Consider the following 144,179-nt stretch of genomic DNA (forward strand, 5'->3'; position numbering starts at 1 on the left):
TTTTTTTTAATTTACCAAGGCTAGCTTTATGGCCCAGGATGTGATCTATCCTGGAGAAGGTTCCATGTGCGCTTGAGAAAAAGGTGAAATTCATTGTTTTGGGATGAAATGTCCTATAGATATCAATTAGGTCTAACTGGTCTATTGTATCATTTAAAGTTTGTGTTTCCTTGTTAATTTTCTGTTCAGTTGATCTATCCATAGGTGTGAGTGGGGTATTAAAGTCTCCCACTATTATTGTGTTATTGTTAATTTCTCCTTTCATACTTGTTAGCATTTGTCTTACATACTGCAGTGCTCCCGTGTTGGGTGCATATATATTTATAATTGTTATATCTTCTTCTTGGATTGATCCTTTGATCATTATGTAGTGACCTTCTTTGTCCCTTTTCACAGCCTTTGTTTTAAAGTCTATTTTATCTGATATGAGTATTGCTACTCCTGCTTTCTTTTGGTCCCTATTTGCATGGAAAATCTTTTTCCAGCCCTTCACTTTCAGTCTGTATGTGTCCCCTGTTTTGAGGTGGGTCTCTTGTAGACAACATATGTAGGGGTCTTGTTTTTGTATCCATTCAGCCAGTCTTTGTCTTTTGGTTGGGGCATTCAACCCATTTACATTTAAGGTAATTACTGATAAGTATGATCCCGTTGCCATTTACTTTATTGTTTTGGGTTCGAATTTATACACCGTTTTTGTGTTTCCTGTCTAGAGAATATCCTTTAGTATTTGTTGGAGAGCTGGTTTGGTGGTGCAGAATTCTCTCAGCTTTTGCTTGTCTGAAAAGCTTTTGATTTCTCCTTCATACTTGAATGAGATCCTTGCTGGGTACAATAATCTGGGCTGTAGGTTATTTTCTTTCATCATTTTAAGTATGTCTTGCCATTCCCTCCTGGCTTGAAGTGTTTCTATTGAAAGATCAGCTGTTATCCTTATGGGAATTCCCTTGTGTGTTATTTGTTGTTTTTCCCCTGCTGCTTTTAATATTTGTTCTTTGTGTTTGATCTTTGTTAATTTGATTAATATGTGTCTTGGGGTGTTTCTCCTTAGGTTTATCCTGTTTGGGACTCTCTGGGTTTCTTGGACTTGGGTGATTATTTCCTTCCCCATTTTAGGGAAGTTTTCCACTATTATCTCCTCAAGTATTTTCTCATGGTCTTTCTTTTTGTCTTCTTCTTCTGGAACCCCTATGATTCGAATGTTGTAGCGTTTAATATTGTCCTGGAGGTCTCTGAGATTGTCCTCATTTCTTTTAATTCGTTTTTCTTTTATCTTCTCTGATTCATTTATTTCTACCATTCTATCTTCTAATTCACTAATCCTATCTTCTGCCTCTGTTATTCTACTATTTGTTGCCTCCAGAGTGTTTTTAATTTCATTTATTGCATTATTCATTATATATTGACTCTTTTTTATTTCTTCTAGGTCCTTGTTAAACCTTTCTTGCATCTTCTCAATCCTTGTCTCCAGGCTATTTATCTGTGATTCCATTTTAATTTCAAGATTTTGGATCAATTTCACTATCATTATTCGGAATTCTTTATCAGGTAGATTCCCTATCTCTTCCTCTTTTGTTTGGTTTGGTGGACATTTATCCTGTTCCTTTATCTGCTGGGTATTCCTCTGTCTCTTCATCTTGTTTAAATTGCTGAGTTTGGGGTGTCCTTTCTGTATTCTGGCAGTTTGTGGAGTTCTCTTTATTGTGGCATTTCCTCGCTGTGTGTGGGTTTGTACAGGTGGCTTGTCAAGGTTTCCTGGTTAGGGAAGCTTGTGTCAGTGTTCTGGTGGGTAGAGCTGTATTTCTTCTCTCTGTAGCTTCCAAGGCGTTTCCCTCTGTTATAACTTCTTCTGTTTGCTGGTCTCTTCAGTATCTGGTTTCCGCCCTGACACAAAGGGGACGGTGGAGGACACTTTTTTTTTTTTTTTTTAGGCTCACTTGTTCAGTCGCGCTCCTTTCGAAGAGTTGGGTTGCTTTTCTGGGTGCCTGATGTCCTCTGCCGGCATTCAGAAGTTGTTTTGTGGAATTTACTCGACGTTTAAATGCTCTTTTGATGAATTTGTGGGGGGAGAAAGTGTTCTCCCCGTCCTACTCCTCCGCCATCTTGGCTCCGGGATTTATTTTTTAAGTCAGCATTGGAATATAAGGTACATGTGATAAGATCCACCCATTTTAAGTCTATGGTTTGATGACTTTTGGCACAAGTATTCACTTTTGACAAAACCATCACCGCAATGAAGATGTAGACTGTTTCCATCCACCCTAGAAAGTCCCTCCTGCCTTCCTGTGGCCAGTTCCTGACCTCCTGTCTTAGGCAACCACTGATATGTTTCTGCCATATTATGTTAGTTTTGCCTGTTCTAACATTTTATTAAAAAGGAATCTTATAGTATATATTTTTTTGTACCTAGGTTCTTTTGCTCATCCTAATGTTTTGGGATTTATCCATGTTGTTTGTATATTTCCTGCACTTCCAAAATTAACTGCTTGCACCTGAACCCTCATTAGGGTCTCCTTCTGGGGCAATCCAAATTAAGACAGCAACTCTGAGTCAGATACTAGAACAATTGTTATTGACAAAGTAAGGATAGATTGGCAAGCAAACAGATAAATGATAGATAGATAAATAGATGATAAATAATACATAAAGTCAAGAAAAGAATGATTGGAAAGCAGAAGGATCACAGATATTTTTATCTGGAAAGTTCGTATTGATTACATTCATATTTCTTATTGAATGTTTAAAAATGGCAAATTTCAGTTTCTTTCAAAGATTTTTATTGTGGAATTTCAAATCTATATAAAAGTAGACAGAATAGTATCATATATTTTCCATTTATGGAAAATTTTCCATTTTCCAGCTTCAGCTTTCTACCTACAACCATTCTGTTATATTTGTACTTTCATCCACTACCCCACTCTATATAATTTTGAACAAAATACTAAATGTCATACCATTTCCTCTATGAAATCGCTAAAATATGAAATATTTTAGCATATACATCTAAAAGATAAGGTCTTTTGAAACAACTATCACACATAAAGTAACAATTTCTTAATATCATAAAATATCAAATTAGTATTAAATTTCTCAACTATCTAGCAAATGCTTTTTTATAGTTTGTTTAAATCAAGATCCAAATAAGTGCTCTACATAGCCACTCATTGATATTTCTTTCAAGTCTCTTCTAATCTATACTCTCCCTACTCTATCTCACTCTGTTTCTTGCACTTCATCTATTAAATAATTACTTGATATATTTTAATGTGCCAAGATTTGGCTAAATCTAATGCAAATTACATTTTGCTTCCTTTGAGTCATGCAATGTATAACCCAGGGTTAATCCAATGCTTTAACATGATTTCTTCTTTTTTGCAGACTAATGTTGGAAAGTTTTATTTGTATTTAGGAAGGCATTCTCAAAATGTAAATGCTTTGGAGGCTGTGGAAACAGACATATGTATATGAAAGTAAAATCAGGAGCGCTTAGAAGCTGGATAAGTAAAGAGAATGAGAAAGCCAGCAATAAGTGCCAAATTACTTTTTAAATCTAGAAACCGATCATGTCACTTTCTCAGCTTAAAATGTTTCTGTGGTTCTCTATCACACTGAGATAAATTCAAAACTCCTTACCCTGGCCCTGTGTGACTTGGAACTGCCTTTGCAATCTCACCTTACTATCTAACTCTCTTATGATGATACGGTCAATCAGATGGCCTTCTCGCCACACTTCTCACCCCGGTAGGGTTTGTGCACTTGCTTTGTCCTCTGCTGGGTAATGCTTTTCCAGAATGTAAACAAGTCTGCTCAAAATGGAGGACTAAACAGATGCAGACTATGCCCTAAGTTTAAAAACACAGAGCCAAACCTAAAAACAAAAGACAGTGTTCCCATGGCCACCAGGGGAATTTAGCCCGAGTAACAAGGAGAAGTCGAAACCGTGTGGCCTGGGAATGCGAAATGGGACAACCACTTTGGAAGACAGTTGGCAGTTTCTTACAAAACTAAAACACGTTCTTACTATCTGATCCAGCAATCATCGTCCTTGGTATTTATCCAAGGGAGTCGGAAATATGTCCACCCAAAACCTGCACACGGATGTTTACAGCAGCTTTATTCATAATTCACCCACCAAACTTGGAAGTAACCAACATGTCCTTCAAGTAGGTGCAGGGATAAATAAACTGGCACACCAGACAATGGAATATTATTCATTGCTAAGGAAAAATGAGCTATCCAGCCATGAAAAGACATGAGGAAACTTAGATGTATATTACTTTGTGAAAGAAGCCAATCTGAAAAGGCTACATACTGTATGATTGCAACTATATGACTTTCTGGAAAAGGCAAAACTATGGAGACAGGAAAAAGATCAGTGGTTGTTAAAGGTAGGGAGGAAGAATGGATGAATAGGCAGAGTACAGAGGGTTTTTAGGGCTGAGAAATTATCTGTATGATATGACAATGGTGGCTACATGCCATTATACATTTATCCAAACCTACAGAGCATAGGACATCAAGAGAGAAGCCTCGGTAAATTTTGTACTTTGGGTGATTATGGTGGCTTAATGTAGGTTCATCAGTTATAACAAATGTACCACTGTAGTGGGGGACATGGACAGTGGGGGAGCTTATGCATGTGTGGGGACAGTGAGTATATGACAGATCTTTGTACTCTCCATTCAACTTTGCTGTGAACTTAAAACTTCTAAAAAATTATCTTAAAAAAAACCACAAAACACTGGGTGACTCATGTGAGGCTCTATGTAAAATAAATACTCTGGAATTTTGACCTTGAACTCATGCTTAGAAATGGAATTACTCGTGGGGCTTCCATGATGGTCCAGTGGTTAAAACTCTGCATTTCCAATTCAGGGAGCATGGGTTCAATCCCTTGCCAGGGAACTAAAAATCCACATATCGTGTGGCTAAAAAAAAAAAAAAGAAAAAGAAAAGAAATAGAATGGAATCACTCGTGACAATAGCTCATTTGAGCATAGAATTCTGGATTGAAATTCACTTTCACAAACCCAGAAATCAAGAGCTATTATTTTTCACAGACCCTCCTTGAAAAAATTATTAAAGAATGAAACTAGAAAAATAAAGACAAAGATTGTGTCATGTAAGAAGAATTAGTAAGGACAGAAATCAGCAAAAATTGACTAGAGACTCTAAATATTAATTGATTGTAAGTTGTGTAATTATTTAGGAATTTTAAATGTGCATTGATTGTAAGTAGTCTATTTGGTTTAAGAAATAATACCAGGAAAAAAATTAACAAAGATGGGAAAGGAACATTTTGAGGAAATTTCAATTGTCCTCATCTTATTCAAGAGGAGAATAGAAATACAAATTTATGTAGATACTGCGTGCTGCATGCTAATTCGCTTCAGTCATGGCCGATTCTTTGCAACCCTATGGACTGTATCCCACCAGGCTCCTCTGTCCGTGGGATTTTCCAGAAAGAATACTGGAGCGGGTTGCCATACCCTCCTCCAGGGGATCTTCCCAACCCAGGGATAGAACCCCTGTCTCTTACATCTCCTGCATTGGCAGTCGGGTTCTTTACCACTAGCACCATCTAGGAAGCCCCAGGTATATAATAGTTTTTAAAATATAACCTTAAGTGTACATGTGAAATTTTTGAGTAACCACCAAAGGAACTGAAATAGAATATGGTAAAGGTTTTAAAGGGAGGCCAAAAATAAAAGAAAAAAAAAAGAGCTAAAAGAAATAAAAACCATATGGTATTGGCATAAAGTAGACAAATAGGTCAATGAGATAGAGTAGAATACAGAAATAGAAGAATCCAGAAATCTATACGATCAGTAAATGTTTTACAAAGTATGATAGCCATTCAGCAGGGAAGATAAAGTCTGTTCAGCAAATGGTTCTGGAACAACTGGATGACTATATGGAGAAAAGTGAACCTGATCTCTACTCCCACCAGCATGGGATACACAGTTCTATTCAACTCTCAAAACTCATTGAGCCACATGCTTAATGTGCATGTGTGTGTATGTGTGTTTCTTGTACATGAAGTAATAATTTTTTGTAATTGATTTATGTTTGGTTGCTCTGTGTCTTCATTGCTGTGAGCAGGCTTTCTCTAGTCCTGGCAAGTGGGGAGCTGCGCTCTAGTTGCGGTGCACGGGCTTCTCACTGCCATGGCTTCTCTTGCTGCAGAGCTCGGGTCTAGGGGCCCGGCCTTCAGGAGCTGCAGCACGTGGGCTCAGTAGTTGTGGCTCGCGGACTCCGGCACGTAGGTTTAGCAGTTGTGACTCACAGGATTAGTTGCTCTGCAGCATGTGGAAGCTTCCTAGACCAAGGATCTAACCCATCCGTGTCCCCTGCATTGGCAGGCAGATTCTTATCCACTGTACCACCAGGAAAGTCCAATACTTAATTTTTTAAAGCTCTAGTAGAAATGATTACGAATTCCTCTCAACCTTTGCTCTTAGCCTAAATATCACCTCCTCAGAGAGGTCCTCCATAACCACTCTAGACCTTCAGCACCTTCAGCATCTTGGATTGTACTGACTTCAGCCTGAAGAAGATAAAACATTATCTGTCAGGCGAGTGCAGAGAAAAAGAGAGTGAGTTGGGCAGTCAGGCAAGAAAAGGAAATTTATTAGAGGGAAAAGAGAGGGTGACTGGCTCTTAAGGAGAACCAGAGTTCTCCCTTTCTGACGGAGTCCTTCTTACACCCCACCAATGAAAAAATCTCTGAAGGGATGGTCACGTAGCTGGAGGTCTGGAATCTGGTAGTCTTGCAGCTTTGAAAAGACAGGCACCAGTGAGATAACAGGATGCCATTTGGGCAGTTTGGTCGGCCTCAAAGATCACTGTGATTTATTCTTTGTTTGTGAGGTCAACATAACAAGCCATCTTATCAATGAGACCCCGTGTGGGCCCTATCATTATCCAGCCAAAATCCCTTATCCCTCTGCTCTACAACCCACCTTCATACCTCCTGGTTCCTCTATCTTCTTTTTTTGTTCAGCCCCTTCCTCTGTATGTTTATCCCATTCCCTCCCACCAGATCCAGCCTCTGCTCTACTCATTATCTTGTCTTCCCATCCCAATGTCTTCATCTTCTACTGGAAATGCTTTCCAGGCCTCCTCCTCCAAGATGTTGGGGATTACAAGATAAACGGTGATCACCACTCCCAGTGGTTAATTTGGACTTTGAAACCTCACACTTTCCCTGCCTTCTGGGCATCCTGTCAGTCTCTGGTTTTTCAGTACCTAATGATTTGCTATTGAGAATCCAAAATCATTTCTGATGGCCCTGGAACAGAAGACTTCACCAGGAAAGTGGAATTGAAGCTGGATTCCTACCTTTTCTTCTCTAAATGCTACTTGCTCATCCCCTTGGATGTGATGCTAATTCTGTCCTCCCAGGGTGCCTTTTAAAGGTTGATAGAAACTGTCCTTGGAGATCATAAAGCTCAGCAAGGCTGACATGCACAGTTGCACAGGTTGTACATTTCACAACACACCCTGCTGAGGCAGTAAGAGGGGCCTGAAATCCAGCCTTCACTCCCCTTACCAAGCCATGCGTCTGTCAGCTAAAAAAGATGTACAACTTGAGAGTTAAGTTTCATTTGGGGCAAAATGAGGACTGCAGCCTGGGAGGCAGCATCTCAGATAGCTCTGAGAGACCACTCCAAAGCGGCAGTGGGGGAAGGTCAATAGATAAGGTTTTGGTGAAGGGGGAGTTCAGGACCATGAAGCACTCATTTTTCAAAAAGATTTTTGTTAGTCATGAGGATCTGATGTCACCATGAAGGGATTTAGTGCTTCTCTAGACCTGAGGAGATGCAAGGGTTGAGATCATAAAATCTGTTCCTAAAAACATCCAACTATCTGAAGACCTGTCCCACCAGATTCCCTGGAGCACAGAGTGCCTCACTCCAGCCTGAACCCCCTCAGCCGGTATTGAAGGTCAACACTAGAGCAGATGGAGCTCAATCTCCATGGCAGGTGGCAAATGCCTGTGTTGTTCAGTCGTTGGCAAAGCTCTTGGTAAGTGCCAATTTGTAGTTGACACATCCTTGAACTGTATCTGTCTAGTGGACAATTAGTAAAATTGTGTACTAATTTGCAAAAGGCACTCTAGGAACTAGCACGCACCCTGAAGCCTAGCCTGGGTGAGACACTAGCCAGGTAACTGGCTATGACTGGATGCAGAAGGCCTGCAGCCATTCAGGGCCCTGATTTACAGGGCTTTTCTGAGAAGATATGAAAGAAGCCGCATAAAGGCACATGCCAGTTTTCAGTGAGGCCTGTTATCTGTTATCTAAAATCAGCCAAAGCCCCTGCCTGACAATTTCCATCCATCCACTCACTTTGGCCAGAGAGGCTCTCACTTCTTGGGCCTTGGCCACCTAGCCTGTACCCAGATCAAACTGATTCAGCCATGCCAACTTTCCTTGTGTCGGGCGAGTGTATGCTCCTCGGTTCTGTCTCATCACAGCAAAGATTTGGAGCGACGGACATTAAAGCCCTCAGCGTGTCGCAGCTCTCAGGTCTTGGACAGACCGTGTCATAGCTCTTAGACAAATCGGTGTTACAGTTCTATTTAGAAAATAGCAAGAGAATCCATCCTCAAAGCGTGAGGGCATGCCAACCCAAAGATGCGAAGAGAAGAGAGTGGGGGAGCGTGCCAGCACGTGGGGAAGGGAGCGAGAGAGAGTGTACTTTGGCTCCTCTTTTTATATGTTTTTTTCCTCTCCCTGGGCCTGCCCTGTGTAAATTGGGCTAGCCAGGGGTGCTATTTGTTCTACCGGAGGTCCTCACTCAGGTCCTCAGAACTTCCTTTGACCTTCCTTTGTTCTATTTTCACCGGCTTTTCCCTTCCTTGTCTTCTAGCCACCGCCATTTTGGACTCCTGTTTCCTGTTCTAACTACCTAACACTTGGATTGGGAGAAGGCAATGGCACCCCACTCCAGTACTCCTGCCTGGAAAATCCCATGGACAGAGGAGCCTGGTAGGCTGCAGTCCATTGGGTCGCTGAGGGTCGGACACGACTGAGCGACTTCACTTTCACTTTTCACTTTCATGCATTGGAGAAAGAAACGGCAACCCACTCCAGTGTTCTTGCCTGGAGAATCCCAGGGACCAGGGAGCCTGGTGGGCTGCCATCTATGGGGTCACACAGAGTCGGGCACGAATGAAGTGACTTAGCAGCAGCAGCAACACTTGGATTAGTATTTGCGTGGTATAATTGATCTTCTTCCCTTCAATCTTATGATGTTTCTCTCATTGACACTCTATAGTCTCAATGCCCTTGTGGACATTGACCCTCCACAGGCTGTGGTTAGTGCTGGTATACTCCTGTCTCCTGCACAGTGAGTTCTGGTTGGGCAGGGGCTGTCTTCTTTGCTTTAGACCTACGCTAAAGTAATGCTCAAAATTCTCCAAGCCAGGCTTCAGCAATATGTGAACCGTGAACTTCCTGACGTTGAAGCTGGTTTTAGAAAAGGCAGAGAAACCAGAGATCAAATTGCCAACATCCACTGGATCATGGAAAAAGCAAGAGAGTTCCAGAAAAACATCTATTTCTGCTTTATTGACTATGCCAAAGCCTTTGACTGTGTGGATCACAATAAACTGTGGAAAATTCTGAAAGAGGAGGGAATACCAGACCACCTGATCTGCCTCTTGAGAAATTTGTATGCAGGTCAGGAAGCAACAGTTAGAACTGGACATGGAACAACAGACTGGTTCCAAATAGGGAAAGGAGTTCATCAAGGCTGTATATTGTCACCCTGTGTATTTAACTTATATGCAGAGTACATCATGAGAAATGCTGGACTGGGAGAAACACAAGTTGGAATCAAGATTGCCGGGAGAAATATCCATAACCTCAGATATGCAGATGACACCACCCTTATGGCAGAAAGTGAAGAGGAACTAAAAAGCCTCTTGATGAAAGTGAAAGTGGAGAGTGAAAAAGTTGGCCTAAAGCTCAACATTCAGAAAACGAAGATCATGGCATCCAGTCCCACCACTTCATGGGAAATAGATGGGGAAACAGTGGAAACAGTGTCAGACTTTATTTTTCTGGGCTCCAAAATCACTACAGATGGTGATTGCAGCCATGAAATTAAAAGACGCTTACTCCTTGGAAGGAAAGTTATGACCAACCTAGATAGCATATTCAAAAGCAGAGACATTACTTTGCCAACAAAGGTTCGTCTAGTCAAAGCTATGGTTTTTCCTGTGGTCATGTATGGATGTGAGAGTTGGACTGTGAAGAAGGCTGAGCACCGAAGAATTGATGCTTTTGAACTGTGGTATTGGAGAAGACTCTTGAGAGTCCCTTGGACTGCAAGGAGATCCAACCAGTCCATTCTGAAGATCAGCCCTGGGATTTCTTTGGAAGGAATGATGCTAAAGCTGAAACTCCAGTACTTTGGCCACCTCATGCGAAGAGTTGACTCATTGGAAAAGACTCTGATGCTGGGAGAGATTGGGGGCAGGAGGAGAAGGGGACAACAGAGGATGAGATGGCTGGATGGCATCACTGACTCGATGGACGTGAGTCTGAGTGAACTCCGGGAGTTGGTGATGGACAGGGAGGCCTGGCGTGCTGCGATTCATGGGGTCGCAAAGAGTTGGACACGACTGAGTGACTGATCTGAATTGATCTCCCTCCCATAGCTTCTCACCCAGTGCGGTTGCTTCATGGTCTACCAAAGTAGGGTTGTCTCCCATCTCTCAATAAAGTAGGAATTTCACCCTTTTTTTCTTATTTATATTTTGGCTGCCCTGGGTCTTCAGTGTTGTGCGCAGGCTTTTCTCTGGTTGTGGTGAGCAGGGGCTACTCTCCAGTTGCCATGCACAGGCTTCTCATTGGAGTGGCTTCTCTTGTTGCAGAGCATGGTCTGTAGGACATAGGGGCTCAGTAGATGTAGTGCCTGGGCTTAACTGCCCCTCGGCATGTGGGAATCTTCCTACACCAGGGATCGAACCTGTGTCGCCTACACTGGGAGGTAGATTCTTAACCACTGGACCACCAGGGAAGTCCAGGAACTTCACCCTTAATGAACACTGAGGCAGAGGTCACAGAACACCAGAGACACAGAGAGGGGTCCCATCTTTCACTTTGCCTTTACTGCATAAAACTCACGAGGCTGGATATCATCCGCTCAGTTCCCAGCCCCTGCCTCCTTGTACTTTTCTTCAACTGACCATTCACAGCTGTCCCAAGAGAGAAGGTTTCCTGTCCCTTCTCATCATTTCACTCAGGACAGAAATGACAGTCCTATGATAACAGTGAATTAGCGTTCTCTTACCTTATTTGAAACATTAATGAACTGCCTTCTCCACAGTTTGGGGTAGAAATATAAATGTTAGGGGTAATCTACAAGTGGGAGATTTTGTTGACAATTTAAACACTGAGTAACTATAAGAAATAATATTTCGACAAAGGACACTGACACACTACTTAAGTCTTCCCTCTGACTGCAGATAGCCTTGCCTTTACTGGCAGAGGCACACAGGGCTTGGTGTAGCTCACAAAGGAGACTTGTTATATGGTAGCATCTCATGGTCTTTCTAGGGAAGAGACTTCCTGAGTTCCAATGGACTTCAATAAAGCTTGGTTCATAGTGGGTGCCAGAGTATGCCTTGGAATGAATGAAGGATGATTGCCTCTTCTTGAAGGCATGATCTTCCCATTTCTCATGATTATAACAGGTCCATTTACTGAATGGATGAACTATAAACTCTGTAAGGTCACTAGCAGCACCCAGTGCAACTAAGAACAAATCTCCCATCTCCTTCCAAGCTCCTCACCCATTAACACTCAGCTCTCTACATTTGTTGTTATTCAGTGGCTAAGTCATGTCCCATTCTTTGTAACCCCGTGGTCTGCAGGGACCCTGTCCTTCCCTGTCCTTCACTATCTCCTGGAGTTTGCTCAAATTCAAGTCCATTGAGTCAGAGATGCCATCCAACCATCTCATCTTCTGTCACCCCCTTCTCCTCCTGCCCTCAATCTTTCCCAGCATCAGGGTCTTTTCCAATGAGATGGCTCTTTGCATCAGGTGGCCAAATTACTGGAGCTTCAGCATCAGTCTTCCAGTGGATATTCAGAGTTGACACACAACTTTTTACACTAGGAAAAATCAAAACATACCATCCACATGAGATAAATGGCTCTGAAGCCATGTAGCTTGTCTATGAAATACTGACTTTAGGAAGGATAAGGGAACATTCATCTAGGATGGAAAAAAATCATCTTTGACCACCCACTTCCTTTGGCCTCTCGCCTTCTCTCAATGAGAGATGATGCTTCTTTAGGTCTTTCCTTGCGGCTAAGCCAGAGCTCTGACTGAGTCATTGGAATAGCCTCTGCCAGCTGTGGGCGAAGCTGTTCGGAAGTTATAAATCAAGCCACCGTTGTCATCAAGGGCTGGATGACAAATCACTTTCTCCCTTGTACCAGTTTCCATCAACTGGTCGTAGCCACAAGAAGCACACTGCTGGAACAGCACCTGAGACCTTATCTAAGGCTTGGTGGGGAAGGATTTCTAATCGCTCATCGATCCCTTCCATGGTTATTCTTACAAAAGAATCACCCAAAACTTGGAAATAAGTCAAAAGTCTTTTTATTATCAGGCTACGGCATTGTCTAAAAGCCCTCAAAATACCACCTGACTCTCCAAGGAAATGTGAATTTATATATTGACCGGAGACCCAGCTCTGCAAGGGTTGATAGTAACTTGGAAAAAACTTAGAGAGTACAAATTATTTTTATGTGGTAGAGATGCAAATGATTTCTGACTAGCAGAGAATATAGACCCAAACAGTATGGATATATTGTTCTTATATATATTAACCAGTCTTACAGTTTTATATCTTACTTAGCAACTAAATTCTAGCATCCTTCTATTATTTTAAGAGCACTGTATTTTTACATATCAGTTCTCATATCCTCTCTGAAGCCAGCTCTGCCATCCTGCTGGTTCTCTCATTAATGAGTTAAATAAAACTTTGGTACATGCTTGCTGTGCATTTGTTTGAGATTTTAATATTTTCTAAAATTATTCCTTGACAGTATGGAAGGAGGCAGGAGGCAGCATGGGAGTTATGAGCTCTTTGTTTCTGGCCTGGGGTCCAGAGGAAGAGAAGACTTTGAGGATGCTGCCTGCACAGCTTCCATCCTGCAACTCACCTTAAGCTCTCCATCTGCCAGGTACCCATCTCTGGAGACAGACGCACATATGTGTTAGCAGTTGCCTGCTTGGGCCACCCAGTTACCTAGTTATGAGAGAGATCATGTTGCCTTTCAACATTAGAGGAGATTTTGAAGATGTAATGAAACCCCATCAACCCCTTCCCCACCCTGCTCTTTTTGTTTTTTGTTTTTTTGTCTTCATCTAGCCTCATCACACAGTATGTGGTATCTTTTTTCCCTGACCAGAGATCAAACCCACACCTCGTGCATTGGAAGCACAGAATCTTAACCACTGGACCACCCAGACGGTCCTGGAATCCATCAACTTGATTCAAGGAAGTGATGTATCACCTCAAGCCCAGCTCAAAGAAGTGAACTTGAATAAAATCCATGTGGTCCAAAGCCCTGTCCACATCACAGCATCTTTCCTAATGCTCTGATGTGCCAGCTTTCCTTCCATCAGGACCACAGCACCCTATAATTAGCACTAGGGAGTAATAACAACTAATGCTTATTGTGTGCCTAATATCTACAGGGGAACTCTAAGTATTTAATATCACTTAATATGATAACCACTCTATAAGACAGGCACCATTAATTATCATGCTCTCCATTTACAGAGGAAGGTACTGAGGCACAAAAAAACCAAGTAACTTCCCCCAAGACCTCACAGCTCATCAAAGGCATACCTGAGGTTTGAACGCTCAAAGAATTTATACTCTAACTGCTTCACAATAGGCTCCATTCACAAATTAGAAGTTGAAGATGTTCCTGGTGGTATTAGGGTTAAGACCCCATGCTTCCAGTGCAGGGGGTGTGGGTTCCATCCGTGGTCAGGAAACTTAAAGTTCCACATGCCAAGTGACACAGACCAAAAAAAAGGAAAAAAATAGACACTGCACAAATTCAACTTAAAAAGCTCAACTCTTGGGATAGTGAAAAAGTTCTGGGAATGAATAGTGGTGATAGTCACACAGTGTCAGATCAGATCAGATCAGTCGCTCAGTCGTGTCCAACTCTTTGCGACCCCATGAATCGCAGCACACCAGGCCTCCCTGTCCATCACCAACTCCTGGAGTTCACTCAGACTCACGTCCATCGAGTCAGTGATGCCATCCAGCCATCTCATCCTCTGTCGTCCCCTTCTCCTCCTGCCCCCAATCCCTCCCAGCATCAGAGTCTTTTCCAATGAGTCAACTCTTCACATGAGGTGGCCAAAGTACTGGAGTTTCAGCTTTAGCATCATTCCTTCCAAAGAAATCCCAGGGCTGATCTCCTTCAGAATGGACTGGTTGGATCTCCTTGCAGTCCAAGGGACTCTCAAGAGTCTTCTCCAACACCACAGTTCAAAAGCATCAATTCTTCGGTGCTCAGCCTTCTTCACAGTCCAACTCTCACATCCATACATGACCACAGGAAAAACCATAGCCTTGACTAGACGAACCTTTGTTGGCAAAGTAATGTCTCTGCTTTTGAATATGCTATCTAGGTTGGTCATAACTTTCCATCCAAGGAGTAAGCATCTTAATTTCATGGCTGCAGTCACCATCTGTAGTGATTTTGAAGCCCAGAAAAATAAAGTCTGACACTGTTTCCACTGTTTCCCCATCTATTTCCCATGAAGTGGTGGGACCGGATGCCATGATCCTTTATACGCCACTGAATTGTGTACTTAAAAGTGGTTAAAATGGTTAATTCGTATGTTATGTATATTTTACCACAATTTAAAAAAAAAACCAAAAGCCTTAGTTTTACTACACACTAGCTGTATGATTTTGAGCAGATTAACTTTCTAAGACCGATTTCCCACCTAAAAATGGAGATGTTAATAAAGTATGTGCGTCATAGTGTTATTGTAAGGATTGACTTAGTTGATTAAATTGCTCAGCAGAATTCCTGGCACATAGGAAGACAGAAATGATTGTTAGCTTAAAAAAAAAAAAAAGTAGAAATTCTTACCAGCAAGAGTAGGAAATGTGAACTTCACTGTTTATCTATGACAGACTACCTTGTACTCCTGTGAGAGGAAGAAGTATTAGCCAACCACCAGTCATCCCACCGTCCAACCTCAACCTAGAAGGGACACACCAAGGGAACCTCATCTCCACAGCCATTGTGCTCAGATACAAAGAAGAGAAAGTCAGCCACCATTATCCTATGTTTGGGGTCCCTTCTTAAGTGCTAGGCACTGGCTAAACCCCTTTGCGTTATGACCCTACTGTCACAGTCATTGTATGAGATTAGCATTACTCCTTGCATCTTAAGAAAAAGAAGATCCCAGAGATGCAGAGGAGTTCATCAGCTTGCTTAAGGTCACCCAGCTGCTGAACAACAGACCCAAGATTTGAACCCAAGTCTGTGCATCTTAGTTCTGACTATTATAACAAATCACCATACACAAAACAGCTTCAACAACAGACCATTTATTTCTCACAGTTCTGGAGTGTGGCAAGTCCAAGATTAATATGCCAACAGATCTGGTGTCTGCACAAGACCCACTTCCTGGTGTGCAGATGGACATCATCTTTTATCTTCAGAGCAGGGAGAGAGAAAAGCAAGCTCTCTCCTTTCTTCTAAGGGCACTAATCCCGTCATGAGGGCTACACCCTCATGACCTAATTACCTCCCAAAGGCTCCATCTCCTAATACCACCACACGGTGGTGTAGGTTTTCAACATATGAATTGGAGGGGATGCATTAACACTCTGTAAAAATAACTCCAAAATACCCACACTATACCACCTTGCTGCTCTGCCACCAAGAATGTGACATGTTTGGAGCAATATTAGCCAGAATTCAAAACACAAAACAAAAACAAATCCAAGTGAAGGAGGAGGAGAGGGTCATCCTTTGACTTTGAAATGTAAAGACCAGAGTCCTAGATGGAGCAGGAGAGGAGGAGAGGCCTATTGGGATGCTACACAAGAAGAAATATACACTCCATCCCTCTTTATAGAGGGAGCATCCTTCTTGAGACCCACAAAGACACAGGGCTGTGTTTTGGGATCGAGACTTTGAAAACACTGTGATGATGATAAGGAGGAGGAGGAGATAATTAAAATACTCATGGTTGCAAGTAACAGAAACAGAGTTGCTTTGCTTTGTTTTTAAACTTTTGGCTGTGCTGCACAGCATGTGGGATCTTAGTTCCCCAATCAGGAATTGAACCCACCTCTCTGTAGTGGAAGCATGGAGTCTTAACCACTGGACCACCAAGGAAGTCCCAGAAACTGAGTTCTGACCTCTTTGAACAAAACAGGAGTTGATCACTTAATCAAGGCAAGCCTGGAAGAATAGATTGGAAAAAACAGAATTGATGGGACCAAATGCCTCCAAAAGGTTAAGAGACAGGAAACACAACAACTGTCATTTGTAGGAGACCACCACCATCACTCTTTATATCCCTCAATCGACACCCCAGATCCTTGGAAGGCCATATGTCTGTTCGTGATGCCCAAGTCCTTGAAGCTAAGATTCTGGAAGAGACAGGCTTTAGACCTCTGGCTTCTATAAGTGGAGGAAAAGCATTGCTTTCTACCAAGATCTCACACCTGGGGAATAACTTCCAAATAAGATAAGTGGATGCTGAAAAGCACAACGCCCCCCACGCCAAACCCCTGCCAAAAAATTCCAGTCATTGCAATGTCTATGATATATATTAATATTAATAGCCCTTCTATGATTTTTCCAGTCCCAGTATACTTGAATGCTATAAATATTCAAGATGAAAGTGTAAATTTTGTGTTCATCAATGAAAATGTCTTGCATAAACATTTAAGTCTTTCCAAAAAGTCATACCCAGTCTAAAGAATAGCGTTTTCAGTTAGGACCTTCTCTATATGGAATTACTTCATCTCGGCCAGTAAGGGGAGAGAGTACAGGACAAGTCAAAGAAAGAGGTTACATGCTATCCAGCAGTGAATTATTACCTATTATCAAAACAGGAAGAAGAACAGAAAGCAGAACTAAACAAAATTATCTCTGTGGTAGAATTCCTAGGGCAATTACCAGAGGCCAGAACACTCTCATGTAGATGAAAGAACTTGAGAAGAACAAATAACTGAGGACAAAAGTTTTGAGTTTCTTTGTTGATCTTCCTGCTTCCCATGGTAAGCTGGGATTTTCACTTTAGTCATCTCCATATTTTGCAATATGATAAACAGGTTATGTGATGATCCAGGACAGGGTGTCCTACCACACCAGACACAGTGTACCTACCACTGTTCTTCTAGCCAAGTGTGATTTCAATAGTCTAGAATTGCCAGTGATCAGATGAAATCTTTGATCCCCACCATGGGGCCCAGAAAGAATTTTGCATCACCTTTTCCCTGAGGGACCACGCTCACAGATTTTGGGGCATATGTGTGTTTTCTGTTGCTCAGCTATGTCTGACTCTTTGTGATCACATGGACCATAGCCCACCAGGTTCCTCTGTTCACCGAGTTTTCCAGGCAATAATACAGGAGTGGTTTGCTATTTCCTCCTCCAGGGGGGTCTTCCTGACCCAGGGATTGAACCCGAGTCTCCTGCATCTCCCGCATTGCAGGTGGTTTCTTTACTGCTGAGCTACCAGGAAGCCCCCACAGACTTTGAGGATAAAATCCCAAAATAAATTTTAACAGAAATAATTGCCTTTCTATGGAAGAGGGCCACTAAACCATAATATCACCTACCCTAACCTTTTTTTTTCTTTAGTTTCATCCCTTTCTTCCTCTCCTACGATATTGTGACATTGTCTATTTTCTCCATCAAGCATTATTTTACTCTTCATTCTTCACTGAATTCCTCCTACAGTGTATATTTGTCAGGAACTAATTCTGTTGCAAAAGATAGAAACCCAACTCAAAATAGATTGAAGAAAACGTATCAGCTCACACAATTTGGAAATCAGTCCAAACAGTAGATATGCAGGTATAGCCAGATCAAGGAACTCAAACTATGTCATCACTCTTTGATTTTTCTTCATCATTCTGGTACATTTTCCTCTATCCTAACTTTATTCTCTACCAGATTCTCCTCTGTGGGGTCTAGAAGCTGCAGTTTAACATGGACATTGCAGTGAGAAAGGATAACATTTTTCTCCCAGTGCCCATTAGCAATCCTCCCACAATCAGGAGTCATGACTGGTTCTTCTTTGGTCATATGTCCACCTCTGAACCAATCACTGGATCCAAGAGTATAAATTGATTGGCCAGCCTGGTTCACATGCCCACCCCTATGATAGGGGTGTGAAGTCCCTTGAATGACCATCTCACTAAAATCCTCCACCAAAGAAATGCTAGGCAGGCAAAAGAATAAGCAACTTCAGACTACAAACATATATTCAACCTTTACATTGATTCCCAACTTCCTTTCCTTTTGCTTCTTGTTTCTTGCTGTGGAATTCTGATCTGGATATTAAGCTGAGTCTCTGAAACACCCACCTGGCCCTGCCATGAACACCCTACACTTGAGATCCCAGGAGAAATATTGGCTTATAAGATAAATCAACAGAGAAATATTGTTTGGAACTTCTCTTGACCAAGTGTTCAGGGGTCCTGGGTCCCTGAGTGGACGTTTATGTGTGAGTTGGACTGGGGACTTTTACTGGGCAGGAGGTACCAACACCTCATCAGAGCCATTTGCATGGAATTACTCTTCCTCAGAATTACATCATCCAGAATGGCATCCCAAAACACAGATTTATCACCAGTATAATGAAACTCATGAAATTTAATGTTCCATTCAATAATGTAGTAAAGTTTATTTGTAGACCTTTATCAGCTCCCTATGTAATAAAAGAAATCATATTTTCGCCACATGCTTTTTTCTGATTCCTCCCTCTTATCCTGGGTTGTGAGGATGGCCCGCTTCCCTCTGCCAGTATTGGGAAAATACAGAGAGTGAAGAGGTAAATGGGGCATGGGTATGGGCTTGCGTGCAATTTGCATGTGATGCTGTGTGCCCAGGTATTAAATGTACCTTGTATTCTGCCCTTGAACAGAAAGCAGGACTGGGGAATATAAAATACTTTTTGCCAAGAGTCCTGTTGTTGAAATACCTGTTCATTATGCCTTCCCCTAAGAATATGACAAATACTCCAATATTGGGGCTTCCCTCTGCCATTAGCTCTTACTGTTTAATTGTAGTAAACCAGGAACATTAATTACTGTGCAGACATGGTCTAGACATGGTGTTTTGTATGTAGTACTTGTCTCTCTTATTTTCTGAGAACCTGTAGGTATTGTTCTAAAATTGAGATATATCTAACTTATATGTTTTTAGAGTTGTTTTAATCTGTACCATTTAGAAGTTTTCATTGAATTTGTTACAGTATTGTTTTTGTTGTTTATGTTCTGGTTTCTTGACCATGAGGCACATGGGAACCTAACTCCCCAACCAGGAACTGAACCCACACCGCTGCACTGGAAGGCAAAGTCCTCACCATTAGATCTCCAGGGAAGCTCCTGAAAATTATTTTAATGCTTATTAATACTTACAGGTAACTTAGCCTCTTCTGGTTTAAAACAGGGTCTCCAGGTGACTGTGAGGTAGAATTCCAGATCCCTTCCCCTACCATCGCTTTCTCTTTTGCTTGCCCTAATCCTCAGAGTCCGGGTCCATAGGAGCTGGTGTGTTTTCAAAGCACCAGGGAAGTGGTGGTGTCTCATCTTCACCAGCTTTTTGGTTGGATTTCTTATCCTCACATAAGCCCCTAGCTCAAGTGGCCCCTGCTACAATATTCCCCCAAACCACCCTATAGACGCCCTGGGTTTTCATCCTAGAGTTCTCTTCCTCTCTCCATGAGCCTCAGTGATGTTTCCAGACCCCCCACTTCCACCCAAACCCAAGGGGTCATGGCCAGAGTGGTGGTGAAAGGCGGTCAGTCTTTCTCCAACCAAAAAGACTGTGCTGTGGTTTCTTTCCCTCTGTTGTTTTTTGTTGCTAAGTCGTGTCCATCTCTTTCGCAAACCCAAAAGATGGCCCTAAATCTCCATGGGGTTGAAAAATAGAAAAAGAACCTGCACAGTCTAGAAAGAAAATGAGACAAAGGGAGGTTTGCGATGAGCAAGAGGTCTGGATCTCTACTTCCCTCGTGTCAAGCTGGTTTTCTTTCTAGTTACTTTCATGCCCCCTCTGTTCACCAGCTCCTCCCCTTGCACCTCTACCAAGTGAACTTGGCTACACCTTCCTTAGTATCTCACGTTGCTCCCTTCAGCTGGACTTCTGCAAGTAACGATCCTGGCTTTTTCATCCTGCATGCTCATATGGAGGCCACAGGGATGGTTACCATGGACACCAATCCAGCCAAAAGACCTCAGGGCCTGTGCTTGAGATGGGAGGCCTCATCCCATTATCCCCAGGGCTCCTTGGGTAGAGGAAGGAAGAAGAAGGACATGGAGCACTGGTTATAGACAATGAATCCAATACCTTGGATGCAGAAGTTGCAGCGAGACATCAGTGCGCAGTGAGAAAGACTCACTTTCACTGTGGTCCTTGCCATTTCTTCCTCCTCTTCTCCCATCCTGCTCTGTTTTCTTTCTTCGTCTCTCTTTCTCTTTCCCTCTCCTGGCAGGCAGTGGAGTCCAACCTGGATTTCAATTCTAGCTCTGCCTTTTGCTAGCTGTGTGACAGTGATTGAGGAATTTAACCTCTCTGATACTTAATTCCCTTGCCTATTAAACTGGGGTGAAGATACCTACCTCCATTCTCTAATGAGAACTAGATGAGAGAATGTCTGATATCTATCCAGGGCAAAGTAAACACCCAACTGATGCTCTCCATGGTGATCATGTCTCCCCTCCAGTAAGTCCTATTGAAACTATGCAACTCAGATTAGGACTCAAACCCATTGTCCTTTTTTTTTTTTTTTTTTTTTTCAAATTTGTATTTATTTTCGGCTGCCTTGGGTCTTCATTGCTGGACATGGGGTTCTCATTGCAGTGGCTTCTCTTGTTGCAGAGCACAGGCTCTAGTGAGCACAGGCTTCAGTAGTTGTGGCTCATGGGTTTAGTTGCCCTGTGGCATTTCAGCACATGGGATCTTTCTGGACCAGGGATCAAAACCTATGTCCTCTGCAATGGCAGGTGGATTCCCAACCACTGGACCATCAAGGAAGCCCCTCAAACCCACTGTATTTTAATTGAAATCACCCACCTGGTCTTAGGACTTAATGAAGTTCAGGTGCTTTATGTCTCATTGCAGAAGAGTGATAGGTAAAAAGTAGATTTATTGAGAAAGATATACACTCCACAGACCGAGTGTGGGCCATCTCAAAAGGCTTGGAGAGCAGCCCTGAAATACGGGGCAGTCCGTTTTTATGGGCTGGGTGATTTGATAAGCTAACAGGTGAGTGCGAGGGTCACTCCAACTGTTCCGGGGAAGGGGTAAGGATTTTCAGGAACTGGAGCACTGCCCGCTTTCTGGCCTTTTATGGTCAGCTTCAGAACTGTCCTGGCACCTGTGAGTGTGGCATTTAGGTAACACATTGTGATGAGCGTCTGATGAGGCTCGATCCACTGGAAGTTGAATCTTCCAGCAACATGGGTCTAGTTGGTTCTAACCAGTTTTTTGTTTTTTGTTTTTTTTTTTGTCATATGCTCAATGCCACTATCATGCTTTTAAAAGTTGTGCCCTGCCCCCTTCCCTCCTGTCTCCCTATTCAACCAACAGAATTCACAGGGGCTGCAAGGTAGGAAACCGCAACTTTAATGAGAAGCTTGAGATTTCTTTTTATTCCAAGACGCTTAACATTTCCCACTGAGTTGCCTACATAGCCTACATAGCCTCATTCTCCCAGTTAGATGTGCTTAACACTCTGGGCATCTTCTTACTGTAGGTATGTATTTTTCTGCTAAGATAATCAAATATGCCAGTAGGGCTGACGGAAGCAAAACAGAGCCACGGATAAGACAATTTCCCCGGCGCATAAAATGCAAAGGGGCTCTGAGCAGAGATGGCGTGCCGAACGTCCAGGAGCACTGGGGAGATGTCTGGATCAGTGGAGGTTTTCATTAAGTTGAGAAAACTACGTTCGCTAAGGATATAGTCCTGGCCGTAGTCCTCTTGCACTTCAGGGGAAAGGTTGTCCAGGACAGTCCTCTCCAGCTTCTCCCACATTTGACTCGTGCCTGAGATGTCTGAGATACAAGAAAAAAAAAAAAGAGAGCGGCTCAGATGCTGGGAAGGCCAGAACAGGCATGTCCTACCCCTAACTGGGAAAAGGGCTCTTGTAAATTGGCTTCTGTCAGGAAGGACATTCCCAAATGCCTTTTAAAGTAAGTGCTTTGCTTTTTTATTTTTTAAAGATTTTTGGATGTGAGTCATTTTTAAAGTCTCTACTGAATTTGATACAGTATTGTTTCTGTTGTTGATGTTCTGGTTGTTTTTTTTTTTTTTTTTTTGGTCAGAGAGGCATGTGGAATCTTAGCTCCCCAACCAGGGATTGAACCCACAGCCCCTGCATTGGAAGGTGAAGTCTTAAAGGGAAATCCTAAAGTATGTGCTTTATAATGGCAATTCTATTCTTTTAAACAGGCATGCAGAACAGGGCACAGAAGACTAGGTTTCCACAAACTGAACAGCTCATGTAACCAGCAGCCAGACCAAGAAAAGGAAAAACCAGCCAAGGCTCCTTTCCCAGGAGCAACTGTTCCAATAAACAGAATAGAGTTTTGCCTGACTTTAGACACATGCACGCACAGGTACATGTATTGCGTAGTCAATAGCTTTCCATTCTGTAAACATGCCGTAAATTATTGATCTGTTATACTATGATGGCCCCTGGGGTTGTTTTCAATTTGAGGCTCTTACAAATAGTGTTGCCATAAACATTCTAGTACATATCTTTTCATGACTATTAAATACAATATAAAATATAATGTATATATTATCTATGTCCATGTGCCAAGTCACCTCAGTTGTGTCCGACTCTTTGCAACCCTATGGACTGCGGCCTGCCAGGCCCCTCAGTCCACTTTTAAAAATATAGCAGTAATGCCTGCGTATAAAGTTAAATATATGACATTGGGAATTCCCTGGTAGCCTAGTGGTTGGAATTCCGGGTTTCTACTGCCATTGCCCAGGTTAAATCCTTGGTCAGGGAAGGTCCCAAAAGCCTTGCAGCCAAAAAATAAAAAAAAGTTAAAAAATAAAAAATCTTGAACATGATTTTATCTATTTAATAAATATAACTTTCATTTTAAACAACACATTAAAATTTAACACATAATGATTAAATATATAACCATAATTTAATATAGAAGTAAATTCTTGCTGATTATAGAAAATTTAACAATATCTATGTGCTGTGCTGTGCTTAGCAGCTCAGTCATGTCCAGCTCTTTGTGACCCCATGGGGAATAGCCCACCAAGCTCCTCTGTCCATGGAATTCTCCAGGCAAGAATACTAGAGTGGGTTGTCATGCCCTCCTCCAGGGCATGATCCTTCCCAACCCAGGATCGAACCCATGTCTCCCTCATTACAGGCCGACTCTTTACCATCTGAACCACCAGGGAAGCCCAAGAATACTGGGGTGGGTAACCTACCCCTTCCTGACCCAGGAATCAAACCTGGGTCTTCTGCATTGCAGACGGGTTCTTTACCAGCTTAGCTACCAGGAAAGCCCAATAATATCTATATTTTACTTTAAAATATAGTAGCAATGTCTGCTTATTGTATAAATAATGAATAATAAGGAGATGCATATTTTTAAAAAATTACTCTCCTCTGAGGTCACTCACAGTTTTGTGTCATTTTACAGTCCCTCCTACTTCATAAACATATACATGTATGTTTGACTTCAGCTTAATTTCATTTCATTTGTGTTTTCACAAACAAAACACAGAAAGGATCATACTAAATGAAAACACATATGGTATGTATTTTTTGTTTGTTTGCAGGTTTTGTTTTTGGTTTGCTTGCTTAGTAATAAATCACAGACCTGCCTCCTGGTCAATGGCTCGAGGTTTAAACCAGAGCTGCAGAATTTCCCACCGAGCAGTTTTTAGTCACCACTTCTCAATCAAAGGACGAGCCAGTCGTTCCTAGATTTCCCCATTTCAGGCAGTGCTGCCTTCAACAACCTTGCACGATATATCCTTTTGTTTTTCACCCTTTACTTCTTTAGGCTACTGTCCCCAAAGGGTGACGATCCAGTCAAAAAACAGGTATATTTTGAATTTTAATAGCTACTGCCAGATTACTTTCCAGAAAGGTTGTAGCGACCCACACTCCCTCCTGCAAAGTGTGTGATTGCACAGGGATTGCTGTGGGGGTGAATCTTGTTTGCCAGCCTGGGTGACTCCTGGATATCAGAACAGTGAGGAAGCCCAAATGGGGTTTCCATCGCTCATTTCTTTTCATGAAGGCATGACACCCTGACACCCATACTTAAAGAAATGATTACCCTGACAGTTACCACTCTGGGGGCTTCTTTGACTTGGAAAACATGTTTGCATGAACTATGGTTCCTCCAGCTGCTTCTTCCCTAGTCTGCTCTCACAGACTAGGGGGTTTCTTTTCCTCTCCACTTCCTCCCTCACTGAACATCTCATGGACATTCTAATCACTCTTGCACCTGCCCTACCCACAATCCCCAAAGCTATGTTTATTGATGACAAAGCCACCAGCCTTTGATCAAACTTCATCGTCCTCTTCTGACATACTGTTGTCCATCCCCTGCCATTTTGAGGCCATGCACAATAGAACAGTTAAGATGACCTGGTTCCAAATCCAAACACTAGCTCATCTCAGCTCTGTGGCTTGAGAAATCCCTTAACTCCTCTGAGCCTCAGTTTTCTACCTATGAAATGGGACTATTGTGATGCCTGCCTCGTGTATGCTCAGTCGCTCAGTCATGTCACATCTTTGTGACCCCCGTGGACTGTAGCCCACCAGGCTCTTCCATCCATGGGATCTCCCAGGCAAGAATACTGGAGTGGGTTGTCATTTCCTTTTCCAGGGGATCACATAAAATCTTAAAATGTGCTTGGAGTGCAAAATGTTCTAGCTATTTTTATTGCAAGGGACCCCAAAAATCTGATGTCTCCTTGAATGTCTTCAGAAATTCTGTGTCCCTAAAGATTCCTTTTCTCATCTCCCAATTCAAATGTCAAACATAAGTCCTCAGCCCTCTACCATCTGGCCTCTTGCCTTTAGAGAGCCCAGCAAATATCAGCTTTATTTTTCATTTTACTTATTGTTTTTGGCCCCACTGTGTGGCATGTGCGGTGGGATCTTCCTTGTGATCAGAGATTGAACCCCATCCCCCTCAGTGGAAGCATGGAGTCCCAATCACTGGACTGCCAGTGTGAAGTGAAGGGAAAGTTGCTCAGTCGTGTCCAACTCTTTGAGACTCCATGGACTATAGAGTCCATGGAATTCTCCAGGCCAGAATACTGGAGTTGGTAGCCTTTCCCTCTACAGAGGATTTTCCCAACCCAGGAACTGAACCCAGATCTCCCACATTGCAGATGGATTCTTTACAAGCTGAGCCATGAGGGAAGCCCAGTAATACTGGAGTGGGTAGCCTATCCCTTCTTGAACGGATCTTCCTGACCCAGAAATGAAACCAGAGTCTCCTGCATTGCAGGTGGACTCTGAGCTATCAGGAAAGCCCACTGGGCCACCAGGGAAGTCCCCAAATGTCAGCTTTAAATTGAGAGCAGCTTAGTTTATGATATAAAAGGACCAGGCACTAGACCAAGAGATCTGAGTTTTAATCCCCACCACTGTGGTGTCATAGACGTCCATGCTGGAATATCTGCTACCCACCCTATAGCGGTGTCCTCGCCTGGTGAATGATGTCAAATAAACCTACCCCTCAAGGCTGTGATGTAAATTCAGACATATACAGACAGGATGGGAGTAAAATTGGAATGATAATTAAGGGAACAATTTACAATTATCCAGTAAAGTTAAAGACAATGAAAATCTATGACCCAGTCATCCCATTCCTGGGTATGTGTCATAGGAAAAATCACACACACACACACACACACACACACACACACATACACCACAGTACATGTGCCAGGAGCTCCACAGAATTGTTCACAATTGTCCAAAGAAGAAAGAAAGAAAGAAGAAAAAGTCGTGTCTGACTCTTTGCAACCCCATGAACTGTAGTCTGCCAGGCTACTCTGTCCATGGAATTGTCCAGTCCAGAATACTGGAGTGGGCAGACATTCCCTTCTCCAGGGGATCTTTTCAACCCAGGGATCGAACTCAGATCTCCTGCATTACAGCCAGATTCTTTACCATCTGAGCCACCAGGGAAGTCTAAAGCAACCCAAATATCCCATTGATGGTAGAAAAATTTGTGGCATATTCACAGAATATGACACAGCAACAAAAATGGATGAACTACAGCTATGCACAGCACAGAAGAATTGTGAAAACATAATATTTTGAGGAAAAAAACAGACACAAAAGATTACATACATGTTGATTCCCTTCAAAGCTCAAAAACTAATAAAGGCAAACTATTGTTTGAGGATGCATGCATGCATGGAACACTGTCAAGAACAGCAAATAAACAATTGTTAGAGAAAGTACAGGAGGTTAAATGTTGCAAGGAGGAGAGAGCCAAAAGCGGAGAGGACCATATGGGGGCTTCTGGGAGCTGGAAATGTTTTGTTTTTTTGATCTGGATGTTAAGTGCGTGAGTTTCTATCAATCTACTAAACTGTGTATATGCGATATATTTCTCAATTTAAAAAATAAGATCAACAGCATCAAGAAGGAATGTATGGAAAATGGCTAGTGCCTGATAAGAGCAGCTGCCCCCAAATGCTAGCAATGACAATTTCACTGGGTCCTTGAAACAATCACTTAATTGCAGGGCTGCTGTCTGGTCCATACTGCATCCTACATCTGTGTTAGAAGTTTACGTGGGCTGTGACACCAAGCCCTCAATGCCCCTGCCAGTTCATCATTCTCCCCTTTTCCATTAGCTGTCAGGCAGCTTTCCTCGCTCTGTCTCTCAGGCTGTCACATTTGGCATCGTCTCCGACCCACCCTCCTTCTCCAACTCCCCTCAACTCTTCTCCCCACCCAGAGAGTCCCCAAGCTGAAAACCCCTCCCCAGACTTCACCTCCCCTCCATTCCTAGAGTTCTGGTCCCACCTCTCAACCCGGATGGGCCACGTGTGTTTCCCCAGGTTTCCATCCCAGATGAACCCTTTCACCATCTCCTGGCTCCTCCTGGACAGCTCTGCGAGACTCCTGGCTGCCACATACCTCAAGACAAAGTTCTGCTTTTCTTTTTGATTTACATCTGGTGCGTTTGAGTTAATATTCAAACCTCTAGGGTTTGTTCTTTAGCATGTTAGGCCTCCCTCTCCCAGTGTGTGGTTTTTTATTAGACATGCTCTTTTATATCTTTGCTTAAATCAGCAATTAAATGTTTGATGGCCCAGAACTAAGGACTGAGCCATGGGGGGTCATTTGCCTCTCCCTAGAGTCCAGAAATTCAGCAAGTGGAGAAGAAAGGACAGCCATCTCCTCCCGGGGTAGAAGGAGGCAGATCATATCCATATCCTCCAGAGGGGACGAGGTGGTGTTTGAAAAAATACATGACATCAATATAATTCGTTGGTGTGAGGAGGCAGGGGAACAACTATACATTGCAAAGCTGGGCACTTGGTCATCAGTGCTTGAAAGAGGGGCTTCCCAGGTGGCGCTAGTGGTAAAGAACCCACCTGCCAATGCAGGAGAAGTAAGAGATGGGGGTTCGATCCCTGGGTCAGGAAGATTTTCAGAGGAGGGCATGGCAACCCACTCCAGTATGCTTGCCTGCGGAATCCCATGGACAGAGGGGCCTAGCGGGCTGCAGTCCCCAGGGTCGCAAAGAGTCGGACACGACTGAAGCGACTGAGCACACATACACGCTTAAGAAAGGCCCGCCCATCCCAACCCCATTTTTGTCCACCGCTGACGGGTTTGATTTGACCTCTGTCAGAACAGAACCTCTGTCAGAACAGAACCTCTGTCAGAATCTCTTCCAGAATGAACACTTTGGGGCTCTTGGGCTCAGACACCTACTTGTTTTGAAGCCTCCGGGCTGGATGACAGAGACTTTAACTCCCCATTTGGACAGCTCTTGTCGCAGGATTGATGAAAACATGATCAGAGCTGCCTTGGATGAGCCATAGGCTGCCATCTTCTGCATTGGAACCCCTCCTAGGGAACAACAAGAGGAAAAAAAAAAAATCGGGTCTGAGGTTTTTATTTGTTCATCCACTAAGTTTTTAGATGGCACCTACTTCATGCCAGGAGCTGGAATCAGCAATGACTAAGGCAGACAAAGGAAGACAAGGGCCCCCGGTATCCAGGTGAGCATGTGTTCCTGGTCACACTGCTGTCTGGCTTCCTTTGCTTCTGCTTTCCACGGCTGTTCCATCACAGCTGGTCCAATGACAAACCAAGTGTAAGGCTCAGTCTCTCCCAGCAATTAAGCTCAGGTAATAAAGAGCATCTGCCCAACCTCTGACCTTCCGGTTTGGCCGACCTACATTCTGAGGTCCTGGGTGGACATATGTTGGGGGAAGGAGGGGCAGAATGGGCACTGTTCACTCCATTACTGTACTTGTACTTGGGCTTAACACGTTGCCACAAGGAGTAACAGACACCACAGGGAACTGTGAAACATCTCTGTAAGAGGGTATGACCCGTCAGAATGGCTATCATCAAAAAGACTCTAAGTAATAAATGCTGCAGAGAGAGTTTGGAGAACAGGGAACCCAATTACTGTGGACAGTGACTGCAGCCATGAAATGAAAAGATGCTTGCTCCTGGGAAGAAAATTGCAGCCCAGTAAAACTGGGGGGCAGGGAACACAGGCATTGAAGAGATACCTAGAAGAGCTAATATCAATTAGCATTATTCTTCTTACATGATTATTAAAGCTCTGGTCTAGGATTTCCCTGATGATCCAGCTGTTAAGACCCCACGTGTCCAATGCAGAGGGTTCAGGTTTGACCCCTGGTGGGGAACCTAAGATCTCACAGGCGAGGCAGTGCAGCCAAAAAAAAATTTTTTTTTTAAATAAATCTTTGGTCTGGCTCACATAACTTCCTTTTGGGAAACACTCTCCCTTACCCCTCTGTCTTTGCAGGAAGGCTGCAAAGTCAGGGGTACTGTCATCATTAAGAGAGGTCGACTGGCCAATCATGATCTTGCATCCCCTGGCCATGGAGACTGGGCTGGGGCTGTGCATGTGACTTCAACTGAGCAGAGTCCTGATATAGATTGTGGAAGGGAAATAGCTTTATCATTTATTCCTGGATATCTACATGTGATAATGGTGAAACGTCAGAACTCCCGGGGCCGTTTTGGTCACCACCTCACAGAAGGTAAGCAAAAGAAAGTGGTGACAAGCAAGTTCAGAAAGCTAGAGGTGGAGGGTTGTGGACTGAAACGGAGATGGAGCTGGGGGAAGAGTTATGATCACCCTGAAGCTTGTTTGCAACTGTCAGTGAGCTCGTAAACTCCCACTTCCTTCTTTAAGTTCCTTTGAGGTTTGGCCCTGTCACTTAAAAGAAAGAGTCCTGAAGCTTAACTAATGCAATTTCAATATAGAATCTGGCATCAAATGTTAAACTCTGATTCCTGCTTGTCACGTATTTAAGCTGCTTCTTATTGAAGTGATTAAGAGTTCAAAATCCAGTTCCTTCCTTTGACCCGTGAGAAGGGCAAAAGCAAAGAAGCAAAAGCAACTTGTTCAAACTTTCAACCCAGTTTGGACAGTTAGCCTTGTCATTTCTTCACGGTTTTTAGAGATGAGGTGTGCATGGCCAGCTGGAAGGCAGGTTAACAGAGGGCAGCAGTTAAGGGCTGGCTTCTGGAGCCAACTGCACCTGTGTTCAAAGCCAGTTAAAGTTAGGAAAACCAGGTCATGTTGATGCACCTTCTGATCTATAAATTAAGAGTAAGGATAATACGTGTGTTACAGGATGGTTGTGAAAGCTGAGTGAGTGGTACAGAACAGGCTCCTAATAGACCTTCCTGTTACTTGCCCAGGCACTGGGTTGTTTAAAAGCTCCCCCGGGTGATTCCAGCGGTCAGATCTGGTTGTTAAACGCTTCTCAAGAACGTCTCTGAGTGTTTTCCATGTGTCTCTGCCTTCTGGACGTGTAAATGTTAATCCAGCCTGGGACCTGGGAAAACTGAGGTTTATGTTTTGGTTGTAGAAGTTGTGACTCAGAAGTTGGATAGTGACCTGGCATTGCTGTCTTATCTTTGATCTAAGTCTCAGAGACGTGGCTGGGGCAGGGGGAGGGCAGGGGTAAGGTATGTTGTGTTTCAAGAGTCTGAAATTAAATCTAAGGCTATGCCGAAAGAAAGTGTTTCTTGTTTATATGTTTGGTTTTGATGGATCTTGTGCTGTATGTGCCTTGGTCAAAATATATTTCCCTTAAATTATGTTGACTGAAAGCATATCTCAGAAGGTTGCATTCTGTATGATTCCATTTATATTACATTCTTGAAATAAAATTATACAGATGGAGAATAGATTCGTGGTCACCAGAAGTTGGGGTGAGGGTGTGGATGTGGTCCTGAAAGGGATAGCTCAGGGGATCCTTTTGCTGAAACATTCTGTATTTTGATTGTGTTGGTGGTTTTAGAAAGCTATGCATATGATGAAACTGCACAGAATTACACACACACACACATAAATGGATGCAGATAAAACTGGTGAGGTCTGAATAAGCTCTGTGCATGGTACTGATGGTTTTGATGTCACACTATAATTACACAAAATGTTATCTTTAGGGAAGACTGAGTGAAGGGCCAACAGGACTTCCCTGTACATTTCCTTGCAGCTTCCTGAGAATCTATACTTATTTCCAAATAAAAAATGTTTAAAGGCATACTCTCTTTAAGACATTTTAGGGCTAGAGAATTGCCTAGCTGCCATGCAGGTCTTTGGATGTACCAAGATCATAGGGTCTCTTAACATCTTGGTAAATAAAACTAAAAATTTAGGTTTTTTTTTTTTTTTAAGCTTGTCATGGGACGCCCCTGGATTTCCCTGGTGGCTCATTGGTAAAGAATCCACCTGCCAATGTAGGAGATGTGGGTTCGATCCCTGGGTTGGGAAGATCTCCTGGAGAAGGAAATGCAACCCGCTGCAGTATTCTTGCCTGGAGAATCCCACGGACAGAGGAGCCTGGCAGGCTACAATCCATGGGGTTGCAAAAGAGTTAGACATGACTTAGCGACTAAATAACAAAAAATAGGAGGCCCCCAAATCAAGGTCTGGCTAATCTGAAACATAAAAGATGAGCCCCCTAAGCACACCAGAGTGTGAAACATTTCTGCTGAGGCTGCAAGCGAATTTAAAGTGACAGTGTACTTGTCAGTCACTCCATCCCACACGCACCTCCATCACAGATTAGGCTAATGCAAAAGCAAAACTTTGCCCTTAGAGGGATACTTGCTCAGGAGATATTAAAATTGAATGCTGGGGTTCCTGTAAGTCAATTCTAAGTAGCCAGCGCTGGTAAACTGCCCAGAATATGGGGTGACCTGTTATTAAGCAACTTAATGGAACACCCAGGCAACAATGGGACTTGTTTTAACCATCTGCATACAAACCTATGGACTATTTTGCTGCTGCGGTGGTTGCTTAGTTGCTAAGTCATGTCTAACGTTTTGCAACCCCATGGACCTTAGCCCACCAGGCTCCTCTGTCTATGGGATCTCCCAGGCAAGAATACTGGAGTGGGTTGCCCCTTCCTCCTTCAGGGGATCTTCCCAACCCAGGGATCAAACCCTCATCTCCTGCATCGGCAGGCGGAATCTCTACCACTGAGCCAGCAGGGAAGCCCCAGGGACTCTTTCCATCCTTCACAACTGCAAACCATCTATCTCCCCTTGGTGGAGCCACCATGAATGCAGCATCCCACCCCCTTCTAAATCTACCAGTCTCCCCTACCCAGTCTTTCTGCCTCGGGGAACTACTCAGTGACTCTGTTGTCTGGCAAGAACAAACTCAGCATTCACATTTGTCATCAGTCTAGGGTTCCTTGTCTTGGACTTCATGGTGTAGAGGGAACCTTGAAGTTACAATCCTACAGTTTACAGAACTGTGAGGCCTTCCCCCGACCCACCCCCCACCATCCCCTAAGGTGGGGCTCAGTCCTAGTCTTTGCCTGACTCATTTGGTGCTGGACAAGCAACAGGTTAGTAACCTTTCAGTTCTAGCAGTCAAGTGCTCTTAGGGTCCTCTGAGGAAGCACAGGGCCTCAAAGGCTCCTCATACGCACAAGGACCCATACCTACCAGACCATCTTTTTCCTGACCAAAAGCTAACACACGGCTTTCCAAGTGGATGTCCTGTAACACAGGGCAGAATACCTGCAACTTTTCAGCCCGAAGCTGTATAGGTAGGGTGTGATATTTTGATTTATGATAAATATGTATTTGGTCATGGTCGTTGTTTCTGGCACTGGGCTTCTAAAGCCCCGGGAGTTTCCTAAGGCAGCGGTCCCCGGCCTTTTTGGCACCAGGGACTGATATCACGAAAGACGATTTTTCCACAGACAGGAGGTGGGGGGTGGGGATGATTTCAGGATGATTCAAGCACATACATTTATTATGCACTTTATTTCTGATCTAACCCTGCCACTAATCTGACAGGAGGTACTAGTCTCAGGGCTGGATGTTGGGAACCCCTGCCCTAAGGGACAGGAGCTGCAAAGGTTAAAGGAGACTTTTGTCACGTTAATGAGGCAACCAACAAAACCCTCTCCTAAGGATGGGGCTGGTTGCCACTGGATTCAACCTTGTGATTAGAGGGTTGGAACTTTCAGTTTTACCCCCACCTCCATCTCCAGTGAGGGGAGAGGGGAGATTGAGATCAATCATCAACGGCTAATGATGTAGTCAATCACATGCTCTAACGAAGCCTCACGAAAGCCCCAAAGGAGGGCGTTGGGAGAGCTTCCAGGTCAGTGACCGCACAGAGATTGGCTTTCAGAGAGCATGGAAACATCTCACCCTTTCCCCATGCCTTGCCCTGTGTAGCTCTTCATCTGGCTCTTGATCTATATCCTTTAATATCCTTTGTAATAAACCAGTAATCCAGTGAGTTGAGCTGCTCTAGCAAATTAATCAATCCCAGCAACAGAGTAGTTGGTACTTCTCTTCTACAGCCCATCGATCAGAAGCACAGACGATAACCTGGGCTTGTGACCAGCATCCACTGTTTGTTTGCCCCCGTGTTTGCCTGATATGTCCTTGTTTGGTAGTCTGGAAGAGTGAGAATTTAGAGTAAAAGACCTAGGTACCAACCCTCATTCCATTGCTTACCAGCTGGATGATCCTGGACTACAATGTGCTTAATCTAAAAGGAATTAGTCTCTGCATCTTGCAGATAGATGTTAGAATTGAATCCAAAGTGGGGATGGGCGGGTGGTTGGGGGGACAGTCCTATAGGACTGAGCCCTCAACCAGCGGGACCTGATGCTCTATCCAGGTAGAAAGCGTCAGAATTGAGTTGCATTGTAGGCACCCTGCTGGTATCCGAGCATTGCTTGTTGGTGTCTGGGAAACTCTTCTCTGCGATTTGGGACCAGGCACAGGACACATTTATAGGGGTACCAGGGTCCCATATCCACAGCAGCTTTCTCATTCTCTAATATCTTCCCAAGACAGTACTCTCATGACCTTGTCTTGGGAGAAAGCAGTGAGGGTTCCTAGCTGGTTTCTGCTTCCTCCAAAGTCAAGTGAGTCATTTCAAGTAACAAAGTCCAGGGAATTCCCTGGCAGTCCAGGGGTTAGGGCTTCTCTGCTGAGGGCCAGGGTTAAATCCCTGGTCAGGGATCTAAGAATCCCCACCTCCATCACCCTGCCCCAAAAAAGGAACAAAGTTCATTACTATATTGCACCTTTCCAACTCAAGAACACAGACCAGGGCTTCCATGGTGGTCCCATGGTTAAGATCGCATGCTTCCACTGCAGGGGACAAGGGTTTGATCCCCTCGTTGGGGAAGTTCTGCATGCTACGAAGTGCAGCCAAAAGGAAAAAAAAAAAAAAAAAGAACACAGACCAACCCAGGAGAGGTAGGTTTGCTTACCTCATTTAGGTATGGATAACAGAAATTTGAGATTAATAGCATCTCCCCAGTCCCTGGGGATTTAACAAACTGTTCAGTAACAAAGAAATATCTAAGACCTTGTTCAAAGTGTGATTGAGAAGCAGCGGCAGCAGCTGGGAGTCTATTAGAAGTACAAGCCCTCGGGTCCCACTCCAGACCCACTGAATCAGAAATTCTGGGGGTGAGAGCAGGATTTTTTTCTTACTGTGATAAAACACACAAAATGTAAAATTCACCATCTAACCCTTTTAAGGTGTACAATGCAGTGGCTTTTAGTATGTTTACAATATTGCACAACCAACAGCACTATTTGGTTCTGTATTTTCAATGCCCCAAAAGGACACCCCATGACCATTAAGAAGTCACCTCTCACACCTTTTCCCTCCAGGCCCTGAGAACCACTAACCTGCTTTCTGTCTCTATGGGACTGCCTGTGTTGGACATTCCACATGAATAGGACTGTCCCAAGATGTGGCCTTTTGCGGCTGGCCTCTGTCACTTAGCACGATCTTCTCAAGGTTCACCCTTCAGTGGATCAGCACTTTGCTCCTTTTTGTGGATTAATAATATTCCACTGTGTGGACAGACCACGTTACGTTCATCAGTTCATCAGTTGATGGACATTTGGATTGTTTCCATCTCTAGCTGTTGTAAATAATGATGCTATGAAGACCTGTGTACAAGTTTTTGTTTGAACACCTGTTTTCTGTTCTCTCAAGTATGCACTTAGGAGTAAAATTGCTGAGTCATACTGTAACTCTATGTTTCATTTATTGCTGCTGCTGCTAAGTTGCTTCAGTTGTGTGAAGCACGACTGTACGACCCCATAGACGGCAGCCCACCAGGCTCCCCAGTCTCTGGGATTCTCCAGGTAAGAACACTGGAATGGGTTGCCATTTCCTTCTCCAATTTAATTTATTGAGGAACTGCCAAATGTTTTCCACAGAGGGTGTACCATGTTACATTCCCACCAGCAATTCAGGAGCATTCCACTTCCTCCATATCCTGGCAGATCAAGTGTTGTTTTCTGATTTTTCATGACATCACCCTAGTGGGTGTGAAATATTACCTCATTTAAGTTTTGGCTTCCTGTCATTGTTTTTAAGTAGCCCTCTTGCTGATATTAATGCATCCAAAGTTTAAAAAAATTGTCCAGGGACCAGTAGCATTCACTTAGGAACTAGTTACGAAATACAGACTCTTAGGCCCTCTCAGACCAATTCGGTCAAATCCTTCATTTTAACAGGGCCGCCCGATGCAAAGAGCAGACTCATTGGGAAAGACCCTGATGCTGAGAAAAATTAAAAGCAAAAGGAGAAGAGGGCAACAGAGGATGAGATGGTTGGATGGCATCACCGACTCAATGGACATGAGTTTGAGCAAACTCGCGGAAATAGTGAAGGAGAGGGGAGCCTGGCGTGCTGCAGTCCATGGGGTCACAGAGAGCCAGACACGACTGAGCGACTGAACAACACCAACTAGGCGATCACCGTACACAGCGTTTGAGAAGCACTGACGTAGGCGACAGCCGTAAACTGCTGACACTTCCTCATCATTGCTTAAACACACTGGAGTTAGGGTCTGTGGTTTTTCTGTTTGTTTTGGGGGTTATTTTGCCCCCCATTTTTGCCTGGTATCCTTGTTTGGTAGTCTGGAAGAGTGAGAGGAACACAGAATTTGGAGTCAAAAAACAGACCTGGGTACCAACCCTGACTCCACTGCTTACCAGCTGGATGATTCTGGGCTAGAGTGTTCTTGATCCAAAAGGAATTAGTCTCTGCATCCTGTAGATGGATGATTCTGGGCTAGAGCGTTCTTGATCTAAAAGGAATTAGTCTGTGCATCCTGTAGATGTTAGAAATGAATGACTTGAAGTATGTAAGTATCTAATTAAACTCAGCACGAAGATGTTCACTCCATCTTGCTCTCCCCTCTCCCCATTGTCCTGTGCTTGCTCTGGCTAGTTTTGAGGAAGTAGATCTCATCTTTGGCTTCTTCTCACATTACTGAGCAACTGAGACTGGCTGAATGATTTGCCAGATGGTTCCCTTAAGGCAGCTAGTTCAACAAGGGGGGAAAAAAAAAATCCAGGCATGATCCCATAGTCAATTTCTACCGACTAGGGCTTCCCTGGTGGCTCAGTCAGTAAAGAATCTGCCTGCAGGACAGGAGACATGGGGTTCAATTCCTGGGTTGGAAGATCTGCTGGAGAAGGAAATGGCAACCCACTTCAGTATCCTCGCCTGGGAAGCCCCATGGACAGAGTTGCTTGGCGGGTTACAGTCCCTGGGGTCACAAGAGTTGGACATGACTTAGTGACCAAACCACCACATGGACTAAGTCAAACTGAACTCAAGGTTGGATCTGCCTGTAATTTGTAGACTTGTAAGACTCTCTGTGAGGCCAAGGACCCTGGTGCAAAGTTTTTCACACATTTTTAAACAGCTTGATGTGATGGGTGTCAACTACAAATCGGCACTTGCCAAGATCGCTGCGAACGACTGAAGAACAAGGGCATTCACCATCTGCCTCAATGGAGACTGAACCCTGCACTGTTGCAACCGTTGACCTTTAACACCCGCTGAGGGAGTTCAGGGTGGAGTAAGGCACTCTGTGCCCCTGATGGCATGGGTCTTTAGATAGATGTTTTAGGAACAGATTTTATAACCTCAACCTTTGCATCTCCTCATATCTAGAAAAGCAATAAATCCCTTCATGGTGACATCAGATCCTCTCGACTAGCAGAAACCTTTTTGTAAATGAATGCTTAATGGTATTGAACTCCCCCCTTCACCAAAATCTTATATATTGGCCTTCCCCTACTACCTCTTTTGGAGCAGTCTCTAAGAACTATCCGAGCTGCTGCCTTCCGGGCTGCAGTCCTCATTTTGCCGGCAATAAAGCTCAACTCGCACCTCTCAAGGTGTGCATCTTTTTAGTCGACTTGGGCAATCATCACTATCTCTCAGTAGAGAGATCCCTGTTACTAGAGTGCCTTCTGCAACTGTGCTAAGTGCTCAGAACCCACAGTGCATTTAGCTCTATGGTTGAGACCAGAAGTTCTCAACTGGGGGTGCTTCTGCACCCCACCCCCACCCCCAGTGGCCACGTGGTAATATCTGAGGGTTTCTCAGCGCTGTGGGTGGGTACTACTTACATCTAGTGAACCAAGAACACATGTTGCTAAACATCCTGCGGTGCATCAGACAGCCCCCCACAGAAAGAATTAGCCTCCCCACATTATCAATAATGTGGAGGCTGGAAATGCTGCCTTCGACTCAGGTGCTGTGCCACCCTGTCATGACAGGAGATGAAAGGGACCCATAGACAAGTGGGGTGGCCTGCCCTCAGATCACCCAGCTAGTAATACAAGAGCACAGTTCAGAGCACAACCAGCTCAAAATCCCTGAGGCCTGAGTCGTTTTGATAAGGTTTGCTTTTAGCTGTTCTCACTCAAGTACAGCTTGCAACATAACACAGGTATTTGCTTTGCAATTTCTTAAGAGGACAGCTGGCCAGAAAAGACTTTCAGGCCTCTCAATCATAAAGATTTTTCACCTGCCCTTTGTCCCATCAATCAGTCATCTCTCCCTTCCTTCAATCCTTGGTTAAATATTTATCAAACTGCCTTGCCAAGATTTAGGTTAAAGAGCTATCCTATTCTGTGGGAGGGATGAGAAACGAACTTACTTACAGGGCAGGGGTAAATGTCCTCCCGGGTAGGTTGTGGTCAAATCTGGAAGTCGTGACCTACTGGGCTTATCCGCCCAGGAGCTATCGTGTGTGATAGGAAGCGGCAGAATGAAATGCCAGGTAGTGTCACAGTCAGGCGTGCTGATGCCAGCAGTGGGCAAGATGAAAAGCCACAGGGGCACACAGAGCCAGCCTCTTCATAGTGGACGGCCTTTGAGTCTCTTACTCTACTACACGCCAGGTTCAAGGCTGATGCTTAAATCCATGTCATTTCATTCCATCTCACCATGGCCCTAAGAAGGAACAATCATTTTTATCCCCTTTGTAAAATGCACGAGCTGCAGCTCAGATTCAGGACTTTGTCCTGGGTCACTCCACTGTCAGCAGGAAAGACAGGATCAAAACCTATGCAGTTTATCCCCACTCAGCTTCCTGGCTTTCTCTCCTTTTTGAAACCTGATTCTATCTATATAGCTACATGCTGCCTCACTTGTTCTTTCTGTTTCTTGTTGCTTTCTTTGGAGAGGAGGAGATGTAGGAGGGAAGGGTGTATTCGTAATGCAATCGACTCTTGTGTGCATCTCCTGGAGAAGTCTTTAAAGAAGCAATGTTTCTGCCCTGCCCCAATCCTGGAACTTCCTGTCTACTGACTGTCTTTACACCTGGATATGGGGGCGAGGCTAAAGCTTGCAGATTAATAGGCAGAGGAACATGGTAGAGGTGATCCTTTGGGAAAAGTCTCTGACATGATGTTAACACAAGATCCCACCTGAATCAGTGGGAGAGGCAGTGACTTGGTGCATCAGAACATGGGGCCAAAGTTCAATTCCAGTTCTAGCTGCAGGGCTGGTTATATAACTGTTATGAAACTTGATTTTCACAACTGCAAAAGGAGGATACTAATACTTTGCGGGGTTGTTGGGATCATATATCTGATGGCATCCCCAAAATGTCTAAAACCCAATAGATGTTTGTTTAATTGCTAAGTCATGTCTGACTCTGACCCCATGGACTACAGCCTGCCAAGTTCCTCTGTCCATGGCATTTTCCAGGCAAGAATGCTGGAGTAGGTTGCCATTTCCTTCTCCATAATGCCTAATGGATGCTTCCTAATAATTATTAACATCTGTTAGATGTCTACTATATGCCACGCACCACTCTAAGTACTTTAACATCAGTTCTATTGGTCACAACTATCCATCTTCCAACCACTCTTTGACTCTGACCCTCTTGCCTCCCTCTTATAAGGATTCTTGTAACCACATCAGACCCACCTAGATAACTCAGGATGATCTCTGCCTTTCAGATCCTTAACTCAATCATACCTACAAAGTCCCTTTTGCCAGGTAAGGTCACATAATTCAGGTTCAGGGAATCATGGCATGGATATATTTGAGAGATCATTATTCTCTACCAGACCAGTTGTCTATTCACAGTATCGTGAGACACTGTCTTTGGGGTTACTTGCTATGCAGCTTTGAATAAATGGAACAGAGTTATCAGTTCCAGCTTAGCTCCTCCTGGCTGATGCAAACTTCCATGATAAATCTACATGATATTCTTGTCATGCAGAGGGTGGCCAAGGTGCCAAGCTCAAGACAACCTGAAGGGTCAGGGCAGCCAGGAGCTCCCGGGAGAACTTTGGAGAACACTTATTAGTGACTGGCTCTCTCTCTCTCTCTTCATACCTCCATCTTCAAAATGAGAAAAAGACCAGCATGTACTTCCATATAAGTACATTTTCCAAAATTACTATTGCATTAGCTTTGCCAAGAGACTCATCGTCAAGCTGTCATCATCTTGGATGTTAATTTCTGTGGATTAGTAGTAGGCTATATAGTGTCTTTTACACATCCCGTGACTTTTCTGATTCTCGTGTTACAGTCTAGCTTCTTTTCTCCTTGCTTAAAATCTTTTCCATTGTTCTGCAAAACACTCATCAGCAAAGTGCAAGGAATTCTGCTGAATTCCTCTGCTCCTCATCGATAAGGTAAACTGTATGTATGGTTTAAGATCTTTGGCTCCTGTCTTCTTACAAACGCCTGCGCTGTCAAGGACATATGCTTCCTGTCTGCCCTGATTTCGTGCTATTGTTCTAACAACTTTATAAAATACCCTGGGTGACTTCTGAGTCCTGTAAATGAACCCAATGCTGGATTTTCCCTGAAACATAAGGATTTGGAGCTGGGTGTGATGAAGGAAGACTCCACGCTTCCTGGTGGATGGAGTGAGAGGCTCCGGTGAGTGACTGGCTAAGAGCAAAGGAGAGAAAGGCACAGGGATAAACAAACCAAAGAAAGCTCAAAGCTCTGAAACCCGAAGACCAGGAGATGAACAGAAAGAAGTTAAGAGAGCAAACTTTTGAGTTGCTAGTAGCAAGTTTAGCTTCAAACATGTTGACTTGATGATGATGGTAAAATAATGGAATGGAAATAATTAAGGCTAGGTGTAAAGGTTTTGCATGTCTAGTGGTGAGAATAGGAGTGAGATGTGTGATTTAATACTCAAAAATTTTCCTCTAATGGAAACATGCGATAAGTGAAATTGTTAGCTGCTCAGTCATGTCTGACTCTTTGCAACCCCAAGGACTTTATCCCACCAGTCTCCTCTGTCCCATGGAATTCTCCAGGCAAGAATACTGGAGTGGGTTGCTATTCCCTTCTCCAGGGGATCTTTCCAATCCAAGAGTCAAACCAGGGTCTCCTGCATTGCAGACATATTATTTACTGCCTGAGCCACCAGGGAAACCCAAACATTTGACAAGTCAGTTCAAAGTCTTGGCTTAAGGACTTCCCTGGTGGTCTAGAGGTTATGACTCTGTGCTTCCAATGCAGGGTGTGCAGGTTTGATCTCTGGCCAGGGAACTAAGACCCTACATGCCATGTGGCATGGCCATTTTTTTTTTTTTTTTTTAAGGCTTAGAAAAGTTTTAGAGGCCAAGTTGAAGATGTATGAATGGACATCCTCATAGTATAAATTCATCACTTGTCTATTCATTCATCCATTTTTCCATTCCTTTGCACCCTTGCATTTTTCCATTTATTAATTGAGCTTTTACTTCCTGCCAGACACTGGGCCCATAACAGATAGTGTGCATATTAGTGAAATGTAAAATAAAATCTTATGAACGAATGAGCAGCTCAAAGTTGAGAACAGAGGAAGAGAAAAACTTCCTTGTCACTGTGTCAGGCAAAAGGCAATGATAGGTCATTTCAGTAAATACTTGTTGAATGAATGAGGCAAAGGAGCATGTGAGACTTCTAGAAGTACCAGACTGAGAAAATTGAAGTTTTTGCAGAGGTCAAAAATGTAAAGGCTAAATTCAGAAGAAAGATAAGGGTGAAGTACTGCCAATGTGTTTTCTCAGGATTGGTTTGCTTTAGCAAAAAAATTGGAAATATTTTGGGGTTCTCATAAAAGTTAAAATACAACACTCATTGCTCTTAACCAACTTAGACCTCTCTCTCTCCATCCTTTCCCCTCCTCCCTCCCTCTTTTCCTTCCTTCTTTCCTTCCTTCCTTGCAACCAGCAGTGTTAATGTTGAAAGTGTTAGTTACTCAGTCATGTCCAACTCTGCGACCCCATGGACTGTAGCCTGCCAGGCTCCTCTGTCCATGGAATTCTCCAGGCAAGAATACTGGAGCGGGTTGCCATTCCCTTCTCCTGGGGATCTTCCTGACCCAGGGATTGTGCCTGGGTCTCCCGCATTGCAGGCAGATTCTTTACTGTCTGAGCCACCAGGGAAAGTAGCAATGTTAGCAACACACTCAAATAGCTGTAAAATTCAAGGAAGTTGCTAAGTTAGAGCCAGGGAAGAAAATATCAGGGACAATATTAATTGTCTAAAAAATACAAAAAAAAAAAAAAAACCTTCCCCCTTGAAACGTAAAGAAACCCAAATCAGATGAACAAATAGATGGACTTTTATTTAAAAAAAAAAATCTTACTCAGAGCCAACTGAGCCAACAGTGAAGATTGGCATTCCTCTACGCAAAGACAGGATCCTGGAGTTTAGAGCCCATCCTCTAGGCTTCCCACTTACCCACACAGTGACTTCCCCCAACAACCCCCTGGACACCACTCAAAGCCTACTAAGGTTCTGAGGAACCCCAGTTTGTAGGTTTATCATATATGGCCTTCACTATGCTGAGGTAGGTTCCTACTATGCCCATGTTTTGAAGAATTTTAATCACAAATCGGTGCTGAATTTTGTCAAAGTCTTTTTCTGCATCTATTGAGATTATCACATGGTTTTTATCTTTCAATTTGTTAATATGGTGTATCACATTGATTGATTTGCATATATTGAGGAATCTTTGCATCCCTGGGATAAACCCAACTTGATCATGGGGAATGAGCTTTTTGATGTGTTGCTGAAATCTGTTTGCTAAAATTTTGTTTAAGATTTTTGCATCTATGTTCATAAGTGATATTGGCCTGTAGTTTTCTTTTTTTGTGTTGTCTTTGTCTGGTTTTGGTATCAAGAACCCCAGTTTGGAAATATCTATTCTAGGAGAAAGAATTTGACATCACCTGCATGAGCATTTTTTTATGGAAGGGAGATGTTAAACCCTTGACTTGTTAGCTATCTGCCCTTTGAAATGGAGAGAGATGAGCCATCAAATGTCACACCCTGTCCCAACTATCTTGAGATTGCAAAACAGTGAGAATAATGTTATGGAAAATGCCAGTTGTTAGCCAACAGAGATACGGATCACTGACAGTGCCAAAAGAGTGAAGACATGTGCCTACTCATTGTCCAAGGAAGGACAGAGGGTGCAGACGCTGGGAGGCTGGAAAACACAGGTCCTCTGTCACGCTGATGTGAACTGTATGCAGGGATTCCTGGCCAAATCTAGGAAGCTTGTGCATTAGCAGTCATGCTGTGAGGATATGTGAGAACCCTAAATCCCCAATAATGGGCAAACACAGGATTTGACTAATCTTCACCCAGCCCTCCATGAGAGTCTTGTTTTCTTGTTCAGCCCACAAAGAATGCTACGAGCTGCATCTTGCAGGACTGGCACCCACAACCTTGTGGGGGAAAGGCAAGCTCACCTGCCATGCTGCTGATATTCACCAGCCTCCCCTTGGATTTTCTAAGAAGAGGCAGAAACACCTTCGTGACTTCCACAGCCCCGAAGAAGTTCACGGCCATGCATCGTTTGTATTCGGTCATGGGAATGAGTTCCCCATCGGTTGGTAAGCCAAGGACTCCGGCGTTGTTGATCACAGCCCACAGTCCTGAGGACAGAAAGGAACAACTCTGAGATCGGGCAATACCAAGAGAGTGGGATGATTTTTAATCCTTCAAGCTCCTAAGTCAAAAGGACCCATTTGAGACTTGAGATCTGGGCAAGAGATCACTTCAACTCTCACACCTTTGTCTTGGGACTTCCCTGGAGGCCCAGTGGTTGAGACCTCACCTTCCAATGCAAGGTGGGTGTGGGTTCAATCCTTTCTTAGGGAACTAAGATCCCACATGCCTCATGGCCCAAGCCAAAACATAAAACAGAAGCAATACTGTATCAAATTCAATTAAGAGTTTAAATATGGCCCACATTTAAAAAAAAAAAAAAAAAAAGTCTTGAAAAGGAAAAAACCTTACTCTCCTTGAATACTTTTGAAAGATTAAGAAATGGTTTTATGGAGGTATATTCTTTTGCCTCAAAGTTTATTCCAAATCTGCCTCGTGTTTCTCCCTCAAAGGAGTATGTGGAGACAGAATGATGTCTCTAGGACATGCAGATTTAAGACAACGTGTCTTACATGCAGTGCAACAAAATAAGATTCTGTCTTCCCTTTGACTGGAAAAGTTCCCCTAGTACAAGGAAACAGGAAAACTAGAGCAGAAATGCCAAGAGCTAAGAAGACTGCAGAGTCCTTGAGCTCTGCTCCCTTCCCCAGCCAGCCTGATCCCCTGACTGACCGGAATCACAAGGAGAGCTTGTTCACTCACAGGTGCCTAGGATCCAGCTCCAGAGAAACTGATTGGGGATGTCTGGGGTGTGAGGCCTGACAATGTGCATCTCTAGCAAGTTCCCAGGTGATGCTGACACTACAGGCCTGGACCTCACTTGGAGAACCACTGTCCACAACTGGTGATTTTTCAGCCTTGACTGCACATTAAAATCATCTGGGGAGCTTTTTAAAACCCTGACACCCAGGCCATACCGCAGCCAATTAGAGCAGCAGCTGTGGGGTAGTAAAGAAAGAGGATCTCGGCATTAGCCATTTTTTAAATTCCCTACATAGATGATTCCAGTGTACAACCAAGCTTCGGAGTCATTGCCCTAAATGGCAGAAGAGTGGTAATACAGAAGCTCCACGTGCTTTGTGGGGAGGAGGGTGTGGAGCACAAGTGAGTCACCTGGGAGGAACAGAGGCGACAGGATCTGGGGCATGTTCAGCTAGATAGACCTGAAGCAGATTCTCTGAGTTCCCTGAGCCACTGCAGGGTTCAGACCAATGGTTCTCAAGGTGTGGTCCAGACCAGCAGCAGTAATTGGGAACTTGTTAGACATGCAAATACTGGAGCCCCATCTCAGACCTGCTGGCTCAGACACTGACGATCAGAAATTACTGTTGAAGCTCAGCATTGTGACATGACGTGCCCAAGTGTGAGATGCACGCCCACATGTGAGAACCCCTGGGATATAGAGGAGCAGAATGAGCCTCCATGCTCGGAGAGGCACAGAAACGGCAGTCGACACCAGCCCTAACTTCAAAGAGGCAAGTAGCAGCCAACCTGCATGAGGACTGGACAGAGTCTCAGCAGAGTCCAGCACGAAGCACTGGCCATCAAAGATGTAATGGCCCGTCCCTAGGAATTTAGGATGCCACCCTGGGGAAATGAGAGAAAGCTCCAAACGACTGACATGGTTTTTGCCACATGGCTCAAGATAGAAATTGAGTTGACTTATAGAAAATCAAGTTACATTTCTTGCACAGCTGAGTTGGTGGTCTGACATTTACAGGCAGTAATAACTGGGAGCGGTAAGTGAGAGGATGCCTGGCATGCAGTAAGGGCTCTACAGCTATTAGGAGGCTGGTGATAGGAGAGGATGCCTTCAGCTAATCCCTCCAAGTGATGGTTTTAATTGCCTCAGCCTGATGCATACCTTTGACCAGTCAAACATACAGGTGGCAGCTTGAGAATGCCCTATGACATGGACCGCCAAACATATCCTGTAAAAGGCTGGATAGTAAAAGCTTTAACATTCAAGTCCTACTCACTGAACTCTGCCATTACAGTGTGAGCAGCCACAGACAATCTGTAAATGAACAGGAGTGGCTACGTTCCAATAAAACAATAGGGACATTGACATTTGTATCCCATATAACTTTCGTGTGTCCAAAAAAATCTTATTCTGATTTCTTATAAACACCATCCTGAGCTCACAGGATATGCAAAAACAGGTGGCAGATTTATATAATAATCTATATATCTTTATAAAATACTCTTTAAATGACAAAGTTAAAGAGATAGACATGAGTCTGGGTGAACTCCGGGAGTTGGTGATGGACAGGGAGGCCTGGCGTGCTGCAATTCATGGGGTTGCAAAGAGTCGGACACGACTGAGCGACTGAACTGAACTGAACTGAAAGAGATAGAGAGCAGGTTAAGGATGAGAATATGGCTCTTCAGAGGTAACGTGATGGGTCTGGTGGTGATGAAACAGTTCTGTATTTTGAGTGGGATGATATTGCACAAAACTACACATTATGAAATTGCAAGCAAGCGCACACACACACACACACACACATGCACTTGCATGTATAGCTGATGAAATCTGAATGAACTCTGGGGATTACACCAGGGCCAATTTCCTGGTTTTGATATTGTACTACAGTTATGCAAGATATTAACACTGGGGGAGGCTCGGCAAAGAGTGAATCTACTATTTTTCAAAATAAAATAGTTAAAAAAAAAAAGGCAGGGCCACATCTTGCCAACTCCTGCCATAGAATTCTAATCTGGCCAATAAACCTATTATACCCGTAGGGCTTCATAATAGTTTTTTTTAAATTAATATTAATAACGAACAAAGGGATTCCCTATGGCTCACGTTAAAAGAATCCACCTGCAATGCAAGAGACACAGGAGACACAGGTTCAATCCCTGGGTCAGAAAGATTCACCTGGAGCAGGGTGCAGCAACCCACTGCAGTATTCCCACCTGGAGAATCCCACACACAAAGGAATCTGCCAGGCGATAGTCCATAGGGCTTACAAAGGGTCAGACACGATTGAGTACACAGACACCAGGCAATAATGAACACACAGGCAATAATGAACAATATGTTCATGCTAATTTTAAAATCTGCTATGTAGGGACACCGCACAGTTGCTGGCCCTCTTACAGGAGCTGAGGTTTTCTGGTTTATCCACGTGGCCCGGAGGGTTCTTTAGCAAACATCCTTCTTTGTGATTTTAAATGAACCTGTTCTACCGCTCCACTTTCTGTTTGACTTGAGAGGCTGAAGTCGAGAGAGACCGCGAGAACAGGAAATTCTGTATTGGTGTTGAATTGGTATATTGGTAACTCTGCCTCAGTAAGGACTGTTCTCCAGAATGCAGGCCCCCAAACAGCATGTAAAGTGTTTTCCAAATGCTCACACCTTGGAAAGCGTACTGATTGGATCCTTTCATCCCAGGACACTGGCACTGTTATTAGCATTTCAAGAAGTACTACTTTATCATTCATTGTGGCCAATACTGTCCCGCTGGGCCTCTCTAGATGGTGTATATTGAATATCTCCTAACAAGACACCATCAAGTCAATAAAAGGGACAGCAAAAGACAAGGCCAGGAAAATTACCTTTCTAGAAAACAACTATATTCGTTTCTTTTTTCTGGGTAGATCAGCTGTGAAGAGGACATAAGGAGGAAGTCCTTGAGGCCTTCATGGAAAACCCCCAAGTGAAGCCATAACAGGAGAAAGCGAAGCTAATTAAGAGAGGCTGGATCCTGATGACATTGCTTGAGTGCCTGGATCCAGACATGCCTGAAACCAACGGGTCTTTTTAGTTATGTAAGCACAATGCATTCCCTTTACGCAAAGAGCTGACTCATTTGAAAAGATCCTGATGTTGGGAAAGATTGAAGGCAGGAGGAAAAGGGGACGACAGAGGATGAGATGGTTGGATGGCATCACTGACTCAATGGACATGAGTTTGGCAAACTCTGAGAGTTGGTGATGGACAGGGAGGCCTGGCATGCTGCGGTTCATGGGGTCACAGGGAGTCAGAAAGGACTGAGTGACTGAACTGAACTATGAATCTTTCTTAACATCTGAACTGAACTATGCTTTAGCAGTTTTGAATTGGTTATGTCACTTGTATCTGAAAGAATCCTGATGGAAACATAGTTTTGGTTCTTAAGAAACCCTGTGGTGAGGAGTGGGAGATGGACATATTTGTATAATAATGCAGTAATGAGGGTGTATGCAAGGGGTAAAGAGTGAATTTCCAGAAGAGGAAGTGAATGATGTAGCCTGGATTACTGTTACATTTGAGCTAGATCTCCTGTAGAGTGTGTGGTTGGACAAAGGCAAAAGTCTAGAGAAATGAAGTGGAGGCAAGAGGGAAGTTTGGGTAAGAGGAAGCTGAAGGTACAAAGTCATGAACTAGAACATTCTATTCTGGAAACCATTCATCATTTACTTAGTGGAACAGCAGATATTGCAGATGAAGGTTTTGGCAAGGGCTATTCTCCTGAAAGGTCTTAGAATCCCTGTGAAGGTGTTTGATGGTGAATGGAGGACCACAGAACTGTTCAGTGAGACAAAGCATACGCCTGGCTCATAGGAGGAGCCCAAGACATGGAGGCTCAGTTTATCAAAGGAGATGGATGATACTCTAAGATGTGCACATTGTAAAGACCACTCTCCATCTGGAAAGCAATGGGGAAGGAAATCCGATTACAAACAGAGCTCAGGTGGGAGATGAGGGTCCCAGTTAAACCATAGCTCCCCAGGGATAATAGGAAGGAGCGGGATGATAAAGATCTAGGACATAGAATTGACAGGACTCAGGACCAACAGGATGCAGAAATCAAGGGTAAGCTGCAGGCCTAAGTGAACCCAGCTTGTTTGGCTTGAATGACTGATTAGGTGGCAGTGCCTGGGCTTCCCTGGTGGCTCAGACAGTAAAGAATTCGCCTGCAGGATACCTGGGTTTGATCCCTGGATTGGGAAGATCCCCTGGAGGAGGGCATGGCAACCCACTCCAGTATTCTTGCCTGGAGAATCCCCCTAGACAGAGGAGACTGGCCGGCTACAGTCCATGGGGTCACAGAGTCAGACATGACTGAGCAACTAAGCGCAGCCGGTGTCTGAGCCAGCGCCTCCGTCGTCGGATGCAGGAGGGGAAACTGATTTGCAGACTAGAAGCAGAGGAAAAAATAATGAGGTCCGTTTTTGACAAATTGAGGCGGGATATCTGGTAACCAGTTGTATATGCCTATAGGTCCTGATGTTGAAAAGAGGGCTATGTTGTTAACACAGATTCAGAAATTACTGGATTAAATGGCAGTGTTTCTCAGCTCTGGCAGAATATTAGCATTGCTGGAGGAGCTTTAAAATATGCTAATACTGGGACCCCCAAATGGGATCTTCTTTATAGTGGACCTTCCCAGCAAAAGGAGAGCACCAGTACCAGCCTTGCTGCGAAGATCTGCTGAGTTACTGTCTGTAGATACCGATTTAATCTGCTAGGGAAAAGTCCCCAGGCTGTGTGGGAATCACAGATGTGTGACCTGTGCTTCAGAAAGATCTCAAGCTTGGTTTAATTTTCCACTGGCATTACCTTAACATTGTAAACATTTTGTAAACAAGGGGCCCCACATAAAGTTGCAATTTTGCACTGCATCCCCTAAATTGCATAGCCCATCCTGGGTTCACACATAGGTATTTTAAGACACTTCCCAGGTGAAAATTCCTGGTGTAGGAAGGGAAACAGGATAGCCCAGGAAACTTGGAGTGGGGTCTGGGGACAGAGCCCTCAGTAACACTCACACTTAGGGGACTGGTATGGTGGGTAGAGGAAGGAGGTTCATATAAGAGAAGCAGAAAGAATGATCAGAGAACTTAGAGGGCAAGATGTGGCTGGAGACCCCCAAAGCCCAAGGAGGGGAGGGTAATCAACACATTCAAACACTGCAGAGAAGTTAAGAGCTTGGTGTTCAAGATAATACAGACTGATCCCCATGGCTAGACCATTTAGGGAGATGTGTCAAGAAGTGAAAACTGGGCAGCAGGGTTCCAAAGAGCCTGGCTATGAAGGGAGAGGAAGAGAAAGGCAGGGGCTAAGAAAGACAGCCATTATGAAGCTGCTGCTGCTACTGCTAAGTCGCTTCAGTCGTGTCCGACTCTGTGCAACCCCAGAGATGGCAGCCCACCAGGCTCCCCAGTCCCTGGGATTCTCCAGGCAAGAACACTGGAGTGGGTTGCCATTGCCTTCTCCATTATGAAGCTACTTCAAGTCTAATACATGTTAGTATCAGTAAGAGGAAAGACATGTGGAGGGGCAGCAAGTAACAGGAGAGTGACTGAGCAGAGGTTGGAGGGAATGAGATGGAGAATTCTGTAAGTTCTGAGGAAGGACCATGCCTGACTCCTTCCCAATGTCTTCATATCTGCAAGAGGTCCCAGCAAGGGGCAGGGGCTCAGTGCAGGTGTCTCCAGATGCCATCTGAGACTAGAGGGAAGTGGTAATTAGAGGCTAGAACCAGTGCTGGTCATTTGCAAGGAGGATGGAGGGCAGTCGAGGGCACAGGTAGCTGAAGGCAGTACCTTTGTTCTGCAGCTTCTCCTTCACTTTGCTGTAGGCCGCTTTTATCTCCTGCGTGTTGGTGATGTTCAGCTGGAGCACAGAGAGATTCTTGGAGCAGGTTCTTCGTAATTCCTCTGCTCCAGACCCCTGTTCATCCAGAACTCCGGCAAATACAGTGAAGCCCAGCTCGTCCAGATACTTGGCCAAACCATGGCCAAACCCAGAATCACAACCTGCAAGGGGCCAAAGCAATACAAAATGGGCTCAGACTAAAATGGCAGGAGAAATTATTGAAGAAAAACTCACTGCATGCTGTTTATGATGGTCCATGTTCTGTGTAGAGAGTGAGTCTTGAGGAAGTTTTCTCCTTTGCTAAGTGGAAAATGGGCAGAGAAGCCACAACAGACAAATTTCTCTTTATTAAAAAAAAGGAGATGAGGAAGAATTTGAGGTGGGGACATAAATGGAAGGAGAAATGCTGATGAAGGGAAGGGGTCCAGGTGGTCAAAGAATGTAGCAGAGAAAAAGACATCTGACAGAAGCTTTTTCACTCATCTCTACGTGTAGTGTTTGCTGTAATAACTTCCATACAGTCTTCAGTAAAATTTTCATTACAAACTAACAAGTTGGAGTTGGTTTTTCTTTTTAAAGCTATAACAAAATGTCAGGTCCTGCTTCAAAGTGGACCGAGGACAATAGAAGGGGCTACCTACAGGGTCCAATTCCTTATGAATTATGAAAGATGAAGACTCCTAGCCACCTGCCCTTCTCACCTCCTTGAAAGCTTGCCCCTAGCCATGGCCTTCTCCCAAACCACTGAACCCTGGGAAGACGCCTGCAACAGAAACCAGATAGAAATCCCTAAGGGCATTGCTTTGTGAAACCAGAGGATAAGGTCATATGCAAAACATATGTCTAATCTCAGAATTTTTTTTTTTCACTAATCAGAAACGGTCCATTCCTGTAAATGCTAGAAGGAATTTGGCCCGTGTGCTTCAGAGAACACAAATACACAGTTACTTTTTCCAATCCAAATTGCTTGCTTGCTTTAGTTGGATCCTTTAAGGTAACTTTTTGGGTATTAGTTCTAGAAGGTGTTGTAGGTCTTGATAGAACTGTTGAACTTCAGCTTCTTCAGCATTACTGGTTGGGGCATAGACTTAGATTACCATGATATTGAATGGTTTGCCTTGGAAACCAACAGAGATCATTCTGTCATTTTTGAGATTGCATCCAAGTACTGCATTTCGGACTCTTCTGTTGACTACAATGGCTACTCCATTTCTTCTAAGGGGTTCTTGCCCACAGTAATAGATATAATGGTCATCTGAGTTATAGTCATCAAAAAAAGATGTCCTTTTCATTATAGGGTACTGGAATGCAAAAGTAGGAAGTCAGGAAACACCTGGAGTAATGGGCAAATTTGGCCTTGGAGTACAAAACGAAGCAGGTCAAAGGCTAACACAATTTTGTCAAGAGAATCCACTGGTAATATCAAACACCCTCTTCCAACAACACAAGAGAAGACTCTACAGATGGACATCACCAGATGGTCAAAATCAAAATCAAATTGATTATATTCTTTGCAGCCAAAGATGGAGATGCTCTATACAGTCAGCAAAAATAAGACCGGGAGCTGACTGGATCAGATCATGAATTCCTTATTGCAAACTTCAGACTTAAATTGAAGAAAGTAGGGAAAACCACTAGACCATTCAGGTATGATCTAAATCACATCCCTTACAATTACACAGTGGAAGTGAGAAATAGATTCAAGGGATTAGATCTGATAGACAGAATGCCCGAAGAACTATGGACAGAGGGTCATGACATTGTACAGGAGGCAGTGATCAAGACTATCCCCAAGAAAAAGAAATGCAAAAAGACAAAATGGTTGTCTGTGGAGGCCTTACAGACAGCTGAGAAAAGAAGAGAAGCTAAAAGCAAAGAAGAAAAGGAAAGATATACCCATTTGAATGCAGAGTTCCAAAGAATAGCAAGGAGAGATAGGAAAGCTTTCCTCAGTGATCAATGCAAAGAAATAGAGAAAAATAATAGAATGGGAAAGACTAGAGATTTTTTCAGAAAAATTAGAGATGCCAAGGGGACACTTCATGCAAAGATGGGCACAATAAAGGACAGAAATGGTATGGACCTAACATAAGCAGAAGATATTAAGAAGAGGTGGCAAGAATATACAGAACTATACAAAAAAGATCTTCACTACCCAGGTAATCACAATGGTGTGATCACTCACCTAGAGCCAGACATCCTGGAATGTGAAGTTAAGTGGGCCTTACTTTGTAGTGCAGCATCACTACAAACAAAGCTAGTGGAGGTGATGGAATTCCAGTTGAGCTCTTTCAAATCCTGAAAGATGATGCTGTGAAAGCATTGCACTCAACATGCCAGCAAATTTGGAAAACTCAGCAGTAGCCACAGGACTGGAAAAGGTCAGTTTTCATTCCAATCCCAAAGAAAGGCAATGCCAAAGAATGCTCAAACTACCGCACAATTGCACTCATCTCACATGCTAGTAAAGTAATGCTTGCTCAAAATTCTCCAAGCCAGGCTTCAGCAATACGTGAACTGTGAACTTCCAGATGTTCAAGCTGGATTTTGAAAAGGCAGAGGAACCAAAGATCAAATTTCCAACATCTGTTGGATCATAGAAAAAGCAAGAGAGTTCCAGAAAACCATCTACTTCTGCTTTATTGACTACACCAAAGTCTTTGTGTGGATCACAACAAACTGTGGAAAATTCTTTAAAAGATGGGAATACCAGACCATCTGACCTGCCTCCTGAGAAATCTGTATGCAGGTCAAGAAGCAACAGTTAGAACTGGACATGGAACAATGGATTGGTTCCAAATAGGGAAAGGAGTACATCAAGGCTGTACATTGTCACCCTGCTTATTTAATTTACATGCATAGAATACATACATCATGAGAAACACTGGGCTGGATGAAGCACAAGCTGGAATCAAGATTGCCCAGATAAATATCAATAACCTCAGATATGCAGATGATACCACCCTTATGGCAGAAAGTGAACAAGAACTAAAGAACCTCTTGATGAAAGTGAAAAAGGAGTGAAAAAGTTGGCTTAAAACTCAACATTCAAAAAACTAAGTTCATGACATCTGGTCCCATCACTTCATGGCAACTAGATGGGGAAACAATGGAAATAGTGAGAGACTTTATTTTGGGGGGCTCCAAAATCGCTGCAGATGATGACTGCAGCCATGAAATTAAAAGATGTTTGCTCCTTGGAGGAAAAGCTATGACCAAGTTAGACAGCACATTAAAAAGCAGAGACATTACTTTGCCAACAAAAGTCCATCTAGTCAAAGCTATGGTTTTTCCACTAGTCTTGTATGGGTGTGAAAGGTGGACTATAAAGAAAGCTGAGCCCTGAAGAATTGATGCTTTTGAATTGTGGTGTTGGAGAAGATTCTTGAGAGTCCCTTGGACTGCAAGGAGATCCAAGCAGTCTATCCTAAAGGAATTAAGTCCTGAATATTCATTGGAAGGACTGATGCTGAAACTCCAATACTTTGGCCATCTGATGTGAAGAACTGGAAAAGACCCTGATGCTGGGAAAGACTGAAGGCAGGAGGAGAAGGGGATGACAGAGGATAAGACAGTTGGAAGGCATCACCAACTCAATGGACGTGAGTGTGAGCAAGCTCTGGAAGTTGGTGATGGACAGGGAGGCCTGGCATGCTGCAGTCCATGGGGTCGCAAAGAGTCAGACACGACTGAGTGACTGAAATGAACTGAACTTAAGGTAAATTTAGATAATTCTGTTTCATTAATGTGGAACGGGATATGAATTCTGATCTTGGGATGCAGGCACTTAACCAAATTATCAAGCTATCTACAATGATGGTTTATTTGAAACAGTTCTTCTGAGCACGAGGCTTCTTTCTTGCATCAAATGAGTAAGGACTCAGAGTGGCAGGGAGAAGTACTTGTCAGTGTGAAAGTCACAGTTTATCCTTCTATAATTAGCTTAGGAGAAAAAAGTGAAGAACCTACTGTAGCAGAAAGAAGCAAGAGTCTTCCAGGGTCTGACAATTGATTAACTATTGTTACTGTGAATATTGTTACTATTGTTCCATTGTTTTTCCATGGCAGAACATATGGCAGAGACTTGGGAACGTGCATGCCTGAAGCCAGGTTACTCTTCTGTTCCTATGTTGCTTGCTGCTGCTGCTGCTGCTGCTACTGCTAAGTCACTTCAGTCATGTTGGACTCTGTGCGACCCCATAGACGGTAGCCCACCAGGCTCCGCCGTCCCCGGGATTCTCCAGGCAAGAACACTGGAGTGGGTTGCCATTTCCTTCTCCAATGCATGAAAGTGAAAAGTGAAAGTGAAGTCACTCAGTTGTGTTCGACTCTTAGAGACCCCATGGATTGCAGCCTACCAGACTCCATCCATGGGATTTTCCAGGCAAGAGTACTGGAGTGGGGTGCCATTGCCTTCTCCAATGTTGCTTGCAATGCCACAGAAGTTGGCCGTGCCCCAGACAAACGGGGTGCTGGTCTGTCCCCACAAACCTTTATCCCAGTCTTAGGCAAGGAGGGCACTGCCTTGTGCTCTCAGCCAGTCTCTTGCCCAAGGTTCCTGCTTTGGTTGACTACACCCTGCTCAATACAGCTGTTGTCATCACAGCTTGAGATGTGATGACTGATTTCAGCCCAAGGAACCTGACAGCGAGCATTGAAGGGACAAGTCGTCAGTTTGCGACATCAAGATGATTCTTTCTGCACTTGATAAACTGATAAGGAAACCTGCAGGCTCTGATCTGGTGGTTTTTATCATAAGGGCATCATAACAGCTTTTCAGGATTCAGAGTATTGATGTAAGTTTCTTCCATGTTGGAAATTAAGGAGACTAATCCAAAGTGCTCAGCTGAGACACGCTCTCCCAACTGTGGTCTTCGTCCACACCCTGTGCCCCAACAACGGTTCACTTCCAGCCCCTGACGTTAGGCGGTGGGGCCCCCACTTCCTGCAACGCAGGGCTGGGCATCAGCAGAGCGTGGGGATGGGGGCAAAATCTCAGAATTTGAGATGTGAGTCTACCCCACCCACTTGGAGTGTATTATGGGCTGTAGAAATTTGGTTTATACCCACAAGTACAAAATAGAGATATCTGAAATTTTAAGATGAAGACATCGTGGACATAAACTCACCCTTTGAGCCATACCAGAATAAATGTGTAACAATTACTAAGTCTCTACAGCTCTAAAGATAAGAGATCATATTCACATTGGCTGTGCCAGGTGGTCTGTCCTGTAAACCCTGAAAGAACTGCCTTGTCAGCATCTGGGGGCTACAGTCAGGCATGCCCCTAAAAATCAGAAAGTTCAGGAAATCAGAGAGCACACTGACAATCAACTCAAGGATCAATATGCAAGTGATTAGAAAAGATATCTGACTTTAAAGCTAACAACACCTCCCCGGAGGGACTTCCCTAGTGATCCAGTGGTTAAGAATACATCTTGCAATGCAAGGGTTGCAGGTTCAATCCCTGCTCAGGGAACTAAGATCCCACATATTGCAGGACCACAAAGCCCTTGGGCCACAACTAGAGAATCTGTGCACTGCAGCTAAAGATCCTCTATGACACAGTGAACCTCCCACATGCCTCAACTAAGACCTGATGCAGCCAAGGTTAATTAGTTAATTTTTAAAACCCCTTCATGGATCACAGTCTTGTTATGGTGAAGAGGCTTGCATAACTCAGTGAAGCTATGGCCACGCCATGCAAGGCCACCCAAGTTGGACGGGTCATAATGAAGAGTTCTGACAAAACGTGGTCCGCTGGAGGAGGAAATGGCAAACCACCCTAGTACTCTGACTGCAAGAACCCCATGAACAGTATGAAAAGGCAAACAGATAAGACACTGGAAGATAAGCACACCCAAGGTGTCTGATACGCTACTGGGGAAGAGTGGAGGGCCAGTACTAATAGCCCCAGAAGGAATGAAGAGGCTGGGCCAAAGCGGAAATGATGCTCAGTTGTGGTGTATCTGGTGGTGAACTAAAGAGCCTCTTGATGAAAGTGAAAGAGGAGAGTGAAAAAGTGGACTCAAAACTCAACTTTCAGAAAACTATGGTCATGGCATCCAGTCCCATCACTTCATGGTAAATAGATGGGGAAACAATAGAAACAATGAGAGAGTTTATTTGGGGGAGCTCCAAAATCACTGCAGATGGTGACTGCAACCTTGAAATCAAAAGACACTTGGTCCTTGGAAGAAAAGTTACACCAACCCTAGATAGCACATTGAAAAGCAGAAACATTACTTTGCTGACAAAGGTCCGTGTAGTCAAAGCTATGGTTTTTCCAGTCATCATGTATGGGTGTGAGAGCTGGATTATAAAGAAAGATGAGCACCAGAGAATTGACGCTTTTGAACTGTGGTGTTGGAGAAGACTCTTGAGAGTCCCTTGACTGCAAGGAGATCCAACCAGTCAATCCTTAAGCAAATCAGTCCTGAATATTCATTGGAAGGACTGATGCTGAAGCTGAAACGCCAATACTTTGGCCACGTGATGCAAAGAACTGAGTCATTGGAAAAGACCCTGATGCTGAGAAAGATTGAAGGAAGGAGGAGAAGGAGATGACAGAGGATGAGATGGTTGGATGGCATCACCCACTCAATGGACATGAGTTTGAGCAAACTCTGGGAGTTGGCAGGGAGGCCTGGTGTGCTGCAGTCCATGGGATCACAAAGACTCAGACATGACTGAGTGACTGAACTGAACTGAACTGGTGGTGAAAGTAAAGTCCAATGGTATAAAGAATAATACTGCCTGCTGCTGCTGCTAAGTCACTTCAGTCGTGTCCAACTCTGTGTGACCCCATAGGCGGCAGCCCACTAGGCTCCTCTGTCCCTGGGATTCTCCAGGCAAGAATACTGGAGTGGGTTGCCATTTCCTTCTCCAATGCATGAAAGTGAAAAGTGAAAGTAAAGTCGCCTAGTCGTGCCCGACTCTTAGCGACCCCATGGACTGCAGCCCACCAGGCTCCTCCATCCATGAGATTTTCCAGGCAAGAGTAATACTGCCTAGGAACCTAGAATGTTAGGTCCACGAATCAAGGTAAATTGGGCTTGGTTGTGAACTTGGCCCCCCACCTCTGCAACCCTGCTTGAGTTGTTTAACCTCTCTGTGCCTCAGCTTCCTCATCTCTAAAATGGACTTGATAACGGTGCCTACATCAGTTATGATTTGTGATGTGCTTAACAATGCCTGGAATTACTATAATAGATCTTTTAAAAAAATAATACTAGGTACATGACATTCTTCCTGAATTTCAGGTGTTTACATGCATGATCTTGGTAGATAGGAAGTTCACCTCTACTGATAGCTAAACATCTTGGTTAAGACTCTGCCTGCTTGATTCTGCCTCTGCCATGTCTGAGCCTTGGGTAACATTACATAAAGTAGTACAGAGCCTCCACTTATTCATCTGGGAAGTGGGGTTATAACGGTTCCTCCCTCCTAGGCTGATCTTGGAAGTCAACAAGACAGAGAATGTTCTGCACAAAGCCCAGCATATCATACGTGACTGTTACCAGTATTGTGGCTCTAACCCAGACATCATTTCTGATCTGCTGTGTGAACGATCAGGCTATGCTAACCCTGGTGTCTTAGGGCCAGGCAGGGGCTAGAGGGCCTTGAGAATGTAGGTGGCTGGAGAGCCACTCCCTGTCAAGATAGAGTAACCCTTGTGCACTCCAGAAACCCAAAGACAAGGCAGGGGCCTTTGTGAAAGCTACTTTCCCTCGTGGCTCCCTGATAAATAATCTGCCTGCAATACAGGAGACCCAGGTTTAATCCCTGGGTTAGGAAGATCCCCTGGAGAAGGGAATGGCAACCCACTCCAGTATTCTTGCCTGAAGAATTCCATGGACAGAGGAACCTGGTAAGTTACAGTCCATGAGCTTAGACACAAAGAGTCAGACACAACTGAGCAACTAGCACTTTGTGGAAAGGCAAAATGTTTCATAACCTACCCATCAGTAGCTCAGTTGGTAAAGAATTCGCCTGCAATGCAGGAGACTCAGGTTCAATCCCTGGGTCAGGATGATCCCCTGGAGAAGGAAATGGCAACCTGCTCCAGTATTCTTGCCTGGAAAATCCCATGACAGAGGAGCCTGGTGGGCTACAGTCCATGGGGTCATAAAGAGTTGCAGCCAACCGAGCAACTAAACCACCAGCCTCTGAAAATTATCAAACCTAGTGTGACTCGAATGCTTACCAAGACCCATCCAGCTTCACACATATTAACTCCACCCACCCTGGGAGATAAGTCATTTTACTATCATCACTCTACGGAGGAGGAAACTGAAACACAGAAGGGTTAAGTCATTTAGCTGGACATGGCAGAGGTAGGTTGAAACCCAGGCAGGGGTTGATAAATAAACATCTGGAATATAAAATATTCTATTCTTCCAGAGCACAGGGCCTAGCATATAGTAGCTGATCAATAAAAGGCGTGTGTTGGGGACTTCTCCAGCAGTCCAGTGGTTAAGACTGTCCACTTCCAATCCAGGGAGAGAGACTTCAATCCCTGGTGGCGGAACTAAGATCCGACATGCTACACAGCACAGCCAAAAAATTACACACAAAAAAGCATGTGTTGGCTAAATGGGCATTTAAGAGGCCACTGGCCTTAATGCCTTAAAAACGCAGAGAGTCTTATGTCACTAGTATCGAGGGTTCCTAGCCTCTAAGTCCTAACAAACACCTGTGGAGTTGGATGCCTACCCCAAGAGAGGGTGTAGGAATTGCTGGGGGTGGTTTTAAGCTATGCCCTTTGAGATCATTCTGTCTCTAGTGGCCTGGAAAATCATCAGCTTGGAGCAAGCAACAAGTACTAGAGTCTCATTTTTGCAAAACTGGAGTGAACGTGAAATTATGATTTATTCTAAAATATTAATAAAGTCTCTCAATTTGTGTGAAAAACGGAAATGTGAATCACTTTAACTCAGAAGAGTTAAGAATGATAGTTTCTGAGCTGGTGGGCTAACTGTAAGTGGATTTATGCTATTGCCGTATGGAGCTGGTGAATAGAAACATAGCTCATCATTTGTTGGGTCAAGTCGTCGGCAAGTTGTGAATAACTCAAGTTCTGGAGTTCTTTAAGGCTAGGTCCCCTGAATGAAACACGCCTGTCAAGACTAACAGCATGTGCTCTTGGACACAAGCTGGTTCCTCGGAAGCTGCATTCAGAAAAGGATGAAGAAGGAAGAATTTGCAACACTGTAAATGATTTCTTTGTTGTTGTTGTTATTGTTTAGTCACTCAGTTGTGTCCGGCTCTTTGCAACCCCGTGGACTGGGAGGCTCCTGCCGGGCTCCTTTGTCCACGGCAAGAATACAGAAGTGGGTTACCATTTCCTTCTGCAGGGTATCTCCTCTCAGGAGTCAAACCCACATCTGCATTGGCAGGTAGATTCTTTACCCCTGAGCTACCAATTTTTTCTAGACAGTATTAAAACATCATATAAGTAATAAAACTTTAAGAGCAACATCAGGATAAACAAAAGAAGTTACCCATAACACCACCAATCTAGCATAAGTTTTATAACTTTCTTGCTTTTTCTTCTAGTCTTTTTTTCCTATACACTGTTCTTTAATAACTATAATTATAGTACACATGTGATTTGACAACTAATTTTTAAATTAGTATTATAGATATACAGATGACACCACCCTTATGGCAAAAAGCAAAGAAGAACTAAAGAGCCTCTTGATGAAAGTGAAAGAGGAGAATGAAAAACTTGGCTTAAAGTTCAACATTCAGAAAACTAAGATCATGGCATCCGGTCCCATCACTTCATGGCAAATAGATGGGGAAACAGTGGCTGACTTTATTTTTCTGGGCTCTAAAATCACTGCAGATGGTGACTGCAGCCATGAAATTAAAAGACACTTACTCCTTGGAAGGAAAGTGATGACCAACTAAGACAGCATATTAAAAAGCAGAGACATTACTTTACCAACAAAGGTCCGTCTAGTCAAGGCTTATGGTTTTTCCAGTGGTCATGTATGGATGTGAGAGTTGGACTATAAAGGAAGCTGAGCGCCGAAGAATTGATGCTTTTAAATTGTGGTGCTAGAGAAGACTCTTGAAAGTCCCTTGGACTGCAAGGAGACCCAACCAGTCCATTCTAAAGGAGATCAGTCCTGGGTGTTCATTGGAGGGACTGATGTTGAAGCTGAAACGCCAATACTTTGGCCACCTGATGTGAAGAGCTGACCCATGTGAAAAGCCCCCGATGCTGGGAAAGATTGAAGGCAGGAGGAGAAGGGGACAACAGAGGATGAGATGGTTGGATGGCATCACTAACTCGATGGACATGGGTTTGGGTGAACTCCGGGAGTTGGTGACGGACAGGGAGGACTGGCGTGCTGCGATTCATGGGGTCACAAAGAGTCGGACACGACTGAGTGACTGAACTGAAACCAGTTTTAGCTATTTCCACAGTCTGCAAAACCAAAAGTCATCATTTTTCACTACTAGATAAAATTCTCCCCATGAAAATGCAGCAAAGAAAAACATGATTGGAGCCCGGATTTTGGAGCCAGGATCCCTGGGTCCAAATCCTGGCTCTGCTACTTTCAAGCTGTGTGACTTTGGCCAGTCAATTTACCTCTCTGTGCCTCAGTTTCCTTATCTATAAAGTGAGATGATACTAGGACCTGCCTCATAAGATTGTCCGAAAGATTAAATGATTTTATATACCAGAGTAATTGCAACAGAGCCTGCCACATGGCAGTTGCTACCCAGGTGTTAAATAAATAGCAACTGCGTTTCTGTTTGTTTTAAACCCATGCTACTCCTTTCATTGGCTACTTCTGGTTCCTAGAACCAAAGGATTTTGAGTTCTTATCTCAGAAGATCATCACAGACATTCTAACCACAATAATGAATTGGCCAAGTACTGTGCTTTCTGCCAGCGGTCTCATCTCTCCTAGACTCTCCTTCCCTAAAGCTCCTCGAAGTCTCCCCTTTGTCAATATCTTTGAACAACAGCAGCTTAAAACAGAGTTTCTCAGGGGGTGGGCCTCTTCAGAGGTGCCAGGGCCCATTCTCATAGTGGACTTTCACTTCTCTTCATTGGAAGGACTGATGTTGAAGCTGAAACTCCGATACTTTGGCCACATAATGGGAAGAGCTGACTCATTTGAGAAGACCCTGATGCTGGGAAAGATTGAGGGCAGGAGGAGAAGGGGATGACACAGGATGAGATGGTTGGATGGCATCACCGACTCCATGGACATGGGTTTGGGTAGACTCTGGGAGTTGGTGATGGACAGAGGCCTGGCGTGCCTGCAGTTCATGGGGTCGCAAAGAGTCGGACACGACTGAGCGACTGAACTGAACTGAGTGGAATAGACAAACACAAATGGAGGACCTGTGTGTATCAAATAAGAGGACACTATCTGAATATGTGTTTTGCTTGGCCCATACAGTGTATTTCTTAAAAATTTAAGCAAAGGCTAAAATCCAAGAATGCCACCTGAAAACCCAGATCGGTGGTTTCTCTTGATCAACCAGAATATAGGCCAACTGTGGGCCTGCGTTCCTACGAGGAACTCGTGTGCTGAAGCTGAGGATCCCAAAGCTGCCCCTTGCCACTCCCTGTCCCCCGTCCCCACCGCCCTCTCCCGTCCCCCGACTCCCCCCCCCCCACGCTCTCAGGTCCAGGGTTCCCACTTCCTATTGCACATGCGCACCTCTATCGCCCACTGCCTTCACCACTGTGACCCGCCCCACCTCTGCAGCCTTTTGAACCCAACATACCTGCCACACTTTGTCCCACTTACAAAGGTCATCTGGGTCTAGAGTTATTTATCTGTAAAACCGTGGAAAACTAGGGAGGAAAAGACTTTCCCCACCCTTGTTTGAAATTTAAGCACTCCACCAGATTGCCACCCTCATGTTGACCCTGCCTGGTCCCTATAAAATAGATTAAGGTGCAATAAAATGGTAGACACATAATAAAACTGTAAGGTACCTAATAATTCCCTGAGAGCCCTACAAGGCTCAGCTTCTAATCCAGGAAGAGAAAACACTTGACAGTTATACCACTGACACTACCTGTGTTGACTTTGGCACTCTTAAAAGATAGTGATGTTGGGTGGTGAACCCCTGGGAATTAGCTAGAGCTTTTTTGCTTAATTGGAGGATAACTACTTTACAGTGTTGTATTGGTATCTGCTGTACAAAGTCTGTGTTAGTAGCTCCGTCATGTCCAACTCTTTGCAACCCCATGGACTGTAGCCCACCAGGCTCCTTTGTCCACTGGATTCTCCAGACAAGAATATTGCAGTGGGTTGCCATGCCCTTCTCTAGGGGATCCTCCCGACTCAGGGATGGAACCCAAGTCTCCCTTGGAGAAGGAAATGGCAACCCACTCCAGTATTCTTGCCTGGAAAATCCCCTGGACACAGGGGACTGGGTCGCTACAGTCCATGGGGTCACAGAGAGTGGAACACGACTGAGCACACAAGTATATTGCACACACGCACAGTCAACTGTATTTTAGGATGCCCCTCTGGTGAAATTTGTCTGATGTTTTTCTTATGTTCTGACTGGGGTTATGAGCTTGGGAAAGGAGATCACAGATACAGGGCCATTTTCATCACATTGTATTAAGAGGACAAACAAGCAACAAGACATGAATGTTGACGTTGCCTTTGATCACCTGGATGAAGTAAAGTGGGGAAATTTGTCCGCTATGAAGTTACTCTTTGTCCACCCCCTCTTCCATACTATACTCTTCGGAAGGAAGCCTCTATGTATTAATACCTACATAAATTATTTGGAACTCTTGTACATGGGAGATTTGTCTCTTTTCCCTCATTTATTAATTTATTTTTATCTTTATGGACTCAGGAATATTAATTTTATACTTTGGGTTATAATCCAATACTTTATCTTAGTGCTCAAATTATTTATTTTTCTGGGCTCTAAAATCACTGCAGATGGTGACTGCAGCCATGAAATTAAAAGATGCTTACTCCTTGGAAGGAAAGTGATGACCAACTAAGACAGCATATTAAAAAGCAGAGACATTACTTTACCAACAAAAGTCCATCTAGTCAAAGCTATGGTTTTCCCAGTAGTCATGTATGGATGTGAGAGTTGGACTGTAAAGAAAGCTGAGCATCGAAGAATTGATGTTTTTAATATATATATATTTATTTATCTTCTCCCTCTTGTGCCTCCTCCCACCCACCCTCCATCTCTCTTTCTAGGTCATCACAGAGCTTAGCTAGATCTTTCATGTCAATTTTTTAAAATAATTTTAAGTTTTATGTTTTGGCTGTGCTGGGCCCTCATTGCTGTGAAGGATTTTCTCTAATTTGGGTGGGTAGGGATGATTCTCTAGTTGTGGTACACAGGGCGTCTCATTGTGGTGGCTTCTCTTGTTGCTAAACACAGGCTCTAGACGTGCAGGCTTCAGTGGTTGCAGCTGAAGGGCTTGATTGCTCTGCAGCAGGTGGGATCTTCCCGGGCCAGGGATTGAACCCATGTCTCTTGTGTTGGCAAGCGGAGTCTTCACCACTGAGCCACCAGGGAAGCTCTCATGTCAAATTTTTAATGAAAATGAATTTTTCCTGGAATGTGAAAACCTTTATGAATATCTCTTCAGTACTATTGATATACCTATGTTAAGATGGGTAACTGAGATGCCAAGAGATTACTCGTTCAAGGCTACACAGCTGGGATGTGCAAGAGCTGGCTCTCAGAGGAACCTGGAAATGTACATTACCATATGTAAAATAGATAGCCAATGGGAATTCACTGTATGACTCAGGGAACTCAAACCCAGGCTCTGTAACATTCTAGAGGGGTGGGATGGGGAAGGAGATGGGAGGGAGGTTCAAGATGGAGGGGACATAGGAATACCTATGGCTGATTCATGTTGATGTTTGGCAGAAACCAACACAATACCTTCAATGAAAAATAAATGAGTTTTTTAAAAACATAGGGATAATAAAAGGTTCTCATGAACTGAAAACAAAACCAGGAAAACGAGCTGGCTCTCAGACCTAGATTTGCTTCTTTCATGTTCTATTATTGCTATGATTCATTTATTGTCTCCTTGAGTGCTTTGCAGTGGTGGGGATGGGGGCACCACGGATGAAAGCTCTCTGCCTAAGAGGGGCCTCCATCAGTGATGTCAGTTCCCTTCACACAGGATGGACTGCCATCATCCATCCGGCAGGGAAAATGACTTACGGCTGATTTCCTGGATGGAAAAATGCAGTGGGTTTGTTCTCAGTGGTGTATAAGGAAGCAACTCCTAGCCTTGCAAAATAAGCAGCCAATCAAGGTAGCTCTGCTGGGTTTGAGCAAGTGGCTGGATTTCCAGACCACAGCCTAGTCCTGATGCCTCTTCTGAACTCTATCTGCTGCAATTTCAAGTTGAACCAGAATTCATCACCAATTGCCCCCAACTGTTTTACCTTCTGGAATTTCTTGTTCTCCTAGTTACTCAGGACCAACACCTTCTCTCCCAATGCTCATCTCCAGTCAGTGCCCATGCCTGTCCTCCTAAGACTGATATCTATCTCTATCTCCTTTCCAGCATCTCATGACAAAAAATGCCAATTCAGCTCAGCCTCTCAACAGATTGTTAAGTTAGGGATTGTTTTCGTTGTTGCTTAGTCACTCAGTCAGGTCTGAGTCTTTTGTGACCCCATGGACTGTGGCCCACCAGGCTTCTCCCTCCATGAAGTTTCCCAGGCAAAAATACTGGAGTGGGTGGCCATTTCCTCCTCCAAAGGATCTTCCTGACCCAGGGATCAAACCCATGTCTCCTGCATTGGCAGGTAGATTCTTTACCCCTGAGCCATCAGGGAAGCCCAAAGTTAGGGGTATATATCCTCAAAAGCCACGGAAAATGATGCTGTAATTGTCCAAAATTTCATATTATGTCTTTTATGGGTATGTCAGTTAAGAAACACTGGACATGAAACAGTACTGACGGGGATGATGTTCAGTCAGCTGAGAAGGCCAGAATTTCAGAAATCCTCAGTCAAGCACAGAAGCCATTAAAAAGAGGTGAGTTAAGGATCTAGACAAGATTCATGGGGTAAAACAGAGCCAGACACAACTTCACAACTGAACACCAACAACACGCAGAAACCAGGGACGCTTCTCAACATCCCACAGCATTCAGGACAGCCCCCACCACAAAGAATGATCTGGCCCCCAATGGCAATAGTGCTGGGAAACCCTGGTCTAGGGGAAGACACACTTTAGGTAAATAAGTAAAACGGAGAGTAAAGAATGTTTTCAACAGAAAATCTCTGGGAACTACAGGCCGTAGCTTCTGTCCAAGGAGAACTCAAAGTCCCTCCTTTAGGGGACATCCCATTGGAGAAGAAAACAGGCAGGAAAGAAAAAGAACTAGTTACCTCCACCAGGACAGGGAATCTATTGGGTTAACCCAGTTCATTGTTCTAGCCTCTGTGCCTAAAACAGTGCTGTTAGGCTTCCCTGGTGGCTCAGACAGTAAAGAATCCACCTGCAATGCAGAAGACCCAGGTTCAATCCGTGGGTCAGGAAGATCCCCTGGAGAAAGGAATAGCAACCCACTCCAGTGTTCTTGCCTGGAGAATCCCACAGATGGAGGAGCCTGATGGGCTATAGTCCACGGGGTCTCAAAGAGTAGGACAGGACTGAGTGAGTAACACGCACACACAGACACCTCTGTGCCCAAAACAGTGCTGGGTCTAAGTCCCAACAGTCTGAGAGCCTTATGTTTATATATGTTACCTTATATCATGCCCGAGGTCTCAAAGTGGGTCTTTTTTAAAAAATAGATTTTAATTTTTTAAAGTTTTAGATATAAAAATTGCGAAGAGAGTATAGAGTTCTCTTTGCCTACAGTTTCCACTATTATTAACATCTTACATTAGTATGCTACATTTTCTGAAATTAATGAACCAATATTGATACATTATTATTAACAAATGTTCAGACCAGATTTCCTTACTTTTTTACTTAAGGTCATTTTTCTATCCCAGGGTCCCATCTAGGATCCCTTATTATACTTAGTCATTATATCTCCTTAGGCTTCTTCTCAGACTTTTTCTTGCTTTTGCTGTCTTTGATGGTTTTAAAGTATACAGGGCTTCCCAGGTGGATCAGTGATAAAGAATCTGCCTGCCACACCAGGAGACACTGGTTTGAACCCCGGGTTGGGAAGATCCCTTGGAGAAGGAAATGGCAACCCACTCCAGTATTCTTGCCTGGAAAATCCCCTGGACACAGGGGACTGGGTCGCTACAGTCCATGGGGTCACAGAGAGTGGAACACGACTGAGCACACAAGTATATTGCACACACGCACAGTCAACTGTATTTTAGGATGCCCCTCTGGTGAAATTTGTCTGATGTTTTTCTTATGTTCTGACTGGGGTTATGAGCTTGGGAAAGGAGATCACAGATACAGGGCCATTTTCATCACATTGTATTAAGAGGACAAACAAGCAACAAGACATGAATGTTGACATCGCCTTTGATCACCTGGATGAAGTAAAGTGGGGAAATTTGTCCGCTATGAAGTTACTCTTTATCCACCCCCTCTTCCATACTATACTCTTCGGAAGGAAGCCTCTATGTATTAATACCTACATAAATTATTTGGAACTCTTGTACATGGGAGATTTGTCTCTTTTCCCTCATTTATTAATTTATTTTTATCTTTATGGACTCAGGAATATTAATTTTATACTTTGGGTTATAATCCAGTACTTTATCTTAGTGCTCAAATTATTCCAGCTTAAATTATTTTGAGCTCTTTCAGTTGGCTCCTGTCAAAGTATATTTTTTATTCTGATTTTATAGGTGAAAGAATATAAAGTTTCTTTAAACCAAGCTTCAAAGAATATAAAGTTCCCACTATCACTAAACTAACAAGAGCAGAGGCGCAATGAAAATCATTAGATTCTAAAGCACAGGGTTTTTTTTCCCTACTCATCATTGGCTACGATCCATAGCCAATCTTTGTTGACCAATGACTAGTGTATCTTTCATCTGATGGAGTTACTCAAGGCAATAAGTTTTGAGACTACCAGTCTGTTATGTACATTACAGGGAAACTTCCTTATTTTTTGACTTTTTATATGTTGATGAATTTTCACAGAGTGAATCCACTCGTGCAGCCAGCACCCACATCCAGACGCAGAGCTTCACTAGCTCACCAGAAATCCCCCTGGGGCCTTCCTCCAGTGATCCCCACCCCAGAAGCCACCATTATTCTGGCATCTAACAGCAGATCAGGTATACTTGATTTTCACTTTAAGTAAATGGAGCCATCCGTTATTCCTTTTGGAGGCTGGATTCTTTTGTTCATCCTCATTTGTTTTCATGTGGTTTGGTTAGTGGAATTTTTTTTTTAATTTTATTTTCTTTTTAAACTTTACAATATTGTATTAGTTTTGCCAAACATCGAAATGAATCCGCCACAGGTATACCTGTGTTCCCCATCCTGAACCCTCCTCCCTCCTCCCTCCCCATACCCTCCCTCTGGGTTAGTGGAATTCTTTAAAAAGAGGTTCCAACCACTTATTTCATAAGAAAGGCTACAAACAAGGTAACACTTGTAAAAACACGTTAAGCAACTCCATTAAAAAAAAATAGCAGACTACTATTTTAAAAGTAAATTTACTTAAGATTAACGTTACACAAAGAAGGGGAAACTACCTGGAGATATCACTAAATCGCCCCATTGTACTGGGGTGGCTCACTTCCTCCTCCCTATCTTTATCTATCATTTCATCTACCACGGGCTGTCTTAACAATGTTTCCGTTAGTTTCTTTCACAGCAAAGGTGCCTCCTGACTGACAGGATGTCCTTCTTGCCAACACATGGCCAAAAACTCACTAGGTTGCTTCTAACATCTAATGGTGCAAGATGCTACCTGCCAAACTGGACTCAAATACTGGAAACCCAAGAGATCTGTGACCTACAGAATTTCTCTTTCTCTTTCGTTAGCCATCACTGCCAATGACCTAGTTCCTCCTGATAGGGCCTGCATGGGGTCTCATTGATAAGATGGCTCGTTATGTCAACCTCGCAAACAAAGAATAAATCACAGCAATCTGTGAGGCCGACCCAATTGCCCAAATGGCATCCTGTTATCTCACTGGTGCCTGTCTTCTCAAAGCTGCAAGACCACCAGATTCCAGACCTCCGGCTACGTGACCATCCCTTCAGAGAATTTTCCCTAGGTGGTGTATAAGAAGGACTCCATCAGAAAGGGAGAATTCTGGTTCTCCTTAAGAGCCAGTCACCCTCTTTTCCCTCTAATAAATTTCCTTTTCTTGCCTGACTGCCCAGTTCGCTCTCTTTTTCTCTGCACTTGACTTACACCTCCCAACAGAGGTGCAGAACCCTTGATGTCCCTGCCACCACCCCACTCTGATGCCACCATGGACCTCATTCAATCAAAGCACACTCTCCCGCAGGACCCACTCCCTCACCACACGTTCCTAACCAGCCAGAGACAGCACAAGAGAGGAAGGTATTTGCCGTCCCCACTCACACACAAAGCATTGTGTTATTTTCTAGTTGGATCCAGGCTTTCACCCCACTGTTTTCTAGTTGGAGTCAGGTTTCTGATTTCTACTGCATCCTTACCATCATATTTCTCACTGACTTACAAACCTCCTCTGGCTCCTCTTGTCTGATAAGTGATGGATGAAGTATCCTGCTTGGGTTTCAGTAATCTGTTTAATTTGTTCACATCCAGCCAAGCCCAAGATCAGGCTCTACTTTGTATTCTTCAACATCCCACACATGTCCTGCTTTTCCTATCCTGTGTGTTCCTGCCTATCCTTCTAATATGCATGCATTTGTTCATTCTTTCAATAGCTATTTTTTTTAACAGCTATTTGTTCAGTTCCGTTCAGTCACTCAGTCATGTCTGACTCTTTGTGACACCATGGACTACAGCACGCCGGACTTCTCTGTCCATCACCAACTCCCGCAATTTACTCAAACTCATGTCCATTGAGTCGGTGATGCCATCCAACCATCCTCGGTCATCCCCTTCTCCTCCTGCATTCCATCTTTCCCAGCATCAGGGTCTTTTCCAACGAGTCCATTCTTCACATCAAGTGGCCAAAGTTTGGGTGCTTCAACTTCAGCATCAGTCCTTCCAATGAATATTCAGGACTGATTTCCTTTAGGATGGGCTAATTGAATCTCCTTGCAGTCCAAGGGACTCACAAGAGTTTTCTCCAACACCACAGTTCAAAAGCATCAATTCTTTGGTGCTCAGCTTTCTTTACAGTCCAACTCTCACATCCATACATGACTACTGGAAAAACCATAGATTTGACTAGACAGACCTTTTTTGGTAAAGTAATGTCTCTGCTTTTCAATGTGCTGTCTAGGTTGGTCATAGCTTTTCTTCCAAGGAGCAAATGTCTTTTAATTTCATGGCTCTAATCACCATCTGTAGTGATTTTGGAGCCCCCCAAAATAAAGTCTCTCACTGTTTCCATTGTTTCCCCATCTAGTTGCCATGAAGTGATGGAACCAGATACCATGATCTTAATTTTCTGAATGTTGAGTTTTAAGCCAACGTTTTCACTCTCCTCTTTCATCAAGAGACTCTTTAGCTCTTCTTCACTTTCTGCCATAATGGTGGTGTCATCTGCATATCTGAGATTATTGATATTTCTCCAGCAGTCTTAATTGCTTGTGTTTCATCCAGCCTGACATTTTGCATGAGGTACTCTGCATATAAGTTAAATAAACAGAGTGATAGTATACAGCCTTGATGTACTCCTTTCCCAATTTGGAACCAATCTGTTGTTCCATGTCCAGTTCTACCTGTTGCTTCTTGACCTGCATACAGATTTCTCAAAGAGATTCTCCCATCTCTTTGAGAATATTTATTAAGCGCCTACAGGGTGCTGTCAGGCCTCCCTGGTGGCTCAGTGGCAAAGAACCTCCCTGCAATGCAGGAGACTCGGGTTCGACCCCTGGGTCAGGAAGGTCCCCCAGAGAAGGCAATGGCAACCCACTCCAGTATTTTTGCCTGGGAAATCCCATGGACAGAGGAACCTGGTGGGCTACTGTCAGTGGGGTCACAAGGAGTCAGACACAACTTAACAACTAAACAACAATGACAACTGTGTGCTATGCACTCTCCATGAGGGTACAGCAGTACACAAAGCCATCCAAGTCCCAGTCCCGTGGGCCGTATGTTATAGGTGGAGATGGGATACATTCAACAAGCACACGAACAAATGCATATGGTATTAAGAGCCAACAAGTGCTGTGACCAGAGAGGAGGACCCCGGGTTCTATATGGAGGTCAGGGAAGGCACCTCTGAGCAGGAGCAGGTGAACAGTCTTCCCAGGGAAAACTACAGGCACAGAGAAGAGTCGGTACAAAGGCTCTTGGGGACATAACTGTTAGAGGAAGAACAAGGAGGCCATTGTGACCACAGGGGAATGAGTGAGGAAGGGAGCAACAGGAGGTGAATCAGAGCAGTGGTTCAAGGCCAGTTCATGTGGGGCCATTAAGCCAACGGCTCTCAACTGGGGTGATTTGGCCTCCACTCCAGGGGACATCTAACAATATCTGGAGACATTTTTTGTTGTCATGGTTGTGTGGTGTTACTGGTATCTCATTGGACGCCAGGGTCTAAGGATGCTCTTTAATATCCTACAGTGTACAGGGTGACACATCAGGGAAGTACCCAAGCCCAGCATCAAGGTGCCCAGGTAGAGAAGCCCTGCTTTATTTATTTATTTGCCTGTGCCTGGTCTTCACTGTGGCATACGAATTCTTCGTTGCAGCATATGTGATCTAGTTCTCCGACCGGGATCAAACCTGGGCCCCCTGCATTGGAAGCACAGACTCTTGGCCACTGGACCACCAAAACCTTGCTTTAAACCATGGCGATGACTTTGGCTTTTACTCTAAGTGTGATGAAATGGCATTACAAAGCTTTAAACAAAGGAAAGACATGAACTGACTTCAATTTTGAAAGGGTCACTTTAGATACTGTGTAGTAAATCATACCTTGAATAATGAGTGATATAAAAGGCTACCATTTATAAAGCCATTTAAAAGGCTACCAATTTGAGACACTGTACGACACCCCTTAAACTAGGATATCTTGGTAACTTTCTTCATTGTTCCTACCACTACCTGACATTGTATGACATATTGGTATGTTAATTTTTAAATATTTGTCTCCCCCAATAAAATGCAAATTGAGAGAAGGCAAGAACTTTGCTATGTGACCTGTTGAATCTCTAGCCCCTAGGACAGTGCCTGGCATACCCTGGGGGCTCTGTATTTGTTGAATGAACACATGGCTCTTGGGGTCAATCCATTTATCCCCATTTCACAGACAAAAGAATCAAGTTTCAGCATTTGTTGCCTGAACAACACTATGAGTAAAACTCATTTGTGTTGTGTGGGCCACTTCCAGGGGGATCATCTCCCATTTCGGTGACAATTCCCAGAAAGAAAAGTTCCCAGGGGACACTATTCCAAGTGACTTGCCTAAGCTACCGAAGCTATTGCTACACCTTAATGATTTTTGACATCAATATCTATTTAGTCATTCATTTGCCGAGTTTTTACTGAGATCATACTATGTGCCAGGCACTATGCTTAGGTACTTGGGATATACTGGTGAGGAAGATCAATGTGATCCTTGTCTGACTGACACATGTGAACTATTGATACTGTGTATAAAATAGAGAACTTACTGTATAGTTCAGGGAATTCTACTCAGTGCTCTATGGTGACCTAAATGGGAAGGAAATCCAAAAAGAGGGGATATATGCATGCGTGGAGCTGGTTCACTTTGCTGTACAGTAGAAACTAACAAAATATCGTAAAGCAACTATGCTCCAATAAAAATTATTAATTTTAAAAAAGAAAGGAAAGGAAAAGACAGATCAGTATTCATACAGAAATATCCAAAATGCATTGCTAATTTGCCTGTGAGGAAGTATAGTGTGATAACTTTATTGTGAAAGAGCCCGTGAGATACTAGGAAGGTATATACACTTGTATGAGCACCAAGAAAGGCATGGAACCATAATGTCCAAGAAGAATATTGATTTGAAACAACTGGGAATAAAGGAAATAAAAACAAATCTTTAAGTGCAAAAGAAAACGTGAACCCCACCTGTATTAGTCAGCTCGGGCTGCCATAACAAAATAGCATAGACTGGATGGTCTTTCAACCACAGAAATCCATTCTCCCACGGTTCTGGAGGGCAGAAATCAGAGACCAGGGTGCAAACATGAGCAGCTTCTGGTGAAAGCGATCTCCCTGGCCCTCTGCAAGGAAGTCCACTGCAGACCTCTTCACTGTTTCCTCACATGACAGAGAGAGAAAGAGAGTTCTCTGGCATCTCTTCTTATTTTTTTTTAATATTTACTTATTTATTTGGCTCCACTGGGTCTTAGCCATGGCACACAGAGTCTCCATCTTTGCTGCAGCATGCAAGACCTAGTTCCTTGGCCAGGGATTGAACCCAGGCCCCTGCATTGGGAGTGCAGAATATTAGCCACTAGACCACCTGGCAACCTCTTCCTATAAAGATACCGATCCCATCATGAGGGTCCCACCCTCATGAACTCGTCTAAACCTAGTCACCCCCCAAAGCCTCCATCTCCAAACACCATCACAGTGTGGGGGGCAGGGGAACTAGGGTTTCAACATATGAATTCAGGGAGAATATAATTCAGACTATACCACCATCCTCACAAAGTTCACAGTCCTGTGTGGGATATAGACATTACCTGCATGATATAAGAAAAAAAATGATGCACTGTGGTAAGTGTTACAGAGGGTCTAAATGAGTGCTGTGCGATGAGTAACTGAGGCAGAAAGGAGGGGCCAGGCTTAAGGGAGCAGGCTTCTTCAAGGAAGTAACATACAAACAAATCACCAAAAATGTGGTACAGGGAAAAGTACCTCATTAATAACTTTTACACAGATTACATATTGAAGTGATAACATTTTTAATATACTATGTTCAATTAAATACATGATTAACATTCATTTTACCTGTTTATTTTTCATTTCTTTTTAAATGTGACTACTAAAAAAGTCTAAATTACTTATGTAGTATGCATGTGTGAATACTCTGTCGTGTCCAGCTCTTTGCAACCCCATGGACCCTATATAGCCTGCGAGGCTCCTCTGTCTATGGGATTTTCTTTCCCAGGCAGGAGTGGGTTGCCATTTCCTCCTCCAAGAGATCTTCCCGACCCAGGGATCAAACCCCCATCTCCTGTGTCTCCTGCATTGTTAGGCAGATTCTTTACCAATGAGCTACCACAAAGTACTTATGTGGCTTGCATGTTATTTGCATTGGACAGCACTGCCTTGTACTATTCCCTTCTACCTAAAAACACTAGTGGAAAGGAGGAGTAACTCCCCAAAGAGACAGAGGTGGAGGTGATGGAAAGCAACATGTCAGGAGGTCGAGAAGTCGAGCTGGCAGAAATGACTAAGCAACATTTTCAGAAGAGAACAGTCTACTAGTGGTTCCAGCTTTCTTTTGGGGGTTATTGAAAATTGGAGATTAGATAGTAGTGACAGTTGGATGGCCTTATGAGTATACTAAAATCCACTTGTACACTTGAAAGGGTGAATTATACGGTATGTGAATTTATAGCTCAATAAAAAGTAAGATATAAACAAGAATAGAATAGGGCAATCTAATATCTACCATTCTGCTATGACAAAAGACACCTGAATTTTCTGGAAAGCTTACTACGATTTGTGTATGGAAGGGTGTGGGTTTGAGAGTGAGTGATTAAGGAGACAGGACTCTTACATGTTTTGGTGGAAAGCAGGGTGGAGAACAATACTGCACCTTCACTTGGAGAAAGATGAACTTGAGGATTTGCAAACACTCTGGAGGCCATGAATGGACCTACTACAAGGGATCACATAGGGACTTAAGCACACGATGTCTTGACCTAATGGGGCAGGGTGACCGTCCCTGATGTCTGAGTCCCTTCAGTTATCTGCTTGATTAAATTCAACCGTGAACCTCTATCTGTGGTTATACTTTCTACACTAGAACTTCCTTGCTTAGTGCCAAGGGGACGCCCCGCCCATGGGCAACTCTCCATGTCCATCTTTGTGTTGGCTCCCCAGCTGCAGCCAGAGATGAAGCTTATCCCCAGGGGACAACGGCACACAAAGTGGAGTTTTCTCTATACCCAGTCTCGGAGCTGATTAACAACACCTTTAGAAGCTAGCCCCAGCCAAAGAGTCCACTCATGAGTTCTCTCAGCTTCTCTCTGCTTCACACAGGCCTGGACGCTGGGGGTAGAGATCAATCCAGTCCCTGCCCTGAAGGCACTTAAAGTCTGGTGGGAAACTCCAAGTCCACGGCTAGCAGTATGGACTTTACCCATTCCTGATAAATATATCATTGTTTGGCTATGCTGATATTTGTTGTCTTGGTTTGCGGTTCCTGTCATTGTTTTTAATTCAGGAGGATGGAAGATGGTGATGATTTCCATAAACCCTCATCTCCTCTGTGGACTCCGCACAAGGGCTATGGTAATCTTAGCCTGTTTGGAATGCATGCCTCTTCCAGATCTCCACTGCTCTTCGTGCTTTATGACTTGGCTTCTTTTCTCTGTGGTTCAAGTCATGACTCCCTGATCTGCATGGGCTCTGTGGGCTCCCTGTGTTTCTGCACCTGCAGTGCAGACAAGTCCTGTGCTAGGAAAAATTTCTAGAAAGCACCTTGTTGCTGAGTTATTATTAAATGAAGTTATTGTTGGACAAAAAAACATGGAGACCCAGCAGTCATGACCAAGAGATGTCATTTAGTAAATTGTGTGTTTAATCAAATAATAATTGTAGAATGAACATTTCTTAGAAGTATAGTGGACATCTGTTGTATTTGCTGCTCTGTAAGGCAGGATATCTTGGGTAAAGAGATGGCAAATTGGGCGATTGGAAGGAAAGCCAGTAATGGACGTGAGAAGAGTCAAAAGGCAGTGAAATACCCCCGGGCATATAAAAGTCAGGATCCCTATTCTAGGCCTAAGGGGCAAAGGAAGGGATCAGTTGCTGAAATCCAAAGAGAGTAAACTGTGACATTCCATCAGGGAGTTAGGCAACCCCTAGTTCCCTGGTAGCTCAGCAGTAAAGAATGCAGGAGGCGCAGGTTTGATCCCTGGGTCAGGAAGATCCCCTTGAGAAGGAAATGGCAATCCACTCCAGTGTTCTTGAAGAGGAAAAGTTAAAATTTTACATAACCTCCTGCTCCTTCTGCCTCTGTAACTCAGCTTGCTCCTTGCAAAGTCTGGATCATGTAGGTCACGTAGTCTCAGAAAGTGGGGACTCATAATACTAGTAACTGGAGCTTATCTCACTCACTCTTGTCCTGCTCTTTGCAATAGCTGCTGCTGCTAAGTCGCTTCAGTCTATTCGACTCTGTGCAACTTCATAGACAGCAGCCCACCAGGCTCCCCCGTCCCTGGGATTCTCCAGGCAAGAACACTGGAATGGGTTGCCATTTCCTTCTCCAATGCATGAAAGTGAAAAGTGAAAGTGAAGTCAGTCAGTCATGTCTGACTCTTTAGCGACCCCAGGGACTGCAGCCCACCAGGCTCCTCCGTCCATGGGATTTTCCAGGCAAGAGTACTGGAGTGGTTGCAATAGCTAAGTCCCTACAAACATGCTTAATCATGCCTTTCTGTGTATAAAAACTCTATAACCCCTTTGTTCGGGGCTCAGAGCTTAGAGTGTTACTCCTCTGGGGCCACTAGCGTGAAAAACCTGAGTTCTCCAACTCTCCGAGTGTGGTGCTTGGTTTCTAGAGTACTGGCTTCTGCAACATTTCTGGAAGCCCCAGTGAGATTCCACTCATGCTGGCCTGCTGAGCAGCCGGACTGGTGGCTTAGCCAGGCTGGAGCAAAGGAACCCTGAGACAAACACGGAGGTGCGCCACCTGATAGTATTCTGGGTTTTCTTTCAGACCCGTGTTCCGATTCTCTGGATGGCCGAGCCCAGACTGGACTCATTGGAGGGGCGGACCAACTCACCAGGAATGGCCACAAGATCAGGTAAGGCCCCAGGGCCAGTCCCCAGTCAGGTCCTACCCCAACAGGTAGAAGACTGATAACCTCTCCTTGGGGCTCCCAGGAAGGGAGCAACAGTTACAGAAACCTGGGGACTAGGGAGAAGGGAGGCGTTGTGATAACCTCTGAATGATTGTGAGCACGTGATTGCTGATTGAATGAAGTGAGAGAAATTTTTCATTTTGGAAACTGCAAAACCAATTCTTTTTGAAAATACAGTTAAAAACAACTAGCTGGTTAAAAGGCCTGCCCAAGAGAAAAATTGCAATTAACCCTTTCCATGTCCTTGAAATACACAACCAACTTTGCCTGAGACCTCAGCCTTTGGCAAATTAGAACTTCAAGCAAAGAAAAAAAAGGAGGATCAAAGAGACGTTTTAAACCTCAAACAGAAAACTGTAAGATCTCTGTCAGTCTGTCTGTCTGGATTTATGTATGCCTCAGTGTATGTCTTTTGTTTTCTTCCAATAATACTGTTAAAGTTGTAAATGAGTTCTAATTTAATTGGCCTAAAGAAAAGCAAGCACTTACAAATCAAACAATTCTAAATTAAAAAAAAAAAAAAAACTTAACCTAAATAAATTTCAAATTCACGTAAACTGGGAAATATTCAATATTAAATACCAGACTGGAGATCTCTTCAAGAAAATTACAGATAACAAGGGATACCATCTTTCATGCAAAGACGGGCTCAATAAAGGACAGAAATGGTATGGACCTAACAGAAGCAGAAGATATTAAGAAGAGGTGGCAAGAATACACAGAAGAATTGTACAAAAAAGATCTTCACGACCCAGATAATCATGATGGTGTGATCACTCACATAGAGCCAGACATCCTGGAATGTGAAGTCAAGTGGGCCTTAGAAAGCATCACTACGAACAAAGCTAGTGGAGGTGATGGAATTCCAGTTGAGCTCTTTCAAATCCTGAAAGATGATGCTGTGAAAAGAGATGCACTCAATATGCCAGCAAATTTGGAAAACTCAGCAGTGGCCACAGGACTGGAAAAGGTCAGTTTTTATTCCAATCCCAAAGAAAGGCAATGCCAAAGAATGCTCAAACTACCGCACAATTGCACTCATCTCACACCCTAGTAAAGTAATGCTCAAAATTCTCCAAGCCAGTCTTCAGCAATATGTGAACTGTGAACATCCAGATAGATGTTCAAGCTGGTTTTAGAAAAGGCATAGGAACCAGAGATCAAATTGCCAACATCCACTGGATCATTGAAAAAGCAAGAGAGCTCCATAAAAACATCTATCTGCTTTATTGATTATGCCAAAGCCTTTGACTGTGTGGATCACAATAAACTGTGGAAAATTCTGAAAGAAATGGGAATACCAGACCACCTGACCTGCCTCTTGAGAAACCTATATGCAGGTCAGGAAGCAACAGTTAGAACTGGACATGGAACAACAGACTGGTTCCAAATAGGAAAAGGAGTACGTCAGGGCTGTATATTGTCACCCTGCTTATTTAACCTATATGCAGAGTACATCATGAGAAACGCTGGGCTGGAAGAAGCACCAGCTGGAATGAAGATTTCCAGGAGAAATATCAATAACCTCAGATATGCAGATGACACCACCCTTATGGCAGAATGTGAAGAGGAACTAAAAAGCCTCTTGAGGAAAGTGAAAGAGGAGAATGAAAAAGTTGGCTTAAAGCTCAACATTCACAAAACAAAGATCATGGCATCCGGTCCCATCACTTCATGGGAAATAGATGGGGAAACAGTGGAAACAGTGTCACACTTTATTTTGGGGGGCTCCAAAATCACTGCAGATGGTGGTTGCAGCCAGGAAATTAAAAGATGCTTACTCCTTGGAAGGAAAGTTATGACCAACCTAGATAGCATATTCAAAAGCAGTGATGTTACTTTGCCAACAAAGGTCCATCTAATCAATACTATGGTTTTTCCGGTGGTCATGTATGGATGTGAGAGTTGGACTGTGAAGAAAGCTGACCACCGAAGAATTGATGCTTTTGAACCGTGGTGCTGGAGAAGACTCTTCAGAGTCCCTTGGACTGCAAGGAGATCCAACCAGTCCACCCTAAAGAGACCAGTCCTGGGTGTTCATTGGAAGGACTGATGCTGAGGCTGAAACTCCAGTACTTTGTCCAGCTCATGCAAAGAATTGACTCATTGGAAAAGACTCAGATGCTGGGAGGGATTGGGGGCAGGAGGAGAAGGGGACGACAGAGAGGATGAAATGGCTGGATGGCATCACCGACTTGATGCACATGAGTTTGGGTGAACTCCAGGAGTTGGTGATGGACAGGGAGGCCTGGCGTTCTGCAATTCATGGGGTCCCAAAGAGTGAGACTGAGTGACTGAACTGAACTGAATGTTTCATAATCTAATAAGGAAGTAGGATGTGTGTTTTTAATAAAGGAGATAGAAAAAATAAAATTACATTTTATAAAGGGAAAAGAAAGTAGGTCTGACTTACATGTGGCTGTTACAAAAAGTGATTAGAAGTTTTGTGGAAAGTGACCCTGAAAAAAAAAGTTTGTGCGTGGTTAGGAATGACTAGTCAAGATTAAAATACATTTAATTAAGTTTATGTAAATGAGTTTAAAGTAAGTTGGTGCAAAAACTTAAATTTGGCCTTTCTCTCTGTTAAGAGGACATGCTTTCTTCAGGTGTTGAACTGCTTTTAATTATAGATTTAAGTTTCTTTACCCCTTAATTGATCTGTTCTATATTTACCTTTGAAATCTTCTGTTAACTTTGGCTAAGTGAATAACTATTATTTCACAGTAAATTATATGATCCTACCTGACTGAGTGTTATAAACCCTTTTGACATTTATTGACAAAACTTCCTAAATAACTTGACTTCTAGCTAACTTTGGGGTGCTTCAGAGGGCCCCTAAGACATCCCAAAGACCTATTAAGCTACCTGGGTTCATTAGACCTGTTAAATGACATGAGAAGTGCTGTTGAAGGGGTGATAAATCTTTTCAGGTTATACTGTATGGTTGATGTTACTAATATAGATACCCTAAAATTATGTTAAATTCATATAGATCTGATATTCCCTGATGAAATATGGTCAATTATAATTCTAGTTATCATATTAAAGTGTTACATATCACAACAATGATCAGGTTTCTTTGTTAATTGCAATAGAATCAGATTTTAAACATGCCTTCTATGGTTTTACTCTCATGCCTTTAGAAGAATACTGCTAGCTCTTCAAGATTTATGGAAAAGATTTTCTAAGATTAAACAGATAAACAAACTTTGTTATAAACAGTAAGCTGGTACTGAACTAAAATTTGGTTTTCTCTCTGTCTAGAGAACAAAGTTTTCTTAGAATGCAGCTTTTGATAACAGATTATGAATTTCTTTGTCTTTAAGTGATTTATATTTGTTTTTAAAATCTTTTTGGTAAAGTAAATAAACATTATTTAAGAGTATGATGCATGTAGACAAAGCTCATTCTGCTTCTACAAAAAAAAATAACCCCTCACAGTAAGACTTTTGCTATCCTGATGTCCTTAAAACATGGCAATAGTCTGCTCCTAAATCAGGAAATTAAAAATGGATAAACAACAGCTGAAAATCAAAGAGCCAAGCTGCTTGGCTTTCCCCAGCTCCCTGACGGACCTCATTTTTATTTGATGGGTTAAAGCCTTACCTGGCTACAGCATTAATGCCCTCACAATGAGTTCTCCAAAAAGAAAAAAATTATGTTTCACTGATTATTAAGTTCTAGTTTTGTTAATTAAGGCCTGTGCCTACTAAGACTCACTTCTGAGATAATTTCTTGTTATGTTATATTGCTAAAAGTTTTAATTGTTGTTAAAAAGGACCCTCTAAGATTGTTTTTAAAGCTTCTCTCAGTAACCAATCTTTGGATAAAGGTCAGATGCTCCATGATGTACAACCAGGAGATTAACACTTGGCTATAATCATTTAACTGAGTCAGATGACCTGGGGTATACCAGGCTATACCCAATGAAAGTTCTTGACTTAAATTCTTGCTGGTGACCTTACTAATAACAGCTAGCTATATTATTTTCTATGTAGCTTGTTTCAGAAGATTATTGCTTACATAACCAAATGTGTGACTGAGCCTGTGGTAAAATGCTGATATGCAATTCCATATGAGATCAATAATTGTAATAATGTAACTCTAGATACGGGGAGAAGCGATGAGGAAATATTTTCCTGGACCAAGGGGCTGGTAAGACAGGTATGGTCCAGAGACTTTTGCTACTTACAAGGCCTGGCCTAGTGACAACACATGGAGTGGCCTGTCAATGGAATCTTTGTTAGACCTGGGAGTGAGCCTTCCCAGCACCGTGGGACACAATGACCATGAAATGCCCCCAAAACATGGTCAAATATGTGGCTATGAAGGGGCCCTGCTGACTGAAAGTTGGCCCTTGCCAGCTGCCTCTACAAAGATTAAATCATGACCACTGAAAGATGCTGATCTTCAACGCCTTCTTGAAAGGAGTTCAGGGTGGAGACAAAAAATAAGGCACTCTGTGCTCTGGGAAAAACCCGGAAAAACAGGCCTTCAGATAGTCAGATGTTTTCAGGTAAAGATTTTTGTGAGTCCAAATCCGTGTATCTTCTTGTACCTAGAGAAACACTAATGTCACAAATCAATATCTGGACCTGGTTCTCCTGGCTAGCCACCTAGCAGCTTTCCTGCTTCTATTAATCTTTGGGCCAAATATCTTTACCTTTCTTGTTAAATTTCCTTCTCCAAGTAGTAGTACAACAAAAACATCCCCCGGGCAACACCCAGACGATGCTGAAACAAGCTGCCTTATCATTCTGTGGACTCTCCTCTCCCTCCGTAAATGCACCCCGAGGTCCTGAGGCTATTTTCCCTTTGAGATCTTATACGTGAGACCACCCCCAGTGATAGAAAAGCTCAAGGGAGACCACCAACAACTAGCTGAACTGCAGATGTCCCAATACCTCCAGGCCCTGGGAAAAGTCTTCTGCCATATTGCCTAAGAAACTTTAGAAAGAACACCCATTCCTTTGAACAACTGGGTTCACCCCTATCAGCCAGGAGATGAGATATGGGTTAAAGACTGAAAACATGAACCGCTTCAGCCAGTTTGGACAGGCCCTCACAAGCTCGTCCTGGCAACCCGTACTGCTGTTAAAGTCACAGGTGTCATCTCTTGGATCCACCACACCAGAGTCAAGAAGGCAGCAGCTTCCTGTGATGAGGACACCTGGAAAGCAGTTTGGGACCCCAAAAACCTCCTGAATGTCCAGTTCCAAAGACAAAGGCCCTCACCCAGGAAGGACGCTGAGCCCTGCTCTAGTCACTCTGGAAGCTGACTAGACAGCACACAGCAGAAGCTTGAGGATTCTTCAGCCTTGCTCCAGCCACACTCTGGCAGCTGGCTGCTCAATGCACAGTGGAAGCTTGAGGATCCAGCTATCAAAATATCAATGGATTTTCATTGTCAACCCTGGCTGAGATGATTTTACTGAATAGGAGGGGGCTAGACCTACTGACAGCTAAAAAGGGAGGACTCTGCCTCTTCTTGAATGAAAAATGCTGCTTTTATGTAAACCAATCAGGAATAGTCAGGGACATGGCCCAACAGCTAAGGGAACGAATCATGAAAAGGAGAGAGGAACTAGCAAATTCCTGGGGTAATTGGAACAGTGTCTGGAGCTGGGCATCATGGCTTCTGCCTTTAAGCAGTCCTCTCTTCATGTTCTTTGCACCCCTCTTGTTTGGCCCTTGTTTTCTCGATGCTATTACCCAATTCATAACCTCTCAGATCGAATCCATAAAGTTACCAATGGTAATAGCTCAATATAGCCCCCTAAACAATGGGGAGCTCTGAATGTCCTACCAAAACATGAGATGATGCTTTCTACAATGAGTGATAGAAGCATCAAACGGAGGAATGAAGAGGAAAAGTTAAAATTTTACATAACTTCCTGCTCCTTCTGCCTCTGTAACTCAGCTTGCTCCTTGCAAAGTCTGGATCATGTAGGTCACACATAGTCTCAGAAAGTGGGGACTGACAATACAAGGAGCTGGAGCTTATCTCATTCACCCTTGTCCTGCTCTTTGCAATCGCCAAGCCCCTACAAACCTGCTTAATCATGCCTGTCCATGTACAAAAACTGTAATCCCTTTGTTCAGGGCTCAGAGTTTAGAGTGTTAACTCCTCTGGGCCCGCCAGCGTAATAAGCCTGAGTTCTGCAACTCTCTGAGTGTGGTGCTTGGTTTCTTGAGTACTGGTTTCTGCAATATTCTTGCCTGGAGAATTCCATGGACAGAGATGCCTGGTGGGCTACTGTCTATGGGGTTGCAAAGAGTTGGACCTAAACAACATCAGTGACCCTGCTGAAAAGGCATCAGGAGGAATAAGCTGATTTCATGCTTCTCTCTTGCTACAACCTCTGACCTTTGCTCTCTGCTGATGGAGGTCAGTCTTGGGATAGAAAGCAGAGTGGGGAAGATGCATGGAGAAGGGTGGGTCCATGTGGATTTGTCCATGGCTAGCACATCTGCTCAAACATCCATCCCCACTTCCTCTGATAGGACATTGCTTTGGTTTGAGGGAATCTTATGAGTTGCATCGTGTCTCCCGAAAAGATATATGAAAATTCCAACCTCTAGGACCTCAAAATGTGACCTTTATTTGGGAACGGACTTGTTGCAGGTGAAATTAGTTAAGGTGAGGTCATACGCAGCAGAAAAGAAAGAAGAAAGTGAAGTCGTTCAGTCGTATCTGACTCTTTGCCTACCAGGCTACCTAGACTGTAGCCTACCAGGCTCCTCTGTCCATGGGATTTCCCAGGCAAGAATAATGGAGTGGGTTGCCATTTCCTTCTCCAGGGGATCTTCCCGACCCAGGGATCGAACCCAGGTCTCCTGCATTGCAGGCAGACGCTTTACCCTCTGAGCCACCAGGGAAGCCCTATGCAGTAGGGAGGGCACGTATTCCAATATGACTGGTGTCCTTATTAGAAAAGGAAAATTTAGACACACAGGTGGAAGACTGTCATGTGAAGATGGAGGCAGAGATTAGAGTTACGCTGCCACAAGCCAAGTATCACTTGGGACCGCTGGAAGAGGCCTCATTCTCTAGAGGCTCCAAAACGAGTGAGGCCCTACTCACGCCTTTATTGTGGAGTTCTGGCATCAGAGCCATAACACAAATTCAAAATAGAAGGAGGGGAAGGGATAAATCAGGAGCCTGTGATGAACACACACACACACACACACACACACACTATTATGTGTAAGATAGATAACAAACAAGGATCTACTGTATAGCATAAGGAACTCTACTCAATATTCTGAGATAAGCTATATGAGAAAAGAATCTTTAAAAAGCATATATGTATATGTATATAACTGAATCACTTTGTTGTATCCCTGAAACTAACACAGCCTTGTAAATCAACTGTACTCCAATAAAAATAAAAATACCAATTATTCTGATGTTTTAAGCCACCCAGAATACGGTTCCTTGTCATAGCAGCTCCAGGACACCACAGAGGGGGCTACCCCTTCCCCACCACATGGCACCGCATGACAGTCCAACCCTGCTGGGGTTGGGGAAAAGGGTATTTGCCCCCTGGGATGTGGATTTTGAGCATGAAAACAGGGAACTAGACAAGTCCTAAATTCAGATCCCTGCTTTGCCACTTGCTGGCCTGATGGGACTGGGATGAGCCAGTTCAAGGGAAATTCATACCCCTAGGGCTTGCCTCCTGGTTGGGATTTTTAAGCCGTTGGGAGACCTCAAAGTGTTGCCTCCTGAGGGAGCTCATGCTATGAACAAGCAGAAACTCACTGACAGCTCTCCTCACAAAGACTGCTTGCTAGAACCATCTTGAAGACTTAGACCTTCCCTTTTCTGGTGAATGAGGAGGAGGAGGACATTACTGCCCACACTCAGCCCACTGGGTCTAAGACGCAGTCAGAAAATATCATCAACTTCATTATTCACAAAGCCTGGAGAAGGAGGAGCAGAGAAACAGGAAGGCCCAGGCCTAGCTTTCCAGATCTCTGCATTAAGCTGGGAAGCCCACCTGAGTGTGAGTGCACAATAGAGAGGGGCACAACCTTCCCAGGCCCATGACCCACCAAAGGGGGCACTTGGCATTGGCCATTTTCCTCCCAGGGACCAGCCCCATGGCAATCATCTCAGCAGACTGGCCACAGCGCTGTCGTTAAAACGTGGACACAATACGATTTGTGGTCACACTGCACACAGATCATTGTTGATATGCTTGGCACCAAATAAGGCCTTGAGGGTGCAGTGTTGATTCCTGTCCTCGGTAATGGTAAGCTCTGATAGAGACCTACTCCAGCTGCCAAGGGCAAGGGAAGGTACGCCTGGGATCTGGGAGAGCTGACCCAACACTCAAGGACAGTCTGCCAATTTTGTAGATAAATTAAGGCTCTGCGGTGTTAATCACCCAGAGGTGGGAGGCCAGAATTTGCTGGCTCCAAAGTTCATGTTCTTTCTGCTGTGCCAGGTCACCTCCCACTCACATGTCCAGCAGTCCTGGCTTATTCGTGAATTTAAACATTCATGCATTCATTCATGCATGCACTTTTTCAATGCATGTTTATTGAGTAGTTACTGTGTCCCAGCAGCTGTGTTAGATACGAGTAAAGCAGAACTGAGTGAGATAGTCAAGGTAATCCAGTGGGGAGAGGGGAGCGCAGATACTTAACAGATAAATAAATGCGTATTTAATTTCTATGTGAGAAAAGTACTATATCAAAGTAAGATATGGAGATTGAGAATAACAGCTGGAGACTTAAAGTCCCAACACTAGGGAACGCTCACTCAATGAGGTAATATTTAAGTCACTAGTGTTTCAACTGGTCAGTGATTTTGTTCCCACGGGACATTGTCTGAAGACAATTTTGGTGATCACAATAAGAAATGGCTGCTGCTGCTGCTGCTGCTAAGTCACTTCAGTCGTGTCCAACTCTGTGCGACCCCATAGACAGCAGCCCTCCAGGCTCCCCCGTCCCTGGGATTCTCCAGGCAAGAACACTGGAGTGGGTTGCCATTTCCTTCTCCAATGCATGAAAGTGAAAAGTGAAAGTGAAGTCACTCAGTCGTGTCTGACTCTTCGCGACCCTGTGGACTGCAGCACACCAGGCTCCTTCGTCCATGGGATTTTCCAGGCAAAAGTACTGGAGTGGGGTGCCATTGCCTTCTCCAAAGAAATGGCAGTAGGGTGCTATTAGCATCTAATGAGTAGAGGCCATGAATGCTTCTAAACATCCTACAATGCGCAGGACAGCCCCCAAAACAAAGAATTTTCTGGCCCAGAGTGTTACTGGCACAAGACTGAGCAACCCTGATTTAGACAAAGATATGAAGGTGACCTTTGCTGACAAAGTAGTCAAAGCTATGGTTTTTCCAGTAGTCATATGCAGAGGTAAGAACTGGATCATGAAGAATGCTGAGCATCGAAAAACTGATGCTTTTGAACTGTGGTGCTGGAGAAGACTCTGGAGGGTCCCTTGGACTGCAAGGAGATCAAACCAATCAATCCTAAAGGAAATCAACCCTGAGTATTCACTGGAAGGACTGATGCTGAAGTTCTCATACTTTGGCCAACTGATGCAAAGAGCCAACTCACTGGAAAAGATCCTGATGATAGAAAAGATTGAAGGCAAAAGGAGAAGAGGGCGGTGGAGGATGAGGTGGTTAGATAGCATCACCAACTTAACAGACATGCATTTGAGCAAATTGGGAGATGGTAAAGGATAGAGGATCCTGGCGTGCTGCAGTCCATAGGGTCACTAGGAGTCAGACATAAATTAGCGACTGAACAACAACATGAAGATGAAGAAGATACTAGCCCTATTTGCCTGCCCCAAGCATTCCAGATGAAAGGGAAAGCATGTGCAAAGGCTACAACGTCAGGAAAAGCTTTGTGTCTCAAGCTAAGGAATAGGGGAGAAAGTTACGAATGAGAGGGACCAGATTGTACAGGGCCCTGGTCTTGGGCAGAAGTTTGGCTTTTTATTCTTTGCCATGGAAAGCCTTTAAAGGGTCTTAAACTGGAGAGGGGCGCTCTGGCTACTCTGCAGAGGAGTGGCAGTGAGGGAAGAGTAGAATCCCAGAGACTGGGATAGAACTGCCCAAGAAGAGATGATAGCCTTGACTAAGCCCAGGGGTGGTACACGAGAGAAATGGGGGTATCAGTGACAGCTACAGCACTGACGATGAACTGGATCTGGGGAGGAAGAGGAGGAGAAACAGGGATTCTGGTCTCCAGGGTGCTGGGTCATGTGGACCTCCAGATGGGGAAGACTGAGCCAGGGCTAGGTGGGAGGGGTCCCAGATCAAGAGCTTGCCTTCAGACACGGCAGGTCTGAGACACCCAGTGGACATGGGTAGGTAAGGTGTTGGAAAGAGGAGTTACTCATAAGAGGCCTTGCAACTGTGCTTGCGGATCTGCCCCCAAGCAGGGGACCTTCTCTGTGTTCATGGCAGCCCACAGCTGGCTGAGAAGCCTCACCTCTGTGTGTTACCAAAAGAACTCTCTGTTTTGTGTCTATTTAAAATCCTGCCTCTGCTGCTGCTTCGGTGGTCGGCTGAGTTCCATCTGTCAAAACAAAGAACAGTCAACATCTGGGATGTTCTCGTGCCATCTTCAGTTCCAGACCCTTTGTTCTGAGACTCTCTTGTTTACAGCAATGTCAGTCTCCTGCTGAAGCCCGAGGGCTGCTTCATCTCTTCCATCCCATTGGGGAGAGAATATTTACAGTCTTCTTTCCGACCTCCTTTTTCCAAACAACTCCCAGCATCCTCTGCCACCGTGTACTCAAAGCAGAGAAAAATACATTGAGACCAGGCCTATTCTTCAAGCTCTAGTTCAATCCTCTATTTCCTTTTTTTCCCTACCTTTTGACTGCCTTCACCCATTTCCCCATTCCCCCACCCTCATCTCTGGTAACCACCAATTTGGCCTCTTTTTCTATGAGTTTGTTTTTGAAGCATGAGTGATCTATAAGACTGTGTTATTTCCTGCTATGCATCATAGCCATTTGGTATTTTATGCATTTCAAAATGATCATCATAATAAGTCTGGTTATAATATGTCAACATAGAAAGATACGACATAGTTATTGACAACACTCCCCACACAGGTACATTTTGTACCCATGACTGGAACTTTTTATCTCTTTAATATCCCTCATCTATTTCTCTCCATGCCTACCACCTGTTTGTTCTCTGTATCTATAATCCTATATCTGTTTTATCATGTTTATTTATTTGTCTTGCATTTTAGATGCCACATATAAGTGAAATCATAAGCTGTTTGTCTTTCTCTGTCTGACTTATTTCACTTCATGATACCCTCTGGTGTTATGATACCCTCCTGATACCCTCCATCCCTGTTGTCACAGATGGCAAGATTTCATTCTTTCTTTATGGTTGAGTAATATTCTGGTGATTGCAGCCATGAAATTAAAAGATGCTTGCACCTTGGAAGGAAAGTTATGACCAACCTAGATAGCATATTAAAAAGCAGAGACATTACTTTGCCAACAAAGGTCCATCTAGTCAAGGCTATGGTTTTTCCAGTGGTCATGTATGGATGTGAGAGTTGGACTATGAAGAAAGCTGAGCGCCGAAGAATTGATGCTTTTGAACTGTGGTGTTGGAAAAGACTCTTGAGAGTCCCTTGGGCTTCAAGGAGATCCAACCAATCCATTCTAAAGGAGATCAGACCTGGATATTCATTGGAAAAACTGATGCTGAAGCTGAAACTCCAATACTTTGGCCACCTTATGAGAAGAGTTGACTCATTGGAAAAGACTCTGATGCTGGGAGGGATTGGGGGCAAGAGGAGAAGGGGACGACAGAGGATGAGATGGCTGGATGGCATCACTGACTCAATGGACATAAGTTTGAGTAAACTCCAGGAGTTGGTGATGGACAGGGAGGCCTGGTGTGCTGTGATTCATGAGGTCACAAAGAGTTGGACACAACTGAGCGACTGAACTGAACTGAACTGAATATTCCATCATATGTACACATGTGTGTGTGTGTGTGTGTGTGTGTGTGTGTGATCTCCCATCTTCTTTATCCATTTCCTTTTATTCCCTTTTATTATTTTCGGACACCCATCGTTGACTTGCTCTGTACCTGGCACTTGGGGATACCATGATCAATGAGAGTGATACGGCCCCTGATAGAGACCCAGGCTTGATTCCTGGATTGGGAAGATCCCCTGGAGAAGGAAATGGCTACTCAGCACAGTATTTTTGCCTGGAGAATTCCATGGACAGGAGAGCCTGACAGACTATATATGGTCCATGGGGTTGCAAAGAGTTGGACACGACTGAGCAACAAACACTCTCACTTTCAATATGGATCTCACACCTTAGGACAGGGTGTCTCAATCTCAGCACTATTGACATTTGACATCAAGTAATTCTTTGTTGTGGGGACCATCCTGTGCGTTGTATGATGTTCGGCAGCTTCCCTGGCTTCTACCTATTAGATGCCAGTAGCTTGTTCCCGTCCCTCAAGTTGTGACTACCCAAAATATCTTCAGTCATTGCTAAAACTTCTCCTGGGAAGCAAAATTTTCCCAGTCAAGAGATATTGTTCTAGAAGGAAGAGGACATTAAACAAACACTCAGCAAGGTAGATAAATGTGATGACAGAAGCATAAACAAGAGAGATTCAATTTATCTCGGCAGGAATGGAGAGATAAGAGTCCAATGTGGAGACCACCTGTTCCAGCCCAGAAAAATAGCTGGTATTCCTTCCAACATGAGGCTTTCTCTGACTGATCAATAGTCTTCTGTCTTCCTAGTTTCCTGCAGTAGCATTCACCGACTCTGTACTAGGCAGCCGGGTACAGTACTGAGCACTGGGCATGCCTTATATCATTGTATTCTCGTAAGTACCCTGTAAGCATAATTGGACCACAAACCGCTAAAGATTCACCACATAAGTAAATTGAAATAGTAAACTGAATGAAAGCTGAGACAGTGACTGCTTCTACTTCTTGTTCATCCTCCGGCAACAGCCTCCCACTTCATCAGTTACCACAACCTTTTGGAACTGTCAATGTCTTCCTGAGCCTCCAAGAGTGCTCCCCACAATTTTCCCATCACCCAGATTTCTTTGTTTGATCTTACTATTCCCTAGGCCTGATCTCCCATCTTGCTTCTTCCTTGTCCCACCCTTGTTCTCAAAACTTCAAAGTTGCCCAACCGTCTCCTTCATACCCTTTCCTGAAATCATTCTCATCAGTTTCCCCAAAGCATAGAATCCAGAGGTATCCTGTCATCTCATTCAATCTGTCCTCCATGTTTGATGTTATTTAAAACTCTCCTCCTTGGAGCTTTCTTCTTCCTTGGTACCCTGCACCCTTCAGGTCTACCTTCTGCCTCCTATCCTATAGATTTGGGTAGCCTCCACTGTTCCTCCAAGTTCCCAGTTCCTTGTCCTAATCTCTACACTCATTGCTCAGGCATTGTTTTAGCTTTCCAAGCTTTATTTAACCTACCTTTGTGGAATACTAGCTTAACTTGCTTTTGCAATCCATCTGGACACTCTACCTGAATACAACCTTGACACCGCAAATTGAAAGTGTCCTAAAGAAAAGGCTCTATCTTTTCTTCAAAGTCAGCTCTTTCCCTCAGCTTCTCAAAATCTGTTGTTTCTTTTAGTAGGAAGAATCATTCTTGGAGCTTCAGAATGAATTGTCTACATTCATTCTTGTTCATGAAGTCACTCCTTGAACCTGTTGTGGGCACCGTGCTTTACAGACTGTCTGCCCTCATGGAACTCGCAGTCCATCTGGCAAGACAGATGATCAAAAGAAAGTGCAGAGAGCTTTGATGAGGGTTATAGTAGGAGAAGTCTAATGTGTAGCGGGTCTCTCCTCTTTATCAGCTAGACCCAATGAGCTGGAAAGTGCTCTGGTTCTCCCATCATTGTGCCCCTCCAATCAGCTGCTTGCTCTCCAAACTCCTGGCCACTGCCTTGGCCTCCTAAGTGGTCTTATTTCCTCTTATTTCTTTTCACTTCTCTGAATTCTCACATGTTATGTTGTCTTGTAACATCTTCCTTCTTATTGGTCCCCTCACAACACTATAAGTTTATTCAATATAATGTGTGTGTGTGCACGCACGTGCTTGGTCAGTCATAATGTCTGACTCTTTTGTGACCCCATGGACTGTAGCCCACCAGGCTCCTCTGTCCATGGACTTCTCCAGGTAAGAATACTGGAGTGGGTTACCATGCCCTTCTCCAGGGAATCTTTCCAAACCAGGAATCGATCCAGTGTCTCCTTCCCTATGGGCAGATTCTTTACCGTCTGAGCCACCTTGGAAGCCAAAGAGAGAGAACATTGCATTTAAATTCCAGCACTGCCACTTACTTCTTTTACGTTATATGATGTTAATTGTATAATCTCTTGAAAGCCTCAATTTCTACATCTTTGAGTGGGATTAATAATAGGCATTATCTATCAATGTCTCGATTATGATTTTAGAACATGGGTATTGGGCTTGTTGCATATATTCACCCTACTTTTATATATTTAAAGCTTTTCATATATTTAAAAATTATTTATAAGGTATTTGTGAAAATTAAATTAGGAAAATGCTAATCACAGTGCCTGTCACAGTTCCTAACACAAAGATAGCCTCCGGTACAGAGTGGTCCTCAGCAGTGAAGGAAGGGTCACTCTTCATGCCACCAAATCCTTGCTGGGCTGCGATTATCTTATCTCTTTATTGGTTTGTGCTGTGTTCTTCTCCACTGGAACTAAGCTTCATGAGGGCAGAGACCCTGTCTGTCTTCGCTCCCCATTGTATGTCAAGTGTGCTCAGGAGGCAGTTGATGAGTGGTAATTGCAAACATGAACTGTGAAGACACACCATTATGGCTCCCTCATTCTACATAAAGATAATTAACCTCAGACAGGTGAAGCAGCTTGTTCAAGGGCCCAGAGCTAGTGAGTAGTCTAATACCTTCTTTTAGATATTGTGCATCTGAAGAGTACATCTTTGTATATATGTTTGTGTGTGTGTGATGGAATGGGTGTGGGGGACAGGTTGTGGGAAAACAGCCCACCATGGACCCTGTTTGAGTCTGTAGTCACACCTGCCTGGACCTCTATCATACAAGCCACAGTTTGGATACAGCACTCTCCATCCAGAGAGCTGGTTTTCTGAGCCTAATATGAGGTTGGGAACCCTTCTTCTGCACTGCACGTGCTTCCTTCAGTATAGAGGGATATCTATTAGTGTGACACTAGCCCTGTTCTGTCTCCCACTCCTTCCTTCTCCTTGGGAGGTGGAGCAAAGCATCTGGTTGGTGATTTTGACAGAAAGAACTTTGGAGGCTGTTTCAATGGGTGCAAGGTCTCTTCTCTCTCTAGCAGAAGAACCAAAAGGACAGTTCAAAGAAAATGATCAGGACTGAGAAGCAGAGGAGAAAAACCAAGAGGCCAGAGTATCACCTGGAAGCGCTTCTCTCTTTCTCAGCATCTCCCAGCCTGAAAAACCCCTGTGCTATTGGGCTATTAGCCTAGCTGTCCAACCCAAGCCCTACCTCAGGGGCAAGGCTTGAGTCTTCTCAACCCTGCCTTGACTGAATGCACCATTTGTTGTCGTTCAGTCACTAAGTCGTGTCCCACTCTTTGTGACCCCATGAACTACAGCACTCTAGGCTTCCCTGTCCTTCACTATCTCCTCGAGTTTGCTCAAACTCATGTCCATTGAGTTGATAATGCCATCCAACCATCTCATCCTCTGTCACCCCCTTCTTCTCCTTCCCTCAGTCTTTCCCAGCATCAGGGTCTTTTCCAATGCACCATTATTACTACACAACTAAGATACCTTCTTCAAGACTTATATCAGTAATAAAACTGACATCTTGATTTCCACTTGCCTATCTCTATGAGTTCAGAACTCAGCTGGGAATATTAGAAAGGGACTTATGAATTGACCCCACCAAACAAAACAACAGCATCCAAGGAAGAACTTTGCGTGTATACTGATTTAATTTTATTTCATTAATTCCAGGTTGGTTTGTATTGCTAATACCAAGATGGCACATGATGTTAAATCTGAGTCAACATTTCAAAGGAATGTCAAGTAATTGGAAAGCGTCCAGAGGAAACTTAATAGAATGGTGAGAGTTCTGGAAACCAGGCCATGGTAGGGAAAGGTAAAATGAATCAGAAGATTTAGTTCAAAGCAGATTTGGCTATGATATGACACAGTCTTCACATTTTTCAAGGGCTACCATGCAAAAGAGTGGTTTAATCAGATTATGTGACTTCCAAAGGCAGAACTAAGTGCACTGATGGATGTTCCAAGGAGGCGTATTTTGGCTCATTATAAAAATTATATATGCAATGACTAGCATTGGATAGAAGTACAGTTACCACCTACAGATGGCCCTTTATGTGTATTATCTCATTTCATCCTGGCAGCAGTCCCAGAGAGATCAGTATATGATTATCTCCATTTAACAGATAAAGAAACTGAGATTCTGGCAGGTAGATTAATTTGCCCTAGGTCAAAAAACTAATAAGTGGCAAGGCAGGAGTTAGTACATGCATCAGTCATTGTTCTATGTATGTGGTCTTAACCACTACACGCTACTATTCACCCTGAATGACAGTGACCAGACCTGCACTTAGATGTACCTGTGTTGTTTCAAAAGAGGAACAGAGTTTTGGTTTTGTTTCTGTTCTTCTTCTTAATGATGCCTAGGTTTGGTTTGACTTTCTAGGCTACAGGACCTCAGTAAATGTAAGTGTTTATAGAAAATAGGACTCAGGGCTTCCCTGGTGGCTCAGTGGCAAAGAATCCGCCTGGAAATGCAGGAGACACACATTCAATCCCTGGTCCAGGAAGATCCCACATGCTGCGGTCTGTGCACCGCAACCACTGAGCCTGTGCTCTAGAGCCCAGGAGCCACAACTACTGAAACCCACATGCTGCAACTATTGAAGCCCACACGCCCCAGAGTCCGTGTCTGTAACAAGAGAAGCCACTAGAGTGAGAACCCCACGCACTGCAACAAGAGTAGCCCCTGCTTGTTGCAGCTAGATAATAGCCCATGGGGCAACGGAGATCCAGCACAGCCAAAAATACAATTAGATAAAATTATTTTTTCAAAACAGGATTCAATGAAACCCAGATCCTTTCCCAGTGTTTCAATTGCCCTATCTAAGCCTTTGACCCATAAAGACGAAATTGGGGTTTCACTCAACCTAAGACCATGCTGGGCGCTGACTGTTTCAAATTAAGATCCATCCAGTGCAGTCCCTGAGCCTTGAGTCCTCTGCACACAAAGAGCATTCCACACAGGTCCCTAGCAGCTTCTGTTTTTGCATTTTAGAATTGTTTTTCAGCGGACATGTATCTTTTCAATGTCCTGTTTATGGCATGAAATCCATGGGAGATGGAAAATCTGAGCACAGAGGAAGGAACTCATAAAGCATACCAGTGGGCAAGGGAGTGGAAGTGGGGGTCGGGGAGCACATGCTGTGCATGGTAAATTCTATGTTGAAGAGGAGACGCCCCTCTGTGACAATGGTGGGTCGAATGGATGCAAGCGTCCCTGGATCATCCAAGCCAGACATGTTCCTCCATTCCACTCCATGTCTGCCCCAGACTCCTTCCTGCTTCCTGCTTGTCTAGCCCTGTCTTATCCTCATTGGCACCTGGATTCACTGACTTGTGTTACCCCCAGGTGTCCGTTTTCCTCCATTTTGTTCAGTGCGACAGAACAATCTGAACCATCTACCCATTAACCTGATGTCCCTGACCTTGATTCAGAACCTCTGCCCACACTGTGTCCTAACACGTATTTGTTGACATCCTATGATCTCATCTAATCACCAACTCTGAGGTTCCAGCACTGGAGGGTAGGGGATGATGCAAAAGAACAGTATCTGGAAAGGGTTCATCGTTAGGAGCATAAACAGGGGACACCAAAATGCATGGGGTAATCAAGGTTCACAGACTGAAAAACAAATGGACAAGGCAGCTATGTCTTCAAGGCAGTAAGCAAGGATAATCTTGGATGGATTTTTAAAAAAAATTTTTTTTAATAGGAGTGTAATTGCTTTACATTGTTGTGCTAGTTTTTGCCATACCACTACATGAAAAGTATGGAACACTTCATGTATTTTTGTGTGTTATCCTTGCCCCAGGGCCAAGCCAATCTGTGTCATTCCAATTTTAGTATATGTGCTACTGAAGCGAGCACTTCAATGGCTTTTTTGAGATGAACTTGTTTGGACCAGGAATCCTTCTGAAGAGGGCTAAGGACAAAGGCCACCTAAGTGGGAGGGGGTAAGAGGAAGGAAAGGGAGGAGTCAGAGGACAGAGCAGTAGGGGAGAAGCATGGACATGTAGTGTTCTGGAAGGCAAAGGAGGCCGTGTCAAGAAGGAAAACAGTCGGCAGTGCTGGCATGGAAGTCATGCTCAGGGGACAAGGAGGGTACCAGTAACACTTGGGAGAGCAGCTTCAGCAGCTGGGGTATGAACCAGAGGGTGTTCTGTTCATGCTGCATCCCAGGTGACCAGGAGCAGGCTTCGAACCAAGTCATCACAAAGCCTTGTCCAGAGCAAGCCAAGAATGACATTACAGAACAATGGGCCCGCCGCAGGCCATGTCACTCTGACCTTTCTACACGGGTGACCTCAGCAAAAAGAACCAGCAGAGATAAGTCCTTAAGCAAGTGAGTCTATGGGGACAAACCCATTGTGTCCAACCAATGACCACAACAAGGGGAGGACATTTCACCAGCTTGGTTCATTCACTAATGGCTCTCTCACTCATGAACACTGAGATGGGTCTAATGTGCTCAGAGACAGAGAAGGCACTTGGTCATAAAAGAGATCTGGTCTCTGCCATCAGCTTACAACACATTTGGGGGAACTTCATTCCATGAGTATATCCGCCAACCTCAACACGCCATCTAGAATGCCTAATAAAGTCCCCATTCAAATTTTACAAAATTACCCAAGTTTTAGCAATACCTTTTTTATGTCTCTCTGTAGAGGGCTACTGCTGCTGCTCCTGCTAAGTCGCTTCAGCCATATCCGCCTCTGTGCGACCCCATAGACAGCAGCCCACCAGGCTCCACCGTCCCTGGGATTCTCCAGGCAAGAACACTGGAGTGGGTTGCCATTTCCTTCTCCAATGCACGAAAGTAAAAAGTGAAAGTGAAGTCGCTCAGTCATGTCCGACTCTCAGCGACCCCGTGGACTGCGGTCTACCAGGCTCCTCCGCCCATGTATTTTCCAGGCAAGAGTACTGAAGTGGGGTGCCATTGCCTTCTTTGTTAGAGGGCTAAGGTTAAGCTTAAAATGAATGATCAAAGAGGTTATGTGTTCATTAAAAACAATCTGATAGACTGGCTAAATTATAGACTCACTGAGGACTGTATTGATTCCTTACAATATATACCAATGACCTCTTCCCTTGAAGCACTAACCGCGCTATGTTGCTTGTGTTTCTCTTTCTCCATCCTCCTTCTCCAAACCTAATCAAGATCTAGGTCTGAATTTCCAACGGCCCCCTCACTGCCCTCAAACTCAAACCTGAAGTCAGATTCACCATATGGCATCTCTCCATTATCACCCTTTTCAGGCATCCTTATTCCCATCTGTGGTACCTTTCATTTTATCTTCTCTCATGAGCATATCCTACATCCAGTCAATTACCATGTTTCATGTCAAGCAGGGTCTTGTGCCCATAAAAGATGTTCAACACTTACTTGCCGATGAATGGACACATTTTATATTCTGGAAACATTTATAGCTGACCGGTAACTGTAGCTATGGCACTGAAAATGACAGCTGTTAAAGAGCAAGGCTTTGGGTGGCAGATGGGGCTGAGCTGGGTTTAGTCTCATAAGATGCTTACTTCTTAGAAGAAAAGTTATGACCAACCTAGACAGCATATAAAAAAGCAGAGATATTACTTTGCAAACAAAAGTCCATCTAGTCAAAGCTATAGTTTTTCCAGTAGTCATGTATGGATGTGAGAATTGAACTATAAAGAAAGCTGAGCACCAAAGAATTGATGCTTTTGAACTGTGGTGTTGGAGAAGACTCTTGAGAGTCCCTTGGACTGCCAGGAGATCCAACCAGTCCATCCTAAAGGAAGTCAGTCCTGAATATTCATTGGAAGGACTGATGCTGAAGCTGAAACTCCAATACTTTGGCCACCTGATGTGAACAACTGACTCATTTGAAAAGACCCTGATGCTGGGAAAGATTGAAGGTGGGAGAAGGGGATGACAGACGATGAGATGGTTGGATGGCATCACTGACTCAATGCACATGAGTTTGAGTAAACTCCAGGAATTGGTGATGGACAGGGAGGCCTGGCGTGCTGCAGTCCATGGGGTCACAAAGAGTTGGACACGACTCAGTGACTGAACTGAACTGAACTGATGTTGCTTAATATTCCAAGGACTTTGGACACATAATTTCCTCATTCATAAGATGTTAGTTACTAAGGCTGTGGGAATCAAATATAAAGAGTATGTAGAGCTCTGAGTGCAGAGATGTTATTTCCTTTAGTCCCTAGTCCACTGTCAGCCTAGAAAAGGAAATGGCAACTCATCCAGTATTCTTTTTTTTAATTGAAGGATAATTGCTTTACAGAATTTTGTTGTTTCTGTCAAACCTCAATATGAATCAGCCATAGGTATACATATATCCACCCCCCTTTTGAACCTCCCTCCCATCTCCCTCCCCATCCTAACCTTCTAGGTTGATACAGAGCCCCTGTTTAAGTTTCTTGAGACATACAGCAAATTCCTATTGGCTCTCTATTTTATATAAGGTAATGTACGTTCCCATGTTACTCTTGCCTGGGAAATCCCACGAGCAGAAGAGCCTGGTGTGCTACAGTCCATGAGGTCTCAAGAGTCAGATGTAGCGATTAAACCACCACCACCCACTATCAATGTTTATCCATTTCAGCAGACTAACATTAAAGACATGGAGTAGCAATCATGGTCAACAAAAGAGTCCAAAATGCAGTACTTGGATGCAATCTCAAAAACGACAGAATGATCTCTGTTTCCAAGGCAAACCATTCAATATCACAGTAATCCAAGTCCATGCCCCAACCAGTAACACTGAAGAAGCTGAGGTTGAACGGTTCTATGAAGACCTACAAGACCTTTTGGAAATAACACCCCCAAAAGATGTCCTTTTCATTATAGGGGACTGGAATGCAAAAGTAGGAAGTCAAGAAACACCTGGAGTAACAGGCAAATTTGGCCTTGGAGTACAGAATGAAGCAGGGCAAAGACTAATAGCGTTTTGCCAAGAGAACGCACTGGTCGTAGCAAACACCCTCTTCCAACAACACAAGAGAAGACTCTACACATGGACATCACCAGATGGTCAACACCAAAATCAGATTGATCATATTCTTTGCAGGCAAAGATGGAGAAGCTCTATACAGTCAGCAAAAACAAGACCAGGAGCTGACTGTGGCTCAGATCATGAACTCCTTATTGCCAAATTCAGACTTAAATTGAAGAAAGTAGGGAAAACCACTAGCCCATTCAGGTATGACCTAAATCAAATCCCTTATGATTATACAGTGGAAGTGAGAAATAGATTTAAGGGCCTAGATCTGATAGAGTGCCTGATGAACTATGGACGGAGGTTCCTGACATTGTACAGGAGACAGGGAGCAAGACCATCCCCATGGAAAAGAAATGCAAAAAAGCAAAGTGGCTGTCTGAGGAGGCCTTACAAATAGCTGTGAAAAGAAGAGAAGTGAAAAGCAAAGGAGAAAAGGAAAGATATAAGCATCTGAATGCAAAGTTCCAAAAAATAGCAAGAAGAGATAAGAAAGCCTTCCTCTGTGATCAATGCAAAGAAATAGAGGAAAAAAACAGAATGGGAAAGACTAGAGATCTGTTCAAGGAAATTAGAGATACCAAGGGATACCATCTTTCACGCAAAAATGGGCTCGATAAAGGACAGAAATGGTACAGAAGCAGAAGATATTAAGAAGTGGCAAGAATACACAGAAGAACTGTACAAAAAAGATCTTCACAACCCAGATAATCACGATGGTGTGATCACTGACCTAGAGCCAGACATCCTGGAATGTGAAGTCAGGTGGGCCTTAGAAAGCATCACTACGAACACAGCTAGTGGAGGTGACGGAATTCCAGTTGAGCTATTTCAAATCCTGAAAGATGATGCTGTGAAAGTGCTGTACTCAATATGCCAGCAAATTTGGAAAACTCAGCAGTGGCCACAGGACTGGAAAAGATCAGTTTTCATTCCAATCCCAAAGAAAGGCAATGCCAAAAAATGCTCAAACTACCACACAATTGCACTCATCTCACATGCTAGTAAAGTAATGCTCAAAATTCTCCAAGCCAGGCTTCAGCAATACATGAACCGTGAACTTCCAGATGTTCCAGCTGGTTTTAGTAAAGGCAGAAGAACCAGAGATCAGATTGCCAACATCCGCTGGATCATCAAAAAAGCAAGAGAGTTCCAAAAAACCATCTATTTCTGCCTTATTGACTATGCCAAAGCCTTTGACTGTGTGGATCACAATAAACTGTGGAAAATTCTGAAAGAGATGGGAATACCAGACCACCTGACCTGCCTCTTGAGAAACCTATATGCAGGTCAGGAAGCAACAGTTAGAACTGGACATGGAACAACAGACTGGTCCCAAATAGGAAAAGGAGTACATCAAGGCTGTATATTGTCACCCTGCTTATTTAACTTATATGCAGAGTACATCATGAAAAACGCTGGGCTGGAAGAAGCACAAGCTGGAATCAAGATTGCCGGGAGAAATTCAATGACCTCAGATATGCAGATGACACCACCCTTATGGCAGAAAGTGAAGAGGAACTAAAAATTCTCTTGATGAAAGTGAAAGAGGAGAGTGAAAAAGTTGGCTTAAAGCTCAACATTCAGAAAACTAAGATCACAGCATCTGGGCCCATCACTTCATGGAAAATAGATGGAGAAACAGTGGAAACAGTGTCAGACTTTATTTTTTTGGGCCCCAAAATCACTGCAGATGGTGATTGCAGCCATGAAATTAAAAGACGCTTACTCCTTGGAAGGAAAGTTATGACCAACCTAGATAGCATATTCAAAAGCAGAGACATTACTTTGCCAACAAAGGTCCATCTAGTCAAGGTTATGGTTTTTCCAGTGGTCATGTATGGATGTGAGAGTTGGACTGTGAAGAAAGCTGAGCGCCGAAAAATTGATGCTTTTGAACTGTGGTGTTGGAGAAGACTCTTGAGAGTCCCTTGGACTGCCAGGAGATCCAACCAGTCCATCCTAAAGGTAATCAGTCCTGGGTGTTCTTTGGAAGGAATGATGCTGAAGCTGAAACTCCAGTACTTTGGCCACCTCATGTGAAGAGTTGACTCATTGGAAAAGACCCTGGTGCTGGGAGGGATTGGGAGCAGGAGGAGAAGGGGAGGATGAGATGGCTGGATGGCATCACTGACTCAGTGGACGTGAGTTTGAGTGAACTCCGGGAGTTGGTGATGGACAGGGAGGTTGGTGTGCTGCAGTTCATGAGGTTGCAAACAGTCGGACACAACGGAGTGACTGAACTGAACTGAACCGAATGTTAAGTTTAAAGGAGACCAGAGAATTCCCTGGTGGTCCAGTAGTTAGGACTCCTGACCTTCACTTCTGAGGATGCAGGTTGAATTCCTGGACAGGGAGGTAAGATCCCCCACAAGCCACGTGTTATATGCCCCCCACCCTCCCCACCACAGCCACCAGAAAAAAATTTTTAAGGAAGCTAAATCCCAAGCTGAGGCCAACAGTATTCCATTTTAGAACACAAATTGGGCTGTTTAGTAAGTCCTAGAAAGGGGTGACCATCCACCTAGGACTCTGTTTGGGGCATAAGATAAAGACTTCCACATTAAACATATTCTTCTCCCCTTCCCTGATCTCTCTTCCACTGTACCTACTTTTGAAAATTCCAATTAAAAATTATGAAATTAAAAAAAAATATCCAACTCAACAAGTTTTAATAAGTGCTGGCTGTGTGTGTCATGGCTGATTAACCAGTTGCCTGGAAGACCTTATCGTCCTTGTAGAAAGTAACTTTTTCAGATCCTAATGAGCTCCCTCCCACACCCAACCCTGGGCTTCATGCCACTCTGGGAATCCTTCTGGAGGCACCCTCCATTTCTTTGTTGGCCATTGTTTTTCCTTTTAGTTCTCTTTTTATCCTACCTAACCTCACCCGTCGCCACATCAGCAGACAAAATCGCCTCTCTCCCTCCCTTCCCCCTCCTCTTTCTCATCCACTAGCTCCATCTATAACTGTGAGTGTGAGTGTGTGTGTGTGTGTATGTATCATTTCCAGTTTACAGAGGAGAAAACAGTACTTTGAAAGATCACACTGCTAGTAAGAGGTATCTAGCAGATATCAGGCTGCCCCAGATCCTTGACCATTTTAAAAAATTGTTTTAATTGGAGTATACTTGCTTTACAGTATTGTGTTAATTTCTGCTGTACAATGACATAAATTAACTACGTGCGCATGCTAAGTCACTTCGGTCATGTACCACTCTTTTTGACCTCGTGGACTGTAGCCCTCCAGGCTCCTCTGTCCATGGGATTCTCCAGGCAAGAACACTGGAGTGGGTTGCCATTCCCTCCCCCAGGGGATCTTTATGCATACATATATCCAGGGCTTCCCAGGTGGCGTTAATGGTAAAGAACCCGCCTGCCAATGCAGGAGACATGCGTTCAGTCCCTGAATGGGGAAGATCCCTTGGAGAAGGGCGTGGCCACCCACTCCAGTATTCTTGCCTGGAGAATTCCATGGACAGAGGAGCCTGGCGGGCTACAGTCCATAGGGGTCTCAAAGGGTCGGACACGACTGAAGCACTTAGCACACAGCACACACAGGTATCCCCTCCCTCTTTGGCCTCTCTTCCACTTCACCCCAATCCCACCCCTCTATTTCGTTCCTCCAGGGGGCCTTCCCAACCCAGGGATCATACCCAGGTCTCCCACACTACAGGCAGAGTCTTCACCATTTGAGCACCCCCACCCCGGGAAGCCCCTTCCCACTCCTCTAGGTCATCACAAAGTGCTGAGCTGAGCCCCCCGTGGTACACAGCAGCTTCCCCCCAGCTCTCTATTTTGCACACGGAGGTGTATATGTGCCTTGACCATCTGGAGGGGCTCTCATCCATAGCGCACTTCACTCCCAGCAAGCAGAACCTGTGACCTTGTCCACCGGCTGCCCAGAATGCTGGAGTCCTTTTAGGCAGTGGCCACGGAAAGCCAGAGGGCTTCCCTGGTGGCTCAGACAGTAAAGAATCCACCTGCAATGCAGGAAACCTGGGTTTAGTCCCTGGGTTGGGAAGATCCCCTTGGAGGAGGGCATGGCAACCCACACCAGTATTCTTGCCTGGAGAATCCCCATGGACAGAGGAGCCTGGCGGGCTCCAGTCCATGGGGTCGCAGACACGACTGATCGACTAAGCACAAACACAGCAGGGAGAGCCAGCTGGAGTTTCAGCCTCTCCTCCTCTTGCCAAAGGGGGTGGGGGTGACAGCCCTTGACTAATGATTGACAGGTATGAGGGTATCCCCTGGCCCGCAAGGCAGACAGCTCTCGCCTGTGACACCCGGACCTCCTGATCTGCCCCGGGCTACTGAGCTAATACTGGAGCCAAACGCACTTCCCTTGTTGCTGAATCGGGGCTTGGCCTCCTCCCCTTCCCTGTTCATCTTCCCTCCTCCACGACCTATCACCCTTAACCTATAAACCTTTCCAATAAATTCCTTTCACACAAATCGCCTCAGTCCCTGCCCCTGGAGAATCTACCCTGAGGCAGTGTGCACGCAAGGTTCCAACCCAAGCCTGTCAGACTTCAACCCTCTTTTGCCTCCATGGTGCTTGACACGCTGTTGCAGGGTGGCTGGGCTCTTCAGTAATCTCACAGCCATTTAAGAAAATTGACTGACTGCCATAAGCCTTTGGGCCTTGAAGACAAACGTAGGTTTGAATGCCCTAAGTGCTATAATTATATGTCTTGGAGACAAAAGCCCTTTATTTTAACAAAGTGAAATAAGGGATTCAAGGAAAAAGAATTTTTGAACTTGTTATTGTCTTACACCTGGGTCCATAATTAAGTAGACACTTGGTCCACTGTAGTGGGCCAAGCCCCAATTCAGCAACAAGGGTATATGATCTCTTTGTTAAATGGTTTTGTTATGAGAAATGGAATATTTCCTGCTATATCCGTAAACAAGAATATCACAGTCATCAAGGATTGCAACCCTTCAAAGTAAGGTGGTGAACCCCAAGGGCACTCAGGAAGGAAAAGAATATCTGCCACCTAGCAGCCATCAGACTGCAGCCACTCCCTGCAGTGAGCCCTGAGGAAAGGAAGCTCAGGATGTGAAAACACGGGACCCAGGAAGCCGAGGCGCATATGAAAGGAATGATCTTAGTGAGCCCTCATCTTCCCATACAGAGAAAAGCCCCAAATTCCTTAACTTAGAATATTTGATCTTCTTTATTTAACAATAACCTTCTGTTAACAATAACAACTACCTTCAGGTAGTCTGAACTACCTGCCCTTTGTTTCAAAAGTTCTGGATAACCTTGGCCCCTCTCCTCACCTCCTCTGAGCGATTTTCTCAGGGTTACTTGAGATGCTGTCTAAAGTAAAAGCTTGAGAGGCTTGGCTTGAGGCCCTAAAAATTTCCACCAAATAAAACATGATTCTCAACTTTTAGATTATGAATATTTTTAAAGTCCACGGTTACATAAGTAATATAACTACATTAGACAAATTCTGAGGGAAAAACAAATCTAAGTACTCTGATCCAACCATTCACATACTATTTCCTTCTAGTGCTTTTCATGTTCGTGTGACATGGATATAGTCTTAGCCAAACACCAGGATCCCCTGGGTGCTTTCCCTTAGTTCAGTTTCCATGTTCTAGACAGTTGTCAGGTCATTTTACAGGAGTTTTTCAAAATCTCTTTTTACATCCGGAGACTATACCAATCATTTGTCACCATTTTGTTTTTTTCTTCATTTTAATGACATTTGTTGCTTTCTTTCTAATTTTACAATGTTGTCACCATTTTGATGGCTTTTGATAGTTCACAATTTTAAATAACTTTGTAAATGTACTGGTTTGGTTTGCATCTTCCCTTTTTCTCACATTTCAGATTATTTCTTTAAGAGAAATGTCCAAATCTTGAATTATCAGGTAAAAGAATAACATTTATGGTTTTGAGGTACACTGCCACATTTCTTTATGTACCCCCCCCAACCCTAAAATGTGTACTGATTGACAGTAGAAGCCAACCTGAAGCAAAAGCTGTTCCAAGTCATGATTCTTTAAGGAGTTATGAACTGGATTACTATGATGGTGCACTCAGTCACCCACAGCCAGACATTCTGGAGAGTGAAGTCAAGAGGACCTTAGGAAGCACTGCTGTTAATAAAGCTAGTGGATGTGACAGAATTCCAGTGAAACTGAAATTCAAATTCAAAACCCTAAAGGATGATGCCATCAAGGTGTTGCAGTCAATATGTCTACAAATCTGAAAGACCCAGGAGTGGCCACAGGACTGGAAAAGGTCAATTTTCATCCCAATTCCTAAGAAGGGGAGAACTTAAAGAATGTTCTAACCATCGGACAATTGCATTCATCTCCCATGAAATAAGGTCACACTTAAATTCTTGCATACTAGGCTTCAGCATTATGCAAACCAAGAACTTCGAGATGTCCAAGCTGGGTTTAGAAAGGGAAAAGGAACCAGAGGCCAAATTGCCAACATTCGCTGGATCATAGAGAAAGCTAGGGAATTCCAGAAAAACATCTACCTCTCTTTCATCAACTATGCCAAAGCCTTCGACTGTGTGGATCATAATAAACTGTGGAAACTCTTAAAGAGATGGGAATACCAGACCATCTTACCTGTCTCCTGAGAAACCTGTATGTGGGTCAAGAAGCAACAGTTAGAACCCTGTATGGAACAACTGATTGGTTCAAGACAGAAAGGAATGCGACAGGGCTATCTGCTGTCACCCTGTTTGTTTAATCTATGTGCTGAGCACATCAGGAGAAATGCCGGGCTGGATGAGTTACAAGCTGGAATCAACATCCGTGGGACAAACATCAACAACTTCCTTTATGAAGATGATACCACTCTACTGGCAGAAAGCACATTTAGAAGAAGTCCTAAATGCGAGTAGCGGCTGCGCTGTGCTGGAGCAGCCATGTGCAGATACCCCACGTCCAAGGTCAGAAAAACCTCAGTAAGATGGTAGGAGCTGGAGCGGCTGTGAGGAGATATCCCACATCCAAAGGCAAAGGAGAAGCCCTAGCAAGACGGTAGGAGGGGCGAATTCGCATTTAGAATCAAACCCCATGCCCGCCAGAGATGCTCAGAGGGCTCAAACAAATCTTGTGTGCACCAGGACCCAGGGACACCAGAGACTGAGACAGAACTGTGTTTGAGCATCTCCTGTGGAGGTATGGGTCAGCAGTGGTCTGCCGGAGGGACAGGAGCTCTAGGTGTGGGTATGGCATAACTCCTCTTGGAAGAGGTTTCCATTAACCCCACTATACAGCTGCCAGAACTCACACAAGACTGTGATTCTGGGAGGGCACAACAGAAACCTGTGCAGCAGGACTAAGGAGAAAGGAACAGTGACCCCACGGGAGACTTGCCTGTGGGTGTCCAGGAGTCTCTGGTGGAGGCGTGGATCGGCAGTGGCTTCCTGCAACATTGGGGGCACTTAGTATAACAGTGCATGCCTGGGATCTTTTGAGGGAGGTCACCATTATCTTCATTACCTCCACCAAAGTTTCAGTTCGGTTCAGTTCAGTTGCTCAGTTGTGTCCAACTCTTTGCGACCCCATGAATTGCAGCACGCCAGGCCTCCCTGTCCATCAGCAACTCCCGGAGTTCACCCGAACTCATGTGCATCAAGTCAGTGATGCCATCCAACTATCTCATCCTCTGTTGTCCCCTTCTTCTGCCTCCAATCCCTCCCAGCATCAAGCTCTTTTCCAATGAGCCAACTCTTTGCATGAGGTGGGCAAAGTATTGGAGTTTCAGCCTCAGCATCAGTCCTTCCAATGAACACCCACAACTGGTCTCCTTTAGGATGGACTGGTTGGATCTCCTTGCAGTCAAAGGGACTCACAAGAGTCTTCTCCAACACCACAGTTCAAAAGCATCAATTCTTCAGTGCTCAGCTTTCTTTATAGTCCAACTCCCACATCCATACATGACCACTGGTAAAACCTAAACCTACTAGATGGACCTTTGTTGGCAAAGTAATGTCTCTGCTTTTGAATATGCTATCTAGGTTGGTCATAACTTTCCTTCCAAGGAGCAAGCGTCTTTTAATTTCATGGCTGCAACCACCATCTGCAGTGATTTTGGAGCCCCCCAAAATAAAGTCTGACACTGTTTCCACTGTTTCCCCATCTATTTGTCATGAAGTGCTGGGACCAGATACCATGATCTTAGTTTTCTGAATGTTGAGCTTTAAGCTAACTTTTTCACTCTCCTCTTTCACTTTCATCAAGAGACTTTTTAGTTCCTCTTCACTTTCTGTCATAAGGGTGGTGTCATCTGCATATCTGAGGTCATTGATATTTCTCCCGGCAATCTTGATTCTAGCTGGTGCTTCTTCCAGCCCAGCATTTCTCATGATGTACTCTGCATATAAGTTAAACAAGCAGGGTGACAATATACAGTCCTGACGTACTCCTTTTCCTATTTGGAACCAGTCTGTTGTTCCATGTCCAGTTCTAACTGTCGCTTCCTGACTTGCATATAGATTTCTCAAGAGGCAGGTCAGGTGGTCTGGTATTCCCATCTCTTTCAGAATTTTCCACAGTTTATTGTGATCCACACAGTCAAAGGCTTTGGCATAGTCAATAAAACAGAAATAGATGTTTTTCTGGAACTCTCTTGCTTTTTTGATGATCCAGTGGATATTGGCAATTTGATCTCTGGTTCCTTTGCCTTTTCTAAAACCAGCTTGAACATCTGGAGGTTCATGGTTCTTGTATTGCTGAAGCCTGGCTTGGAGAATTTTGAGCATTACTTTACTAGCATGTGAAATGAGTGCAATTGTGCAGTAGTTTGAGCATTCTTTGGCATTGCCTTTCCTTGGGATTGGAATGAAAACTAACTTTTTCCAGTCCTGTGGCCACTGCTGAGTTTTCCAAATTTGCTGGCATATTGAGTGCAGCACCTTCACAGCATCATCTTTCAGGATTTGAAATAGCTCAACTGGAATTCCATCACCTCCACTAGCTTTGTTTGTAGAGATACTTTCTAAGGCCCACTTGACTTCACATTCCAGGATGTCTGGCTCTAGGTGAGTGATCATACCATCGTGATTATCTGGGTCTTGAAGATTTTTTTCGTACAGTTCTTCTGTGCATTCTTGCCATCTCTTCTTAATATCTTCTGCTTCTGTTAGGTCCATACCATTGTTGTCCTTTATCCAGCCCATCTTTGCATGAAATGGTCCCTTGGTATCTCTAATTTTCTTGAAGAGATCGCTAGTCTTTCCCATTCTGTTGTTTTCCTCTATTTCTTTGCATTGATCGCTGTTCAGTTCAGTTCAGTCACTCAGTCGTGTCTGACTCTTTGCCATCCCATGAGTTGCAGCATGCCAGGCCTCCCTGTCCATCACCAACTCCCGGAGTTCACTCAAACTCATGTCCATCAAGTCGGGTGATGCCATCCAGCCATCTCATCTTCTGTCATCCCCTTCTCCTCCTGCCCCTAATCCCTCCCAGCATCAGTCTTTTCCAAAGAGTCAACTCTTCACATCAGGTGGCCCAAGTATTGGAGTTTCATCTTTAGCATCAGTCCTTCCCAAGAACACCCAGGACTGATCTCCTTTAGAATGGACTGGTTGGATCTCCTTGCAGTCCAAGGGACTCGCAAGAGTCTTCTCCAACACCACAGTTCAAAAGCATCAATTCTTCAGCGCTCAGCTTTCTTCACAGTCCAACTCTCACATCCGTACATGACCACAGGAAAAACCATAGCCTCGACAAGACGGACCTTTGTTGGCAAAGTAATGTCTCTGCTTTTGAATATGCTATCTAGGTTGGTCATAACTTTCCTTCCAAGGAGCAAGCGTCTTTTAATTTCATGGCTGCAATCACCATCTGCAGTGATTTTGGAGCCCAAAAAAATAAGTCTGACACTGTTTCCACTGTTTCCCCATCTATTTCCCATGAAGTGATGGGACCAGATGCCATGATCTTAGTTTTCTGAATGTTGAGCTTTAAGCCAACTTTTTCACTCTCCTCTTTCACTTTCATCCAGAGGCTTTTGAGTTCCTCTTCACTTTCTGCCATAAGGGTGGTGTCATCTGCATATCTGAGGTTATTGATATTTCCCAGCAATCTTGATTCCAGCTTGTGCTTCTTCCAGCCCAGCGTTTCTCATGATGTACTCTGCATATAAGTTAAATAAGCAGGGTGACAATATACAGCCTTGACTATTCCTTTTCCTATGGATTGCTGAAGTGAAGTGAAGTCGCTCAGTCGTGTCCAACTCTTTGCGACCCCATGGACTGTAGCCTACCAGGCTCCTCTGTCCATGGGATTTTCCAGGCAAGAATACTGGAATGGGTTGCCATTTCCTTCCCCAGGGGAGCTTCGGATCGACCCAGGGATCGAACCCAGGTCTCCTGCATTGTAGGCAGATGCTTTACTGTCTGAGCCACAAGGGAAGCCCCAGGTAAGGCCCACAAGGGTAAAATGATTGCTGAGCCCCAGGTAAATATCAGGGAGGGAACACAGCTCCACCCATCAACAGAAAATTAGATTAAAGATTTACTGGGCATGGCCCAGCCCATCAGAACAAGACCCAGTGTCCCCCTCAGTCAGTCTATCCCATCAGGAAGCTTTCATAAGCCTCTTATCCTTTGCCATCAGAGGGCAGATAGACTGAAAACCACCATCACAGAAAACTAACCAATCTGATCACATGGACCACAGCCTTGTCTAACTCAATGAAACTATGAGCCATGCATGTAGGGCCACCCAAGATGGACGGGTCATGGTGGAGAGTTCTGACAAAATATGGCCCACTGGAGAAGGGAATGGCAAACCACTTCAGTATTCTTGCCTTGAGAACCCCATGAAGAGTATGAAAAGGCAAAAAGATAGGACACCGAAAGATGAACTCCCCAGATTGGTAAGTGCCCAATATCTACTAGAGATCGGTGGAGAAATAACTCCAGAAAGAATTAACAGATGGAGCCAAAACAAAAACAACACCCAGTTGTGGATGTGACTGGTGATGGAAGCAAGATCCGATGCTGTAAAGAGCAATATTGCATAAGAACCTGGAATGTTAGGTCCATGAATCAAGGCAAATTGGAAGTGATCAAACAGGAGATGATAAGAGTGAATGTTGACATTTTAGGAATCAGTGAACTAAAATGGACTGGAATGGGTAAATTTAACTCAAATGACCATTATATCTACTACTGTGGGCAGGAATCCCTCAGAAGAAATGGAGTGGCCATCATGGTCAACAAAAGAGTCTGAAATGCAGTACTTGGATGCAGTCTCAAAAATGACAGAATCATCTCTGTTCATCTCCAAGGCAAACCATTCAATATCACAGTAATCCAAGTCTATGCCCCAACCAGTAATGGTGAAGAAGCTGAAGTTGAATGGCTCTATCAAGACCTACAATACCTTTTAGAACTAACATCCAAAAAAGATGTCCTTTTCATTATAGGGGACTGGAATGCAAAAGTAGGAAGTCAAGAAACACCTGGAGTAACAGGCAAATTTGGCCTTGCAGTGAAGAATGAAGCAGGGCAAAGGCTAATAGAGTTCTGCCAAGAGAACGCACTGGTCATAGCAAACACCCTCTTCCAACAATACAAGAGAAGACTCTACACATGGACATCACCAGATGGTCAACACCGAAATCAGATTGATTATATTCTTTGCAGCCAAAGATGGAGAAGCTCTATACGGTCAGCAAAAACAAGACTGGGAGCTGACTGTGGCTCAGATCATGAACTCCTTATTGCCAAATTCAGACTTAAATTGAAGAAAGTAGGGAAAACCACTAGACCATTCAGGTATGACCTAAATCAAATCCCTTATGATTATACAATGGAAGTGAGAAATAGATATAAGGGCCTAGATCTGATAGATAGAGTGCCTGATGAACTATGGACAGAGGTTCGTGACATTGTACAGGAGACAGGGAACAAGACCATCCCCCAAAACAGAAATGCAAAAAAGAAAAATGCCTGTCTGAGGAGGCCTTACAAATGGCTGTGAAAAGAAGAGAAGTGAAAAGCAAAGGAGAAAAGGAAAGATATAAGCATCTGAATGCAGAGTTCCAAAGAATAGCAAGAAGAGATAAGAAAGCCTTCCTCAGTGATCAGTGCAAAGAAATAGAGGAAAACAATAGGATGGGAAAGACTAGATATCTCCTCAAGAAAATTAGAGATACCAAGGGAACATTTCATGCAAAGATAGGCTCAATAAAGGACAGAAATGGTAGGGACCTAACAGAAACAGAAGATATTAAGAAGAGGTGGCAAGAATACACAGAACTATACCAAAAAGATCTTCACAATCCAGATCTTCAATACCCAGATAGTGTGATCACTCACTTAGAGCCAGACATCCTGGAATGTGAAGTCAAGTGGGCCTTAGGAAGCATCACTATGAACAAAGCTAGTGGAGGTGATGGAATTCCAGTTGAGCTATTTCAAATCCTGAAAGATGATGCTGTGAAAATGTTGCACTCAATATGCCAGCAAATTTGGAAAACTCAGCAGTGGCCACAGGACTGGAAAAGGTCAGTTTTTATTCCAATCCCAAAGAAAGGCAATGCCAAAGAATGCTCAAACTACTGCACAATTGCACTCATCTCACACACTGGCAAAGTAACGTTCAAAATTCTCCAAGCTAGGCTTCAAGAATACTTGAACCAGGAATGTCCAGATGTTCAAGCTGGTTTTAGAAAAGGCAGAGGAACCAGAGATCAAATTGCCAACGTCCACTGGATCATCAAAAAAGCAAGAGAGTTCCAGAAAAACATCTATTTCTGCTTTATTGACTATGCCAAAGCCTTTGACTGTGTGGATCACAATAAACTGTGGAAAATTCTGAAAGAGATGGGAATACCAGACCACCTGACCTGCCTTTTGAGAAACCTATATGCAGGTCAGGAAGCAACAGTTAGAACTGGACATGGAACAACAGACTGGTTCCAAATAGGAAAAGGAGTACATCAAGGCTGTATATTGTCACACTGCTTATTTAACCTATATGCAGAGTACATCATGAGAAATGCTGGGCTGGAAGAAGCACCAGCTGGAATCAAGATTGCTGGGAAATACCAATAACCTCAGATATGCAGATGACACCACCCTTATGGCAGAAAGTGAAGAGGAACTAAAAAGCCTCTTGATGAAAGTGAAAGAAGAGAGTGAAAAAGTTGGCTTAAAGCTCAACATTCAGAAAACTGAGATCATGACATCTGGTCCCATCACTTCATGGGAAATAGATGGGGAAACAGTGGAAACATTGTCAGTCTTTATTTTTTTGGGCTCCAAAATCACTGCGGATGGTGACTGCAGCCATCAAATTAAAAGACGCTTGCTCCTTGGAAGGAAAGTTATGACCAACCTAGACAGCATATTGAAAAGCCTAGACATTACTTTGCCAACAAAGGTCCATCTTGTCAAGGCTATGGTTTTTCCAGTCATGTATGGATGTGAGAGTTGGACTGTGAAGAAAGATGGGCGCTGAAGAATTGACGCTTTTGAACTGTGGTGTTGAAGAAGACTCCTGAGAGTCCCTTGGACTGCAAGGAGATCCAACCAGTCCATTCTGAAGATCAGCCCTGGGTGTTCTTTGGAGGGAATGATGCTAAAGCTGAAGCTCCAGTAGTTTGGCTTCCTCATGCGAAGAGTTGACTCATTGGAAAAGACTCTGATGCTTGGAGGGATTGGGGGCAGGAGGAAAAGGGGACGACAGAGGATGAGATGGCTGGATGGCCTCCCCAACTGGATGGACGTGAGTTTGAGTGAACTCCGGGAGTTGGTGATGAACAGGGAGGCCTGGCGTGCTGTGATTCATGGAATCGCAAAGAGTTGGACATGACTGAGCGACTGAACTGAACTGAAGAGGAACTAAAGAGCCTCTTAATCAGTATGAAGGAGGAGAGTGAAAGAGCTAGCTTAAAACTAAACATTAAAAACCCTAAGATCATGGCATCCGGCCCCATTACTTCATGGCACATCAGGGGGAAAAGTTGAAAGTAGTGACAGATTTCCTCTTCTTGGACTCTAAAATAACTGTGGATGGTGACTGCAGCCATGGAATCAGAAGACATTTACCTCTTGGCAGGAAAGCTATGACAAATCTAGACAGTATGTTGAAAAGCAGAGACATTACTCTGCGGACAAAGGTTCATTCACATAGTCAAAGCTATGGTCTTCCCAGTGGGTATGGCTGTGACAGCTGGACCATAAAGAAGGCACAGCACCAAAGAATCGATGCCTTTGAACTACCGTTCTGGAGAAGACTCCTGAGAATCTGCTGGACAGCAAGGAGATCAAACCCATCAATCTTCAGGGAAATCAACCTGGAATACTCATTGGAAGGACTGATACTGAAGATGAAACTCCAGTATTTTGGCCATCTGATGCAAACAACTGACTCATCGGAAAAGTTCCTGATGCTGGGAAAGATTGAGGAAAGAAAGAGAAAAGGCCATCTGAGGATGAGATGGCTGGATGGCATCGCTGATGCAATGGACATGAACTTGGGCAAACTTTGGGAGATGGTGAGGGACAGGGAGGCCTGGTGTGCTGCAATCCATGGAGTTGTTAAGAATTAGACATGACTGGGCAACTGAGCAACAACAAGAGTCTAACTAACTAAATTCATTTAAAATTTTCCTATTTAGTACAAAGATCTTGAGAGCTTCTCTAGAATTGTATGCAGTCTATGGCATTCCTCCTGAAAGTGACTTGAAAGGCTCAATTCAGTCAGCCTTAAGGTATGTCCTTCCTTTCTTAAGCCTAAGCCTCCTAATTGCTAAGCATTTCATTGAGGGATTAGTCACTGGGTTTGAGTTGCCTAATTGAATCAGTCATTTTCCGTGCCACTGAACACAAGTCAGTACATTTCAATGGCTGATGTGAGCTGAGCTGGGTGTGTATTTGGTACGTTTCTGCATGCCTCTGTCTTCAAAAGCATAGGATAAAGAACACTGACAAGACAAACAAGCAAGAGACAATTCCTGCTTTCTCGGTTACCTTGAAGTTTGCCTCTGTTTATCCTAAGCTTTAGTATTCTTATCTATTAGTCTTAGAAGTGCTGCTTCTTGAAATCCATTTCCCAGGAATATTTGGACCTCCGAGAAATCATGGCCATTAGTGTCAACAACAGCATCATGATTATTTTTTTCTAACATGCTTCATTGTTCTGTCTTCTTTCATGCAAGTGGAAAAGTACAAAAAATAAATTGGAACTGGAATTACTCTGAAGACTGTGGGGACTTGCTACTACAGACTGAACAGAAAAATTTATACTGTTCTTACAGCTTTTTACCCAGCCAGCCCTATAACATTTGAGTGAAACAGTGGAAAACCCAGCCAAGTCCTCCAGATGCGTGACTCCAGGTAACACCAGACATTAGCGTAGATAAACATCCCATGGATCAACTGAATTTTCTACCTTTGAACTGTTTTGGTGATTTTTCTTTTTCACTGCAGAAGCTTGTTTTCTGCAGCACTTCAGAACTCCAACAAGTGCCTACTTGCATCTCATTTTAAGAGAGAATTTCATGAATGAGTTAAAAGTCAAGAGCAAGATAGACAAGTCGCTTTCTAGTCCCTTTCTCGGTGACTTGGGAAATCGCCTGATTTGGTTCCGTTCATACTGCCTGTTTGCCTTCACTTCACTCCCGTGGGTCACAGCCTAGGGGTGGAGAGTAGGGTAATGACCTCCCTCCCAGCAAATGGTTCTGCAGCTGCTGTCCTCACCGTGGCTGGACTTTCTGGGTGAGGATAACACTAGGTAACCCTAATTAAAGTCCTATCCAAGCTCAAACTTCACAACCAAACAAACCAGTTTTACAGCACCTAGGAATTTAGTTTGGACTCACACTTGCAGCAGGGGGAAAAGCAACACAGGAAAAGGAAAAACAGCTAGCACCTCGGCCAACAGGCAGCCAGCCGCCTTCTGGACACCTTGCCAAATTGATCCAATTAAGAAACATTAGCAGTCCCAAGAGAGATCTGAAGGCAAAGGTTCGGATGAGACACAAGGTTCCTGACAGCAGTTGGGGAAAACCGCGACGTTTTCCAGCCCGGGTGAGTCTCTTTGATATTTAAATAATGAAGCAAAGTACAAGGATAACCTCAATTTGAGAGCTTTTTTGTGCATCTCAGGAATAAGAAGCCAAGTCTAAAACACAGCTAAACATTAATCTCAGAACGAAATTTGGTTTTAGCTTTAAAAAAAAAAAAACAAAACCTATAGGGCTTTCCTGGCTATGATGAAATGAACCGCCTTGCCTTATTTGTACATATCCTGGGAAATTAACAAAATCATGACTTAGATAGATGTTCCCTTCCAAGTCCCTCGTACCACCATCCTCATCAAAGGCACCTTCTAAAGAAAGCAGATCAAATCGCTGTAGTGAAAGACACTGGGGATGTGCTTGCATTTACTCCATGCCAAATATTTTCTTTTTAAACCTAATCTGAAAAAAAGTCCTGCTAAGGCAAAGCAAGGGCCAGTTCCGGCCCTGAGCAGGGCTGTCCACTTACCTGTTATCAGCACCGCCTTTTGGTCCACAGGTAACAACTCTTGGCCAGAAAAGTAAGTATACATGACGAAATACGACAGGGAGAAGAGGACCAAGCCCCAGAAGAGGGACAGGCTGATCAGGCAAGCGCCTCCCCAGAGGCCCGCCAGGCAGACCACCTTTCTCCCCACCTGCCCTGGGCTAGTCTTGAGTTTACAAAGAATTGTTCCTCCCAGCACTGCGGTGACAGTCAGGAAGAGCCACCCAGGCTCAGAGAAGAAAGTGCCCATTCTTGGTGACTCTGCACCTTTCCGTGCTTACGGCCAGTGAGTCAAGTGGGCAAAGGCAGTCTGGAGGCAGCCTGGGTTATATGGACGGGGAAGCAAGAAGGGAGGGGGAGAAAACAGCCCCAGCTCACTTTGAATGAGTATGAATTAAGCATACTCATATAAGCCACATATTTCCTGGTGGGTAATTTAAATCAATCTGCAGTTTAATATAAATACTAGAGCACTGACTATTTGATTACAACCCCCCACGCCCACTGCACACATGACACAGATGTGTACTCACCCACAACAAACACACACATCATTTTTTTTTTAATCACCTCTGGAGAGATAACTAGTTAGGTAATAATTGACAGAATTCAAACTGTATTAACAGTAAATGACGAAACCTCTAGCTTGGAGGAGATCTTTCAGTGCCTGTGGTGTGTGGGTCAAGGTTCTTTTCTGACCCAGGGGTGTGTGTGTGTGTGTGTGTGTGTGTGTGTGTGTGTGTAAATCCAAGCAACCACTCTGGAAGGGAAACAGATCACTGATTTCATCCACATCTGCAGCATTCCTGCCATCTCCCACTGGAGCCAGGCTGAAGGGTTGGATGGAAAAGAGAACACAGAAGTAGAGGAAGAGAGTCTCAGCAAATGAGAAGTGCTCTGGTCTCACCGGAGGAAAGCCAAGCCAGGGAGAGATAACGCTATAATAAAAATATGAGTAATGGCCGATAGATACCTATTTGTGCCAGGAGCCATGTTCAGCTGAGACCCTATTTTCTGCCAAACTCTGCTCCAGGCACTAGCGCTCGACAGTCAATATGCACAGTCTCTCTGAACACAGTATCTCCATGAAATAACTTCTATTACTGTAGTGATTTTATGGGTGAGGACACTGAGGCACACAGAGCTTAAGCGATTTGCCCAAGATCACACAGAAGTGGAAACGAGCAGTCTTATTTCAGAGTTTTATGCTCTAACCACTCTACTGTGCTAGGAGAAAAAAATTAAAGACAATTCGTATATTATGTACTAGCTCTTCTCTATTTTAGCCTCATCTGAAGCATGAAATAGTTCAAGGTGGATGTTACTATGCACATTTTACAGTGTGGAAAATTGAGGCTGGAAGAGGATTAGCTACTTAAGAATAGTGGGTCAAGACCCACAACCATGACTCAATTTTCTCAAAAGGCAGCACTCGGGGGCATTAATGCTGACAGCCCCAAGAGGTCACCACCCTACTTGGGTTTACAGCCTCGCCTGCTCTGGGCACCTGTCTGGGAGGGACCAAGAATTCTGATCAAGCTGTTGGCATCTCTGGAGAAACAAGAAAAGTCCTCAGTCTGAGGTCGGATTGGCTCTATTCAAATCCAATCTCAGCTCTGCAGCTTAATAGCTAGGTTGTCTTGGGTGGGTGATTCTTTTTCCCTAAACCCTCATCTCCTCAGCTGTAAAATCATAAAAACACTAAGGTGAAGTGCTAAGCACATCCTGCCTGGCACAGAAGGAGCCTCATCAGTGCTGGTAATTTGCATTTTTTCAACAGGAGAGAAAGAACCAGAGGAGGAAAACAGAGCACCTAGTGGCGTGTGGATTTCTCACAAACCCTGGCTGCAGTTAGCACGTGCTGAGGGTGGGGAGGAGATGGGGGATTGTGTTATTGCTGTTCAGTTGCTAAGTCGTGTCCGACTCTTCTGTGACCCCATGGACTGTAGCCAGCCAGGCTCCTCTGTGCATGGGATTCTCCGGGCAAGAGTACTGGAATGGGTTGGCATTTCCTCCTCCAGGGGATCTTCCCAACCCAGGGATTGAAGCCACGTCTCCTGCGTTGGCTGGTGGATTCTCTACCACTGAGCCATCAGGGAAGCCCAAGGTCAGGTGAGAGGACTCCAGTGATGAATGATGGGGCGGAGGCAAGACTTTGGAGGAAGTGTACGTAGCAGCCCATCAGGTAGGTAGAGCTTTGGATAGGAGTCGGCGAAGCTATTTTCTGGCCTCAGATGAGCCTGAGATGAACCACTGGGCTCAGCCAGCTCAGCTGTAAAGGGAGATAAGGCCAAGCCACCTGGGCTTGGTGCTATCTCAAGACCCAAGGAGGGATAGTTCTTGGACTTCCCTGGTGGTCCAGTGGTTAATCACCTTCTGGATCGTCATCTTCCAATGCAGCAGATGCAGGTTCGATCCTTGGTCAGGGAGGTAAGATCCCATGTGCCTCGCGGCCAAAAAACCAAAATATAAAACAGAAGCACTATTGTAACAAATCCAATAGAGACTTTTTAAAAAAATGGTCTACATCAAAAAATCTTAAAACAAAAAAGGGAAGACTGGGTGTGAAACTTATTGTGCTGTGGAACCGTGAGGGGGTGACAACAAAGCCCTTATGGGGGTCTCACTTGGGGCAATGGCCCTTCTTGTCTGCTCTCCCAGCCACAAGGACATCAGAAGTTGTCGGCTTCAGGTCAGGGAGCTGAGGGATAAGGATGTGAAATCTTGCTTGGTGAGCCCCGAGATCACCCTCACTCCACACACCCCATTTCTTCCTGTCAGCTGTCCACAAAGCCATCCCCAGAGCGGGTACCTCATGGTCCTTGTGGCCTCCTCAGCCAGGAGGATTCAGTCAAGCTAACTCTGATGTCAGACGGATTCTAGGTGAGGATGCGGCTCTTGGCCAGGGCCCTCTGCACTTTTTCTGGCCCATGGGGCTGGGACCTGACCCCCATGCGGGTTTTCTGACAGTGCACACCCACCAGAGACAGAGCAAATCTTCTCTGGTGGCTGCCCACGTAGCTTCCAAGCTGCTCGATGCTGGGGCCCCCAAGGAGAAAGCAAAAGATGCTGTGATGTGAGGGAAGGGGGTATGCTATATTAAGAATACAAGATTTATTTTTTTATTTTTGTTGAATGTTGATGTACAATGTTGTGTTACTTTCTGCTACACAGCAAAGTGATCCAGTTACACATATAGACACATACTTTTTTATATTATTTTTAATTGTTTATTATTATTATCATTTTGGCTGTGTTGGGTCTTCGTGGCTGGGCGAGGGCTTTCTCTAGCTGCGGAAGTGGAGGCTCCTCTTCGCTGTGGTGCACAGGCTTCTCATTGCAGCGGCCTCTCTTGCTGCAGAGCATGGGCTGTACGTGCATCAGCTCAGTGGTTGCGGCAGGCAGGCTTAGTTGCTATGTGCCACGTGGGATCATCCTAGACCAGGGACCCAACCCGTGTCCCCGGCACTGGCAGGCAGAGTCTTAACCACTGGACCACCAGGGAAGTCCTATACACATTCTTATTTTAATTTTATTTTCCATTATGGCTTATCATAGGTTATAGAATATAGTCCTCTGTGCTCTACAGTAGGACCTTGTGGTTTATCCATCCTATAGATCATAGAAAGTGAAAGTGAAAATGTGAGTTGCTCAGTGGTATCTGACCCTTTGCAACTCCATGGACTGTAGCCCACCAGGCTCCTCTGTCCATGGAATGCTCCAGGCAAGAATATGGCGTGCGTAGCCATTCCCGACTCCAGGGGATCTTCCCGAACCAGGGATCAAACCCACGTCTCCTGCATTGCAGGCAGATTCCTTGCCATCTGAGCCACCAGGGACACCCTTATACTGGCTAACTCCACCATCCCACTGCATCCCTCCCCTAACACTCTCCCTCTTGGCCACCACAGGTCTGCTCTCCTTGTCCGTAAGTCTGTTTCCTGTTTCATAGATGGGTTCATTAGTGTCGTATTTCAGATTCACATATAAGTAGTATCCTATGATATTTGTCTTTCTCCTTCCGACTTACTTCAATTAGTACGATAATCTCTAGTAACATCCATGTTGCTGCAAATGGCATTATTTCAAAGAAAACGCGAGCTTTAAAGACTCACAGGACTGAGTTTGAACCGTGACTCTGCCAACTTACTAGCTGTGAGGCATTGGGCAATTACCTGCCCTTCCTGAGACTCAGTCCCCTCCTCTGAAGCAGGGTAGATGGTGGTGGAAACGGAAGGTTTTTACCATTGGGAGAACAGACATGGGACTGCAGAATTCCCAGTTGAAAACTAGTTCAATCCCACCTGATCTTTGGATGTCCTCATTCAGATTGAGGATTCCAGGGCCCTAGTCCATCTGAGGGGCTGCTCTACCTCTGAATGAGGACTTCTTCCATCTGACTGAGCTGAACTGGGTCTCCTGTTCATCCCCATTATTCTATCCCAGAGCTTTCCTCGAGACCATTTTCGCTTGACCAATGTCCCATTTCCGGCAAACTTGTGCTTAGCTTTCCAGGGGGATGGTGCCAATTGGATCAAGTTATTCCTGTTAATGGTGTCAATGAGCCAATGTGTTGCTTCCTTCTGCCAGCGGAGGTCCCTTTTTGAAGGTGCCTTCTGGCCCAGACAGTAAAGAATCTGCCTGCAATGCGGAATACCTGGGTTCGATCCCTGAGTTGGGAAGATGGCAACCCATTCCAGTATCCTTGCCTGGAAAATCCCATGGACAGAGGAATCTGGCGGGCTACAGTCCATGCAGTCACAAAGAGTTGGACACAACTGAGGGACTAACACTCTGAAGACAAGATATCTTATCCCATTTCTCAACCCAGGGAAGGGGGGCAATGCTGAGAATCTGGAATGTATATTTTCTTAGAATCGATGGCTCTTGAGTTTAAAAGGGAAATTTGAAGGAGTAAAACATGGATTCTCTCTGTAACATCCCCACCAAGTGGTCATCTTGTCTACTGCCACTATGCTTCTCATAACAGGCACCAAAAGCCTCTGTAGCTGCCTCTCCAGTTCAGAACATTCAGAGCATTAGAAAGATCTCCTCTAGACTGAATTGTATCATGTCACTTGTCGGTCCTTTTTCACTTAGTATCACACAAGCCAACTTAGTAGTCCCTATTTCATTCAGATATTTGAAGACTACTGTAATGTCTCCTGGAGAAGGCAATGGCACCCCACTCCAGTACTCTTGCCTGGAAAATCCCATGGACCGAGGGGCCTGGTAGGCTGCAGTCCATGGGGTCGCGAAGAGTCGGACACAACTGAGCGACTTCACTTTCACTTTTCATTTTCATGCACTGGAGAAGGAAATGGCAACCCACTCCAGTGTTCTTGCCTGGAGAATCTCAGGGATGCGGGAGCCTGGTGGGCTGCCGTCTATGGGGTCCCACAGAATCGGACACGACTGAAGCGACACAGCAGCAGCAGTAATGTCTCCAAGTGGATGGTCCTCAGTTCTCTCAATTGCCCCTTATGTATAGTAGAATATAATCTGTCTGGTACTTAGTGCCTGAAGCAGCCATAACTTCAAGAGTTCAAACATTTAAAAAAATCATGTTGTTATTTCTTCAATAACTGAAGAAATGTTGTTATAATAATGTAACGGCATGATGACAACGTAATTTATCCAGTAGAGAATGACCTTGTGTTGATGTCACTATGACCCAAATGTCAAGATATGGAGATGGCGATGCCGTCATAATGGGTCATCCCATGGACATCAGGGTGGTCTTGGAGTAGCACAAGGGTTGTCCTGTTTCAAGGTTTTGGATGATAACTAACATTTTAAGTGTTGAGCTGTAATTGTGCAAACATTATATATCTGTTCTCTAGTTCACATTTTGGGGGGGTGGGAAGACAAGCTGATGGTGGTGCTGGATGGAGTCTTTTTTTCTGCCACTGAACTATGTTGGGGTGAAAATGTTGAAATCATTCATTTCAAATAGATCAGATCTAAATTTATTGTATAGGGTTTCAAGGATCCTTAGCAGCCTGGCCTTTCCTAGAATGGAACTTAAGTACTTACTTCTCCTCTGAAAGGTTAGGCCCAGAAGAGGTCACCATATTTTTAGTACAGTGCAAACAGCACAGAATAGAGCAAGATGATCACCTCCCCTGTCCCTGAAGTGATATCTTTAGTTATATGTCCAAAGACTCATTTGCTCTTTTGACAGTAGTGTACTATGGCTTACTCCCATTGTGTTTGCTATCAAGTAAAATTCCAATTTTTGCAGCTTTTTGTCATTTTAAAATTATTTTGGTGTCCAAATTATAAATGTAAGTAAATATCCATGAGTCCATGCTGATACAGATAAATGATTGCTGCTGCTGCTAAGTCGCTTCAGTCATGTCCACTCAAGGAGGTGGAACAGAACTCACACCATGAGGTGTGGGCTGCACGTAGTGACTCCCTTCCACAATGCACAGCCTGGAAACTGAGACAGGAGCCTGCCACGGAGAAACGTGAATGAACTCCATCTCAGCCAGGTGATTGAGATCAACTGACCGGGGATAAGTCACGTAATGAAAAGGGCACACTCATCCTTGCCGAACATTCTGCAAAATACCTGGCCAACACTCTTCAAAGCCATCAAAGTCATCAAAAACAAGAAACTGCTAAGGAACAGTCACAGCCTAGAGGAGCCTAAGGAGACATGACAAGTAAGTGTAACGCGGGATCTCGGATGGGGTCCTGGAACAGAAAAAGGATAAGGACATCAGGTAAAAAGTATAGACTTTAGTCAATAATAATGTATCAGTATTGGCTCATTAGCTGTAACAGACACCCCACGGTAATGGAAGATACAGGGAAGAATGGGTGGGAGTACAGAACTCCATAATGATCTTTGTCTCTTAACCAAACAGTTTAATTCATTTTGTTAAATGTGAGTGTTGATATAGTTAGTTTAAACCCAGTATTTTACTGTTCACTTTCTACTGGTCCCTTCTATTCTATATTACTTTTCTTCTACTTTTTGACCTCTTTTGAATTAATTATTTTTCAGCCCATCTTCCACCCTCCCCTGCCCCATTACATTCACAGTTACATACTTTCAAAAACTAGATTTCTTTCTTTGGCCACACCAGGTCTTAGTTGCATCATACAACTCGAGGCAGCATGCAAGCCTTAGTTGTGGCATGTGGGGTCTAGTTCACTGACCAGAGACTGAACTCATGCCTCCTGCGTTGGGAGCATGAAGCCTTAGCCACCGGACCAAAGTCCTCGGCGGTTACACACTTTTTATGATTCTTTTAATATGTGCTTATGACACTTATCAAAGTCAACATGACTTGGTATTTTGGATCCCTATCTACACAATGAAGGACGTTTGAGCACCGTAACACCATTCCACCCTTCCTGACTTGAATGCTAATGTTGTCATTAATTTTAATTACCTAGATATGTCAAATCACCTATGATACTACTATATTTGTCTTATAAGTCAAATGTTCAGCTAATTTTCCCACAAATGTGTTACCTTTTGTGATTTCTCATTCTTTCTCCTATCTTCACGCTTAATTTTTCTTTGGTATTTTTTCTTTGGTATTTCCTTTAGTGTGGGGGCCAGTGAGGAAATCTCTCAATTTTTGTTTTTCTAAAAATGTCTTCATTTTTTGAAGAATATTTTCACTGGGTATAGAGTTTCTTGTTGGCAGTTGTTTTCTTTCAGCATTTTTTAATGCCTTTGGGGAGATACGTTTTCTGTTTTATCTAGGTCTATTGGATAAGTTCTCAGCAAAAGTGCTGATCCTAATTACCTTGTCTGCTGTTACTGAAAGCAAAGTTCCTCATTCTCTTTTTATACCATCTGATAAGACTCACCTCTCCCTGTCCTTGTATGATATGTTATTTATATAAAAGTAGAAATCCTGTTAAAAACAGGTCCACTGTGCTAGCCTCCCAGCAACATGTCATGGGGAACATGTCTACATGTATCTTCTATAGCTTTATCTAAGTGTTAAAGTAAGACATTTAATAAAACATTAATTCATTCATCACATATTTATAGAGTTCATACTGTGTGCTGGATGCTGTTCTAAGTACTGGGAATACAACAGTGGTGGGTGGGGGGGAAATCACTTCATTCACGCTCTCATAGAGTTTAAAGTCTAGTCAGGGAAACAGACCATTAAATAGCTAATTACAACATAGCTATGAGAGATGTGCCACTGGAAATCATTTTCTCAGGTTGATATTAATCATCTGACATGTCTTTATCTTGCCAACAGTGATATCAAAAGTGACCTTGTCAAATCCTTTGCTGAAATCCAAAGTCAACATGTTTATTCATTCCACCAATCAGCAGAGTACTTTTAATCTGACATATTTATTTACTGGTCAACCATGTTAATTCCTGGGAACTGTGGATTCCTCCTCTAAGATTGCCCAAACCATTTTTTAATAAGACCCATGATGAGGATCTAATTCCCTGCTCTGGTCTGTGGTTTTCAGAAGGCATTTTCTTTCCCTTTTTAGAAAAAACAAAAACTAGGAGTGCAGGGCTTTCAGAACTCTGAAGCATTTCTCAGAGTAATTAATTAATACACAAAACAAAAAGATGTGATATACTATGTCAGAAACAGTAAACATGTGGGGGAAGTGGTAAAAAGGCAAGGTTGTTGAAATGTATTTAAACTTAGGAGATCAGCAACTTAAAAAAAATATATATATATATATACATATGTGTGTTTGCATACCTATATATACACATACATACATACCTCACAATAACCACAAACCAAAATTTTATGATACATACGCACACAGAGAAAAGAAAGGACTCCAAATATAATACTAAAAATAGTCATCAAGTAACAAGGGAAGAGAACTGAAGAAGAAAGGAACAAAAAAGAACTACAAAAACAACCCTGAAACAACAAAATGGCAATAAGTACATACCTATCAACAATTATTTTAAATGTAAATGAACTAAATACTTCAATTAAAAGACATAGAATGGCTGAACGGATACAAAAACAAGAGCCAGATATGTGCTGCCTGTAAGAGACTCACTTCAAATCCAAAGACACATACAAACTGAAAATGAGGGAATGGAAAAAGGTATTTCATGTAAATGGAAATGAAAAGAAAGCTGGAGTAGCAATATTTATATCAGACAAAATAACTCTAAAACAAAACTACAACAAGAGACCAAAAAAAAAAGCCATTGCATAACAATTAAGGGATCGATCCAAGAAGAAGATTTAACAGTTATAAATATATATACATAGCTTCCCCAGTGGCTCAGTGGTAAAGAATCTGCCTGCAATGCAGGAGACCCAGGAGATGCAGGTTTGATCCTTGGGTCAGGAAGATCCTTTGGAGAAGGAAATGGCAGCCTACTCCAGGATTCTTCCCAGGAAAATCCCATGAACAGAGGAGGCTGGCAGACTGCAGCCCATAGGATCACAAAGAGTTGGACAAGACTGAGTGACTGAGCATACACATAGACAGCAATGTTCATTGCATAATTATTTACAATCGCCAAATCTATGCGGTCGCACAGAGTCGGACACAACTGAAGCGACGCAGCAGCAGCAGCAGCAGCAGCAAGATATGGAATCAATGCAAGTGCCCATAAATTAGTGGATAAAGAAGATGATATACATAAGCTCACATATATACACACACCCACACACAAATGCAAACACACATAAACGCAATGGAATACGACTCGGCTATAAAAAAAAGAACAAAACCTTCCTATTTGCATCAACATGGATGGACCTAGGTAGTACTATGCTCACTGAAACATCAGAGAAAGACAGATACTGTATGATTTCACTTATATGTGGAATGTAAAAATAAATAAATAAAGACCCAAACAAATGAATACACCTAACAAAACAGACAGAGTCACAGACATACAGAAAAAATAGGCATTTGCCAGAGGGGAGGTGTGGGAGGGGAGGAAAGAAATAGGTGGGGGAGATTAAGTGCAAACTTTTAGTTGCAAAATAAATGAGTCACAGGTATGAAAGGTACAGTTTGAGTCAATAACTATGTGATTCTTTGTGTGATGACATATTGTAACTAGACTTATGGTGGTGATCCTTTTGAAATGTATAGAAATACCAAATCAAGAAGTTTTGTAACAGGAGCTAACATAACGTTGTGGGTCAATTCTGCTTGAAAGACAAAGAAACTTATAGAAGAAGAGATCAGATTTGTGGTTACAAGAAATGGGTGGGGCTGGGAAGGACAAGCTGAAGGAAGGCAGTCAAAAGGTAAAAACTCTCAGTTATAAGATAAATTAGTACTAGGAGAAGGCAATGGCAACCCACTCCAGTACTCTTGCCTGGAAAATCTCATGGGCGGAGAAGCCTGGTAGGCTACAGTCCATGGGGTCGCGAAGAGTCGGACACGACTGAGCAACTTCACTTTCACTTTCATGCACTGGAGAAGGCAATGGCAACCCACTCCGTGTTCTTGCCTGGAGAATCCCAGGGACAGGGGAGTCTGGTGGGCTGCCGTCTATGGGGTCGCACAGAGTCAGACACAACTGAAGCGACTTAGCAGCAGCAGCAGCAGCAGTACGTTATATGTGAAGATTGTTAAGGGAGTAAGTCCTAAGAGTTTTCATCACACATAAAAAAATTTTTTTTCTATTTCTTTAATTTTGATCTATACAAGATGATGGATATCCACTAAACTTACTGTGATGATCATTTCATGATGTATATAAGTCAGATCATTATTTTTTAATTGAACTATAGTTGATTTACAGTGTTGTATTAATTTCTGCTATACAGCACAGTGATTCAGTTATACATATATATTCTTTTTATATTATTTTCTATTATGGTTTATCATGGAATATTGAATATAGTTCTCTGTGCTATACAGGAGGACCCTGTTGTTTATCCAATCTATCTAGAACAGCTTCCATCTGCAAACCTTGGCTTCCCACTCCATCCTTCCTTCACCCCTCCGCCTTGGCAACCACAAGTCTGTTCGCTATGTCTATGAGATTGTTTTTGTTTCATAGATAGGTTCATGTGTGTCATATTTTATATTCACACGTAAGTGATCTGGTGGCTCAGATGGTAAAGAAGCCGCTTGCGGTGCAGGAGACACAGGTTTAATCCTTCAGTCGGGAAGATCCCCTGGAGGAGGGAATGGCTACCCACTCCAGTATTCTTGCCTGGAGAGTCCCATGGACAGTCCATGGGGTCGGAAAGAGTCAGGCACGACTTAACGATTGAACAACAGCAACAACATGCCCACTGCATCAAGCTTGCTTGCAGGTAAAACCCAAATCTGGGTCTTAGCTTCGTAGAGGAAGGCTTCCTATCTTTAGGTTTAGTAGCACTTTATATTTTTAGTCTCTAGGCTGCTATGTAACTTTCTTAGAAAATCTTCACTGTGATTCTGGCTGATAATTTTCCTGGAACTATAACTAAATAATTGGACTGCAACTTAATCATAAAATTGCCTAAATCGATAGTTTCCAAATTTTTTGCTTCATAGACCAGTAAACTATTTTTTAAGATGCAAGAGATACCCATGGAGTCACCAATAGTTAGTTTTGCCAAGTGAAAATGCATTAGGAAATCAACTACCAACAGTCTACACGAGAAAAGATATTTTAACCCTGAAAAGATGGGCATAGTCTCAGAATAAAATGTGGTCTCATACTGATCGATTTTAACTTTTTAAGAAACTTTCTATCTTGTCCTCCTCTTTCAGGTGTCACCCCCAAAAAAAATGAAAAAGTTGTCACCAACTGGCAGTGGTGAATTGCCACTTGGGAACCAAAAGGTGAAGTGTAAGAATGGGAAAGGTCTTGCTCTTGAGACAATAGAATTTCACGCTTAAGAGACGTAGGGAATAAGTTATGGGTTCTGTGGGTAGGAAACAGCATCCCAATTGTTAAAAATTTTGGCTGCACCGGGTCTTCATTGCAGTTTCCAGGCTCAGTAGTTGTGGCACTTGGGATTTTCTAGTTGAGGACCGTGGGTTTACTTGCTCCACAGCATATGGGATCTTAGTTCCTCAACCAGGGATTGAACCTCGTCCCCTGCATTGGAAGGTGGATCCTTAACCACTGGACCACCAGGGAAGTCACAATCCCAATGTATTTATCTCTGTTCTTGTTCGGGGGCCCATCCCCTTCTTGACTCTTAGTACTGACCACAGCAAGGGGCAATAAACAACAAGCATCAAAAAATGGAAAGGCCAGATACACACTTCCCCTCTAAGTTACGTAAGTAAGTTTAAGCAGATCACGAGGTAGTTCTCCTCCTGCCAAGTAGGTTTGTAATCTCAGTTAGAAAAAGATTTCAATATTCCTCTGCTACTTGATGGTAATTTGGGCTTTATGTTCACACAGATATATAACTCGGATATTTCCAAGTCTGGCCTCTGAGACCTTCTTTCTCTCTCTTAAGGCTGGAGTCCTAATGCGTCATCAGAACTCAACATTATCCCTGAGGATTTGGGAGGAGTTCCATTTCTCATAAAGCATTTCTTGCCACCAGTAGGTTCAGGGAGGTCTGGCTCCTATAGGCAATTGGGTTCCCTTGGACCCCAGAGATTCCCTTCAGGCTACTGCATGGGAGCTCGGAGCCTCCCCTTCACATGACGGGAAGACGGCCCCGATTGTGGTCAGCAGAAAGGTGAGTCGGGACAGGCTGCACTGTTCAACACCCTGGCCCACAGTGGCCTGTAGCACCAGGAAGGCAAGGCTCCCTCCGAGGACAGATCTCCGCTGTACGCTGCAGAGTGGGAGGCGGCCACTAGGAGGCGGCGCAAGGCCCACAGAGCATCAGCGGCTTCCACCCCTACTCTGTGTAAGCCCTTGGCCCTGCCTGCTACTGCTGCTGCTGCTGCGTCGCTTCAGTCGTGTCCGACTCTGTGCGACCCCATGGACTGCAGCCTACCAGGCTTCTCCGTCCATGGGATTCTCCAGGCAAGAACACTGGAGTGGGTTGCCATTTCCTTCTCCAAGCATGAAAGTGGAAAGTGGAAAGTGAAGTCGCTGAGTCGTGTCCGGCTCTTAGCGACCCCACGGACTGCAGCCTACCAGGCTCCTCCATCCATGTGATTTTCCAGGCAAGAGTACTGGAGTGGGGTGCCATTGCCTTCTCCCTGGTCTGCAGCATTTTCTCAGGCTGGTCCTCTCCCCAGTACTCGACTCTGCTTGCTTCCGGTACTTTTGTGCTAATAAAATAATTGAGTGGAACAGCAACCAGTGAAACGAATGCAAGTTTAGCTGTCCTGGTTGAAGCCCAGGTGAGGCACGGGCAACCTTCCTGCTGGGCTTTTCTATCACCCCTGAAGCAGCCCCAAGGCAGGACCCGAGGGCTCCTGGACCTGTGACCAAATGATCATTAATTTAATCTAAACTTGCTGTGAGGAACCCGAGGAGTGGATAACATTTTTTGCTAGAATCATACAGATAAGGGGGGCTTCCCAGGTGGTACAGTTGGTAAAGAATCTGCCTGCTACTGCAGGAAATGCAAGAGACCTGGGTTTGATCCCTGGATAGGGAAGATCTCCTAGGGAAGATCCCCTGGAGGAGGAAATGGCAATCCACTCCAGTATTCTTGCCTGGAAAGTTCCATGAACAGAGGAGCCTGGTGGGCTACATAGTCCACGGGGTCGCAAAGAGTCAGACATGACTGAACAACTGAGCACACACACACACGCACACACACACATACAGTGAGCGTCAGAATTTGGTATATGACCAGGGTTCTTGCTGTGTGTGTGTGTGTGTATGGGTGTATATATGTGTATGTGCATATGTGTGTATGTATGTAGGTGTGAATATATATGACTCTGTGTGTGTGTATGGGTGTGTGGGTATCTGTGGGAGTGTATATGTGTACGTGTGGGGGTGAGCATGTCTCTGTGTGTGTGTAAGTGTATGTATGTGTGCCTGCTTTGTGTGTGGGGAGAGCTGGTGTGAGTTCCATCCTTGTTCCATTACAACTCTCAAGCCCAGCTGCTAAGCATCTCCTTGAGCTCTGCAGACTGTACACTGGAGATAATATTAATAATATCTCCTTCGTTGTGTTCTTAGGGGGATTGTGTGAGCTCAGTGCTTTAAGAAGGCTTTCTTATCTCTCCTTGCTATTCTCTGGAACTCTGCATTCAGTTGGGTATATCTTCCCCTTTCTTCTTCGCCTTTTGCTTCTCTTCTTTTCTCAGCTATGTGTAAAGCCTCCTTAGACAATCGTTTTACCTTCCTGCATTTCCTTTTCTCTGAGATGGTTTTGGTCACCACCTCCTGTACAATGTCATGTACAGGTTAAGTGTTTCATACAATGTCAGGTCCAAAGTGCTCATTCAACAATGGCTAACTTCAATGGTTGACTTCAGGAATCTCAACCTTATTCCTGAGTAAGAAGATCATCCTGACCTTCATTTTCTTTACCTTTTTGATGACATTTCTATCCATGGAGACTACAGCCAACTTTGCCTTTAGAAACCACGTATGACTGCAAATTGAAGAGTGAAGCAATGAGGGTGTATGGGGTGGAGTGAGGTACTAAAGTCAAATACTAACAGGTTGATGTAATAATTGGTGTTTGTCTATTTCGTGGTTCATCGATTATTTACTAAGTATCCATTCAGCACCAATAATTGGAAATACAGACCTCTCATTGTCCTTGAGGGACTCAGTGTGAGTAAAGGAATAAGGTGTATTCATGAATCCATTGTCCTTTCCTCCCATACATTGTATATCAGAACAATAATATTAGTAAAGAGACAGCTTGAAAGATCCATCTTGAAAGATCCATAAATACATTTGGATTTATCTACTTGGAGACTGACAAGGGTTCTCCATCTACATAGCTCCACTTCTGATGAATACATTAAGGAATCAACTCCAAAATTTTTCTGTTTCCAAATTCTCCTCTCTCTTCTTAATCTACCCTTAAATGTCTTGATATTAGTCTCCATCTCCTGCCTCCACTTCCCTTCCTCGCTCTTAGAAAGAACTGGAGTGTGAGAATTCTACCCTGAATAGAGGGGATAATGACATGAATGCCCCAGTCTCACCAGGCTGAATGTTTTCCCAGCTCCTTCCCACAAGCAGACTTCCCTGGTGGCTCAGACGGTAAAGCATCTGCCTACAATGTGGGAGACCTGAGTTCAATTCCTGGGTCAGGAAGATCCTCTGGAGAAGGAAACGGCAACCCACGCTAGTCCTCTTGCTTGGAAAATCCCATGGACAGAGGAGGGTGGTAGGCTACAGTCCATGGGGTCAAAAAGAGTCGGACACGACTGAGCGAAGTCATTTTCACTTTCACTCTCCCACAGCAGAAGAGAGGCCATGCATCCCCTTCGGTGTTGGTCAGCCAGGCCAAAGAAACACCCCCATCAAGCAGCGATGCAACAGGCCTCTCGAAGTAACTCTTGAGCATGGTCTAGAGATAGCAACTGCTTTTCGCTGATCCATGACGAGATGATGATCATCAGCAAGGACAATGTACTGAACTTTCTTAAGACTGAATATTTCATTTAAAGGATTATCAGTGGAGAGTATACCCTTCCTCTCTTTTTGTCATTAAAATATCTATTTGTGTATGAAACAGTGGTGATAGGATATCACAGTTTGGTTGTTTTTTTTTTTTTTAATATATTTAATTTCCTTTCTTTTAAAAAAGCTTTTGTATTTTTGGCTGTGCTGGGTCTTAGTTGCAGCATACAAACTCTTAGTTGCTGTATGCGGGATCTAGTTCTCTGACCAGGGATTGAACCTGGGCCCCCTGCCCTGGGAGCATGGAGTCTTAGCCACTGGACCACCAGAGAAGCCCCTGTTTCTGTTTTGATTTCCTTGGCAAAATTAAAAGTTGGCAAACCAACATGTCTCCCCAGATTTTGATCTGAAATTTTACCAGCGTTCAAAATTCAAAAATGTGACAGTCCCGCTAACATACCACATGGTGGATCTGAGTAAGACAAACCTTGCGTATAAATCCAGCTCTGTTACTTCCTGGATTGCATGAACTGCCCTGTCTTGTCTGAGCCACAGGCTGCTCACCAATTGTTCATTTGCTCAGTCCTGTCCGACTCTTTGCGACCCCATGGACTTCAGCACACCAGGCCTCCCTGTCCATCACCAACTCCCGGAGTTTGCTCAAACTCATGTCCATTGAGTTGGTGATGCCATCCGACCATCTCCTCCTCTGTCATCCCCTTCTCCTCCCACCTTCAGTCTTTCCCAGCATCAGGGTCTTTTCCAATGAGTTGGCTCTTCACATCAGGTGGCCAAAGTATTGGAGTTTCAGCTTTAGCATCAGTCTTTCCAGTGAATATTCACAGTTGATTTCCTTTAGGATTGACTGGTTGGATCTCCTTGCAATCCAAGAGACTCTGAAGAATCTGATGCCTTCGAACGGTGGTGCTCATCAATAGTGGGATAATAATTTGTACCTCATATTGGTTATAATCTATGTGTAAATGACCTGGCATATTAGAGACTTTTATGGCAGCCATTATACAAAAATCTTTTTGACTTCAGCAAAAACTCTTGCAATAGATTTTTTTCACTTCCTGTCCCTTCTTGGAATTTACAAATTGAAAAATAGGAGCCACAGGCAACCAATGCACCACTTGGTGTGGGCTCTTTCCTACGGTCATGGCTCCCAGGCTGAAGGTTCACAGGAGACATGCTGACATCTGTATCTCCAGAAGGGAGATTAAATCTCTGATGAATCTGTTAGAAGGAAGACATTTCAAAATTTGAGAGCACAGCTGAATGCCAAAAGTAAATTATACCATAAGCCAGATGTTCCAGGAACTTCTTTTCCTTTTTTTTTGCCTGAAGGAAAAGTTTTAGTTCATAAAGAAAACAATGAGCAGAAATTGTTATCGCGAAGTGTTCATGGTTATTTAAAATGAGACCATTTGAAAATAATCAAAGAGGTGCACAATAATTTACCGAGAAAGTTGTTCATTTCAGTGTTATTTATCATGTGTTAAATGCAGAAACATTCTAAATGGCTTACCATAAAGGATATGTTATATAAATTACGGCACTTTCATTTGATGGACTGCTATACAGCCATTAAAATTGTGTTGTTGGAGAATATTTAATGTCTTGAGGAAAGGTTTGCAATATTTTTGAGCACAGAGAGCAGATCACAAAGTAAAATATATAATGTGATCATATTTCATGCCCTTATCATCCAGATATCAGTTGGAACTTCTTAAACTTTGGGATCCAGATAAGACTGTCTCAAATTCCCAGTCCCACAGCCTGGGGAAGTCAAAGCCTCACCAAGATTTCTCCAAGATCCTAAGGACCTATCTTCTCACTGTTCCTTCTGCTTCTTCTAAGTCATTGCTTCTCTCTATCATTTTGAATTCAATGTGAAACCCAACCTCTCTTTTCTATTTGCAAAACAAAACTGAAAGCAGTAAAGTCAACTGTATTGAACTTCCTTCTACCTTCAGTGGCTTTGGAGTTCAGGTAGGAGAGATGGACAGGATGGAGGAAAAATTCTACCGCTGTAGTGGAGTGAATCGTTAGCATATGTTCAGGTCCTAAATCCACGAACCCGTGAAGGTGACATTATTGGAGGGGAGGGGGTCTTTGCATATGTAATTAACATAAGGATCTCTAGATAAGATCATTTGGGATTAAGACAACCCCTAATTCCCATGACAGGCATCTGTGTAAGACACAGAACAGAGACCGAGGGAGATGGGTTGAATACCCTGGGAAGATGGAGGCAGAAACTGGAGTTATGGTGCCACAGCCAGGGAATACCTGGAGCCACCAGAAGCTGGGAGAGACAACGAAGTTCCTCCCCTAGAGCCTTCAGAGGGAGCACAGCTCTGCCCATACCTTGAATTAGGGCTTCTAGTCTTCTGAACTGTAAGAGAACAAATGTCTCTTGTTTAAGCCACCAACTGAAGCAATAGAGAGTGAAAAAGCTGGCTTAAAACTCAGTGTTAAAAAAACTAAGATCATGGCTTCTGATCCCATCACTTCATAGCAAATAGACGGGGGGAAAATAGAAACAGTGACAGACTTTATTTTGTTGGGCTCCCAAAACACTGTGGACAGTGACTTCAGCCACGAAATTAAAAGATGGTTGCTCCTTGGAAGAAAAGCTATGACCAACCTAGACAGTGTACTAAAAAGCAGAGACATCACTTTGCCAAACAGTCAAAGCTGTGGTTTTTCAGGTAGTCATGTGTGGATGTGAGAGTTGGACCATAAAGAAGGTTGGACGGCATCATCAACTCAATGGACATGAATTTGAGCAAACTCTGGGAGATAGTGAAGGATGGGAAAGCCTGGCGTGCTGCAATTCATGGGGTCACAAAGGGTCACACATGACTGAGTGACTGAACAACAACAACACAGCCACCTAGTTTCTGGTCATTTATTATGGAAGACCCAGGAAACTAACACAATCACCTAAGTGTGTGCAACGGTAGAGGGAACTGTTCCTACTAACAGGGGCCTAGGCGTCCTCCCACCATCACCTCAGTGAGTGTCACCGACCTCATGGATGCTCCTTTGAGCTTCTCGCACTCTGTGTAACCCCCTCCTCTTCCTCCTTCCCTTCCTGTCCCATGGACTCGCACTCCTCCTCCTTCCATCCTGCAGAACTCTCTGCTCACAGCTCACTCTAATGCCCCAATTTACATGTCCCAAACTTGCTTAACCACATCCTTCCCCATCTCAGTGAGGGCAAGGCCACCCTTCCAGTGGCACAGCACTGAACTTCCCTTCACTCTGATCTCTGACTCAGTCAGTTCAGTCGCTCAGTTGTGTCCGACTCTTTGCGACCCCATGGACTGCAGCATGCCAGGCTTCCCTGTCCATCACCGACTCCCGGAGTTTGCTCAAACTCATGTCCATTGAGTCAGTGATGCCATCCAACCATCTCATCATCTGTCGTCCCCTTCTCCTCCAGCCTTCGATCTTTCACAGCATCAGGGTCTTTTCCAATGAGTCAGTTCTTTGCATCAGGTGGACAAAGTATTGGAGTTTCAGCTTCAGCATCAGTCCTTCCAATGAATACTCAGGACTGATTTCCTTTAGGATTGACTGGTTGGATCTTCCTGCAGTCCAAGGGACTCTCAAGAGTCTTCTCCAACACCATAGTTCAAAAGCATCAATTCTTCAGCGCTCAGCTTTCCTTATAGTTCAACTCTCACATCCATACATGACTACTGGGAAAACCATGGTTTTGACTAGATGGACTTTTGTTGGCAAAGTAATGTCTCTGCTTTTCAATATGCTGTCTAGGTTGGTCATAACTTTTCTTCCAAGGAGCAAGCGTCTTTTAATTTCATGGCTGCAATCACCATCTGCAGTGATTTTGGAGCCCCCCAAAATAAAGTCTGACACTGTTTCCACTGTTTCTCCATCTATTTCCCATGAAGTGATGGGACCAGATGCCATGATCTTAGATTTCTGAATGTTATTTTAAGCCACTTTTTCACTCTCCTCTTCTACTTTCATCAAGAGGCTCTTTAGTTCTTCTTCACTTTCTGCCATAAGGGTGGTGTCATTTCCATATCTGAGGTTATGGGTATTTCTCCCTGAAATCTTGATTCCAGCTTGTGCTTCATCCAGCCCAGCATTTTTTATGATGTACTCTGCATATAAGTTAAATAAGCAGAGTGACAATATTCAGCCTTGACATACTCCTTTCCTGATTTGGAACCAGTCTGTTGTTCCATGTCCAGTTCTAACTGTTGCTTCTTGGCCTGCATACAGGTTTCTCAAGAGGCAGGTAACGTAGTCTGGTATTCCCAAATCTTCAAGAATTTTCCACAGTCTGTTGTGATCCACACAGTCAAAGGCTTTGGCATAGTCAATAAAGCATAAATAGATGTTTTTCTGGAACTCTCTTGCTTTTTCAATGGTCCAGCGGATGTTGGCAATTTGATCTCTGGTTCCTCTTCCTTTTCTAAATCCAGCTTGAACATCTGGAAGTTCATGGTTCACATATTGCTGAAGCCTGGCTTGGAGAATTTTAAGCATTACTTTACTAGCGTGTGAGATGAGTGCAATTGTGTGGTAGTTTGAGCATTCTTTGGCATTGCCTTCTTTGGGATTGGAACGAAAACTGACCTTTTCCAGTCCTGTGGTCACTACTGAGTTTTCCAAATTTGCTGGCATGTTGAGTGAAGCACTTTCACAGCATCTTCTTTTAGGAGTTGAAAGAGCTCAACTGGAATTCCATCATCTCCATTAGCTTTGTTCGTAGTGATGCTTCCTGACTCAACCCACTGCCCATCCATCAACAATCTTGTGGGATATGCCTTTAAAATTTACCCACTACCTGACAACTATGCTTCTACTCATCTGGTCCAAGTGACCATCACCTCCTTCCTGGATGTCTGGTCCCAACCTTGTCTCCCTATAGTCTGTTCTCAACCAAGCACTGCAGAAACCCTTTCATAACCTTAGTGCTATCACATCACTCATCTGCTGAAAACTTGGGTAAAAACCAGAATCTCTAGATGGCTCCAGGCTAGATTACCCTGCTCTTGTTGTTTTTGATCTCTGACTTCTGTTCCCTTATTCATTCCATTCTAGTCACAAGGGCCCCCTTGTCAACTCCTCAAACACACAGGCTGGACCTTGCCTTGAAGCCTCACTTTGGCTCTTCCCTCTGCCAGGAATACTCTTGTCCATTTGCTTATTTCACTCTCCTTCTATAGTTCCTTCTTCAAAGTCTCCTGCTCAGTGACCCTGCTCCCACCTCCCTCCCCCTCAATATGCTGCAAATTTTCTCATGAAAGCCTAAGTAACAAACTCACGGCAACAATAAGGGCTACAATCTGTCTACTCTTTCTCTCTACCAAAAATTAAACAGTTGTCATGAGAATGTTGTTATGTTTATTCAAACTGAAATACAAACTCATTTTTTCCCTAACAGATGATCATTAAATGTAATTTGGGGCATATAACTCAGAAAGAATTCAAATACTTTGATCTGCCTGATTGATTTCATCATGTGGAATGCTTGTGATACGTTGAATATTTTCCATAAGTTAAATGAGGTAAATCTTCACTTACAGAGTTGTTTTAAGAGATAGTTAAGACACATGATAAGACTGTGTTCACAAGATTGCATTTGTGTTGAAATGAACACTCTTTTGATTTACCCAATTCTGAGAACACTTAGTTAAATAAGATGCTTCTGAAAGAATGAATGGCAGGTCATTCCACAGGGCGATCTCAGGGATAGGCAGGAAGCCTTTCTCCTGGTATATTCTCTGAATCTTCCAGATTCTCAACACCCTGTGGTCCACATCGTGCCTTTGGTCTCCAACATCCTCCCCTGTATTGCTCCATTTCATGTCCTTCTCTCTTACGGAAGGCTCTCTCTCAGCTTCGTCTCGTTTCACAGGACTTAGGGGAGTGATGCAGGGGTCAGGTGTCTTTGGATCCTGGGAGTGAAGGAAGGAAGAAGGCAGGCAGCTTCAGAATGGAGATGATCAGATCTTGCAGACCACCAAGGTTAGCTTGCTGACCCGCTGGAGTGTTCCTCTGGTTAGGAAGCCATCAGGAAAACAGTGAACATAGAAGAAATGGAAAGAGAGAATGAGGCCAAGAGACTTTGCAAGGCAAAATTAAAGTTAAATGAAAATGAAGGGGGAAAAACGAAGTATGGAAATGGTCCGGCCAATGTCAGGTGTTGCTGGAGATGAGGGATTCACTTCTGGATATCAGGTTAAGATAAATGGACCATTCCCATAAATACATCCCAGTGCCTGTTCATGTATATTTGGGAAACGTCAGCTCAGGGTTCAGAACTGAAACCAAGAGAAATGAAGTGTTCTTTTAAGTGAAGGATGTAGGCATGAAAGAAAAAAAAGACAAGATTCAGTCTTAGGTTTTAACTCAGTTAGGAGGTGGGAAGAAAATGCAGTTTCTGAAGAAAGAAAATGGAGAGGAAAGGATGAAGGGGAGTGAGAAGACAGAGAAGAACATAAATACAGAGTGTTAAGGAGAAGGGATTCTGTATGAAAATTTTAGGGTAAGCAATTCTGTCTGTGACAGAGTAATTCAAATGCATGACAACAAGAATGCGAAGCTTCTTTACAAAAAGAAAAATCTAAACAAATGGTAAATTTTGATTTGTCTTATATAACTGAACCTTTAATGAAACATCTTTGTGAGAATTGCATTTAATATCATGTAATGAACTCACAGCATTCACAACACTTGCCTTTGGTTTTATAGATGCATCTGAATAGCATATACGTTGCTTTTCAAGAAACGCCACCTGAATGTTCCTTACAAACAAAGATGGAGAAATAAAAGGAACTTAATCTCGGTCCTGTGCACCACCTATTCATATTACATCGTGCTACCACGGTCTCTGAGGGAAGAGAACATTTGGGTGTGCTGTGGGTTAGGTAAACACCCACTAAATATTGATGCAAGCATAATTAGAATGACTGAAATAATCCTGGCATAAAATTACCCTCGCAGTTAGAAGAGAGACAAAATGAAGTAATTTGATCATGAAAATTAATACAAGTCAACTCTCAGTTTTCAATGCAGCTAATTGAAAACCACTTATTATTCAAACCTCTTTCCTCCAGGTTTGTACTTTTTTCTTTGCCCTGAGAAAGAGGGCAGGGAGAGGAGTGCCCCCGGGAAAAACTATAGAGATGGTGGAGAAAGAGAATCATTTTTATTTTTCTAAGGCAGTGGCTCCTAAACCTGTATTGATTTTGCCACCCATGGCACATTTTTGTGGGCATGTCCAGGGTGAAAGGACATCTGGTCCTCTTTCACTCCATGTTGAAATGACGAAATGGCATTTATTGTAGTTGAGTAACAGTTTTATTGAGATATAATTCACAGATTATACAACTCACCCATTTAAAGTACATAAATCAGTGGTTTTCAGTATTCACAGAAGTATGCAACTGTTACTATATTTTATCACCACCACACCCCTCAAAATGCCTACTGGTAGTTCCTGGGATCACTTTCCAAACGAATGACTTGCACTTGAATCCTTGCCTCAAGATCTGCTTCTGCAGAAACTCAAGCTAGAACATGGTGTTTCTCCCACAATCCAATCACCGGAATTCCTAGCAAAGTCTATTCTGAGGTATGTCACCCGCTCCTAAGAGGACTCCCCACATAGAATAAGGAAATATTGATGGGGTTTGTGCTTTATTTCCTAAAGGGAATTCAAAAGAAGCAGGTCTAGGACTTCTCTGGTAGTGTAATAGATAAGAATCTGCCTCCCAAAGTAGGGGACACAGGTTTCATTCCTAGTCCAGGAAGATTCCACACACCAGGAACAACTGAGCCCAAGCTCCATAACTACTGAAGCCCACACGCTCCAGGACCCATGAGCTGCAACTATTAGAGCCTATCCTTCTGGAGGGGAGGGAAGATGCATCTGTCTTTCCGAGTTCGTATTGCCATAATGATCCTTTTTCTGTGGCCCTAAGGAGCAAGTCGACAATGCTGGTTTGCACAGGTTTGGCATCTCATTCATAGTTCTTATTGTTGTTCAGTCGTTAAGTCACATCTGACTCTTTGCAACCCCATTGACTGCAGCACACGAGGCTTCCCTGTCCATCACCAACTCCCAGAGCTTGCTCAAACTCATGTCCATCAATTCGGTGATACCATCCAACCATCTCATCTTCTATTATCCTCTTCTCCTCCTTCCTTCAATCTTTCCCAGCATCGGGGTCTTTTTCAATGACTCAGTTCTTCACATCAAGTGACCAAAATATTAGAGCTTCACCTTCAGCATCAGTCCTTCCAATGAATATTCAGGACTGATTTCCTTTAGGGTTGACTGGTTTGATCCCCCTATAGTCCAAGGGGCTCTCAAGAGTCTTCTCCAACACCACAGTTCAAAAGGATCAATTCTGTGGTGCTCAGCCTTCTTTATGGTCCAACTCTCACATCCGTACATGACTACTGGAAAAACCATAGCTTTGACTATCCAGACCTTTGTCAGCAAAGTGATGTCTCTGCTTTTTAACACACTGTCTAGGTTTGTCATAGTTTTCCTTCCAAGGAGCAAGTGTCTTTTAATTTCATGGTTGCCATCATTGTCCACAGTGATTTTGGAGCCCAAGAAAAGAACATCTGTCACCACTTCCACTTTTTCCCCTTCTATTTGCCATGAAGTGATGGGATCAGATGCCATGATCTTAATTTTTAAACGTTGAGTTTTAAGCCAGCTTTCTCACTCTCCTCTTTCACTTTCATCAAGAGGCTCTTTAGTTCCTCTTCAATTTGCCATAAGGGTGGTATCATCTGCCTATATGAGGTTGCTGATATTTCTCCTGGCAATCTTGATTCTAACTTGTGACTCATCCAGCCTGGCATTTTGCATGATGTACTCTGCATGTAAGTTAAATAAGCCACAGGAAGAGAACTGGTCAAACGGGAGCAAGGGGAGCTGAGAGACGGGGAGATGGAACTCTGATGATGTTTAAGACTCTGAAGCTAGATCCAACTTCTGAGCTTCAAGCTACAGCAGCCAATCATTTATTCCTTTGATTTACCCATGCTAGGATAGATTTCTATGATTTGCAAGCTGATTAACATGGTTGGTATCTACATTCTTCAATCTTTGGAAACAGTAAAGAACAAAAGTGGCGAAGGCAAGCTTCACTATCTCTGGGGGTCTTTTGTGTTCTAATAAGAAAGCTTCAAATGCTTGAGCCCTGAGCAGAAAGCCCTTGGCCAAGATACTCAAAATAACATGTAGTTTTAATCAGTGCTATGTAAACAACTTAATCCAAGAAGGGAAAAGAAAAACCATTGACCCAGATAGGATATTGGTAATTCTGAATAAGTGCTACAAATGCTTATAAAAGAATGTTAAGATGCCTAATTGCTGAGTAAATGAAATATAAATATCCCTTTTGTTACTTGGAGAATTCTTTAATATGTAATGGGGAAAACGGTGTATTGAATGCACTGTAAGCAATAAATGCCTGTTTCCTTTTCTAAAACAAATCAATTCTTGAAACCATTAACCAGCATTTAAATGTAACTCTATTTTTTTCCCATTTATTTCTCCCTTTTGAATCTTTCTCATTAGTGGAAGGAAATAGGTTTATCCAGGAGATAGAGCAGCATGGTGGGATAAGCATGGAGTGGAGTGGGATTTGGAGCCTGAAGCCTTGCCTTTTAACCCCAGCTCTGCCAATTACTAGTTCTGTGACCTTGGGTAAGTCACTAAATCTTACCTGGGTTCCAGGTGTAGCAAGAGACTACTGTTAGGAATCTCTTACCCACATCGGAGAGTCGTAGTGATAAAAACCTTTTAGGGCAGCGTCTCTCAGTCTTTATTGGTCATAGGAATTCCCTGGGGACTTCCAAATTTCACAAGACCTTTGCAGATTCTTGTGTTTGGAGTGGAATCCAAGATCTGCATTTTGAATAAGCTCCCAGTGATGTTGATGTGGCTGCCTTCACACCTTGGGGTAGCAAGGTAGAGGGTAACTTCCAGGCTCACAGTGATTTTCCTCTTCTAGAAACTGCCCTGGATTTTAGTGATAGGCTATTAATAGTTGCTCTTAACCCACTTGCCATAGCTGTATCCCCATAGCTTATACCCCCTTGCCACCTCTACTACATTAGAGGTGATTTCTGACCCAACCAGGGTCAAAAGAAGGTCGCATCCACAAATCTGGTTTTGAACAGACAACCAGAGTTGGGACATTCACTCACTTGCTCATTCATTCAGCAGTTCTTTTCAAATTCTCTCTATGCCAGATACTCTAACAAGCAGTAGAGATATACTAGTTCGATAAAGCAGGTCTCTGGCCTCACAGAGCATTCATGATAGTACTGTACAAGATAATTTCAGATAAGCTAAGTGCTTTGAAATGATTGGAGAATTTCAAGGGTTGCAGGGGACCTACTTTAAACAGGGGTGCTAGGGAAAGCCAAGGTCTTGCTTCCCTTTCTACAGTGACCTTGGCGGACACATGTTGAATACAAATGAAAAACATAACCAATGAAAGAAGGCTGGGGCCCTGGTGATTGTGTGCAGGAGAGCCACTCTCCCCTGCAGACTAACTGAACTATGATGAGAATGAAAAAGAAACTTTTATTGCATTAAACCACTGAGATATCAGGATTTATCTATTATAGAAGCTAGCACTTCTTATCATACATGCATAAATTATTGAACTCTTTTTGAGATTCTAAAAGTTGACATTTTTTTCACTTATATTTGCTAGAGCTATTCTCTACTGCGCCTCCCTGGTGGCTCAGTGGTAAAGATTCGCCTGCCAATGCAGGAGATGCCGGAGACGCGGATTCGATCCCTGGGTCAGGAAGATTCCCTGGAGAAGGAAATGGCAACCCGCTCCAGTATTCTTACCTGTGGAATACCAAGGACAGAGGAACCTGGCGGGCTACAGTCCATGGGATCACAAAAGAGTCGGACACGACTTAGTTACTAAACAACAACACCAAAATTCTCTACTACTTGAAAGAATCTTAATGGATACAATTTCTGTGAATCTGATGAGCTAATAGTATAAATTGTTGGACATCTGTGAAGAATGATAACTGTAAACTGGTTTTTCTGAAATGTATCCACTCTCTGGATATATTATTAGGGGAAAAAATTGTTCAAAAAGGATTGACATGTAAATTAATACTGAGGTCAATTTTTTTCCTGGTCATTTTTATCTTAAAATTCTTGTTCAGACCTTTATAAAATCAACTCACTAAATTGCAGTGGGTAGAAACTAAGGAAGCAATTGTAAAGTTTATGATTTTCCCTTAAAACATAAGTGCTTAGATTTTAAAAGAGTCCTTGGTGGCACGATGATATTAACATTTAAATTTGCCACATTTCTTCTTATGGGTTATCAACAGGCAGTAAACCTGGGCATCTCTTAGAGATGAATTTCCCCAAAGGATGTCCGTCGTACATACTGCATCCTCAGAGGGATATTTTCTTCCTTGGCTACTGGTCCCAAGAACATATTGCCAGTCACCTCACTAGCCTTCCTCTTCTCCTCCTCTAATCTTTATGCATGCTAGGAAGGCAGAGAAAAGCTGTGTCTTAAGACTACTTGCTACAACCATATCTCAGTCTCCTAAGACTTATGGCTGGATCACACTTGAGGACAAGACAGATAGGATCAGAGAGGAACGATTCAAGAGGCCAACACTGGGGACTCGGCTTTCTTCCTATGGCTTTCATTAATGTTTATATCCCTGGGCTTGAGGTTTTCTTTGTGACTCTGTGTTCTCAGTGAAAATTTAGCAGTAAATGACTTACGTCATATGAGCTTATTGGAGTCTGCATGTGGCAACAGCAGTGTATGAAGTCAAAACTCCTATCCTTTGAGCCATCAAAATGAAGTCTTCTCCAGCCAGGGGTCAAGTCGTGTGTGTGTGTGTGTGTGTGTGTGTGTGTGTGTTTGTACACAGAGCCTGCAGGTTTCCATGGAACCAAACTTGTGATGAGGAGAAAAAGATGGGCCTCCCCAGGACACCTTTGAATAAGGATGTCAACATTCCTTTCTATATGGCTTTAAAGTCTTTGGTTACTTCAGCAACAAAGGTTCAATTCAGTTCAGTCACTCAGTTGTGTCTGACTCTTTGTAACCCCATGGACTGCAGCATGAAAGACCTCCCTGTCCATCACCAACTCCAGGAGCTTGCTCAAACTTATGTCCATTGAGTCAGTGATGCCATCCAACCATCTCATCCTCTGTCGTCCCCTTCTCTTCCAGGGTCCTTTCCAAGGAATCAGTTCTTTGCATCAGGTGGCCAAAATATTGGAGTTTCAGCTTCAGCATCAGTCCTTCCAGTGAACACTCAGGACTGATTTCCTTTAGGATTGACTGGTTGGATCTCCTTGTAGTCCAAGGGGCTCTCAAGAGTCTTCTCCAACACCACAGTTCAAAAGCATTAACTCTTCGATGCTCAACTTTCTTTACAGTTCAACTCTCACATCCATACATGACTACTGGAAAAATCATAGCTTTGACTAGACAGACCTTTGTCAGCAAAGTAATGTCTCTGCTCTTTAACGTGCTGTTTAGGTTGGTCATAACTTTTTTCCTAAGGAGAAATTCTTCTAATTTCATGGCTGCAGTCACCACTGCAGTGACTTTGGAGCCCAAGAAAATAAAGTCTGTCACTATTTCCATTGTTTCCCCATCTATTTGCCATGAAGTGATGGGACTGGATGCCATGATCTTAGTTTGTTGAATGTTGAGTTTCAAGCCAACTTTTTCACTCTCCTCTTTCACTTTCAAGAGGCTCTTCAGTTTCTCTTCACTTTGTGCCATAAGGGTGGTGTCATCTGCATATCTGAGGTTTTTGATACTTCTTCCAGCAATCTTGATTCCAGCTTGTGCTTCAAGTGCAAAGTCAAGTGGGCCTTAGGAAGCATCACTAGGAACAAAGCTAGTGGAAATGATGGAATTCCAGTTGAGCTGTTTCAAATCCTAAACGATGATACTGTTAAAATGCTGCCCTCAATATGCCAGCAACAAAGGTTAGTCTTCGCATCATTGCTCGCTCATTGATCAGAAGTGGAACTGTAAAAATAGGGGAAACTGGGGACACAGGAAAATATACATAAATATGGAAACTCAGAGACAGATTTGAAAAGATACATGGCAAGTGAATACTCAGGAGCATAGAGAGCCTCATCCATCCATCACCCACCCATCTACCCGTTCACCCATCCATCTATCCATCCAGACACCCACACATCCATTCATCCATCGAAGCAATAAATGAGCTAAGCACCTCCTATTTATCAAGCACTGCCTATGCTCAACATTGTGTGTGCGTTAGTCACTCAGTCGTGTCCGACTCTTTGCCATCCCACAGACTGTAGCCTGCCAGGCTTCTCTGTCCATGGAATTCTCCAGGCAAGACCATTGGAGTGGATTCCCATTCCCTGCTCCATAGGAACTTCACAACCCAGGGATCGAATCCCAGTCTCCTGCATCGCAGGCAGATTCTTTACCGTTTGAGCTACAGGGAAGTCCTGCTCAACGTTGAAGGTACACAAAGACGGAAACGGAAGTCTAAATTGGAGGTGGTTATAGCCGACGACGGCTCAGACGGTAAAGCGTCTGCCTGCAATGCGGGAGACCCGCGTTCGATTCCTGGGTTGGGAAGATCCCCTGGAGAAGGAAGTGGCAATCCACTCCAGCACTCTTGCCTGGAAAATCCCATGGACGGAGGAGCCTGATAGGCTACAGTCCATGGGGTCGCAAAGAGTCGGACACAACTGAGCGACTTCACTTTCACCACTTCACTTTTCATAACCGATATGCCCTGAAAGGGCTCCCGCGAAGCTGGAACACACGGTTTGGGCACTTCGGGAAGATGCGTGAAGTGAACGCCACACCGTCGCACAGGTGATGGTGGGAGAAACCTGCATACCATAGAGATGCCGAGACCTCCGAGCATCCTAGAGAGGCCGGAAGTGGCTCCAGGAGGCTGGTCCGACGGCTCAGGCGCAGAGCGGGGGTGGCGGTGGGGAGAGGGAGGGGCCTGAGTCGCCCCACCTCGCGCAATCCCGGCGTCGCCGTGGTCTTCTGTCTCTGTGAGTGGCCCCGGGTAGGGAGGGTCGCCCCTCCGCCGGGACCCAGGCGCGGGTCCTAGACTGAGTCCTAGACTTGGTTCTCCCATCAATTCCCTGTGTGACCCTGGCGGGGACGCCTGGGCTTGCACGCGCGTCGGGGTCCTGCGGAGGACGACCTTGTCGGCCGCTACCTGCTTGTCGTGGCGGCCCAGGTGGGACGAGCCCCGTGGCCGCTGGTACGGGGCGCGGTCGTGAGTGATGGCCGACCTGAGTTCACCCCACTTCCCCTCGGATTCCAAGCAGCGGGGCTCAGCGTCTCTTTCTAGGATCGTTCCGAAGGTCTCAAGCACCGGCTAGCTTCTGGTTTTCGTCTTCTTTTTGAAAAAGATGGCAGGCCCCAAGCTCAGAACTTTCAACAGGCATCTGTGTCAAGCTAGACTCCATTTACATTTTTTTTTATTATAATCGCACTTTGTGGGGGAAAGATTACTTTGTCTTGATGACAGATGATTCTGGTTTTCCATTTAAGTGGCCGTGTAAGGTTCCCATTTAAAATGAAGGTATTTATTGCTAAAAGATAAGGAGTTTTAAATAAAACAGTAAGTACTAGTACCAGAGATAGGGCTGCTCTGGTGGCTCAGTGGTAAAGAATCTGCCTGCTAATGCAAAAGACACGAGTTCGATCCCTGGGCCAGAAAGAGCCCCCAGAGTAGGAAATGGCAACCCACACCAGTAATCTTGTCTGGAAAATACCATGGACAGAGGAGCCTGGCGGGCTACAGTCCATGGGGTCGCAAAGAGCCACACACCATTTAGCAACTAAGCAGCAACAAAGTATCAGAGATAGCAGGTGTGACGGAAACTATGAAGGTGGTAAGCGAATGACACTGCGTTGTTCCCAACCCAGCTGGGTCCTCCTACT

General features: G+C 43.9%; 2 protein-coding genes, 1 non-coding gene and 1 pseudogene across 4 annotated transcripts in view; 1 reads left to right on the forward strand and 3 right to left on the reverse strand.

Moving 5' to 3' along the window:
- Positions 1-21,944: 21,944 nt before the first annotated feature.
- On the reverse strand, positions 21,945-114,021 carry HSD17B2 (hydroxysteroid 17-beta dehydrogenase 2). The gene is made up of 5 exons (XM_005908662.3): positions 113,736-114,021; positions 49,760-49,972; positions 43,024-43,209; positions 28,213-28,350; positions 21,945-22,306 (listed from the first exon to the last, which is right to left on the reverse strand). Exons 1-5 carry the CDS (start codon positions 114,001-114,003, stop codon positions 21,945-21,947), a joined length of 1,167 nt encoding a protein of 388 aa, XP_005908724.1. The 5' UTR covers positions 114,004-114,021.
- Positions 50,509-54,622, reverse strand: LOC102279237 (gametocyte-specific factor 1-like; annotated as a pseudogene).
- On the reverse strand, positions 94,017-94,120 carry LOC138991916 (U6 spliceosomal RNA). The gene has a single exon (XR_011467809.1). It is a non-coding gene; the product is annotated as a U6 spliceosomal RNA (small nuclear RNA).
- A 29,165-nt stretch (positions 114,022-143,186) lies between the features above and the next one.
- The window catches only part of SDR42E1 (short chain dehydrogenase/reductase family 42E, member 1), a 13,394-nt gene continuing 12,401 nt past the window's right edge, over positions 143,187-144,179 (forward strand). The window contains exon 1 of one of the 2 annotated variants that reach the window (XM_005908663.3): positions 143,187-143,278. The gene's annotated coding sequence lies outside the window, so the exon portion shown is untranslated. The other variant, XM_070388652.1, reaches the window with a different exon arrangement.

The sequence above is a fragment of the Bos mutus genome, chromosome 18 (genome assembly GCF_027580195.1).
Source record: "Bos mutus isolate GX-2022 chromosome 18, NWIPB_WYAK_1.1, whole genome shotgun sequence".
Taxonomy (NCBI): domain Eukaryota; kingdom Metazoa; phylum Chordata; class Mammalia; order Artiodactyla; family Bovidae; genus Bos; species Bos mutus.

What these genes read in the sequence shown, in the direction of transcription:
- HSD17B2 (XM_005908662.3), bottom strand. Translation starts at nt 114,003, where the DNA reads ATGGGCACTTTCTTCTCTGAGCCTGGGTGGCTCTTCCTGACTGTCACC. An exon ending in GGAGAAGCTGCAGAACAAAG is followed by an intron (nt 43,210 to 49,759) that starts GTACTGCCTTCA and finishes TTCTGTCCTCAG; the next exon opens with GACTGTGGGCTGTGATCAAC. An exon ending in GCCCGGAGGCTTCAAAACAA is followed by an intron (nt 22,307 to 28,212) that starts GTAGGTGTCTGA and finishes CTTGTATCTCAG; the next exon opens with ACATCTCAGGCACGAGTCAA.